Consider the following 143524-nt stretch of genomic DNA (forward strand, 5'->3'; position numbering starts at 1 on the left):
ACGGTTCAGTGAAAGAGCGAGAAATAGAGAGAAAGAGAGAAAGAAGTTTCCCTCCCCCTCTCCGCTGGAAGTGGGTCATTTTATGACGACACGCAGTAGCCCCCTCTCTTCACTTCCGGTCTCGCATCAAGCCGTCAGGCTCCTTGATTTTTCTGTTTTTGTTTTTCTTATTCTGTTGCAGATTTTTTTTTATATTAAATTGTGTTGGACCAAATATGAAGACCCTGCTTTGCAAGAGCCAACGACGCGTTCAGATAATGTATCGCCGAGCGTCGGTCTTTGCCTCACGACAGAAAATTTATGCGGCGAAGCGAGCTTAGAAGGGGCATCAGCTCGCTTACAATGTAGCGGGTTTGAGGCTTCTAGATTCGTTACTCGCTTTGGCCGCGCATTGGGTCGACACTATCTGCGCTTATGCAATTTTGGTGCGCACAGGGCACTAAATTTAACATCGATTAGTTTCATAACTATCTATTGAATGCATCAGAAATGTAATCGATGCTTTTTGGCAGCAAGTGCCGCAGAGCATTGTGGTTTCGTTACATTTTTCCGCAGAATCCTTTGCATAAAACGCTGGATGTGGCGCCAAGTGACACAATTCTGGCCTCGTTCGACTTCTTATTTGATTGAATATATCTTTAATATAATATTTTATCCTCTCAATCATTCCTCTCATCGTACAATACCTCTCGCACAACTAACTCAACGCGGGAAAAAATAGCGATCATCTGTTATCGTCACGCAACAAGATGGGCTGCGCGAACCTCAAATCGAACGAAGCCAAACAAAGCAACAGATCCTGTTAGGTTCGTATTAAACAACCCGTCGTCTGACAACAGTGAATGACCCGCGTACACAGATTCTTATCTTAATTTCTAACGGACAAGCGCCTTAAGCCTACCTCGCTACAGCAGGCGAAAAGCTCTGTTCACATCGGGAGTTTTAACTCCCTCGACCACACGCTAGGCTTGCCTCTCCAGCTTTGTGCCGAGACAGTAGCTTCAGATCCCTAAATAACTTACCCCACGCATTTTTCAGTTTGTTAATCAGTACCATTCGCTTTCATATGGAGGACCAGCGAAATAAATCAAACAAAACATAAACCTCCGGAAACCTGGTCAGCTTTCGGGACAGAACCCCGTTCCCACGAAAGCATCACACCTCCTTGTAGTGCGATGCTGCAAAAATGGAGTCACTACACGGCGTATTCGCGTGGTACTCACTGAACGCAGAGTTGGCGTAATCCACGAACGATGTAGCCAAGAAGAGCAGCGTTCCGTACAGAGTCAGCATTCCAGAGTTTTGTCGACAGCGATCATCGCTCCTCCATGCGATGTCGGCTCTGCGCTGCTTCGCTTCCCGCTGTCCCGAGGGAAGAGGGAAGGGGAGGGAAAAAAACGGGGAAAGAGGGAAATGGGTCGTCTTCTTCCCGCAGCCGATCTTCCCCTCTTCTCCCTAACCGTGCGGCTCGGTCCAGTCCTCGAAAACCGCTCAATTTCCCTTCTCGAAAACGTCGCGTCGCCGAGACTCAAGGCCTAACCTTGAATAATGTGGTCGCTTTCCACCTTGTCTTGTTTCGGTTGTTGTTCTTGTTGCTTGGCGAAAGGCGACAACGCCGACGCTAGAACTCCCTTCGGAAACGCGGAGCGTTTGGCGTCGCCGTCGATGGGGAGAAGGGCAGAACGGACGCCATGTTGTCTCCCACTCTCTCCCTTTTTCTAGTTGTCTTTCCGTTCTTCTCCTGTTTGCTCCCTCGCCCTTTTTTCTCTCCTCCGCGCGGTGTTGCCAGACTGCGCTGTGAAGCGGTTGGCAACAAGAGGTCCCGCCGCCTGCGAAAAGAGGCAGCTGGGGAAGCGGGTTTGTGCGGGTAGCAACGTAGGGAGTCTAGGGAAACGCGCGGTAGAGCTCGACGTGCTCGTTTCGTACTCGTAGTCTCGTATTCAATTGAGTTTCAACGTTTTTGGATAAAATATTATCTAAAAAAAAGGTAATTGTTAGAAAGCGTATTTGTGTTTCCTCATTCAATTTCGGCAATCCGTTTTCCCCTTTTCTTGTAATGTTTATTGCGACCTTTTTCTTTTTTTATTGTTACTGTAAGTCGGCCTTTGTCTGAATATTTTTCCATGCGTGTAATTTTCATGTAACGGACGATAGGATTGTTTTCCCATGGCATTTAGTAATAAATACGACAATGTTTTTCTTGCACTATCCATAAATATACCTTTGCAGCCATTGAAATTATCTAGTTCGATACGAAACTGGTGAGCAATTTTTCTAATGTAATTTAATAATTTCTTATTTACATAATTTTTAGTTGAGTATTTTCCAAGAGTTACAAAAACACAAACTGTTCATATCTGTTTCTCCTAAAATGGCCCACTTCTTCCTAAAAACAAAAAAAAAAAGTATAATTTTATTTATTTTTGGTTATAATAAGCTACAACTAAATATTCTAGGCGAGTTCCAACCTAATTTAACTCCATTTTATTTTCGTTGCTTCATTTCACAAGATAGCGTGTCAAAGATATCAAGAATCTTCCAAGAACTAAACGTGCCTGCTCCCGCAAGCTGGCTTCCCCACTGAAAGAGAAATGATGAGGCGAAGACACCGTTCAAGGAGCACCTTCGTTTTTTGCCTAAAGGTAGCCCATCAAACATGATGTATTGATGCGAGCTCAAAACGCGTCAATATTTTCTGCATAACGACGCACTTAAAAATAAAAATTCTAAACGGAGGGGTAGCTTCACTTTAGCGAGCGTAGCCAGCCCCATCGCAATAACCATCGGCCTCTCCCGAAAAAAAAAAAAAAAGAAAGGGGGAAAGGAAGGCATCATGTCCTCCGAGCAAACAGACAAGCCTCTTCGGCGCATCGAAGTCGCCTTCTAGGAGCAATCATGGTCGTTCCGGCGGTTCCAAGCTAGGCTTTTCATCGTTGCTAGAAGAGCGTTCGATGAAGGCGATTCCCTCGAGACATAAATGAGGAATGCTTCGCCGCTTCTCCTCATCTTTTGGATTCAGTTGCTGCAACAGTTCTGCTCCACGACCCATGGCGGTGAGCAGACCACCTCCCTCCTCCACCTTCCCTTCACCACTTCCACCAAGTTGAATCTGTTGATCGCAATGCTTTTCTGTTGATGCCTCGACTTGCGCGAGAAAAAGTTTCATCCAGTCTTAGACGCGATCCGTTATGGCGGCCGCCAGCAGCTTTTCACACGAAAGAGCCTAAATTTATATAACAGAAAAATCAGAACTGCACGCACGCGGAGTATGTAGGGCTCTGGTCAGGCCAAACTTAAATGTCAGAGGTCAGATCCGGCTCGGGCTGCTTTGGGACTCTGAATAAGTTTACTCCGTGTAATAGTTTAAGACTTTTTGTTAAACACTTTATTTCCCTTAGTTTCTCTGGGTTGTGCTTTCTTTTAGATCCTTCTTTTGGCGGGATCAATAACGATCCTAGTTTATTCTCGGGTCAAGATGAAATCGCGAGAGTTCGCTGGCCCCGCGTAGGAGATCCGGAAAATGGATTGCCCAAAAATGGAAACGTCGGTCGCTCAATCGAAACGAGGCGGTAGCGGCCCATGACGTACTGCTCGCTTACATTTAAAACAAAAAAGAAATTCTAATTGATCATGGCAGGAAATAAAGAAGCATAAACCTTAACTATTATGTTTTTAATACGCTCGTGTTTGCGCTTCGCGTGCTTTAGATGCGTTCGATACCAGTGTTTTGGGGGTCTGCTTTAATTGCATTTATATTTCGTGCTCTTGGTTAGTTGGTTCCAGCAGGTCTAGTCATTTATTGCACGAGAGTTTAGAGCAAGGAGGTTTGGGCGTAAGGGTGCAAAGAGTGGGGAGTTTCCTACACAAGGTAATCGTGCCCTCCGAAAAATCAAGGAACACATTTTGTATTCTAACATTTTTGCGTCAATATTACAACATAAACGAAGCACAGTAATCGGCATCTTTTATAAAGGACAAAAAAATATTCAACCGCGTAATACTAAGCATTCGGAGAATCTTCGGCACAGTCCACATTACGCGAACAAGCAAACGGCACTCCTCGCCAATATCATGACGGCATCTCTCGTTGCGTGGTCATAACAATATTCATTACAGATTCCTCGCGAACGCGTTCTTTTTGCTTGCCGGTGTGTGGCGCTCAAGTGCAACAAAGGTTACTAACAAAGCGTCTTTGCCACGCACGTGAGCAGCGCCTGTTAGATGTGCGCTTAGTGAGAACACGTTTACAAATATCGACGAATGCAAAACAAACGAAAGTCTGCTCGTCCCTTAACGAAAGAAACAGGGATATAATGTGAAGAATGTCTCTTTGGCCCCAACCTCGGGCTCAAGCTTCCTGCCTTCGATAGTGCTTCGGCGTCTCGCGAGCCTCGAGCGTGCGCGCGCACCCAAAAGCGTGACGGAAGGCAATGAGCGCGCTGGAGGCAGGGCATTTAAGAAATACGCAATGCTGTTCTTATCCTCTCAGTAACTATAGCTTCGCTTGATGGACAATTAACAGAGATTGGCCGTAAACCTTAATCGTAGAAACTGTTCGAAACTGTTCGTTTCCTGACGGCCACTCTCGTCGATTTGCAGGAGCCATTGGCGAGCGGTGTGCTCAAAACTCCGAATGCCGAAACCCCGAGCTGGTGCAGTGCAAGGACGGCGTTTGTACCTGCAAGTTCGGTCAGGCTCCTTTAGCTCCCACACAGTGCAAGGAAGGTAAGGCGTCCGAACTCAACCCTCACTTATTCGGACGAATTGTAATACAACGACACTCATTAAAAAATATAAATAAATATCTTTTTTTTTTATTTTTTAAGTGGAAATGCAAGAAATTTTTGCGAAAACGACACGCTGAAAACGTAATAAAAAAAAACATTGTGGTTATTGGGCAGTTTTTGTTTCATGATTTCAAACGTGTGGAAATGCACTGTAAAAAAAAGTATTTTAGGTGCATCGCTTCCCATTGCACGAGAGGCAGCCTATCGCAGTGCGATTCGACATCTTTTTTAATAACGTAACGACACGTGACCAAAAACGCTAATGAACTCTTTTTTTTTTTTTTTTTTACAGACAATAGCGGACCGCTATGGCGGAGCGGAAGTTCGTCTGCTTCTTGCAAAGGGGTTACGATGACGTCAGAACGACGCCGAGCTCTTATTGGCTGATTGAAAAAAAAATAGTGGGTAGACCTGAAGGCATCTAGCATTGATGCCTACCCACTATCCTTTCGATCAAAGCCAATCAGAGCTCAGCATTGTTCTGACGTCATCGCAACCCCTTTGCAAGAAGCAGACGAACTTCCGCTCCGCATTATTTCAATCTGGCATCTCTTTTATGGTTCTCCGTCGGAGCGGTCGCCATTCGCACATTTCTTTCTTTTTAAAGCTATGTGAATATTCGGAGCGTATGTAGGGTGATTATATATATATGTGCCAGTATTCTCCGCATCAGTTTTATTTACATTATTTGCATATTTCGTACAGGAGTTAATTTGACAAAACTTTTCCGACGAATATGTGTCATGCAACTCTACCTCTTCAGTACACTTCGGTGTACTTACAAATAAAAGCAAAGAACCAAAACGCCAAAATATAATAACAGCAACTAAAAACCAAAGTCATATAAGAAGCATAAGCATGGTTATCAGCGTTTCAATGAGCATTTTATCGAAACACCGGAAAGCCGTTCTGTAGGTCCCTAAGGCATTTTTAACGCTTGATAAATTGGGAAATTAAATCAAGCAGTCACCATCTATCCATTCTGCTTAGTATAGTTTTATGGAGTGCAGTTTGTTTGTGCGCGTGGATCTGTTTACGGTATCTGGATTCCGTATCCGAGTGGTGCGTTTACCCTGCCTGCATCAACTTCGTGACGTCACAACAGACTCATCATAGTCGTTCACCGCGTTCCTGGTGGTGACAGTGCGGCAAAGACGTATCTGGCAGAATCCTAATCCGTCCAACGCTGCGCACTGGTTTGCCTCTCTCACAATGTTAGCTCGCTTTGTAGTCACCCAATCGAGGGAAACTCCCGCAGTCACCAGTTCGGATGCTGCGTCTGTTATCTGCTGCGTTGTCGTTTCCACAACCGACCACCAGGATAGCGACAATTCATAACGCTGCTTAAGCCTGGATTTTAAAGAGTGGGCAACTTAAACTCAGGCGAGCGCTGTAAACTCACTGGCTGATCCCGTGCAAATTAGTTGCACATGTGCGCATGCGCGCGTTGTCACGTGACCAGAAGGCTAGCGGGCAGAAAGACGCAGATGCTCGCAGACGATCAACGCTTCCGTAACCTCGTCGTATCTTGTTTTGCAGACCTGGCCTATAAAAAAAACATTGAAGTATTTGGAAGCACTCTCAAACTAAGGCACGCTAGCGTTCCTAAGTATAGCTCCTGCGTTGGACATATTTCGGTGCCACTCTTGGGAACAATCCGAACCACGGGCGGAACAGAACGCCTAACACCACAGTCAGAAACGGGTTTCATGCGCCGTAGTTCTGGTTGCGGTTCCTGCAACGCGTCTTCGGCTGATGCATATGGTGCCTATCCCACACCATTACGTCAAAAATAACCCCGAAGTGGCAAAAAAAAAAAACGTCTCAAAAGCCGGCGCCTAACGTTGCTTGATGTCGGGACCCTAGCGGATGGCGCCAGAAGCCTGGCAAAAAGTACGGATGGATGTGGATGAATGGATGTTAAGGATTCTACCCTTCGTATCGGGCGGTAGCTTGCGCCACCTAGCCTAAGACGAGTGAACACGAGTGTCGCTGTTGTCGCAGCGGCCCAACTCCTGGCTGCCGAAGCTTCTGTGGACTGTCAGGCTGGCGAGCGACCTTCAGCAAAACAGGCATCTGCCTCATCTACCCCCGCCGCCGTGAGACCGCCCTAGGATCGCAGCCGGTGACAACGCGACAATGCTATATGACGCCATCAGGCGGTAATCGAGAGACGACATTTTAGCACGCGGTATTAGACCAACCAGTCGGAGACGCGCTCCAGGCGCCGTAGTTCTGGTTGAGCAGACGCCAGTCCGGCCACCTCGTTGAAAGATTGTGGCGGGCATTGTGCAGCCTCCGCAGTGACGCAGAAGCCCGACCCGGAGACCAGGGAGTGCTACACGGACCACCAGTGCTACCGGGGCTACTGCTGGGACGGGACGTGCCACTGCAAGGATGGCTTCTCCAAGGAGCGCAATTCCTACGGAGGCTGGAGCTGCGTCCACAGTCAGTCTTCTGACACCTCCTCGTCTTCCTTGCTTCCTCCCAGATAGCAAGGCCGCAGTGCTGAACTCTCTACGTCATTTAAAGAAGGCCAACGCAGGGAACAATTGAGAGTCCCAGCTGAACGTTAAAGGAGCTATGCAACAATTTTTGTACTTTGCGCAAATACCGCTTAAAACGGATCCCTAACGTTAATGACCTATGAAACACGCGTTCGTTTTTCACCCAACGCAATAGTAGTCCCAGAAAAAAATTAAAGAAAAACGAGCAGCGTTCGCCCCCTCAACTCGCAGCCAGAACAAGCGGCCACGTGATCTGGAGCCGATTATATGCCGCCAGTGTTGATCATAGCCACGCGCTGGGGTTGGCAAAGCGCAGGACACGCGCTGAGTTCCAGATATTGTTATGGCTCGGCTGTTGTCGTCGTTGCAGCGATTGGACACGGGTCACCACCCGAATGCTTCTCGAGCTAGCAATTATCACGAGCCCAAGTCGAGTGCCCACGCAATGCTCGGGTCCAATCTATGAACCGCATTCAAATATCGTCACTTGGGTGTACTGCGATCCCCGAGTTACGTCATAAAATTTTGCAAAGGAGAGATTGAATAAAAATGATCGCTTTTGTCCTTGAAATTACACCGCAACAATGGAGTTCCTTGGCCAATGGCGTTGCGTGTGAGTATCCTTGAGTCCCACTAGTGCCAGTAAGGTCGTGTCAAGTGAGAAACATTACAATTGGATATCGTTGCACAGCTCCTTTAAGGCAGCACTCCTGTCATTGCTCGCGTTGGCCTTCGTTAGGTGATGGGGAAATTTCAGCACTACGGCCTTGCTTTCAGGAGGTCCTGGTCTCTTGCAACATAAGAACTGCACGAGAGGCTCCGCCTCTCCGAATGTCCTAGAGAAATGTTTCGTCAACCCCACTTGCTACAAGGGCGCAAATGTTTAGGGGTAGGCGAATGGAGGTTCGAGGCGAACAGCGCCGAGTCGTCCTTAGCTTCAACACTGCAAGGAGAGCCCGTATGTCGTCGGTTTCCCCAACACTGCGAAGGCTACGAATGACGCAGCGCTCTTCTTCGACTCGAACCGTTATTCGCCCGCCCTTACGAATTTTATGACATGGCGAAAATAGAAAGGCATTCGTCAAAGCATTTTTTTTTTTTTAAGATTAAGTTTTACCAAAAAGAAAGAAATAAAGGGGGGGGGGGGGGGGGGGTCTCGGGTTATTGCTTAATAAACAAAGCTGAGTTGTTGTTTTTTTTTTCTTGCAGGCAGATTGTTTTGCAGTTAAAAATATGGAAATCGATTAATGCACGTAGTGTGGTGCCAGTATCCATCTAATCACACTAGTATAGACTACTGTACGTGTGGACCAATGTTGCAAAATTATGTCAGTTGGTAGACAACCGACGAGACACTATGGACCCTTCCTCCCCTATACGTTCGTCACCAGTCGATTCAAATCCAGCATAAGAGCTAGTCATTTATCCCGCATACTTCACAACCAGCAATGCGGGACATCGTTTGCAGTTAATTAAAAGTAAAAAAAAAAAAATGTAAGCATGCGCAAAAAATAAATTGTACATTTTAAAGAAGAGCTATGAATATGTGAAAGGCATTTCTGATGATTGTAGCTGCGACAAAATTATTAGGGAAATATTCATCCAACATTGCATTCATAATTCATTCAACTAAGCTTCGTTTCAGCTTAAATCAAAACTTAGCCAACGCTACGAGGCAATGGGACCAATCAAACAACCTCAAAAGCGCAAGTCACTAGGCTTTTTTTTTGTTTATGACTGGCTCAACGGTGATAGGACACGTGACGAACACCATGACGGTGCGCTTTTGTCACCGTCTGATTGATCATATCAGCTGGTAGCGTCGGCTACGTCTGGACCCAGAGTGAAACGCTGCATAGTAGCACCTTGTGCTTGTGTGCGGAAATATTATCTTGGCTTTAACATGATATTCGAGTAAGCAGGGGTTCTAAACTCGTCCAACACAAAGTCGCACTCTAAAAAAAGTCTGTGCGTCTGCTTTCACGCACAACACTCCGAGAACCAATCAGCGCAACTTACGGAGGCAGCTCAGCGAATGACGATGCCGAAACATATGTTGAGACCAAAAAACGCAGTCCGAGTTGTGACATTAAGCAATGCAAAACGTCACGCTTGCATTGCTTAATGTCACAACTCAGTCTGCGTTTTTTTTTTTGGTCTAGACAGATGTTTCGGCATCGTCATTCGCTGACCTGCCTCCGTAAGTTGCGCTGATTGGTTCTCGGAGTGTTGTGCGTGAAAGCAGACGCACAGACTTTTTTTAGAGTGCGGGACCGAAGTTGACGGAGCGCACTGATTGGCCTATCACGGCGATGACTTCGCATTTTTTGTTTTTTTTCGCCGACGTCCAATTGGCGCGCTTCGGGAATTTTCGGCTCCGATTTTGCGTTTGACGAGTTTAGGGTCCCAGGAATTCGAAGAAATCTTCAAATATGCGCGCTATCTTACCGTCACCGAAAAGAGTGCCTCTTGCAACGCCACGCCGTTCGACTTTGGCAGAAATCGCGTGCTCTGTTTCTTTTTTCGAGGAACCTCATCGTTTGGATTCGGAATCCTGGCTGTGATCCCCGTGACTGTGGTCGTCATATGCCTAGTTGCCTGTTGTGTGTAAGTTCAAAACTTCAACCCTACCCCATGAGCATCGACTCTACATACACCTATCGTCGTACTCGGGGAGCAAAAGTCTGGAACTGTGTCCTAAAGAGAGGGTTTTCTAGCTTTCTGAAATCGTGAGTTCGCGGCAACACATCTACAGTCGCCAGCTGGCAAGATGATAACGGCAAAGCGTCTCTCTCTCCCTCTCCCTCTTTATATATATATATATATATATATATATGAACAAATAAGTGCAGATGAATGAACCGTACTTAATCCAATGAATCAAAGTTTCCAGGAACCCGCCGAAAGCCAAAAATTGGCAGCCAGGATTTGAACTCTGGGCCTCCCAATGTCCGGTCGGGTGTATATATATATATATATATATATATATAGAGAGAGAGAGAGAGAGAATGCCCGACATCCGCACGGGACCACTGCCTTCCGCCGTGCTTTGGCTGCGCTGGAGTGACGAGATGTCGAAGCGGAAGGCATTCGAAGCGTTCACTTCGAATGCCTTCCACTGGCAGAAAACATTTAAGGGCGGGACAACTGAAAGATGTCCCTATCCTTCTCATCCTGTCCATTACTATATGACATAAAATATATAAAGAAAACAGTAAAAAAAAACTTGGCTTATCCGTGTCGGCAGGGTAAAAAAAAAAAGATCACGATTGTTGTAAACAAATAGATATATATACAGGGTGTTTTTTTTTTTCTTTTTTTTAAGCATAACAGATTTGTTTAAAAGAAGCCGTGAAAGTTACACTTATGCCGCTTGTGAAGGTGAGTTATACGGCCAGGGGGACATAATATAGGGGGATAATCGTAAAGATCAGTCATCTAATTAATTAAAATTCGGTAATTAACTTTTTAATTCATGAAAAATAGAGATATGGTTCCAATTAGAAACTTGCTCAGCGTCATCGAAAACCACTAAATCAGTCATTTTCCAAAAGACTTTCGGCCCGTGAGAAGCGTAGTATTGTACTAAAGTTACTACTCGTGGAGCAGGTACAAGGCTGGGGCTATATAAGAGACGGAAAAATCGCGCGGGTGCCTTATCACAACCGTTAGCTTTGTACCTGCTCCACGAGTGGTAACTTTAGTGCACTACTACGCTTCTCACGCGCTCAAAGTCTTTCTGAAAATGACTGATTTAGTAGTTTTCGATGACGATGACCTGGTGAAGAGCGGTCCCCGCTCGAAACGTCGTAATAAACTTCGAATTAGTAACTCCGACAGTACGCATCTTTGACTTATTAACTTTTCCCGGTCCATTGTTTTTATATTTACCTTACTTTACCTATATATATATATATATATATATATATATATATATATATATATATATATATATATATATATATATATATATATATTCTGTTTGAATCAAACATATTTTATTCAATCCAGATTAATTTGATTTTAAAAACCTTAGCTAAAAAATAGTGATTCTTTACCAGCAGGTTTTTTTTTTTTTTTTTTTTTTATGGCAGACTGATTGATGATTTCGTTCGATCGCTAACGCGAAAGAAGGGCAGTAAGTCTGTTGAAGTAATAGCTTATCATGGATGAAAATCCTGCGATATATTAGATCCAAGTAAACTTCATTTTTGTGTTAATGGAGTGTATTTGCTTTTTTTTTCACGCTGTGATTGGTTTGCAATAGGACATGACGTAACTAACAAACTAAGTGAAAGTGGAAGGAAACTTCAAAGTTCTGATTAGCTTAGAACAGCACCGCTTTTTGCTTTTAATCAGCTTAATATAAGTCTGTCTTGCTTGATTATTTTTTTATGAAATGTAAAACAAATGCACGTAGAAAGCCTCATATTATTCACGAACTATAAAGATAAAGACATTTTGGGATTACTCTTTTTTCTAGGAAACGTTTGATTTAATTTTTATGGCGAAACGGGTGCAAATTCAATCATCTTGATTTTTATCCTCCACCTTGGTCTATACGGCAATGTATTGACGCTTAAACGAAACTTTTGGTTGAGTCCCGTTTTTCCTTCGATGGTTTGGAAAAACCAGGACGATCCCATGATCACATCCTCAATGTATACATCAGAGCGTTGTAACATATGAAACTGACTTTTTGTTGTTGTTTCTTATTTAAACTCGATTAAATTTGTTTAGTATGGCATCTGGGAGCCGCCATATTGCTGAAGCCTTGCCAAGGGTTGTCCACGGTTGCCAATCTGTTGCCCTGACAAGACGTTTTGCCACAAGCGGTGGCCAGGACACTACTCTTTGAAGCGCAGTTGCTCGCAAAATTGTTTACACGTTTGCAAGCAGCCGCGCTTAAAAGGCTTGTCTGGCCATCATGGGTATAAGAATGCTCTGTTGGGGCACCACTCTGACGACCATGGACAGCCCTTGGCAACGCTTGACTAACAGACGGCGTAACCACACCATCGGCAAGATGGCGGCGCCCAGAGGTCGCAATTGCAAACATCTGTACAAGAAGCGTACTGACTGGCCTTGCCTTTCTTGTCCACGACAGACAAGTGGCGCTGCGGAAGCAACAGCAAGTGCCCGCGTCCAACGCCGCCCCTGCCGGACAGCCGCAGCAGCAACAGCAGGACGATCTTTCGCGCGTCAACAGCAACGCCACGATCTCGGGCGTGAGCAATATCTACAGGCAGAGGAGATACTGTGAGTGTACACGTCCTGAATGTTAGCGTCACTGCCAGATTCAAAATTCGGTACCGAATGGAGCCATTACAGCTGTCGTGTGTCTCCGACGCAATCTCTGGCAGGCAGGAGAAAAAGATACCTCCCTGTCATTCTTGTCCTATTCGCGACCATATAAACCAGGGGTCTCAAACAAATTTGAGTGTGAGGGTCAGATAGGCCACCCTCGAAAGGACAAGGGCCAACAAACAAACAACACTACTGTTCCACGTTGCAAAGCAGCGCCGATTGTCCCAGCGATACCCCAGAGAATTTCTAGACAAGAAACCATCGTTAACTTTCATTTGCATATACGACTACTTTGGGCCTACACCTGTAGTAAGGAGATCTAAAACACCACCAAACCACAGTTGTTGTAGTATTTGTATATAGTCGATAATGGCGGCAATAAAAATCCCATCCTCGTCGCCAAAATGTAGTATATCTGATCGAGCGGCGGCCAGGGGCCCGCCGCTGAAGCTCGAAAAAGGAATCACACCCGTCGGCTGCTGGTCATGGTCTCTGCGTTCCGAGATACCCGAGCGCGGGTGCTCGGCGCTGTCTATTTCACGCGCAGCATCAGATTCTTTTTCATTGCCACCATTATCGACTTACTGCCAGTTTTTAATAGGAGAGAAAACACACCGTCCTTGCGCTGTAGCAGAATTTACTCGTCTCAGCAGGCAATGGAAAAAAGATCTCTTCATAGGCAGTTGTTACTTTCCTGGCGATTTTTATAGCGCCAATATAAGAAAATAATTTAATTTTAAGGAATTGCCCGGCAGTTAGAAACCCGTCCGAGCTTATAGCTATATCCTTTTCAGTCGCTCCTGCTGAGCAAGAGTTAGTGCAGCCGAGGTGCCCCCTTGAGCACAGACCTCGCACATGTAGCCTAGTAGTGGCATTGCTATTCCGGTTGATTTACATGAGAAAGTGCTGAGAAGCATGTATATAGCCGAAGAAATACCCCGTCTAAAATATAATACAACAATGCGAAATGCGTGAACAGGTTGTATGAGCCGAACTCCTCTTCGAGCGGAAATGAATAGACGATATAAAGCTTTTGTGTATGGTGCATTTTGTCACTCAAGGCACGGGAACGATGGCTCGCAGCCGCGGGATGCTTGCGGGCCACGTCCCAGAGAGTTGCGGGCCGTATGAGGCCCGCGGGCCGCGTGTTTGAGACCCGTGATATAAACTAACTCACCTCTACAAGTTAAAAAAAAAAAAAAAAGTTTTCATATACTTTTTTTTTTGTTGTTGTTAAGGATATTCTGCAAGTTCTGTAGGAAAACAAAAAAATTGCGTTTAGGCCTAAGAGTTAGTCCTAAACTCGGTTTCGTTTGGGCTGGATAATTTAGAAATTGACTAAAATAGATTATTTTTAAGTAAACTATTTTTAGTCCGTTTATGAAGTTAAGAACGCAATAGTTTAATAAAGTAAAACAATTTCGTGCAGATCGAAACATTTATCTGAAATCAAAAACCTCTATACAAAAGAAGAACAAATGTTCGAGGAAACCTATGTAATGTATATTTGAAGGTCCGACAATGGTGGATCATCAGTCTTTTTGTGATTGGTCCTCAAACGTATGTGGCCTCACGCAGCGCGGCCGGAGAACTTCAATAACATTGAACAATCTGTATCCCCTCGTGTTGGAGTTGTCAAGTGCCTTTCCTGTACTGCGAGAATGCCAATCTGCAGAAAGCCACAAAAGCTCGCGGAATGTGCAATGCTAATCACACTTGTTCATAAAGCGAGAGCGTGCGGCCTTCTCCGGCGAGCGCTCAACGGGTGGCATTTGCGGGAACTATAATATAGTCACGTGGGGCAACATGGAAAGACCCGTTTGAGGGATGTCCCGACTCCTGCCCGCCCGATCGGGGATGCCGAACGCGGGAGGCTGCTATCACGCTGTTGACAAACGTAAAAACTACTCAACAATATGTCTCCACAAACAAAAAATCGTAATGTTTTCGTTTTCTTTTTTTTTATTTATTCACTGTAACTTTTATCAAGGCAGCATACTGTGTGCTAGGGCAGGACACCCCTTGAGTGGGTTCTTCCATGTTTTCTCACGTGACTAGATTAGTTGTCGAGAATGCCACCAGTCGAGTGCTCGCCGGAAAAAGCCGCGCGTTCCAGCGTAACTGAACCAAGTCAAAAGTGTTTATTGGCCTTAACATCCCTACTGCCGAAAGCATGAGGACTCTGGCATGAGCCAGCGAAAAAGCAGGAGCCGGCACATACAAATGCTGGCTGCCTCCACGGCTTTACGTGATTATGACCGTACATACTAAAATTACAACAAACTTTTTTTTTTCTAGGAATTCCTAGTTTGAGGTCATCTTTTTTTGACGTGTGCAAATACAGCACTTAACAAAAACCATCAGAAAAGACACCCATCAGCAGAAAAATAAAGCTATAACCGAAGCAAAAATAGATGATCTCGCAAGGACGTTGTAACTGCCAATGTAGGGTGTAAGTTTTCGCTGACCTCCATTGATCGTCATCTGCATCCCTGACAAATATCGACTTCAAATCATTTATTGCAGTTACACCAACTTATCATCAGAGCGCTTAGATATGTCGGTCCCATAAGCATTTGAATCCTTCCTCAGCAATTATACCTCAATGTTGGAAGAATCATTCCCTATGGGCATTTTAAAGGCTGCGGGTCGAATTGGTTGTGTGGTTGTCAGCGTAACCACTCGAGTTTTTCTTACTTTTCTTTTCCTTTTTCCCTGTGCAGTCCCCCATTACGTGGAGAGTTCCACAAAGCCGCATGGAACCCAGCAGGGTATGGCGTCCTCCCCCTGCGTGTCCCGTCCCATAGAAATGAAGCCTGTCGAAGCCAAGGTACTGCCAACTCTATCAACCCTAACTGCGTCTAAATCGTTATAGTATTACCAACACTGATTGTGCGGCACAAACACCTACAGAGGGTGGTGACATACCAGAATAACAATCGAGAATGAGCTGTTCATCATCCAGCGTTTAATAACTTCGAGCAACATGGGTTTTTGTCCCGTATATGCGAAGGCCTTCGTTAAAGGAAAGGCCAGTTTTTGTCGATCTCAAGAGCACAGAGCCAGTAAATCACCTTTTACCCAAAACCTTGGGGACATTTTGATAACATTTTTTGTATGTTGGTATCGGCTGAGGTATGTTTCTTTACCAAACTGTCTGCAGCCCTCTTTTTTAACCAACGTTTATCAGCTAACCGTGCGATTGACAGGATAATGCGTTTCACCAGTTTTAAAGGGCCACTGAAAAGAAAAAGAATGTTTTTGTTTTTTTTCAAACAGTCTGGTTGGGACACGCGTGTCACGAAATACAATTTATACGTGAAAAAAAAAAAAAAAAAAAATTTTAGAGCAATATTGACGGCGCGAGACGTGATTTAGTCTGTAGTCACATCCTTTCCATTTGTTTTCTCTCTCGGCATTTTGGGCGCGTGGAGGAGAGGTGGATCGGCTTGGCCATCACGTTGAGTTGGAGAGAGTGTATGACCATCTCGCTGAGGTGGAAAGAGTGTGTGACCCTTCCGTGACGTCGTGGATTTTGCGTGCAGAACTTGAAATAAATCTCGCGCCTTCAATATTGCTAAAAATATATTTTTTCGCGTAAAAATTATTTTTTTGTCACGCGTGACCCAATCAAACTGTTTAAAAAACGTTTTCTTTTTTCTTTTCAGGGGCCCTTTTGGTTTCTCTTCCAAATGTGTTTGTAAAGCTTAGGCAGTTTGCTGGTAGCGTCACTCCAGAAGATTGCTGTCATGCTAACAACACATCAAGAGTGTCAATTACTTTGTCTTTAGTGTCATGTAAAGTACACAAACCTAGTATTCAAGTTATAATACTGTTAGATGCTATGCATCAAGCAAGGCAAAGCAATACAGTGGGTTGGACATACTCCAGGTTAAACTTGATCCGAGACAATTCTCAGAGCAGACCACAAGTATTTCTTAACCACAGTCATGCTTCATACTCTCCAACTACCACCAAAGATTAACTTAATATAACATAAGGTATTGCAATACATATAAACGAGTTTACCCAGAAGAAAAAACTGTCATTAGTTTGTAGAGCACACGCTTGTGATGATCAGCTAGTTTTATTGACGGTTTTCTTTATTAAAGACCTAATTTAAAAAAATGCATACTTGGAAAACAACTGTTCTGCTTTCTTTGGGGAATGTCAGAAATATCTACTTCAAGTGAAATACAAGGATGCATTTATTAAATGTAGCTGGAGTAAAATGCAACTATCCAGAGTTGATGCTTAAAATCTTTATGTACAAAGTCATCAAAGTGCTTTTCAACGTTATTTCTGTGCTCTCCATTTCAGGAAACAGTGCCAGATTACGACAACACCGGAGATCCCAACTCTTCCGTCAAAGCTTGAATCCTCAACAGAAGTTACTGCCACTTGTTCCCCCACATGTTACTTGCTTCTTTAAGCAACGTTTCCTTCACTGCTTGAAGTGTTAGTCTAACTATCTACCCGTATTGAAATTTCACATGCAAACAGAGGGTAAGCCTCAGTTCATATCTGACATTCCAAGTTGTACAAAATCCTAGAGTTTGATGTTACAATATCTTTGTTAGTTTTCCTCCCTGGCTGTTTACCATTGCTTAATCTGCATCATCCGCAGAATGCATGCACTTGTAATTGGAGGCACAGATGTTTTGCTTGTCAACTGCGCCAGTACTGTTGATGCTCCATTACTGCAAAATGCTACCAATGTTGTACCTCATATGTGCATCAAAACAAGGCACTAGCTAAAAACACCCAGTGGTTTTAACTTTTATTTTATCTTCTTGGTGTTAAAGAAAAACTAAGAACAGAAACAAAAAGTGGGCCTCATCGGAATATACCTCCTATTCCTAAACCAAGCTTAAATGAGTTGTTAGAGCTTCACAAAAACACCTTCTAGACATGGAAGGTGGAAAAGTCCGGGTAGTTATTTCATCCCATTGACCAAACTGACCAACGGACTGATTCATCGATGGAGAGGCCATTTGTCGAGCAACGCCAACATTTTTTCACCCCATACTTGCACTCGAAAAGAATCGCAACTGTGACGGTCCTCAACTCTGTCCTTTCACATGTCCGACTCTCGCGAATGCAGCTCCCCACAAGTCGCAAAACTCAGCTGAAAAACACCAGTCCATCCCTGCAAAACGCAGCTTTCCTGCCATTTAGAACGGCTGAGCGTCTACCCGACCGGGGTACAACCACTGATCGGGCTTCAAATCCCCCAGTTCGACTGACAGCACTAGCACTATCCGTCGTATGCCACCGTTCAAAACCGTTCCATAACTCCGGCGTCACACGTGGCATCAAACGTTACCCTTCCAACCTCGCAAGAGTGCTAACCTACTGTAGATAGCAGTGGTGTAGCCAGAGAGGAGGCTTCAGCCCCTGCCGAAATCCAGCAGACCCTATAATATAAACATGCACCCCGCACCGCATAGACACCCCAAGCACACTCCCCCCCCCCCCCCCCCCCCCCCCCCAACCCCACCCACCAAAAAAAAAAAAAAGAGAAATACCTGGCTAATACACTGGTAGATAGTTCTAGCGAGTACGTCCTTCTCGAGTCAATCAGTTCTGCTCCCGAACGTAGCGTGGCAGCGGGATCATTGCCATCAAACCTCGAATGACAAGAACACACCTTAGTCTTAATCCGATTGCCTTAGACGTGTGCCTCTGTCCTCAACGGTGGAGAGGGTTATCGCCACGACAACCTGACTCTTGTTAGTGAAGCACTACGATTGGCATCTAAGGCAGTTAATATACTCTCAATCTTGCTTCTTCCATTCTAGCTGTTACCTTGGGAGCTTGCCGCATGCTGCTAGGTCGGCTGGTGGCCACAGCTCCTCGACTGTCATTGTTACTAGGTTATGTAGACATTTCTGCACCGAGAGCACTGTTTGTGAAGGTTTCCTGAAGGTTGTCGACAGTTTTAGGTGGAGCGTGAGGTCTCGGAGGGTGATGGCACAGCTGTCGCAATCTGCACGGAAGTGCTGCCGAGTGTCAGTGTGTTTCATACATAAAACCTCGACCGAGGAAGCTGTGCTAGTGCCCCATTCGACCTACGTATTTGAAACTGTACTGCAATTACATCCCTCTTATTGAGCCTCTAGCTGTATCCAAACTGTACCGTACGAGGTCAGTAGCAAGTTACAGCTTCTAAAGGAATCGGTCTTATTGAACAATTTAGAATCACCTAGAACTATGCTAGTATTATGCCACAGTCAGATTGCATAGCATGGACAGATCATGCCCCACCAGTCACATTAAGCCAAATGTCAATGTGACAACCCACGTCAAATTTAATTGCAAAACTAAACATCATACACAATCAAACTTCAAGCCAGACGTACTACTGGTTCGTCGCAGAAATTGTAAAGATGACAAAATCTGAGCAAACTCTAAATCTAATATATATCAATTTAGGCACAATAAAAGCTATGCGCAACAAACAAAAAACATAACTGCAACAGCAGCTGGTATCCTCAGAGGTACACAGCGCATCTTTGCAGACGGCAAATGTGCCCTTACCTGCTGACCTTACGTCATGTTACTAGGCACCATTTATCGTGTGTGACATAAACCGCGTCAGTGTCGTGGCCGTGCTCGTCGTGTAAGCTAACGACCACCGCGGTAACTCACGGTGGCGACGACGTATCATTACCGAGGGAGTGTTTGGTACTGTCTAGCTGCAAGGCGGTTCCCTCCACATCAAGGTAGCTAGGGCAAGTGACCTCCCGTAAGATTCTCGCTGCCACATAGACAACAGGAAAGGCGAAAGCCATTAGGTATGTTACATTTTCCATGTCCTTGTCGATGCACTCGTTACTTCCTGCCAGATGTCGACAGCACACAAGTGTCCGTGTTGTTACGCCGTCTTTTTTGCGTTTGAGCAAAACGATACCTGAGAGCGCCGCGCATCGTCTGTCCGCATTTCCTATCTTTCTGCCGCCACTCAGTTTGTCCACGTGGCCGAACATTGGGCTTCCTGTGAAATCTTGCGTCCCGAAGCAAGCCGTTTAAAATGTCTGCCGTCTATAAACTCCAAGCCTCCAGGCCAGTGTTCTCAAATGACAATGAGCTTTTGCTGCTTCCCTAGAACATATGTCGAAAGGTACAGCAACACCTAAATGTGTTGAAGCGCAAGCTGGTACGAGATATCGAAGAAAGATCATGCAGCTGAAACATTGTAGCAATGTTACGAGACATTGTGATAACGTGTCGTAATCATTGCAACAACATCCTGGGGACATGATAATATCTAACAATGTTACTGCAACGTATTACTGATGCCAGTCTCCTGCTCACACGGTTTTAGACAAAGTTTTAAACCGATTGTGAGCTTCCAAATTCGAAACAAAGTGGTACAGCAATGTCTGTAATGAAACAAGCGTAACTGGCGTGTACTGAAAGCTATCAGGACGAAATGGAAGGTGCTACCAGCTGCATTTATTCGCCAGCGTGCTGAGACTTGTACATTACGTACTCGGTGCCAATACTGCTATTACGAGCAGTTCAGTACACTGTAATCACACCCCGGCTCCGAACCTGTGAGAGTGTATGTAAATGTCACGTGGACCCATCTATAGGCGTCGAGGCATGCGTAACTCGTTCTTAAATTTCTAACACATTTTGCAGTGAACTCGTTGTCCACACGTACAAAAAAAAGGCATGAATGCTTTGCTCATCAAAAAAGGTGCAGGGTGATTTCTAACAAATCTCACGATAGTGGATCGATTGTCCCCAGTCAGTGTCCAATATGTTACGACATTTGTGCCAAAACAACTCAATGTGAAATTTTGTTTTTCGATTGAATCACTTCATGAAGTGGTGAGAGAGGGTCTTACTGCAATATTTTACACGTCGTTACATGGTACCGTGTCTATTTTTACTAATGTTACCGTCAATCTTCAATTGCTGTTACCGTGCCAAATATATATATACATATATAACTGCACATCTATATCAAGAGCTTTCGATGTGCGTTGTTTTAATACATATATATACATATAAAAATATAATCTATGCATTTCTGTAAAGCATTTTTGATGTTGTGGCTGGTACTACCTTACCCAAGAGTGTCGTCAAGTGACGTAGTGAATCGCAGCGTTTTTCATACGGCCTGGAACTTTTCCTTCCTTTACCGGCATCCTATGCCCGACCTCTGCGAGATTGCCACATACCTATGCGGCATTTGGGGAAGCTTTCTCGTACCTTTCGGAAAGCCTCATGCCCAGTGCCGTTGGACCATGCATCGCATCGCAACGCTTGACAAATTTTTCTATAATTTCCAATATGTGTTCACGCCCTGCGTTTACATGTGCATTCCTGAATAAAATCGTTTCCTTATTCTCTACGTTTACTGTGCACTGTATCATTCACCGAGCATGTCTGTTGTGATCCGCGTTACTGATTGCACATATATTCGGAGGTTTGGGACGAGGTATTGGAGAACCTCCGTCGCTGCATGTGCAGGGACATGAACTTGCTGCAATCGTCGACATTCCTACAGATACCATATAAGCCACAGCATCGTAATCACAGCTCGTACAAAACACCCAATGTCTCGCAGGTTTGACCATTGCAGGTGGTTAAACTTTGAAGGCTGGTCAGACACATGTGTTGGAGTATGATCGACAGTGTTGCGATTGTTTGCAAACATGTACGGCGAGACAACACGACGGCCCTATCTGTCGGCAAATGCAAGGATAGGGAATGTTCGTGTGTACAGGCTATGTTGTGAAATTAAATCACAAGTTTTACAGCCTCTTGGAAAGAGTGGTGGAGCAGCAATGAACTATCAGGGCATCACGTTTCCAGGTCATGCATGTGACGTGTGTTTTACACATTGGTAAAGCACATCAATAAACAGCTGCATGTCCTCTTGTGCGTGTGTCCGTAACGAAAGGTTTTTCAGTAGTTGACTGAGGGGACATCTTTGCTAGCTAGGTGCAATTTCTTTAGGCAAAATGGCTTCCTGCAAAAAATGTGCTTCATGTTGTCAGGGACATGTGCCACCGCAAACGGGAATCATCTGGCCACAAACGAAAAACTGAAAAATTTCTTGCAACAATGCTTCAAGATGGGGTAAGTCCAACACCACCTAGACAGAAGGCCTCCACATGCGTCATCATAGTCAGATCGATCGAGGCGAGAGATTGGGCACGAGTGCTGCGTCAGTGTCCGGCTGCGGCTCGTGGCCAATCAGCACGTCGAAGGTCGGACTCGGGTCTAATAGCCGACCGAGCGCGATCCGACTGTGATGACGTTTCATAGAGGAAGAGGAAACCTTGCGGAGGCCTTCTGTCTAGGTGGTGTTGGTAAGTCACGGCTGGGCAGAGATCCTCCAAAAATTATTGGGGAACACAAATACTGAGATACATTATCTTATGGCATATAATACAGATACTGAGATGCATTTGCCTTTTATGCAACGGGATATCTCTGAGGTACTTCTGCAAAAACGACGAGAAAGTATTCCGGGATACAGGTACAGATACTTTTATAGATGCATTTGTTCCCGAACGATGCTATGTGGGGAGGGTGTAGTTCGTGGCGAATTCAAATGGTGTATGCTTGTGCTCCTTTTTTTGTGTCATTTTATGCACTTCCCCTTGCCTTGAACTCTTTATTTATCATCCATACCATTAAAAAAAATGTCACCCTCGGTGAACCACGTTGTTACTGAACGGTAAATACTGCGTGCTTTCACTTCACTTCACTTCAATTGATTACCTTAAAGACCTTCACTTTCCTACCTTGCTTGACAAAAGGCATCTGCACAAAATGAACCCTGTTTTGCCGTGAGGGCGAATTTCAAACTGTCGTCTTATATCTTTCTGAGTCACCCATAATAGGGGCAGATTAGACAACAAAGCCGTACCATTTCTACAATCAACTCCTTTGCAGCGTTTGCTCTATTAAATTGGAAAAAGTGGAGGGCTTTGTGACAGGAGCTTATATTGTAATTCTTGCAAGTAACCTTTTCTAAACCAGCTTATTTTAAGTTTGCTAACTGGGATGGATGATGTTGTTGGGCGGGTTCATATTATAAATTCTGAAGCACCTTGCACTAATCTTGTATTTATCTTTTACATTTATCGTAAAAAACGGCAACTAACGCAACGAGATACCAACGTCTGGCAGATACAAATGCATTTTTCAAATGCATCTCGATACAGACATAAATACTCGATACTATTTCTAAGATACTATCGCGATACATTTGTATCGCGATACTGCTTAGCCCGTATAGTGATCGAGGTAAAAGTATAAACTAAAAACTTTTGTAGGCTGGAGGTTCAGAGCAACTCCTAAAACAATGGGTCAAGTGCACCATAAAAGATCTATTATTCGCGACTCTGTCAAAACAAAGGCCACCTAGTGGGAAACCTCTGAACTGAATGGAACAGGCCTTTTCACGATTTCCACCCGTCCCTTGTAGCTTCTTGAGTTACATGTTGGCGGCTGGCGCGACGGAACAGTTGTCGCGATGACGACGTTGTTAGTGTCGAATCAGTGTGTTGCCCAGGTCGCTCTGAACAAAACCTACGCTTTTGCGTGAACCATTGTGCGTTTATCAACGCAGCAATACAGTCCTTCCATCGCTTCCCCGAAGAAAGTCAAGCCTCTGGAAGCTCGCTTACACCAACAAATCGCCGCAGGTTTAAAACGTAGTAAATAAAAATTGGGGCAAACTGTTTTATGACATCACTCCTATTTACACATGTATGGGGAGTATTCACTGGCGACCATAGCTATGTGCGCGACTGCTGAGTATGTGCTGACAGCGAGCTTCCAGTTTTTTTGCAACGTGCATTCCACACCATCCAGATTGCCGGTCTTAGCAGCCTAATAATGTGAGCTCGTTCTGAGCACGCGCTCTAAAAAGCGCCCTCAAATAAGGAGTCCAGTGAATGACATCGTTCCAGTCCCGCTAGCATCCGATAGACATCTCGTGCTCGTGCAAGCATGAGCACCTCCTCGTCTTCCGCAATTCGCTCAATCTAGCCACCAGGCGTGGCCAGCCGACACCACATATACTCCTTGTTTCAGGGTAGTCAGTTGTTTCGATATCGAGAAGGACGTCTATTGCAGCACCCTGTTCTTGTATGAGGATGTGATGTGTCACCACATCCGTTCTGTAGTCTACATCTCTCCTCCAGCCATACTTCAACTCGTTGCCTGCAGCCTGTTCTTGCGCATCTCCATCCGTAGGACCCGCTAAATCTCTGACGGTGCGAGGGGCTTCATTTCTGTAGGGTATGAAATGTGTGCTATTTCTTCGCACTACGCTTTGGGGGGTTGGCGAGATATGAGCGTGGCTCCGACTAGAGCAACTAAATTAGCTACCCTTAGAGTATCGGCACTCTGCTCACCGATATTGTTGTGGGCGCCGCCATCTTGGTGTTTGTGCAGAACAGACGCAACTGCCGATCGTCATGATTCAAAAGTGCGACTTCCTCAGCATTAGATTCAGTGTTACGAAGCTCATGTAATATTGCTTTGCTCTTTCGCGAACTGTTTAAGCATTTGTGAAGGACGGAAAAGCGTTTCCTGTGGTTTCAGATAAAGTTTCAGATAACTGGCAACACTGGTTTTAAGCCACAAGCTAGGTCAGTGTCGTTACTCTCAAGCGTAGGTTATTGATTGGCACAAGCTCCGACGTTGGACCCTGCACGGTACCTTTGCAGTGGAGATCAACAAACCATATGTCTATTTTATCGGCAATGTCTGGCAGATTTTGGACACGGTAACGTTGCTTGTAGCCGACCGTTGCTTGAGTCGGTACTAGGTAGTCTGCTTCAAACTTTTTGAGCTGCTGCACGTCTGGGATGGCTGGTCTGAGAAGCCTGTTCGGAACAGGAAGTTTTGCCCACAATCGGCGTCCCGTAGGCAGCTTGGATGTGCTGTATCCATTCTTTAAGGGTATAGTTCGATACGAGAGCAGGCCTTGTCCATAGAGGTCTTTATTATTTTCACTGCAGTCTCCGCAAGTGTGTTACTTTGTGATAATGGTAACGTTGGAAGTCATATCCTTTAGCAAACTTGGCAAACTCTGAGGTTGAAGCTCGTGAAAATTGTGCGTCATTGTCCGATACGACAACTTCTGGAATTCCGTGTGAAGCGAAGATAGACTTGCAGTCGTCCACTAGAACCTGTGCGGTTGTGTTCTCCAGGCGAGCTATTTCTAGGTATCTGGAGAAGTATTCGGTCACGATCAACCACCACTGTCGTTTCTGTCAGAATAAATCCATGGCCACCCGACACCAACGCCTCTCAGGGAATTTGGTTGGTTTTAGCAGCACCTTTTTGTTCTTTGATGCCTCGATGCAACTGTGACAGCTCTTGACTCTTTCTTCAATTTCTTTCATCATTCGTGGTCACCATATTGCCTTTAGCTCGCACTTGAGTCTTATCAATACCAAAGTGTCCCTCGTGAAGAAGACGCAAAATTTCGGATCTGCAAGATATTGGCACGAAGATTATACTTGCGCGAACATAAACAAATCGGCTTCGATGGTGAACTGGTGACGGAAAAAGCACAAAGGCTTAACTTTGTTATCGAGGTCACGCCGGCAGGGCAACGTTTTCATGCAATAGCCTCCGATACGCAGACATACCAAGTCCGTTTTCTGGCTGTCTATCAGCCACTGGAGGCTGGAGCTGGCCGCTGGTGGTTGACCTCACTAAGCAAACAAATGCCTCAACCTCTTCCAGTTCAAATGACCCTTCTAGGCGGAGGGGTGCTTTTGAGTGTGTGTCGGCAGACAGAATCTCGTTTCCTGAAATATAGGTTATATCATAGGTGTATCTCATCATGTGCATGTGTATTCACTGAAGTCGTGGAGTAAGGTCGTTTCACGACTTGGAGGAAAATAGACTCATGAGTGTCTTGTGGTAAGTCCTTAATTTGTACTTTTTCCCAACAAGATAGCTGAATTTCTCACACGCCCACACAGATGCAAGGCCTTCTTTCTCCATTTGTACATAGCATCTTTCCATGTCAGTCAGGAGACTCGAGGCGTAGGCGATAACTTTCAGCCTACCATCGTTTTGATGTTGACGGAGGATGGTACCGAGTTTAAACAAAGTAACATCTGCGGAGACTACGGTTTCTTTTTTGGCATCATAGAAACCAAGGACCGGTTTGGACAACAATACTGTTTTCCATTTGTCGAAGGCATTTTGCTAAACTGATCTCCATGCAAACTTTTGCTTTTTAGAGTGCATTGAAGCAAGTGGCTGCAGGATTTCAGCGAAATTGGCAACAAACTGAGCAAGCTAGGTCGCCATTGCAAGGACCGTCTGCAGCTGTGTCCTCGATGTAGGTGGTGGCATGTTTATAACCGCCTTGATTTTTGAGAGGTCGGGTCGAATTCTTGGGCTATCTATTCAGTGACCAAGAAATGCGAGTTCTTATGTCCCAAACAAACATTTGTCCTTGTTGAATGCGACCCCTGCACTGCAAATCCTCTGGAGAACATTTCGCAGTCTTTCGTTGTGTTCTTCTTTGCTGGAACCCTAGATCAGAACATCGTCCTTGAGGCAGACGCCGATGCTGACTCCTTCGAGGATGTTCGACAGTTGTTCTTGAAAGTGTTCAGGAGCCGACGAGATCCCAAATGGACGTCTGTTGAAGAAAAAAATTTCCGAAAGGCATGATGAATGTGGTGAATTTCTTGCTTTCGTCACTTAGGGGAATCTGCCAGAACCCAGAATTAGCATCGAGTTTGGAGAATACATAATGATTCAATTTTGTGAAGTCGACGCATATACGCACTGCTCCAGTCGACTTTGGTGCGATCACCATGGGTGCACACCACCCGGTTGGGTCGTTAATGAGGGAGATGACGCCGATGTCCTCCATTCGTTGAAGTTCTTGTTTTGCCTTCCCATAAAGATGGATTGGGACATGACGTAGTGAGCTTAGGGCAAAAGATATTGCATTCTCCTGAAGCTTCAAATGGTATTCACCAGGGAACTTTTCCAAACCGTTGAACAGTGATGGAAAGTCAACTTTCGGGTTTACTGTCATTTCGACCCTGTTGATTGCTGAAAGCAGCTAAAGTCCATGGATTGCTGGCTTTCCTAGAAGTGGTATGCTGACATCCCTGAGAACATAGATACCCCACTTCTGACACCATGTTTTATGTCATTGCTCCTATTTACACAAGTATAGCCGGTCCTGGCATCGCTCCAGTCTCGATAGAATCCCATAGATATCTCGTGCCTGTGCAAGCATGAGCACTTCCTCGTCTTCTGCAACTAAGCTCGATCTGTCCACGAGACATGGCCAACCGACACCACACACAAACCATTTTAAGTCCAATGCTTTCCTGCTGAAACCCGAACACTGCCTCAAGCTGGCCCATGGCACGGCAGAACATCTTTTAGACCACCATGTTTTCCCGATAGTGGCGAATATCATATTAAACTACAGGCTAGTGCAAGGAGCAAATTACTGTGAATATGTAGCACCTATGTATGTGGTGGTGCATTGCAAATATACTTTTAAGGTTATATAGTCACTGGCAATATGAAAACGGCAGGGCGACTCTTTCTTTCCACCGTGCATCAGCTGCAGGAGCACAATCGCAGCTCACAAGATACCGAAGTATTAACGAAGCGAGGAAGCTCCCGTTGGAGGCGGCTCGGCCTGAAAGACCTCCCCGGCATTCTCATTCTAGAGACATGTGCAGGTGGCATAGGCAGACTATTCGCTAAAGTGTGATTCTGTGAAGCGTGGGCGTTCGCTAAAACGTCATTCGATCGAGTGAGTGCCTCCCGGCATGGGCACTAGGAAGTTAATACTCATTTCTGATCGAGTTCCCACGTTGCTTGCCAACAAATGAAAACGCCTTTGAGCTTGAGCAGTGAATCAAAACGGTACCTCTTTTCTGTTAGGGCACGTGAACTGTCGTTAGGTCAAGTCAAGCTAGGCTTGGAAAAGTTGACTTGGTCCGCTACCTTGGCAACAGCGCACATAATACCAGTTTGTCACGAATCGCCCCTCCGCGGGCGAGCGGAGCGAACCTTGGGAAAAGCGCCAGTGAATACTTAGAGGAAAGGCCACCACAAAATTAAAAACGCGCCTTCAAAAATTAACTCTTGCAACATCGCTCCCCCGGCCCCAAGGTCTGCAAAGTCTGTGAGGTCACCGACTTATTTCTCCGGTAAGCAGGGTAAGTTTAGTATCTGGAGGGTTAAAAAAATAACAATAAAAACAATATTAACACGTTTTGATAAATACTTGAGGAGTGAATAAATAAATTAACTCAAGCTTTAATGTTTAAACAAAACAAATTTTATCGAACTTATTTCACAGCTGTTTTGTCCCGATGTACGGGAATCTCGAGCGGCCGAATCCGCCTGTCCGCAAAAACATTTCGAACCGAGCCTAGCGTCGCAGGAAGGCTCTCCTGACGATTAGGACAAGTTAATATGATAGTTGTACGACTATTATAACATTTAAATGTCAAGATTTTATTTTTTTGTCGTAAACAGCGTCGTCATTCTGTATGTACTCAAAGCCGCAGCGAAAGGTAAGTAAGACTGGAAGTAAACATTTCCCCTTCCTACCCGACTAGGGATAACTCTAAGCTCGGCCACTTCAGCTCGCTTGACCAGCGGCTACCCTCTTCTTTACACGTTTATTCGATCCGATTGTTCGATTTACGCGTTGCAGACTGGTCCGTCGGGAAAATATGAAAGCGTTATTTCGTTTTTCGTGTCCCAGAAAGCGACGATCGCGTCAGCTCGACGCCCTGTCGTCGGATGTCAGAACCGCTTTGGCGGCCTCTAGTAAGCGCTGCGAATCGTTTGTTGAATCGAGCCAATTTCTCTTTTCTTTCACGTTTAAATAATCTAAACTGCACCCCGAGCGACCCGCGGTAAAGCGTCGAGCTGCTTCCTCGTTCGAGCCTGCTACCCCAGATACGATCAGTTGTTTGGCTCGTGTGTCAAAAAATAGGAGGAAGTCGTCGACCGACTACTTAAAAATGTCCGCTCTGTGCTGCCTGATCACGACACTGAGCTCGAAACGCTGTGTAGCGCGTTTTGAGCTCTATAAAACGTAGGAATGGAAGTGTTCGTGCACCCGAACAACGTTACTTGGGCGATCTGCGTTCAGGGATTATTCGCAAAAGTGAATGTGTGAAGCGATCGAACGTGTAACCTAACCTCGCTGAAACTTCGGCACAGTTTTGCAGCCATTCGAAACTGATTTAGCGCTCAAAATCTTGATTGTTCACGTTTGGGCGCTTACAACCGGACGTAACATTGGATTTTCACCTTCCAGTCGACGATTTACTGTCTTTTAGTGGCCAGCCGCGCGCTGGTAGAGACGCAAACTGCGCTGTCGGAATTTCGGGCACGCGAGAAAGTGAAACGAGCGTTTTCCTAAATATTTCTTGTTCCTGCTATTTTGAACGCCGTTGCCGTTGTGTTTATCTATTGGTGCGTCGCTTGATTTACAGTCCCCGGAATATCCACCCAAGGACGTTATGTATAAACAGAACGCGGTTTTATTTCTAAACAAATTAACGCACGCGAGAAAACAATAAATAAAAATAAAGACCTAAATGTAAGCAATGAGTCTGAATTTTGATGAAGTAGAGCAAGCGAAAGGTTTTTGCAAGTTGCCTCTCCAGGGTCCATGCTTCTTAATTATAGTATCCGATCGCCAAATATCGTAGAAACACGATTATGACATTGACAGTTTGGAACGAGCCAGAAATAATCTTGCTGCGCACACTGCGAGTGCGAGCCCGGGAAATCTCATAGCCGAGGTTTTTAAAGTGTGATGTTGTGCTCATAAGAAAACATTGCCGCCAGAATCCCGTTGTGATCATTAATGGCATGGCGGTTAAGACTGGACTGTGATCGACCGCATCATAACTGCCAGCGACCGCTTAAGGCATGAGAGCATGCTAACGCATTCTATTCCCTGCAATGCTTTGAATTTACATATATTTCCTCATTTTTTTATGAATCATTCTTTCACCGTGGGCTTGAAATAATTCTGGTAATGCCATAAACAAGCTTTTCCCATAGTAGTGCATAAATAGGGTCTCACAAATACTGCAAGACTTTCAGTCTAGTCATTCACAGATTATGAGTGCTCCAGAGGTACCTGATGAATGGTGTCAGTGTGCCAGTGTTTATTTCTCTTTATAAGCAGCCACAAGCGGTTACTACACTGTCGACCGACAGAAATGTTGGAACCAGCCTTTGCTGTAGAATCATTCAGTTTTCCCAGTCCTTGATTTGCATCAGATGCCAGATCTGCGACATGTGAGGTGACCGGGGAAAGTTATTGTCGCAGCTGGTAAGTTCTAAAGTTGGTGTGAACACTTAGGGTGGGGTATGTACAAACAGATCCCCTATCTTATTTGTATCTAACAGGGGCTACTCACTTAACAGATTTTGCAGTTGGTTCATCGGTTCTCGGCCAACAGCATGTGCGTAAATAATTATGTATAAATCTTTGTACGGTAGTGTGGGTGTGGCACAGCTGTGCCGATAGTGCCATTTCAATACATTCATGATTTTCTGCGCCCAGCAGTGCCAAAAGCGTGAAATCAACCAAAATTGAGCCACGCCTTGCCAAAAATCATGCTGGTGCTAGATTTAGCGGAATGGGAAAGCCCAGTTAACAACCTTGGCTATTTCGTTGCCAAGTGACGCAAGCCGCCGCCAAATTCCTTGGCTCAGCTGTATCTGTCCATTCATCCATCCATCCTATGGATTTGATGTATATATCCCGATAGAGCCATACATCCTAGCCATCGTACCGTTGCATCTTACATTGTACATTCTACAATGTATCCATGATGCAACGTTGCATGTAGCATTTATGTTACCGAGTCGTGCCCTTTCATTTTAATTCAAATTTCTTCCTAAAATAAAATATCTTTCTGTGTGCAGTTGTAGATATTTCACAGTAAAGTTATATTTAATACTTTTCAACACTTGTAGTAGAAACCTAGTTTGCTTGAATTGTAACTCATCTTACAACTGACTAAGATGCTTTCTTAAAATAAGGCCAATTACTCGTAAGATGCTCCAGAAGAGAGATTTTCTTTATCCTCTGTGCTCCAAAACCCATATTTTCTGCCCCTAAGTTGCTCCAAACTGGGAAACTTTCTGCTTCTAATCTGCTCCAGAATGTGAATTTTTCTGCTCCCAAAATTGCTCCAAAACCACTTTGGTCTGTCCCACCCCTAGTGGTGGCCTTAGTGTCCATATGCACGTGTTGGTGTTCCTTTGGAGCCCGGAATTCAGATAATCATTTCGCAAACATGTTGCCCACACGAAACTTCCCGAGCAATTTTCTATCCTGCGTGATAAAATTATCCGGGGTGCGGCTGGAAAACATTCTAGAAATAGAAATTGTTCTCATCAACACAGGCCTATAGCTCTCACTTTGCCGATTAATGGCTCGTGAGTCTGATGTTGCCTTTCTTTAAGACGTACTCCCGGCAGATGCATTGCTTTAGTGTCGCTTTGTTATCGGTCAAGTAGTAAGTGACATCTTGGTTTGCGACTTAGCCAGCTTTGAGCTCAGCGCTCCCCTTCTACTTTGATTGCATAACTTCAACTTCTTGGGAATCGAATTCGACTTCCTGTGCTTCGAGCCATCCAGAAGTCACTGCCTCCCATTTTTTAACACTCAAAAATCTCCACTCCGGGGAAAAGTCCTTTCACTTTTCCAAAAGCAAGAGTTAGACTCAGGCGAATTCAATACGCTCCTAGTCCTAACGTGAAAAGAACAATGGGGTGGGGAGCGGGTTTTTTAGTTTTTCCGACTTTAACACGAGCTTTCTATTTTTAATAATGCTTCTCGACATCTCGTGAGCTTTTGCACGCACCCAAAACGCAACGAAAGGCAACGAGCACGTGCTGAAGGCTTTTAAAAGAGACTTCCTGCCATTTTCATACTTGGCAGTAACTATGCAAAAGGAACCAGTTTCTACTAGACATGGTAGAAAAATATTGCGAGGGATAGGACTTTTCCTAGAGACGAGCGCCAAGTATCACTACTTCCAATCAATCCGGAAAACGGCGAGTATGCTGAACATGCTGAACTTGTTAGTGATAACCTAGAAAAGAAACTTTGAGAATTGAATTCTCACCTAAGGTTTGTGCTTTTCTGGACACGTCTAGCGTTTGTCATCCGTCCTGGGTGCGTGTCTCTAAAATCCCCCCCGTGTTCCCCCGCGGTGCCCTTTCCGTCTCGAGCAGGAGGCACGGGAGGCCCATGCGACACAGACGACAACTGCCGGAGAGACGGGCACTTCGTCTGCCGGAACCGCACCTGCACCTGCCTGCCAGGATACTATGAGGAGCTAGTCAACTCCAGCCTCACCTGCAGCTATGGTACGCGCCGGCCTCTGCTCCCGCGTCCTTGGGGCAGACTGAATGTTTCTAGGGTCACTTTTTGTCTGCGCGTTGGGTCGGATCCGTCGTAGTCGGCTTGCCTCGCTGCGTAGCTGACCCCGAAGAATGACGGAGCCTTGGGTTTTAATAATATGAAACTATGTTTAGAAGGGCGTGGACGAGACAACAAACAAAAGGACCTCGTGGCTTGGCAGCGGCCTGCCGATTGTCCGCGCTCCGCCACTGCTCCGGTTTATCGAGGCGACGTGCACGAGGTGCACGTGGCCTGGCGCTCTTGGCCACCACGTGGCATGAGTGTGGTTGGTGGGTCCAGATGGCAGGCAACCTGGCCAGCCAGCAATATGGGAATCACCGGGTCATTACTTTATAAGGCCCTGGTGTGTTATATTATGAGCACTTTTGAGTCACGGCACATTGCAAACCAGGTGTACCTTTAGGCTGTCATCTAGGATGATTCAAGCACTACGACTGAAACTTCGGACAGAATTTGCAATTTTCTTCTTTGTACCTCAAGTGCAACTCTGCTGTCTGATCCTCCTGGATGCTTTGCTGTTTGTTTGCATAAATTGTCTTTAAGGATTTGTAATTTTTCCCAAGACGCCGTGTCCCTTGTCCACCTTTTGATTTCGGCGGTGCTTGTTAGTGGACAGTCCCATAGACATGTCTAATGTATGTACCTTCAATTACCTTAGAGGTCATTCGCAGACCTCCAACAACATACTATTGAAAAAGTTCAAGTTGTCAATCCAGCTGAATGTAAATCACGTTTATTCTCTTTGACATCATACGGACAAGTCCCGACACATTGGTCTCGTAGCTTTTCTTTGGAAGGCTGAGCGTGTCGGTAATTACGTAGAATGTGTCCCACTTTCGTTTTCATATTCTCTCTCAAAGGGTAAAGCGATGATGTTAGCACATACTCAAGCGCTTTCTCCGAGAAAGCCTGTAGTAAAAATGCCCTCGCACTTTCCAGTTCTGATGAATAGTGCGTGGCTGAAGTTAGAGCTGGAATTATGCCAGGCCTATGGAAGCTTAGACGTCAATTCTTGTGATTGAAAGGTGAAGCACTCAAGGACCCAATGGTAGGCGCGACAGAGGGCGAAGTAGAGCTAGGAACCAGAAAGAGTTCACTGTAGTTCGGCGAGATGTCTGGGAAAGTTGGGGAACCTGAAAGAATGGTGTTGTGGTGGATGCCAATTCGCAAAGTGTGCCTGCGGAAAAAGAGACGCGTTGTGGCACAAGATTGCGGCAGATGTTCGCTTGGAAGTGTCTCAATGCGTGAGAGGGTGTCGTTCGCACCATCGTGTACAGTGGGTGTCCCGGTGGGCGAGCGTTGCCTGTCGGACGAGTCGTGCATCAACAGCAACCGCACCCGGTGCGGCAGCCGGCGCGTCTGCGTCTGCCGCAAGAACTTCTACGAGCACGGAGGCATCTGCAAGACTGGTGAGGGAGGCCCCTTCCCCCGTCCCCCATTTCTCTCGCTTCTTGTCTGGTGTTGTCGTCGTCAACGTGATGTTGTCTGCCATGGTCGCGGCTCGAAACTCAGTCGGTACAATCTGTTTGTATACCTTGTCACCCCCTTCTACTGCCGGGACGGACGTCGATTATTCGGCTATGTTTCCTTGCTTAGCAATGCTGAGGTAGTCACTTGTGCAAGCTTTGTGTACTTCATCTGCCCTGAAAGCGATCGGGAGCAAAACCTTGGACTGTTTATTTGTTAGCTTTTTGTTCGGACACAAGGTCTAGGACGACGTGGCACAAGGCAGATGTGTTCTGCGTGACGAAGCCTTGTTACTCGTTTGCACTGTGTTTCAGGTGTGCTAAGTAGAGAAGCTAGCGGGTCTGCTTGCTATTTTCGAGGTGACTTTAACCCACACACTCTGCTAACCCCGAATGCAGACGGCACATTCACGCAGCCCCTTCTAGTTTGCCCTCATGCTTTCTAGCGAGTCTTTGTCTTCAAATTTGTATCCTCCTCCTTCCTGCATGGAACTCTCTGTTGGATGACATGTTCGGTTCAAGTTAAGATGGAATGGGAATGCCTATTTGATGGAAACGGAAGTTTCAGTTCGGTCGAAACTAAAGTCTTGGGTCACACTAAAAGTTGATTGCGGCACTTCAGAACATTCCGTAGATCACCGCTAGTCACCATCTTATTTCGCGTGCATATTTGCCACTGTGTGGTATTCTGGGGGCCCATCATCTCCGTCATTGTCTTGTGAGCACGTTCTTGCCGCAGTGCTGCCAACCTCCGAGGCCACTTCTTCCCCAAATTTTATCCAAAAATTTTCTTTATTTCCCTAGATTTTTGGAAAATGCCTTTGTTCACACATTAAGGCAAATATTAAGATCATTGTTATGTTTTAGCTTGAAAATAGATGTCGGCAGCTGAGTGACCATTTAAAATCTTTAATTGTTTTGTTGGGGTCTTCAAATAATAAAATTAGAAAGCTTTCAAATTTATTGTTTATTGCACAAAATACTGAAATAATTAAGTCGCAATGGTTAAAGACAAAATCTTATTTTAAGGGACATTTTAATATGCAAAGCAAAAATAGTTTGTACAAAAAAGTATACAAAGCTTTTCTGCTAAAGCTCCTAAATAAAATGCGGGGAAAAATAGATTGCCAATGTTTACATTTGCTCTCAGTGTCAAACACACAAATATGTGTTTATTATTTATTTAGTTGCAAAATGCCTACATTGCACTGTGTCATTGTTGTAGGCTTTTGTTTTTTAGAATACACTGATAAATGAAGAAAGAATAGGTCATTATCATCAATTGACACAGTCTCTTCCGGAAGGTCTTTCCACTCAATTGCAATTTTAACAAAGAATGAATTGGCAAACCTGTTGCTTTTATAACTGGGTACAGCAACCTTTTTAAAATGATAGCAACGGAAGGAGACGTAGATGGCTGAAAAGAATGGGCGGCTTTGTCAATCCCCATCGTGTTATGAAATACAAGATGGAAGAATTTTAATCTTAGTTTTTTTCTTCTACATTCAAGCATTTCCCATCCCAGCACAGCTTTTATTTCTGTAACACTGGCATAAGGGTCATATTTGTTAAGTACTGAGTGTGCTGCCTGATTCTAAATTTTCTCGAGTTTGTGTACACACACGACTCACGAGTAATCTAGGATCATTCTTGCTAAAGAAAAGTAGAGTGTTTCTTTAATGTTGCGTGATTTGGATCTAAAGTTTTAATGGATAAAATAAAACATTCTACTAGCTTTTCCTATTGTCCGCTCTTTATTCCATTGTAGGGAGTCTGTAAACTGCACTCCTAAATAAACATACTCAGATACAGTATTTAGGACGGTTCTGTTGATTAGGTGGCTTTGGAAGTTGTGTGGTTGACTTCTTGAGAAATATAGTATATGGTTACATTTATTCAGATTTAAGCTCATTTTCCGCTGGCTACACCAAGTAGATAAAATGCGTCGGTTTGCAATGTGGCGAGTTCGTCTGGTGAGTTTATCTCTCTCTGCAATACACAGTCATCGGCAAATAGTTTAATATGAGACTGTACATTTTCGGTGATATCATTTATGTACTTAAGAAAAGGTAAAAGTCCTAAGACACTTCCTTGTGGCATTCCCGAAGTAACCAGAGTTGGTCTGAATGGTACTGCCGTTTAGAACAACATGCTGTTCTCAACCTTCTAAATAATTTTCTGTGCAGTTCAGAATGTTACGATCTATGTTTAGCATGGCCAATTTGATTCGTGCATTGATAGCTGATGTGAAACTGTGTAGAAAGTTTTGCGAAAATTAAAGAGAACACACAGTCAACGTATTTCCAGTTATTTAATGATCAGGGCAGTGACTATTTCAACGTTCACCGTCAAAATATCTGAAAAATTATTTCAAAGTCTGTGACATCACTTGCGTAAAACATCAAAATAGTTTCTTTATCATTTCGACGTCCTTCTTCAATGCAGCAGCCGTAGCAGTGGTAGCCGTTTTGTGGTTTCTTACTGTTTAGTTTCTGATAGTGTCGTCGGTGTCGTGTTGACGTTTTAACGGATAATTTCGGTCCCAGTTGCCAGTGGAAAGGTTTTATTCAGTGTGTGTGTGTGGGACTGGCTCGACAGTTAATCCTTTCGGACATCACACGCACGGTGGCAATGTTCTGAGCGTTCTGAGCTCGCATCTTGGCATGCGTCTCATTTATAATCTTGAATTTGCAACAAAGGCGAGCTGGATATCCCTCTGCCTTTTCTGCACGTAACAAATATAAGTGCGCACACTACTTGACACTGAGAAATTTGGCACGCTTTTTGTGCCTTTATATTGTGCAAGCGCGTCTTTGTATGGTTGCAGTCTCGCTTTACATCTGGCTCCCACCCTGTTTTTAACCCAGCTTAAATTTTTTGCTTGGTTCGTGTATAATGAGTGGGTTAACTACGAAGCGATCGGGACTTTAAAAAAAAAGGGTTAGGAATGCAAACATTTCCCCTTTGATATTTTTTGACCAGTGCAAACAAACAAAGGTTCTGGCACGGTTGTATGAGATACACACATTTTCCAATCAACCGCAAATTTTATGGCACGGCATTCAGCTCCTTTTTCTGTATAAATCGTAAGAAAGAAACAAAGAAAAGCAGCGGTGCTGCATTTTGTAATGTCTGGCACAACCAACAACATGTTGCTTTCAGCCTGTTAGCTGATGTACTTTGAGAAGGTCTTTTTGCATTCCACATCACTTAAAAGGTCATAAAAACAGCAGTCGACTGCATGACATTTGTCTTCAGAAAATGTGTGTCGAACCACGGCACACAAAAAATACATATCAACTGCAAACAAGTTGATATGTATTTTTTTTACCGCCACCTTCAATCGCTCCCCAGTTGGGACTCCGAAACTCCAAAGTTCTAAATCTGAGACGTCAAAATAATGACGAAAAGATTTTGACAAGGGACGTCAAAACGCCAAAATGTTTTTGAAAATAATTTTATGTCTTCAGGAAGTGGCGTCACTAACGTCAAATAATAATTCAAAATTATTTTGAAAGTGGACGTTGAAACAGTCACTGCCATCTGATGATAAAATTCTACTAGCTGTGTATTGCAAGAATACCCACTACGAAGTCTGTGCTATGAAGGGGAAAGGAAATGTCTCAGATCCAAGAAAGAGCAAAGGTTATACAAAGGTTGCATTAGAGGGATGTTAATGAAATAGGGCTATGATTTTTAACATTCGCTTTAGATCCGGATTTAAAAACAGGTGTAATGTTTGCCACCTTCCAGTCGATTGGAACCATCCCTTTTTCGAAGATTCACTGAAAAAAACCTAAACGGCAACTCTGCTCAGTACTGAAGATTTCGGGATAATGAGGGATTTCGCATTAAAAAGCCCTAGTTAAACACACTACGTCGTTTGCTTGGCAAAAAATGGGATATATATTTTTAAATGAATTTTAAACACGAGCGGAAATCAAAACAGAAACTTCGGCTCCGTTCGGCAACATTGGCCTCGGTTGCCAAAAATATGTAAAACGAGATGTCACATGATCCTCTACGCAACGACGGGCGGGATTGGGGCAGGCATGTGCCAGTCGCAAGTGTCGTCTGCACTGCACTCTTCGTCACGTTTTGGTGTCTACGAGATACGACGACGTCTGCACAATTGCGGCATAAGTCTGCGCACGTAGTGTCCGTAGTGTCGATGAAACTCCAAAGACAATAATCACGAACGGTGAGACGACGATGGCGGTTGTGACGCGGGAAACGGCGGTAACTGCGAGACACCGGCGGGGCGGCCAAACGGCTCCCAAGAAGCGCGCTGTGCAGGCGCATTACGTTAATCGCATAGACAGGAAGCATGTGTACCCCAGCATGCCGCCGTCGGAACTCCAATCATTCCTTTAAACTTTCTGTATAAGTATCAACACCTTAGAAAACTATCTTTTGTGGTATATCACAAATAAATTGATTTGCATTTTGCACAAATTTTACAACAAACAAATTAACACTGTCCTCAAAAAAAAAAAAAAAAAATTCTAGACTTGACAAATTTCCCTGTTCCCCCGACTGATCAAAATTCTTAGATCTTGGGATCCCTAGACCCAGAGCCGTATATGTAGAGAGTTTGGTCAATGGGAGGCGCGGGCAGAGCCAGGGCGTGCACCAGACTCGGAAAGAGGACTTGGCATGCTCTCTTGACCAACCAGAAGCCGAAAAGAATCCTGTAGCGGTGGTAGCGAGAAAAAGGTCTATGTTCGTAAATTGTTTTAATAAACGCGTAAGAGTGAAGTGTAATAACTCTTCGTGGTTGAAAATAGAGTGCCCGTGTGGTTTTGATCATGATCATGCAGAAAGATGTAAGAAACGAATGCGCCGCTCAACTCTGTTTTGCTCGGACAGAGTGTGACCGCTCGGACGGCAGATTCCCGGCCTTCGGCGCTTGGGGTACGGATTATGTCGATCGTTCCGCTAGTCGCACTCCTCCACCATCATTTTGGATGAGCGTGATTGAAACATCACGTGTACCATATTTTCAGTCATCGAGAGTTACTCTAATGCAGTTATCAGGTTTGTTTCTCGCGACCACCGCCAGGGTATATTTCCGGCTTCTGGTTGGTCACATTCGAATTTCTGAAGACTTCTGGAACACGCCCAACCCGCTTTCAGCCAATGGCGCCTTCTCATTTGTCTCCTATACTTCCCAACGAATGGCCAAACTCTCTACATATACGGCTCTGCCTAGACCTAGGGGAAAATCTCTTAGTTTGGCAGCACCCTCGCGCCGTGAGTTTGGTGCACTTTATGAAGCATTTTGTGCCGTAAAATCCTCAATCACTATCGTGTTCCTGTCCTGCTGTCAAGCCGGGTCCTGCCTCTTGTGCTCAGGGGTGCTCTTTTGTGATTGGTGCAGGCCGGAAGCTAGGAGAGGCGTGCCGGTCGGACAGCCAATGCGAGGCCGGCAGCAACGCGTCATACTGCCGGGGCTCGACCTGCCGGTGCCGCGACGGCTACTACCAGGAGTCCATCGGAGGAAACACCACCTGCGTTCCGGGTGAGCTCGCAGGAAAGCACCCTTGGTAGTCCTTTGGAAAAGGTCATATGTGTGCGGACGGAAAGACAGTGTAGTTAGATGAAGTGGAAAGAAACATAATCGACTCGCTCGAACAGAAGGCATTGTTTTCCGAGTTTGACATCGATAATGTTTTCGTTACTTTTAATCTTGCTCTTATAATCTCTCGGGAGCTTGCAGTTTGCTGTTAGCAAATGCCCAATGGGAAAATTGCTATTTGTTATGCTGTCGTCCACAAAAAGCCACCGCCCGTTTGTAATCATTGTCGAAGATGGTGCCATCTCAAATTATCTAGTTCTGTGCAGCACAAACATACAACTGGCATGCATACATTCCGTGTCACAGCTTCCAAAAACTTGCTTGTTGATTGGCGTACTTCTCGCCCCGGGTGGCACCAGGCAATCCTCCGCTGCTGCTGTGCTACACCAACTACGACTGCTTCATCCGGGACCGGCACCTGGTGTGCGACGGCCGGTTCTGCCGCTGTCGCCAGGGGTACCACACGGAACTCACCGCGTGGGGCTGGCGGTGCGCAGGTGCGTATGCTCCTGTGTCTCCGGTTGTGTCTCTGACCGGTGCGCTTACCGCACCGTCGAAAGTGGTCCCTCGATTTCCGCCCAGCGATGTCGTAAAAGTGTTGCGCCTTCGCCCTCCACAATCCCGCCGGTGGAACGGCGGCAGACTCCGTGGCACGCGCGTGTTTTGCCACAGGTCTGCAGAAGCTTCGGCAGCCAGGAGCCGGGACGCTGCGATGACGACGTGACAGTTGCATTCGCTCGTTGTTTCTTTTTACGGTGGCAGCTGTTCGTGCCCCCCCCCCCTGGTTACGCGACGGTGTGAGCGTAAACGAAAAGTTTCCCCACGAAATTTGGCGGGAAAATTGATGTCGCGTGACTTGGCGTCACAGGACCTACGGACGAATTCAGGTTCCCCGCTAAATTTAGCAGGACAAATTGATGTCACAGGACCTACGAACGAATTCAATTCCTCCTCTAAATTTTGCAGGAAAACGCATCACAACCTTAAAATCATTTATTTGTCGACATCATATCGACACTTAATCGATGCAGTGCCATTTCAACATCAGATCACCGTATGACGCACAATCGGCGCAGTGTCAATCGATCGAGATTGTCATGTCGCCGAACAAGCAGTGCAGCTGCTGCTGTCCAAACGGATCATGTTGTGTGATCGTTGTGCACTTTTTTTTGTTTTGGCCGGAACTTCTACAATTAACCGCCGGGACCGCGACATTCGACCGCGTCACGTGTTGGCTCCCGTGACCTAATTTATAGCCACCTTAAGATCACTTATGATGTCCGGGCAGTTCGGGACGTCAGACCATACCTGTAGAAAAGCCATTTCATACACTATACCTTCGCCGCCTTTCTGTTGATGTCGGTGCCTATGAATAAGCGGCGATCGTAAGCTGCCCTCGAACTACCGTCCCATTTCATTAACCTGCATTGCGTCTAAACTTCTTGAGCATGTAATATTTTCTCACATTATTTCCCACCTAGAAGAAAATAACTTTTTTTACAATCGCCAGCATGGTTTTCGGAGGGGCTTCTCGTGCGAAACGCAACTTGTAGAGTTCACTCACAAACTTTTCACTAATACTGACTCACTAAGCCAAACAGATGCCTTGTTCCTTGATTTCTCGAAGGCATTCGGCAGGGTTCCTCATCATCGCCTAATCGATAAACTTTCTTGTCTTGGCATTGACCCTCTTGTTGCCTCCCGGATACGTGACTTTCTTTTTTCTCGTACCGAGTTCACTGTTGCTAACAACCATAAATCAAACTGCAGTCGCATCACTTCTGGGGTTCCTCAGGGATCCGTGCTTGGACCTTTACTGTTTCTAATATTTATTAACGATTTACCTAACTCAATCACGTCTAGCATCCGTCTCTTTGCGAATGACTGTGTTCTGTATCGCAAAATTAATTCTCACAATAACCATCTTCAGCTTCAAAGTGATTTAAGTTTAATTTATGGTTGGTGCTCCAAATGGCTTATGTCATTGAATATGTCAAAATGCAATCTGGTTCGCTTTACTCGGAAAAAAACAACAAGCAACTTTTCATATTTTATTGACTCCGACCTAGTTGACTCTACATCTTATTATAAATACCTCGGTGTAACGCTGACAAGTGATCTAATATGGAATAACCACATCGAAACTATTGTGGCAGAAGCTTCCCGGACTCTGGGGTACATCAAACGAAATTTGAAAGAAGTGCCCTCTCACTTACGAAAATTGGCCTACGAAACATATGTGCGACCGAAATTGGAATACGCATCAGCCATTTGGAGCCCACACCAAGCCTATCTCATCAGCCATCTTGAGTTCATCCAAAATCATGCTGTTAGATTTATCCTAAACGACTATTTCTTAACGACTAGTGTTTCATCTCTCAAACTTCAGCTCGATATCCAAACTCTCAACGTACGACGTAAAATAACACGCTTAAGTTTGTTTCATAAGGTTTACCATTTTCAACCAATACTACATTCCTCACTGCTTCTTCCTCCTAGCAGATCATCATCACGGCTAAACAACTCACGCCATGTGTCGCGGATCACTGGTCGCACTAATTATTTTAACCAATCTTTCTTCCCACAGACCATCATAGACTGGAACGACCTGCCACCTGATATAGTGGCCATTGATGACCCCACCTTGTTTCGTGATGCTATAATTTCACGTTTTTACTAAGAATCAATCATTGTATTTTTTCACATCTTATGCAACTGCAGCATTGTTAGCTGCAACACCTGGTGCTTTGTTTTTGTATTTTTTCATGTATGACCCCCCCCCCCCCCTTATGTAATGCCCTTGAAGAAGGGCCCTTAAGGGTACAATAAATGAATGAATGACTGAATGAATTCCTGCGCCGTCACCGCTACCAAAACGGCATACGTAAAAGCGGACAGTCGGGTTTTAAGTCCACTTTCAAGCGTCTATCGTCTTCGGAAGGTTTGTCTTCAAAGCGTGGCGCCGTCACGCACTCTTTCCCTCGCAGATTCGTCGGGACTGCAGCGCCCCGTCCACGGCGGCGTGGTCTCCGTGTTCAGGATCTCGCCGGCGGCCATCTTGATAGCCTGCATCATCCTGGGATATATGTGAGTCAGGGTGGAACCCGCTAAATCGAGAGGACAAATATGAACTGGGCTGCCGTGCCCCAGTCCATAGCTGCCCTCCTGATCGTGACCCCTTCCCACCTGTCCTCCCCCATTTTTTTTTATCTAGCGTAATATTATGAGAGATGCCCCACCCCCGAAAGATAAGCCCACTCCTATCTTTTGGCACAACTTGCTATTCTTCCAAAAGCACCGAAAGATAACCCGCCTCTAGTAGCTGCAGGGCTCTGGCCAATGGCAACCTCGGCAGAATTGGTGTTACTGAGCCATGGCGGGAGATGGAAGTAAGCGAACGCCGCTAACTGGGAAGGACAGCTTTCTATGCTCCATTGCCCCTCAATGTGAAAACAAGCTTGGCAGGTCACAAAAAAAAAAAGTAGCATTTTCTAATTTTTTTATTTGGGGGTCCGAAGTTAGATCGTTCCTTGTTTTCCCCCAATTTGCTCTCGCTATTAGGTGGGCCATCTCTAGGGATATAACAATATATCCTGGTAGACACGCACATTTTTTTGTGCCCGAAAATAGACATTCGTTGTTGCTAACTGAAAGTGTCTGGTTGTCTGTGAACATCCTCTTCGCTTTCATTCCTTCTATTCCAAGTACTGTAAACAATTTTATTTTCGCGGGCTCACTGTTTTGCGAATTGGGCGAGGTGTGGTATTTAGAAACATTTCGCGGGCTCAAAATTTAGTGATTTGGGGTGATATGCTATGTATTTGCTATCGTTGCGAAACATATTCGCGGAACCTATTTTTCACGAATCATAGGCAATTCTCAAAATAAACAAAAATTATGTCTTCGCAAAAATTTAGTCGTTTCCAGTATTCCTCATTACGATACGCTCGCTTTAACCAGGTCAATTTTAAAATATATGCCATTTTTTGCTGTCTTGTCACTAGTAGTCAACAAGAATGACATACCCCTTGAGGTACATGCTGTTCTTTGCTAGGTAGGTGGCAAAGACCACCTGAAAGATGTTCTTTGCTTTGTGGCGAAGAGAGCCTTTGGGGAATAGCTTTGCTTTTTGAGCAGAGACACATTTTGGTCGGCTTGCCGGTTTCTTTCCTTTGCTCGTCTGCCAGCGATTCGGACAAAGCGAGCGGCGTTCTCTTCGCGCACGCAGGAAACGCCGGCAAAAGCCCGAGGCCGGCCCTGGCGTCCACGACGGCAGGACGTTTGGCGGACGGCCGCACCGCTACATCCTGCCCTTCCGACGAGGCGTGTCGCTGCGGGAAGTGGCGCAACGTGAGTGGCACCTTGTCTCTCATCTTGGGGGGGGAACGCTACCTCGAAATCGCCGTCTTTTTAATGCGGAATGTGTTTTGTGAGTCATTTCTTATGAGAATAATGTTACGAATGAGCGTCGTGAACAAGCTTCGCGAACAAACATCATCAACAAGCATCGCAGATAACCGTCATGAGTGATCAACATGGTTGAGCGTCATGGTCAAGTGACATGCTGGGGGCGTTACAATACTTTTATGCGAAGCTTAAGGGGCAACACTGCTTCTAGAGCTTTTTTATATAAATTTTGATTCAATTCAAATGAAATTTACATAGCTTATTTCCCATTACAAACTGACTACAAGTATATACTTGGTTTTGATGTAACCTTCCGTAGAATACCGTGCATCCGCCCATTCCACATTAAGCGCCCATTACCAAATTTGGAAGATCTGAGAAAATATGCATGTAAAATTGATGACCGGACAAGCGCTCATCCACCATTTTTTTGCGATTATCTCCAAAGTTTGAGTGGGCGCTTGCCCGGAATTTTACGGTAGTTAGTTTTGTTAATATTGAAAATTACATTTGCAAAGATTATAGAAAGGATTAAGACAAATTGAATTACTAAAATAAAAAAAATAAGCATATATCAGTGAACTAAAAGGTATGTGGAATCCAATGAGGTATAAATGAAAGCTCTAGGATGCTTTATAAGCTTTTGAGGACATTTTTGAACTTTTCAGTTTCAAAATGATTTGTTGCAGGATGCCTAAAAGGCACCTAAAAAAAAGCCTGATACCCTATTTAGTATATTTGTACCCCTTATTGCACATGTCACACATTCACCTACCAAAGAAAAAAAAAAAAATATGGAGATTAGACATGTGCGAGCGGAAAATAGTAAAGGGTGTAAATAGTTCACTCAGAAATAATATAAAAAAAACATCCTCAGACTCATTTTACTTTGTTTCCAAGAGGATATTTCAAGATGAGAGAGATTTATTTAAAGAAAATTCTTCTGGACAAAATGATACGTGCCTGCCAATCTTCAGAAACACAATTTCAAAAATGTGTTTTCTTAGCATATTTTTGCCTCAAAGAGCAGTGTCTCCCCTTAAGAAGGCCCCTGTAAAATCAGTGTAAGAAAGATGTTGTAGCGGGGCTCGAACCCGGGTCGATGCGGTGAAAGTCAGATGCTATAGTCACCGGGTTGTGTAGCGCGGTTGCTCTGGAAAGATTACGCCACCGGCAAAGTGTTCCAGCAAGAGCGGCGCGACAACATACCACGTGACCGCCGACCTCATTGGTGTCCACATCGCGCAAGCGTCATATGAGGCAGGGCCTGTGCAGCACGCTCATTTGTTTGTCCTCACTGTGGCTAACATCTGTAGTGCACAATAAAAAAATTTTTTTAAAAACAAGCACAAACCACACATGCTATGTGGTTTGTACAGGACACATTTAGTGTTCCCTTGTCTTTCTCAGCACGATCAAGCTTGTGTATTTTTTCGAAGTGACATTTTTCACAAGTAGACTTTCTGGCTTGCAGAACTCGGAGCGAACGCTGTTGGAAAGTTCAATTCCTGTGAATAAAGCATTTTTTCCAGAACAAATTATTTTCGACATGCCAGCACCATCTCAGGTGGAACCTTTGGAGCTACTAATCACATTTATCTTAGCTTCACTTTCTGGCACCAAGTCTCGGCGGATTAGGAAAAAAAGGCATTTCATAATAAAATGCTGTGGGGAGCCAGTTTTTTGGAGTTTCAATACTGAAATATTGTAAGGAATTCAGCTGTGAACTTGCTTTCTGCATTTTTGTGCTCTTTCTTGTTATGGAAAGTTTCAGTTTCTCTAACCTAATACGTACCAAAAAGAAAATCCACATTTTTATTTTGCAGCGGAGCTGTTAAGGGCTAGTTTCCCCAGTTTCGTGTCCATGGGCAAATAAATATCGACACAACCCTCTGAACAGCTACCGCCATCTAGGAGCGACGGCAGCAACCAGACAACCGGCTTGCCGGTTTTCTGATTGTCGCGGTTTCTCATAAATGGCGGCACATAGTACAGTTCCGCTGCTCGGTCTTCTTTAACAGATTTGAAAGGTTGAAAGTTGTTTTTTTTTTTATAAAATCCCACTATTTCTGTCATTTCATTTCTTTCCACGGCTGCGTGACACAGCTGTTATATTGTATGCTTCACTAAAGAAACGGGCCATTATCAGTATTGTTTCTATACGAAACTCTTCCTCTATGTACTTTATGTAACCCTTTGAAGGATTAATTTATAAACTCAAAACTTTTCATGGCGACTTCTTTCACAGTTATGAATGTGTCCTGCGAATTTCATATCAGCGAGACTAATGGTTAAAAAGTTTGCCTTTTAGAGTGGCATCTTCCCTAAACGCTATGGACTTGTTTGACTGAGCCTTTGGTTGCCTACATAGTCCTGCCACCGGTCTCATCCCTGAAGCAATCATACCGGTGTTCAACAGTTTTAAAGCATGAAATGCTTTCTCGCTTTAATCGTCTCGACCCTCGGCATCCGAAAGGCATTCGGAAATGTGTTTTGGAGACGGCAGCTGCGACGGAGTTGTCCAGCTGCCAAGTTGAATTCACCTCTCGGACCATCTGCATTGGGGCGCTTCATCAAGGCCTGTGCCTCTTGCTCCGGTGGCGTCGCTTGCAGCGCCGGGAAAACGTGTGCCGAGTAATGGCTGTGACGTCTTTAATCAGGGCAAAGGGCTGTGAATTTTTTTAGATTGATGTTAGAGTATCAAGACAGGTCTTTGACAAGGCACACGACCATGACTCGCTCCTCAACTTGCAGTTTGGGGGCCGAAGTGCACCCAAACTGCAAGTTGTCGAGAGAGACTTAACGAGAAGCCTCGTATGTGACAAAAAACGGTGCTTGAAGGGACAGGAGAAACAAACGTGGAACACACACACACTCTTCATTCCTTTGCCCTGTCTTTTTGAGCAGTTTTTTTTATTATGTGCACCGATCGCCTACTAGCCCAACTTACCGCCCCGTGGACCCTCGTTCAGGTGGCCAGGGCGAGAGGACAGGCGACTCCTTTGACCACCTGCTGCCGCCGGCGGCCACCGTCGCCAACCTACCCCCCGAGCCGCCACCTTACCAGACCGACGAGGTGGGTGCCTCCTTTACGGCGGAGGCTTTTGAAATGACGTCGATTCAGGGCGCCCGTCGTCGATGTCGTCACGCGACGCCGTCACGTCACAGAGTCGCACGACGTCGTAACATAGCGTCGGATCACGATGCCACGTGACGTAACAGTGTCGCATGACGTCGGAGTGTCGCCACATCCGTGGCGTTGTGGTGTCATGCGAAGTCGCGAAGTTAGGGTGTAAGGTGACGTAACGGTATCGTGTGAGGTAACGGCGACGTGTGACATGACGCTGTCACAAGGCATCAGGGTGTCATGGGATAGTGTGATGTCATGTGGTATCACATGCGACAGCGTGGCATATTACTATGTATCATGATGTCATGTGACATAACGGTGTCATGTGATGTAGTGGTCACGCAATGTCACATGAGGTCATGGTGTCACATGAGGTCATGATGTCACATGAAGTCGTGGTGTCACGTAATGTCACTGTATCACATCACATCGGGGTGTTACGCGACGTCATCTGTCCGACAGTTTTGTAGTGAAAAGTATGCAGACGAATGAACCGTATTGGTTGAATGGAACAATTGCTACACACCTGCCGAAAGACACTGGCAATGTTTCCTCCGCATGAGTTGCAACATACTCGAGTTCAAGATGCAAGAGGATACATTAGGGTCAGATAAGATTGTCACAGCTATCACTGTGTCTGTACTGCTAATCCTGAGAGGACTGCTCTTCTTCCACTTTTTTATTGTAGTGTCGTGCAAACACTCAAATTTTCTAATAGTAGTTTCGAATAATATGCTATTCGATATTCGCTTTGAAATGAACTGCAATATTCGTATATTTCGAAGTGTTGAGGACGGCAGATTAGCCCTGTTGAGGGCGCTTCCCACCGAGCACCCGTGCACTACGGGAAAGCAACACCCGCGGAGCTTGCCTCCACATGTGTGGCTTTTCCGCAGTGCACCGGTGCTCGTTGAGAAGCGCCCTCAACGGGGCTAACCCGCCGTCATGAACACTTCGAAAAGTACATGTATCGCAGCCGCGTGCTTAGGAGGAGAGCTCATTTCCAAGGCAAGATGGCGCACACGTGCTCCTGATGTATTTAAAAAAGAAACAGAAAGTCATGGAGGTTGATATCTATACGGCAGTAAATTTTTAAAATTAAACTGGAATGCATCAGTATATGTTAAGCAGAGGTGCCTTGACAAGCAGCCTTAATCATACATGATTGAAGAAAAGATAATTGCATGTAACCAGAATATTTCTTAATCCCCTTGGTTAGGTATAGCCAAGCATCTCTTTTGATTTAATTTTATGTGAAATGCGTCATTGCCATTCCAATATAGGCACTGGGCTTTTGGAAGCAATTGTCAATAGATACACTACCATAGTCAATAAACATAGATTAAAATTAGCTTATCTTAAAGGTGGTCAAGTGAAAGGTTGGCCACAACCTTGTCAAGTTCAGCTGGGTTTTTGTTTAAAAGCATGTTGCAGTAGTGAGGGGCCTAGAGAAACTATTTGATAATAAATTCCAAATTATTTGGCCAAGACCACTATTTGTATTGAATTCGCTTCATACTCAAAATTTACTATTTGCACGTGCCTACTTTATTTTGGATGCTGTTGATCTGCGGGTCATTACGGAAAAATATTTCATATGGTATAATTTTATGTTTTTCATCTCTGTAGATTCACTTTTAGCGAACAAAATTAATCTCGAGTACAGAATACAAAATCTGCTGCATGAAACAGGCTCGCAAAAAGGAACCCAAAAAGCATTTCCCGACGTCCGTCTGTCTTTGTTCCGACGTCGGCAGCAGGAACCACCGCCAAGCTACGAAGAGGCAGTGCGGAGCATCCCTCCATCCGTGAGCGCCGCCTCCACCACCGCCACACAGCAGACGACGACGAACCTGACGACGAGGCGGGCCTGAGACCACCTACACTCTTCAACAACAACAACAACAAGCATTTGTTTGCAGACGAGATGTCGAGCACTCGCCCTCGCAACAGCACTCCTAGACAAACTCTCTTTCCCTAGCCCTCCTCGCTTTTCTTTTCCTGGTTTTTCTCGCGCGAGGTCAATGGGAGTTTTCTCGTCTGCCCATTCTGTCCGACGTCCTCGGTAGAGAGGAAAGACGAGGCAGACGACGCTCGACGCCGACAAAAACCAAAAGGAAAGAAGGAAAGAGCGGAGAGAATATAAAAGGCTGTTCGAACGACGACGAGCGGTGTCGGAGCCTTTCGTTTGACATTCAATGAACGGTGACGAGGAGCAATTGAGGAGTTCTCGTGCCGACGACGTATATTAAGGTCCCGAGGCGACCGAACGTCGAGACGCCAGTAGTTTGCCGAGGCCGCCGTCGGGCTTCGAGGGGTCACGTGTCAATGTTTTGCGTTTGTACAGGCTTTCTCGACTCTTCTTGGCAATCTGTAACCCCCCGCCCTGAACCCCGACCCGACCTTTCACTGTGGGAGTCACCGCAACAACGTCTTCTGCTCCACTTTGGGATGCCGACCTTCGGTCATGGATCCGCCCTTCTCCCCTTTCTCGGCACTTGTAGCTTTTACCCAGTACAAAGTTGGTGGGGACGCGGAAATGTAGCGTTTGACGTTTGGTCGCCGTTGAGTGAGGTGCGTTTCGATGTCTGACACCAGGGCGAGGCGACGGTTAGAGTCGACGGCGCATTGCTGTCGTAGAACTCAAAACGAGTGGGCGCGTCTGTGGTCGTATAGTTTCTGTTGCGACAAATGCTGTGTGGGCACGTTCGTATAGGAAGTTTTTTTTCTAAAATTGAGTGTGTCGGTGTACTTTTTTTTTTTTTTCGGTATTAGAACAAACAAGGAAAAGCTGGTTTCAAAGCATCGTTATAAATTCATTCTGTCCTCGTTTTTTTTTTTTTTTTTTTTTTTTTTTTTGTTATTGACATTTTGGGTGATGCGTGTGCCTCTTTCATGTGCAAGCGCGAGTTTAAAAAACGTTTTAAGAGTAGTCGCGGTGCAATGTTGTCGCGCCGTTGCGAAAGCCAATGCCCCCCCTGCCTCTTGCCTAGTCCCAGATAAAATCTAATCCAAACTCACAAAAAATAGTTAAAGAAAACAACAACTAACTGTCTCGTGGTAAGCGGACTTCTTAACGAGTGTCAGAGTTTATAAAAAAAGCCTCTTTTTTTTCGTGTCAGATGAAAATCACTTTTTGTGGGGCTTTTTATTGTTTTTGTGAGCGCATTCTTTTTTCTTTTGTTGGGGATGTTGAGAATTGATTAAGGCGTATTTCGGCGTTGGCGAGCACCGTTTCTGTTTATCTGTGATAATATGTGTCTTTTTTTCTTTGTGCATGTATGTATATGTGTTGGGCGTACCCAAATCAGTTTCTTCGGTTTGTTTGGGAAAGGGGCCAGGGTCTCACGTAGACATTGAGAGTTTTCTGGCGTCTTAAGATTTGCACTTTCTCGGCAGTTTTTTTAGAGTTGCATTCATTTTTCTTTGGTCCCCCCTTACTGGTACACGGCGGGCGGTCCGAGCAAACATGGGAGCAGATTTTATCGAGCGTACCATAACGACTGTACGTCGCAGGACGAGCCCAATTCGCGGCCACACCACGCGCATGCGTTCCTTTCCCCTTGAGATTTGGCGACGCCAGAGTGTGGTACAACTCTCTTCATATTCGAGCAAGCTGCACGCCACTTCGCTGTTCCTTTGCAGAGAAGTACTCTGCTCAAGCCGTAGTCATTTGCGTCAATATTAGGCAACTAAACGACCATGTGTGTGCGTGTGTGTGTCGTAGCGAAGTGCTAGCACAGCTGTTGGTCGACTGTGCGGTAGCACGTTGCCGGTGCTTTTCGTTTTCGCAACAATCGTCTTAATGACCGCTGCGGCACCCGGAGCGCGTCTCTGACTGGTGTCTTTACCACGGCCTGGAACATGATCCCTCGCTTTCCGCCCGGCGATGTCGGAGAAGTGTCACGCGGCGTTCGCTGGACGCAAGACAGGACGTTGCGCAACGATGGCAACCCTCGCGTCTTCCCGTCGTTTTCTCAGGCACTCCTGCGACCGACTGTCAGGATTGCGGCACGGCATGCCGACTTCCACGACGCGATTGGTCGCCATCCATCTTGGGACCACTTTGAGTGCAAGGGCGGGACGGGACGCTTCAAGGAGTACTGGGCCGAAATTTGGAGCTCACGAGACAAGGCTGGAGTGATGGTCGGGATGCTGCAAGACCCAAAAGAACATCACTAGTACAGCAATATCTCTAACGGATGGCCGTATTTTTGGAAAAGAAGCGCGCAATTGAACTTGGCCAACAAGGTCAACGGGACATGTGACGTCGCAATTCTCGTTCCCCCTCCTCCTCGTTTCGTCCACTCGAGCTGGTGAACCGAAGCTAGGCCGCTTCCCCTCCTTCTCAACTGTTGCAGGAGGATTGTGATGTCACGGTTCTCACTTAATCGCGCCTTTTTTATTCCAGAAATATGGCCATCAGTTTCAGATGTCGATGTATGGGTGATGTTTTGGAGTTCGTAACATCCCGTTCGACGCTTCTGTGGCGTTATTATGCGAAATCCAAGTTTCGGTTCAGCATCCCTTTAACACGCCAGTTGGAGACGCATTCCAGGGATTGTACTTTCGCCTCTGGGGCAGGTGTCACAAGGCAAAGATGCCGCCAACGTGGCACGAAGGGACTCGGCAAATGCCAATTAACATTCCCGTTTTTGCGTCGGGCTCGTCCTTTTTGGCCTTGTCAGTTTCCCAGAAGGGGTTGGGTGGAGAAGATCTTTTGTCAGTCGGGAGGGAAGGGAGGTAATATAAAAACTTTGCCTGAAAAGAAAAAAAAAATTATATCTCTTCAACCAGCCAAATCCTTGTACTACGTGTGTTTGCGGCCTGTATCACGTATTTAATTAATAAAGATAGTTTGACAGCTTGTCCCATGCTCTTGCTTTTGTCTCTGTATTCTTTATTTTTTCCGTTACAAGTTTTTTTGTTTTTTTGCAGAAGCTATGCTGCTTTCAAAGTAGTTCAAGGTATATGAGAATGCCAAGAGGATTGTCTTCGCTGCAGAACTGCGAGGTTGTATATTGGTCCTCAACATTGTATATGCTGTCTATGCAGAGTGCAAGTTCGTCTGCTTCTTTTGCAGGGGTTGTGGTGACGTCGGAACGCCAAACTGATTGGTACTGATTGAAAGATAGTGGGTAGACCTCGAAGCAGCTTGCTTCAAGGTCTACCCACTGTCCTTCAACCAGAGCCAATCTGAGCTCGGCGTTCCAGCGTCGCCACAACCCCCGCAAAAGAAGCAGATGAATTTGCACTTTGCATAGAACTGTTTCACTTCATGGCAAAAGCCATGGTCGCTGACGGAGCGAGAACAACAGAATGCGTCTTTCAAATGCCCGGCTTCCAGCATGTGCTTCGTGCCATCTGCTGTGCTGTGACTGCATGCACGCACTTGAGGTGCACAAGACATTGAAGCGTTGTCGAAGGAAAAAAGCAAGCTCTCGCTGAAGGCGGGACAACTGAGGCTCCTCCCTGCCATTCTACCCTCGTCGGCGAGCGTGCTTCTGGCGAGTGTTCCAAAATGCGTCTTTGGGGTATAGGAACGCAAGGAGGGGCAAGCTGGTCAAAGGGCAGCGTAGAGAACGTGCAGAGAGAACACGATGACAAGGCAGCCAAGCACACCGTAATTGGTTGGAATTGTGGTGGGAAACAAAAGCACACGGACTCATTTGGGGTAAACGAATGCATGAGGCACACAAGGAGCAGATAAACTCGCTCTGCATATGGTAAGATTATTTGTGCTTGCGAGAAAGTTGTATAGTTGCGCTGTGACTGTGTGGAGTGCAACACTGTTGGCACAAAAAAGCAATCTGGCTTTTTTTCTTTTTTTTTTTAAGTTGGCTTCATAGGGGAAGACAAAAGGCGATTCTGCGGGTGAGCCCAGCACAGCCTTGGTCGCGCCACAGTAAGGCCACTCGATAGTGCCGGCTACGACATGCGCCGGACAGAGGGGAGAAGAGGGAGACGGAAGTGTTAGCAAACTGCTAATTGGCTTACCCCCGCCCCCCCTACTTCCCACTCCGGACGGTGGTAGGATAGGAACTGCACATTAGTGGCAACCTTCTCTGCATCCGACAAGATATTTTTTTTTCTCTTGCAGCTAAAAGTTTATTCAAATTTACTGGTATATGGTGGAATATGCTAATCGTGAGCATAGACCAGATGCACCCGTTGCGCCGGATAGAGGGGAGAAGAGGGAGACGGAAGTGTTGGCAAACTGCTAACTGGCTTACCCCCGCCCCCCCTACTTTCCACTCCGGACGGTGGTAGGATAGGAACTGCACGTTAGTGGCAACCTTCTCTGCATCCGACAAGATATCTTCTTTTTCCCTTGCAGCCAAAAGTTTATTAAAATTTACTGGTATATGGAGGAATATGCTAATCGTGAGCATAGACCAGATGCACCCGTTGTGATTTGCCTCCTTACTGCCACCCTAAAATTTTGATCTCAGTTTTGTAATTCGCTTCCTTCTATTGACACATCTCATGACTCAAGACTTTTTGTGCCTGCAACGTACCTGACCCATCTGCCTCAGTATGGCTTCAAATCAATCGAGGGCTGATATTCTTCCTTACACTACTTATTTATTTATTTAAAATTCCCTCGAGGCCATCGGCATTACAGTGGGGAGGGGGGTTAGTGGCAGTAGTACACTTTGCAGCTCAGTCTGAGCAGTATAGATCATTTATGGCAGTTGTAATTAAGTAGTCAGGAACAATTGTTACGATAGATGCGACAAGGTGGTTTCAGTCCACTGAAGTTTTCGAAATGAATGACTCTCGGAGTGCATTAGTGTTACATTTTAGAATGTCTACTTTATACGTGATCAATGCCATCATTGAAGTGCTAGTGCCCAGGTGTAAGGCGGATTTACAAAAGAAATGGACGTTTTTCGCATAAAGACGACACTGAGTGGTTAAAACTCCAACTATGGTTGGTGGATGGAATCGGAGCTGTGATACCTTTCCTGCCTTCTCTGCGGCCGATTCGAGTCGCGGAAGAGGCGGGAGAGCCTGCTAGTGCAACCGGTGCAGCCATTCTTCCAGATGCCAACCGAAGTTAGAGCTTTCGCCGCTGCGACAGGAAGGCTTGCGCGTGTGCAGAACCCTTCGTGAAAAAGGTCCAATGTTAGGCGCCATTCGCTAGGCTGAGGATATGACTTGTCAAGAATGAAAAACACAGTTCAGCTAGGTGCGGTTTTCTCTCTTAGGACTTATGCACACTACACTTTTTCAATCCTCAGTCCTGCTTCGTGGCTTTGGAAAGCTTAAGAAAGCGACCAAAGCATGCACCATATACGCATGAACGCTCAGGCACCATGTAAAACTGTGATCCAAATCGGACTTTTTAAGGCGAAAGCCTAGCCCTATTACGCGAAAAGGCGGCGTCGGCGTTGTGCCCGAAAGATGGCCATAAAAATATGTCGTCAAGCACGTGCCGCTCAAGGTCAAAGTGGACGCGCCTCAGAAATAAAACGCGAAGAAAAGCGCAGCAACGCAGATGCATCGTCACGGAAGCCATAAAGCCACTGGGGTCGCTCAAGGTCAACGGAAAAGGACAATGGAAAAGCACAGCAACGCATATGCTTTGTCACGGATGCTGGTGGTGTTTGCCGCACCTGCGCAGTGGGGAAGCGTGATGTCACCGCCAGAGCGCCGTATGCGAAAGGAAGATGTTGCGTGCTGCTTGTAGGAATGCACTGCGTGTAGGAATTCTTTTGCATTCCTACATGTATGCAGTCTTAACGAATCCCTGAAAAGAAAAAATTTTTTTTAAGAGTCTAATTGGGACATGCTTGTCAAAAAATAAATTTTATTTAAAAAAAAAAAGATTTAGAGCAATATTGGCAGCAAGAGATTTATCTGAAATTCTCTGCGAAAAGTCCATGACGTCACGGAATGTTCATTCACTCCTTCAATTTTAACGAGATGGCCATTCGCTCTTTCCACCTCAACGTGACGGCGAAGCCAATCCACCTTTTGTCTACCTGCCCGAAATACCAAGAGAGAAAATAAGTGGAAAGGAGGTAACTACCAACTAAATTGTGTCTCGCACTGTCAATATTGCTCTAAAAAAAATAGTTTTTCGCGTAAAACTAATTTGTTGACATGCGTGTCCCAAACAGACTGTTTAAAAAATGTAGAGCCCTGCCACTTCACGTAAAGATGGAGGACCAGCGAAACTGTTATCTTTACGACGTCTAGGATGATGCCTAGAGGACAATGTCAAGGACGACGCCTAGAGGACGACCTCTAGGACGACCTCAAGGATGACTTCTAGGACGACCTCAAGGACGACGCCTAGGATGACCTCAGGGACAACGTCTAGGATGACCTCAAGGACGACGCCTAGGACGACCTCAAGAATGACTTCTAGGACAACTTCGAGGACATTGTCTAGGATCCTCAAGGATGACTTCAAGGATGACCTCGAGGACAACGTTAAGGACGACTTCTAGGATGATGCCATAAGAAATTCAGCCTTTCCACTCTGGTGAAAACCAGAGTGAAAAGGTTGCCGCCATCTATGAGCAACGGCGGCAACCAGACAACCACCAAGCCGGTTGTCTCGTTGCCGCTGTCGCTCAAAGATGGCGGTAGCTGTGTGGCGTTTTGTGTCGACACGCTGCTTGTCTGCAGACACGATGCTGCTAGCCCTTAACAGCTCCGCTGTAAAATAATTTTCTTTTCAGGGGCCCTTAATTTCTTTAAATTGATACTTCAACGAAATTTGAAATATACCCGTCGTGTTCAGAAATAGCTGCTGAATATAATCTGCAATATCCATAAATGACCATCGCACGTTTGTATTTTGAGCCTCCATGGCTGTATTTTTCGTTATAAACGGCCCACTCTGGCAAGTGCCCGGAGAGCAGCCAGCGGAGACCATATGTCACATCTGGCGCAATCATGACGTAGTCTGATTGCAAATTTGCTCCGAGGCTGACGTCGTCGGGATGCCCTAGCCCAGGGGTCTCAAACACGCGGCCCACGGACCATGTGCGGCCCGTGACTCGCTGGGATGCAGCTTGCAGGCAACCACCGGCTACGAGTTCCAGTTCCCATGCCCTGGAAAAGGCAATGCACCGTATAATGATCGCATCTCGCCAATCACTTTCACTCGAAACGTAGCTCTGCTCTTTTAACGCATTCACATAGTTTATACTTGTCTGTTTTCTTTTTTTTTTTTCGCTTTATTTTTTGCTTTCCAGATTTTTATAACGTACAACATTTCTGCTCCTAGCCTGCAAGTGCACGCTCTTCGTTGAAGGCTTGGTTGAAGGGCATCTCGGCTGCACAAACCCTCGATCAGCAGTAGCAACTTCCAAAGATAAAGCGACATGCTCGGTTTTCTCACTTTAAAAAAATGTATATATATATGCATATATCACCATTAAAATACACGTATTTGTTCAGGATGTTGTAATGAAAATCGTCAGGAACGAATGAACTGTCAAATTAATTTAATGTTTCTTTAAAGACATGTTGAGCTTGGTTAACTCCTCAGTGAACTGAGCAACGAGAACAACAGTCTACTTGCTCTCAATTGTTCAAATAAGAATGCTTTTCTCTTGGCAGGGCAATGTCATTTTAATTCTTGTTATCACATCAAAACATATGTATCCCATAGAATCTGCTGCAGTTATCAAAGCAGCCGTCCGGCACGTCGAGTGACGGCAGGCGAGTCGTGGTGAGTGAGGGGGAGGGGGGGGGGGTGGGGGGTACTACTTGTGCAAGCAGCGTCTACGAGCAGTTCCATAACTAAGCTAATCTATTAATGTTGGTTCTAGGCGAGACAGTTGTCGTCACTACCTGTCAAGGTTCCTAGACGGGCACGATCGAGACTTTAACAATTAACAGCCACCAGGTGCTCTTTGCTAATCGTTTAATTTGCTTTAAAATTTCTTTACGTGTCTTTTAGAGCGCTGCTCTTAGGGGCCCGTGTCCAGCCTGAGCAGCGTCGGCGTCGGCGTCGCCGTCGGTGTCGGCGCCGGCGTAACCGGGGGGGGGGGGGGGGGGGCGGGGGGGGTTACGTGACCCCCCCCCCCCCCCCCGAGGTCACGTGATCCCCCCCCCCCCCCCCGAGGTCACGTGACCCCCCCTCCTCCGAGATCACGTGACCCCCCGGGGTCACGTGACTACCCGCAGGTGACGTGACCCCCCTCAGTACCCTTCCCTACTCCTCCTCAAGAGCTGCGCTCCAATTCGGCGTTACAGGGATTTGTAAACGGCTTTTTAAATTTAAAATTTGCTTTTAAAACTTCTTTACGTGTCTTTTTTAACAATATATTGGTGTGTCCGATGTGATACTGCACCTTTGAACACATAGAGAAAAAAAAAAATAAGCCCCGAAATTTCGCTGTAGTGTCCCTTCGGCGAGTTTTGTATCTGTGATATTATTTTGACTTTTATTTTTTTTAATACAGCGACAAACATTTTTTCCATTTTTTTTCTTTTTTTTTCTTTTTTGCACGTGTATAATGTGTATTGAATTGGCAGTGACTTTTTCGACGTCCACCGTCAAAATAGCTTAAAAATTATTTTGACGCTCGTGAATCAGGAAGTTGTGGGTTTTCCCGCATGACGCACACGTCATGCGCGGTAGTACCCGACCAGGAGGCAGGGCGCGAACTCTCTTTACGATAAGCTACCCTTTCCGCGTTCTGAAATTCTTATATTTTGAACTAAATGCCATTTAATCGACGCCGCTTTATTAAGCGAAAGTAGCATCTCCTTTTTAAAACACCATTAAAGTCCGAAACTGCTCATTCGCTCCGCACGGCCTAGTCAATCGCGTAGTCTTCTGGTAGTAGCGATGTGTAGCAGACATCGTGTTAAATGTACAAAATATACATTAAGATAACACTTATGTGTTTTCCAGCGACCGTGCTTCTCACATACGGTGAGTACACCTTTTGTTTCGCCCCTCATTTGCCTAGGTGCGTGCTCAAATAGTTCATACTTTTGCTGGGAGTGCCTGACCCCTAGCCCTAGCAGGCGTCTCACTTTTGACACCTAGCTAGTAGGCAAGACGCTTGAGTTTTTGTGTCGCCTTACCTTGCTTGCAGGTAATTCTCCCGAATGTGATTCGTTCAAACACTGCACCAAGCATGACAGGCACGCCGTTTGCAGCGAAGGCTCTTGCATTTGCGTCAACGGTACCCACAAAGATATCACTAGCAAGGTTTTCAAGTGCAACCCGGGTAAGTAAGCGTATCTTATTGGTTGCCTGTATTTACTTTCTGCATTTTTGTCCACTTTGTTAGGTATCACGCTGGCTAAAACCGAAACCAGCATTTCGTAACAACCTATTGTTTTTGTTTTATTTAGTTTGTGCGTAACGGATTATACCAACACAGCATCCCGGCCCTTCCACTTGCATATCCTTGTTTGTTACTTCGACAAACTAGCAAAAAAAAAAAAGAAACGCTTTTTTGTTTTCTTTTCACCGATTTTGTGTGATTGTAGATGACTTTCACTTGTCTCTTTGAGGATTTGACATGTTATTCTGTCTACCCGAGTTACTTGAGAACGTCCCCATTTAAATATAAATAATTAACAGGGGAGCATTAAATTCACACTTATGTAAAACTTTTTTTTATTACTACTGGAGGATGATTTGTTTTTAGGCACTATCTGAACGACAAACATTTCTCCAGTGTCCATCGTGTCAAATCAAACCTTCATTGACAATTCAATTTTTTTTCTTTTTTTTTTTTTTGTAGAAATAAGTTTTGAGAATGTTGAACCTGAACTGTCGACATCACTTTTTCTCGCAATGATATTTGACAAATTCGGCCAGTTATATTTCATCAAATTTCGCACATTAAAGAAAAAAAGTGCATACCGTAAACCGTTTAATGTTTCTATTGACCTAACATATTTGAATATCACAATTCCGGAACCAAGTCTCTCAGCGTACTAAGCTCGTTCGATTTACGTGTACCTCCTGCACCAGTACAGAAAAGTGTAGGGCAGTGTACTTCCTGCTTGTGTGTTGAGGTATGACCGGAAGTACCTACACTTTTCTGCGCCGGTGCAAGAAGTGCTGGTAAATCTTCTGGCCGGCATTACAGGGAGCCAAGAACACTTCCGGTTCGGGTTTTGTTTGCATGCTGTTAAAAGGCAACATCACTGCTATGTTTTGTGTGTTTCACAATTAATTCGGTCTCCCGTTGTGTTTTCCACGTCCACTGGCTCCTTGAAGTGCAGTAATGCTTTGCAACTGACTGGGCAACTTGCCGTGGCCGTCAAGCGCAAAAAGTCTATATCGTGTGCGTGTCGATTGCACGCTCAACACTATGATCGCTTAATTTTGAAATCAAAGGTGCACGCATCTGACTCGTCCAGACAGTGAAGATACTTAATCAAACTAATCACATTTTGGAATATTAATTCATATTTGCCCAAATCTAACTTTTTATGTTAGCCTGAACGCAGGTTCGGTAATGCATAAAATAGGTTTTTACTGTTTGATTTTATCTTGGAGCAGAATTACTTGCTGCCGTTGATGTTTGTGTGCATATGAGTTTGTGAACACATGGTTTATGTGAGGGTCCTGAACAAACTCCAACAAGGTTTATGTGAGAATCCTGAACAAACTCCAACAAAAATCCACAGACAAACTAAAAAAAAAAGAAATAGAGCCAAAAAATTTTGTAAAGTTTGAGAGATTGTGTTAGCAGAAAGCTTCAGAATGGGAGGGATTTTTTCGCATCTACTCATCAATTTCGAAGTTTGAGAGCCAGAATTGTTTCTTTTCAGCATACAATCAAGCATCTGTTAATTCATGACACGATCGAAACCAGACGTGAAGCAGAAGCCACTGGTACCATTCTTTCGACTTTATTACTTGCCCACGTCGCCAAACACGACAGTGCTTGTGTGTCTGCGCAAACAGAACAGTTCGAACAAATGCAATATGTCCCTATGCGAGTGTCAGGATCAAAACAAGTCGGACACAGAACTAGTTTTCTTACCTTATCGCTTGGGCCCAGAATACAAAATAATAGCCTTTTGACGTCCGCGTGTACACCTGTATTCACTTGAATATAATTCGCGCAATCACCGTGGTAGGTCGACGTTGTCCCAATCACGACATCGCTACTCGTCGTCGAAAACGCACCACTCGCTTTTTTCCGGGCACGGTCAAGCACGAGTGGCACAATTTTTCGCACCTTCTTTCAAGTGCGTCCTACAGGCGTAATATAGTTCCGCTTTGGCGAGCTCGAACCTCACTGCGATGCTGTGCACTTGGTGATGCAATGTTGTTCTCACACTTTCTCTCCCGCGCAGGAAAAACAGGAAGCAAATTAATTACCGTAGTTTCCGGACTATAAGTCACACCCTTCTATGAAGGAATGAAGGAATGTTTATTTTTCCGGAATCAACCGAAATGGAGACAGAGACTAAAGGCTCAAAGCCTGACAAAGGTCCCTGTCCCCAAAGCAGCACTTTCCAGCAGCACACAGTTTACAAAGTTAACGCTTAGTATTAAACACTATATTCATTTTTTGAATATACCAAAAAAACAACTAGTTATTACATGCAAATTCAAATAATAAGGGGTTATCACTGCCCACCATGAGTGTCCTGAGATCCCTTTTAAATTTACTAAAATTGTTATTAAAATTTATGTGGTCTTTAATGTTATTCAGAGCTTTACTGACTTGATATTCCATTGTTTGTGTTCCATAATTTGTACGGGTCTGAGGGGGCCGCCTATATGTGTGTCGAAGAGGGTATGCATGCGGTACGTCACTTAAATCCGTCACATATAGTTTTTGTCTGTGAATCAGTTGTAATAATTTAAAATAATATATCTGATTGACCTTAAGAATGCCATATTTTTTAAAAAGTGGTGCAGTATGTAGGTCTTGTATTTTACCCTTATAATTTTCAAGTAAGCGCAACATTTTTTTCTGCAGTGTGAGCAACGAGTTATAGTTTGTGGTCGATGTCGTGCCCCACACTAGAAGACAATAACAGAGCTTAGAGTAAAAGAGCGAATAATATAAGTTTTTCTTTAGCCATGTTGGTATAAGGTTCCCTATTTTATATAGACATCCAACCGACCGTGAAAGCCCGGAACTTAATTTATTCACGTGTGTGTTCCAATTTAGCTCTTGATTAAACCAAACTCCCAAAAATTTTTGTTCGTGGACTTGTTCTATAATTTCATCTTTAAAATGTATAACTAAGTTGATACTGTCGCGTTTGTTTTTAGGTGCAAATAGTATATACTTCGTTTTTTTCGTATTTAAATTTAGCTTGTTTGCTTGAAGCCATGTAGCTAGATCGGCAAGAAAGCTATTTGTCAATAGTTCTAACTGGGCTTTGGATGAGTCTGCAAAAAATACGCTGGTGTCATTTGCATACAAAATAAGCTCATGAGATCTCGTGATTGCTGTAATATCGTTTATATATGTGTGTGTTGTAATATGCATGCGTATCTGCAGTACACTGGCCAACTTTTACAAAATGCTCGTTCATTGCGTTAGATAAGTCCAAACCGCTCACACGCTTGCCATCGACAATCACAGATTGTATTTCTGTGGCGCGATTGCTGCTGTTTGTGAGGGTATTTACCGCTTCCGATACTTTTCTGGGCTCATTCTGGACGCGAACAAATAGGCGTTGATAATAATCTTGTTTTGTATTTTTCAAATCAGTTGTTAGCTTATTTCTGTACTTTTTGTAGGCTGCTAAAAGATCTTGATCTCTGCTTTTAAGAAAATCATGGTATTTTTTATTTTTTTCTTTAATCCGAGCGTATAAGTCATTGGTCATCCAAGGTTTGCGCAATCTACCTTTTCTTTTGTTCGTCAGTTTAAGTGGGAAGGCAGTGTCATAACATATTTTAAGTTTTTTAGAAAAGCTGGCGTACGCGATATTTGGGTCGTGTTCAACATACTCACTGTTCCAATCGATGGCAGTGATCAGGTCACGAAACTTGATCAGGGAATCTTCGTCTATTTTCCTGTAACTGTAACTGCTACGTTGAGTTTGCTTTTTTTTAAGCAATGGTGCAAAACAGAAAATAGGTAAATGGTCACTTAAGTCGTGTGTAAAAATGCCAGAAGATACCTCATGAGTGTTTAAATTAGTTATACACACGTCAAGACAAGTAGCGGTATCTGAGGTCACCCTGGTGGGCAGTGTTACCGTATTAATACATCCGAAGGTGCACAAGACATTTTGTAATTCCAACGCATGCTTTTCTTCTCTAAGTAAATCAATATTTATATCACCCATTATAAAAAATGGCTTAGCTGTTGAGCCAAGAAACCCAAGCAAGTCCTCGCAGTAAGATATAAACACAGATTTGTCTCCAGTCGGTGGTCTATCAACAACACAAACAATAACACTTCCGGCGTCAACAACAAGAGACTCGACGTCTTTCGAGATAGCGGAAAACTCGTCTAACACATGGCAAAAAATGTCTTCTCTTAAATAAATCGCAACCCCGACTCCCCTTTTATTTTTCCTGCCCAGGCTGGAGCATTTATAGCCACTGAAATGAGGGGGCTCGGATTTTTCAGGGATCCACGCTTCCATACAAAGCAGCGCATCAAAATTTATACATAATGATTCAAAAAACAAATTTAGATTGTCTTAGTTAAAGTTGTTCCTCCCGGTGGTGTGGGAGGCAGGTTCCGCTTCGATGGTCTGGAGCGTGGTGGCACGAACGTCGCTGAGTGACGGGTCGACTCACTGCTTGTAGAGTACTATGTGCATTTATTTACACACTAGTTACAATTCCCAACTTGGGAGACCATCCCGCCTCGTCTAAAGTCTCGACCCCCGTCCCCAATTTCTCTCCATCAAATCCAAAGTCCGAATCCCTCAAAATCCTCTCCGCGCTCTTTTTGTAGGTCCGTAGGGGCCTCCTTTCCCCTCAGGAACCGACCAATCTCTTCAAATTCCGCCACTCACACGTGGTACACTGTTCTCCAATGGTCGGCGAGCTGTCATCCTGGCGCCCTAACGGTCAAACTTAATTTCTCGTAGAGTTGTTCTCTGCAATTTTCCCAGCCGGACTGGCGCCAACCGCTAAGTTATTGCATCGGGCAAAAAGCGACAATTTTATACAAAGCGGCAAAACCCTCTGCATACACGAACATTCGGCTATAAGCCACAAGCATCTTCCAGCGCGGGCTCTTTCAGTCCCGGTCCGAGCAGGCCCCCGAAACCCGAGACGCTTCTTAACGACCGGCGGGGGGACCGCTCCCGCGTCGCGGCCGCTCTGGCCCCGCCGACCCAAACGTAGAAAGCTAAAAAAAAACACAATGCCGACACAACTCTGGAAAGATAGACTTTCCTAACCAAAAGAAAACACGTTAATTAATAAGCAGGACTCCTAAATACTTAACTGTCTTCTTTATTGTTTATGCTCCTGGTATTAAAATGTACCAAGGAAAAATGTGAATTATAACTTTGATATGTTTGATTAAAAAATGAATCGTCGTAGTATCTGCAATCTACTGGGGGTGACACAGCCATTTTTGTCAAAACTTAGTTGGCCTCCGAGTTGTCTACAAATTGTCAAGGTCATCGTTGCACTTGATGTGAACAGCGCGTGCTCCTTCAGTTTTCCGGACAAGAATCTTTCCGTTTGTATGCCATACGTAAGCGTAGTTCTTCGCGTTGGCGCATTCTTTAGCTGCCCGAAGAAGCTCCCGATTACGCCGAGTCAGGTTCTCTTGAATGAACAATCGCGGGGCACTGTTCTTTAGCTTATTTTTTTTCTTAAGCCATGCATCTCTAGTTTGTTTCCTTGCGAAATGAATAATCACTCCGGGCACATTTCCTTGTCTAGCGGGTAGCCTATGAACCGATACAATATTGGACTCGGTGAGGGGAGGTACCTCTAGTTTATGAGCAACCTCATTCAACGAAGTAATCAGATTTTCGTCCTGCACCGCAGGGATCCCATGAACCTCTAGATTGAGACGCCTGCTCCGAAATTCGAGTTCATTAACCTCCTGCAGGAGCTGATCCTGTACATGTTTACTTGTATTATCCTTCTCTTCCAGTTCTGTTACTTTCTTTCTAAGTTCTTTGATTTCGGTCTTTTGATTATTGAGGTTCTGTTTGATTTCCTCGAAGCTTTTAGACATAAACTGAATGGAGAGCTCCATACTGTCTACCTTCTCTTTTAGAAGGGGGAGGATTTCCAACTTCTGGTTGATAGATACGAGAAGATTTCTCATGTCGAGTTCAGGCTGATGTTCCTCACCACCACCAGCCTGCAATCCACCACTCCTGCAGGCTGGACACCGCCAGCCCTTTTTAGCGGCCTCGGTTTTCCCAGCGAAAGATTTCTTGTTTACTCCGGCACATTTACCGAAATGGTACTTGCACTCACACTCGGAGCATTCTACGAACGTCTCTGTATCGTTGGCTGGCAACTGACATGAGGAACATGTTTCAGCCATTTCTGATAGTTTACAGAAACTTAAATTCAGACACTAACACAGCAATAGTGGCAGCAGCGGCAGCAGCAGCACAAGTTAGGCCAAGGTAATAAAATTTAGTTGTTACCGACCTGTAATAGGCGTAGTACGTGGTTAGCAATGTTCGCTAGGTGCTGCCGCTGCCGCAAAATGATCGCCGCTTGGAAACCCGCCGCTTATCTTGGCTCAGCGTGCTCGAACAGCGCTTGCGCTGGGAGAGTCTCCGAGGTTCCAATGTAGGGTAGAAGGCCAGAGGTGATACCACAGATGCGATTACACACGTATGCTGACGATCGCAGCGTGCATGGTGCAGGCCGCAGCACTGAACTGCAGATTACTGTCGGACACGGCACGATCCCAGGGCAGCAACTGTAATAGGCGTAGTACGTGGTTAGCGATGTTCGCTGGGTGCTGCCGCTAACCACGTAAGTCACGCATCCGTATATTAGGCCATTTTCTCGGAAAAGTTGGTATATGAGTTGCACCTTTTTGCACGGTTCATGCGATGAGTTTTTTTAGTTTACGCACATCAGTACTGCAAAATCGGAATTTCGCACAATCGGCCAGATTGCACATACCATTTAATGCGCAACTTTGGTTCTTTCGACTCGCAGGAAATGCCCATAGCACGGCACTGTCTGGCAGGGGCAATCGAGTGTTTCACAAGAAAAGAATGTAAAACGTGCGAAATGAGAAGGTAGTCAGTCGGCTTTATTCGAGCGAACACGTGCCGAGCAAACAAAAGTTTACCGAGTTAGACACTCGTGAACCAAGCTTTGGACCATTGGGCTTAGCCTAGGCCAAGTCCCAGAGATGATGCAAGCATCGATGCAGATACAGAAAGATAAACCCTGACATACTTTTTTCAGTACCTCTAAAAAATTGGCTTGGCACAATCCTTCCTTTTACATGTAGCAGCACGGCTGGAGCATGGCAGAAAAAAACTGCTCATCAAACGGGAACTAAGAAAGACGCCAGAAATTACTCTGCAATCTGTCTATACCAGCCAGCCCACTTACCTTTCAGTATTACTGGACTGAAGCAAAAGAATACAGAACAATGGCTGAATTAGGCAACGTCTATAACATGCTGTAAAAGCTTTATTTTCACTGTCTTGCCTATCCACATTCAGTCGCTTCAGGAAAACCATAAAATTTCTCGCTTTCAGAGTCGGCTATGAAAAGTGTAGAAGGGTGCAGCAACAGCAGTGCCTCCTGGACACCACTTATGGATACGTAGTTAAGGTGCTCTACAAAAGATGGTGCGCAGCACTTAAAGGGCAACTCCGCTTCATTTTTGATATTTATAAAACTATGTAGCCCTCTTCAGTATCATATAGGAAGACCCCATGTCAAATATTACGATCGAATTCCGTCTATATATTTAATAAACTGGCCAGCAAACCTTCAAGTGAGCCAAGTTGCCGAAATCTGCCAACTCTAGCGTGCGACGGGAAGCGCAATCGTCAGTGCAGTCAATGCGATGGAGTTTGAGCGGCAAACGTTGAGTCACTGTGTCAGAGGCATGACTACGTCATTCTCACGTTTTGTTTGTTTTTACTTTTCAGAGCGAAATTGAACAATGACGTCATGAGTTTTTCCTCCCGGTGTTGGCTGACCGGGCGTCCACGTGATCACCGTAACGCGGGTGCGCTAGTTTGCGCTGCCCTGCGCACTTATCGGTCTGTTTCTCCGCTCCCCTTCCCCTCTTGCATCTTCTCCCCTCCCCCCCCCCCTCCCCCGGGCCATCATCGTCCACGCCATGCGAAGCGACCTGCCCGCGTCGCGTGTCCTGTCCCTCGCCCCCTCCCGAACGTCACAAGACCACGTGGTTCGACGTGACGTGGCCACGACTCTGACTACACGAGACCAATGTTGCCTGACGCAGCCAAAGTTTCGGTTTCGGTATCAGCTGATGTTTAAATTAGGATCACACAAATAATATTCCACATTTCGCGAATCCGAAGACGTAGAGTTGTTTAGTAGTGCTTTGTGAAATGGAATCACATGTAAGCCTAAATTTTTCGGAACTGAGCGGAGTTGCCCTTTAACAAAATAGCTTCACACCGGGAATTTAAAAAAAAAAAATGCTTATAAATAGGGGTGTCGCAAACTTTTCTGGAACTGGATTTTTAGGTCAAGCTTTCGGGGTTCGACTGGGTCGAACCGGTTCGACAAACCCTCAAACTTTTTACCATATTCGGCCGGTTCGACTTTGTGGACAGTGTGGCCAGACCTTCATACAAGCATGTCTAGGTTTTGAGACTTTTTTTTCATGCAAAAGGTTATTTTAATTTTGTGAACAGCTGCAATTAAAAGAAACTAATTCTAATCACTGAAGTAGTTAATAACTTAATTTTTTGTACTGTTTTAACTGAAATAACCTATCAGCACTGCCCTTAATTCATTCCTTAGCCATCGCTATTCAATCCCAAGCCAACTGGCCAGCCTGTCGCGGATGCGTACACGAGTCGAACCTCAATACAAGGCTCGTCGAACTTTCCATTAAAAGTTAGAAAAAGTCGAACCTGGTTGAACTCGAACCTCAGCCAGTTCGCGACACCCCTACGTATAAGTCGCATCGTTGTATAAGGTGCACCAAGAAAGATATTTGAAAACAACCACGACTTAATACACCGGAAATTACGGTACATGCCTCAGTTGATCTGTAAGCATCTAACTTCATTGATTTTCTCATGTGTACACAAGTTTTCACTTGGCCGTCGGGTAGGGCCACGTAACTTTCGCCATGGAGGCCGAATAAAACGAGATGTGGTTCTTTTTCTTGGTGCTGTATGGTCCAGAAACAGACACTTATCTATCTTATGTCCGGTTTTCGACAAACCTTTTTTGATTTTCCACCTAGAAAAACTTCAAAAGACGCTCTGTCTGTTCATTCTTGTTCGTTGAAACATACACAAGATGCTAGTCAACTAGAAGTTATCTCAGCCACAGAAAGTTCTGCCATTACTTGTTTGTTTAGCCTGGAACACCATGTATAGACCATTCCATTTAGCACTCTCTGGGCGGCACCATTTTGTTCGACAGCAGCGCCCTCTCCATACATCCGGGAAATTCAGCGGGTTCGGCAGGGTAAAACGAGAGAGACGGCACGCGCCCGACTCCGCTAGCAGACGACAAAACGGGAGGTTGCCATTCTCCATCTTTGGGCTGTATCGGTGGGCTGTACGGAACATCAAACTCTCGCTCGTGGCTGCCATTGTGAAGTGGTTCGCGTTCTCAGAATAGTTATGGCTACTTTAAAATCAGCCTAGAGCTCTCTGTTGTTCTACTTATGGTAAATGATCAACTGACATATCTTTTTTCCGTTACTTAAATAGCAGTTGAGTCAGCCATCAGTACTACCCTCAACTACTGCGTGTATTACAGCAGGAGAGCACGTTTTTATTTATTATTTCAGACATCCACTCATGGTCGCTAAAGGCCTACACCAGTACGAACTTTGTATAATAAAAAAGGTACAGCCACCGGATTCACTTTTCGCCGGAGAGACCGGCCAGTCTGACACATTTCTCCCTATATTTTTTTATTTGCACGCAGATAACAGCGCAATTGGACTCTGTTAGTCTTTTTTATCTAGCATAGCAATACACAATAACTGGCATACCAAAATCTGCGCATCTGCGCTTGAAATTCCCAAAATGACGCGATTTTAAACAGAGTTTGTACGCCAGCCGGATGCTAGTTGCTGCCCACTCGGCGGAGCAGACGACATGCGGGCAAGAGGGGGAGGGCATTTTTTTTCTCTTTTTACCCTCTCTGCTATGACCCTAATGGAACGGTCTATAGTTGGTGACAGTTCGAGAACCCAGGGCGAGGGAAAGGAAGGCTGGGGAGGAGGAAACAGACGGAATGCCAGAGAGAGGGGGATATTTTTTTCTCTCCTCTCCAGTGTTCCATCTGCTTCCTCCTCCCCAGCCTTCCTTTTCCTTGCCCTGAGCTCTTGGAGGTGTTTGTTCTTGACCTGTCACCGACTAAAGTTGTGGTTTCTCTATCTCTGTGCTTTTTGCTTTTCTGAAATCCAGTACTCATAACAGAATAGGGATTTAAGGAATTTGAATGCTTACTAAGTTCCTGTTTAGGGAATTTAGTAAGCAAACTTGCTAAACTTCTTAGTGAGCGCGTTGGTAATGATGTAGGTTTAGAAAGAGTTATATACGTAAAAACAGGGGACGGGACAACACATCTTTCATGTGTTGTCCCGTCCCCTGTTTTTACGTATATAAAACTTGCTAAATTTGGAAGTTTTCAAGCCGAGTTCCTCCTAGAATCCCCATGAAATTTCTTGGGCACCCGAGTTCTTTCAGTCCTTCGGGCTTCAAAGTAAGGTGCTTTTCCAGCTTGATTAAAGCTCCATGAAGTGTGGATCACAGATTTTCACTTAAAACATGGCATTGCAAACACTTATCAATGCTTACTATGAGCAAACACAATGGCATCATCTGTTGAATAGCCAGAACACTTTTAATCTGCATATATTTTCTAATTTTTTATTTTTTCACAGTGGGCTTTAAATGCATTTGATAATGGTATAGGCTACCGTTTTGTATAGATAGTGCATTGATTTGATCTCACAAATACTGCAAAACCTTCAGTGTAGTTATATGCAAGTTCCAGGGCTGCTGACAGATGGCCCCAGTGTTATAAGTGGTCACCTGCACTCACAATGTGCGGGGTCACTCTCAAATACAAGTGCGTGAATCTGCCTTGATAAGCAAATTAAGACTGGTGCTTACTACTGTAGGAGTCAAAGCAACCGAACAACAAGCTATGTCATCAATTTGCCATGATGTAGTTAACTGCGTTAAAATCCCCTTCAGGGCACCCTCCCCCAAGAGATCGCCCATACCGTTTTTATGCCTAAATCTTCTTGACATAAAAATTCCGAAACATGGCCCACCCCCTGATTTCCGTTGGACATCATGTGATGTCCAGCAGATCAACCGCGCGATCTGCAATATTGGTATGTGTGACAAGCGGGTTCGCAGTGCGTTCCTGCTTTTTTGTCTACGATCTGTGCGTGCAATATCGGCTTCCATGACATAAGAGTTTGTAGCAAGTTCCAGCGTTTTTTATCCATGATCTGCGCGCTCGCTATCGGTTCCCAAGGCACTCAAGTTTAGCCAGTCTCCACCTGTTTATAGCACCTTTAAACGCGAATCTGCTGCATTTGCAGTCTGTGGTATCCTTTCCCGGGGTGCAGAAATTCATAGCAAATTCCTGCCTGTTCATCACATTGTGAAACGCTCATTTGCCTTGTCCGCGATCTGCGGTATCAGTTCCCATGTCACGTGGTTTGCAGCAGTGCCCCTTGTGTTTATCATGAATTTTTGATAAAGTTTTGCTGTCTCATATTTTTCCCCATTTATCTCTTCATTTTGGGTGGGCTCCCTTACGAAATTTTACGGTATTTGCTTAAAGAGGCTGTCAACGATATTCGCTTAGAACGTTTTTCGCTGTGCACGAGTTTACTGACACTAGTGGAATCCAAGTATACTCGCACGCAACGCCACTGACCAAGAAACTCCTTTGTTGCAATATAATTGCAAGGACACAAGCGAGCATTTTTGTTCAGTCCCTCCTTTGCAAAACTTGATGACGTAGCTGGGCGGTCAAAGTACCGCCCAGTGCCGATATTCTGATGCGGCTCATAAATTGGACCTAAGCATTGAGTGAGCACTCGATTCGGGCTCGTGATAATCAATAGCTGGACGGGCATTCAGGTAGTGGCCCATGTCCAGTCGCAGCAATGACAACAATAGCCCAACCATAATGTCTGGAACTTGGCGCGTGTCCTGTGCTTTGCCAATCCCAGCGCGTGGCTATGATCAACATTGGCGGCGTATAATATGCTCCAGATCACGTGACCTCTTGTTCTGGCTGTAAGTTCAGAGGGTGAACGCTACTCGCTTTTTTAGAAACATTTTCTGCGACTTTCATTGGGTGTAGTTAAAAACGAATGCGTGTTTCATAGGTCAATAATATCAAGACATTCGTTATAAGTAGGGTTCGGAGTTTTCGGTTTAAACCGATAAACACCGATAAAAGTATGCCGAATTCATTTTCGGAAATTCGGTTTTAACCGAAAAAGATCACTCTGTAGGTTCGGCGTTTTCGGTTTAAACCGATAAAAACCGATAAAAGTATGTCCAATCCGTGTTCTAGAATTCGGTTTTAACCGAAAAAGATCAGTGTTTTAGGGCCGCGTTGAGGTGGGTGGGGGAGGGAGAGAGGGAGAGAACTTTGCGAGGTTCGACATTACGTGACGTCTTCGTGATTGCCCTCTTCGAAGGTTCAACATGCAACAAAAGAGGTCTTGGATTGGCCTTCACGGGACATCTTTGTCTTCTCTGTGATCGGGCTTAATATGTCAAATTCCAATCCCGAAAAAAAAAAAAAAAAAAGTTGGGATGTGGGCTAGTATAAGGTTTTTCGCTTCATGCACTTCAGAGGACATCAAGGAAAGCCGTCAATACCTTTCTTAACACGCTCTCTCAAACTTCCCTTTTGTTAAAAACATAAACACGATAGATTTTTTTTTTTTTTGGACATTCCGCTGGTTTTTGTACGGTCATCACCTCAGACGGTGACGTCGTCAGAATGGGAAGGAAAAATAAGTGCGCTGAAGAAGTTATGCCCGCGAATTCCGCGATTTTGAGATGTGTCCTGGCGGAAGTTGTAGCGAGGACCACGTATGTATATGTGTCGTTAATCTTTGAGTGATTGCAAATATCACAGCTACAAGGATCATCTGATCCGTTGTCCAATGGTGCTTCTTTTATATTCACCGAAAAAAACCGGTAAACTGTTTTTGGAATAAATATATGCCGAAAAAAACCGAAAATTGAATTTTAAAATAAACACCGAAAAAAGTACGCCGAATTTTGAAAAAATAAAAACCGAAAACGCGGAACCCTAGTTATAAGTGCTATTTGCGCCAAGTACAAAAATTGTTGCATCGCCCCTTTAAGCTACGTTTCCCCCAAGTAATGAACAGCAGTAGCGTTTGTTCACTTTAAAAGAGGTGACCACCCATTTATGAAAATGGCACAACGGTCACATGTGCCTCCCTTTCCCTGTAGCCTTTCCACACAAAATCCAATTCTGTTTGACCATTTTTGAACTGTGCTAGTAGTCGCGTTCGAGAGATCAAATGGTCTTGTCACGGATGGCGAATCGCATGGTGGATGAGTGGCCCCCTGCTTTGCCCTGCGACTTTGCAGGACGTCGGCTGAACCAGACCTGCAGCTTGACGTCGGAATGTTCGAGACTGGACATCCGATCACGATGTGACGGTGGCATTTGCCGCTGCAAGCCGGGCAGTCACGAGGCCCCAACGCCCATGGGCCTCAAATGCTTCTCAGGTTAGTGATACTCCTCGCAGAAATACTTTTTTAGTACAAAGCACCAGGTTATTAATTTATTTATTTACTTATTTGTTTGTTTATACCGCCAGCATTCTGTTTGAATGCGAAGGCAGGAAAAACACGTGCTACATGCATATTTGTAAATACAAATAACAGCACCTTTTCTCTGGCTGCTGCCAATAGAGTAATGGTGAAGGATGCATACGATTCTAACCGGAGGCGACGGACGACAAAAAGTGACCAGGAACAACCACACACGTCTCGAACGCAGCTCGACAAATTTTATTCACACGTGTTTTTGTTTTGGCCACCCCTAACACGACCTTCACCAAGTTTGCAAACATTCAAACATCCATCGCACGCCCTTCATATCCTCTCTAACAAGACAGTATAAAAAAAAGTTTTATACCATGTTTTTTTTTCCCTCTATGTTGTTTCTTCCCCTTACAAAAGTAAAAACCTCCGCGACGCCGCATCCAGTGTGATGATTGAAGACTGGCTAATACAATTTTCCGCAGAGCCAGTCCTAATTGTTTCTTTTAAAACTATTGTTGTACAATTTTTTTCTTTTCTTTACTTGACACAACAGTGTCCTCTCAGACCGGCAAACAGCTATTGCTCCTCTCTATGTGCCTTGCAGTTTCAGAGTTTGTTGCATTGCAAGGTATGTAGAAGAGTGCAATAATTGTTTGCCAGTCTGGAAGGACACTATTGTATTGAGTAAACAAAAAGATTGTTTGAAAAGAGTTTTGAAATAAACAATTAGGATTGGCACTGTGGGAAATTGTATTAGACAGCCTTCAGTTGCACTGGACGCGGTGTCGCAGATGTTTTTTCTTTTTGAGGGTGGAATAAGGGGAAAAATAACATTGTATAAATTGTGACGTTTAAAACCCGATACTGTGGTGAAGGAAAAATAGAAATCTTTTAAGTTGAAGAAAAAAAGGCACAGGAGAGGACGTCTAAAAAAATGTTGAGACGTCTTCTCCTGTGCCTTTTTTCTTCAACTTAAAAATTTCCTATTTTGCCTTCACCACAGTCTTGGCCGGGTTTCTAACATCATGATTAACTACCACCAGCTTACCTGCACGCTCACTGTTTTTTCATTAATTGTGTAAAACGTCCTTTTTGTTTTGTTTTTGTATACGGTTTTGTCGGAGAAGTCCGAATCATGTGCCATTGGGCACGATATGGAGAACATGCGATGGGTGTGGGAATGTGTGCAAGCTTGGTGAAGGTCATGTGAGGGGGTGGGGTAGTATGGGGGGTGTACCATTGGCTGTGTTGTGTGTACATGTGTGCAAACTTGGTGGAGGTTGTGCGAGGGGTGGCATATAAAGGCACAATGTGCGAATAAAATATTTTCAGCTCTGTTCGAGACGTGTGCGTTCGTCCCTTGTCGTTGTCTCCGGTCAGAAACATGTGTAACGTTAACTAGCTTGCCTGTTTATTAACCTTGTCTTCTTGCAAAGATACAGCTGCAAATTACCGTAAAAAACTACAAATCTCTGCATGCATGAATGCCTCATGGAAGAGGCTCTTTAAAGACGGACTCTTTGCACATTTTCATTAGACCCTCTTGAAAAGTGTGCACAATATAGTGGCTGTCGTGTCAATTATTCAAATCTGCCATTGTTTGGGCTCATACCTCGAACCTGCATCGGACACAAGGACTGCATCGGCATGGTGGCCTTCTGTGTTGTTTGATGAACTTTTGAAAAGGGTCTACCATTACCGAGCAATACTGCAATGGTGTTCTGTTGCGCAACGTGCGACGAAGCTTTTGCCCCTGTGCGCAGGCACCACTGCCAAGCCCCAGTGCAATGCAGAGAGGCCCTGCAGCTCCCAAGCGTTCTTCTGCACGCCCTGGGGCATTTGCGACTGCCGGCTGCCCGGGTACAAGGCGGAGCTGCTCTTCTCACGCTGGCAGTGCATCAGAGGTGAGCTCGCAGGCAGTGTTGCCTGCTCGGAAATTTAAAAAAATCCGCAACAGGAATTTAGAAAAACTGATAGTTTAAGGTGCACGGCAAGACTAACTTGTTTATACAATTTACCGCTATAATTAGTCTAGGCACGGTATGGTATATATAAAAGAAACCTTAAAAGGAAGCTCTCCTTTTTGACTGAGACCACATCCAAGCACAAGACGGTGCTTTGCTCCATCTTTTGGTCAACATATAGCGGCAATATAAAGCTTCAGCGACCAAATTTACGCGCCGTGCAGAAAGTTCTGTTTTTTGGTAAAGGTTTCCGACTCTTCTGGCATCACTTAAAACTGCTATGATCTCAGTATCTAAGATCCTGTCGTACCCACCTTTTTTGTCTTTCTTACTGTCCTCTTTGATCTGTTTTTTTCTTAGATCCGTTCCTCTTTGAAGACAGAGGCACCATCACCTTCCTGAAGGTCTCCCCCGTTCCACTTCTGGTCATCGTCATCATCCTGGCGTATTTTGGATACCAGTGCGTGCCCGTTTTCTCTCTCTTCCTCGATGGTGCTCGTTCCAAAACAGACGTGAAAGGTTTGGTAAAAAGAATGCTATACTCCGCTTTATCTTAGAATAGACTGCAGGGGTTACTAGGACCCTTCCCAGCCAGTTCCGTGCTGTGAATTCATTGCGCGACTCCACATCCCACGCGTTGCTGCACCCTTCCCAAAGGTGGCGTGACACTCGGACGGCGCCGGATAGGCTTCGATGGCTCGTAGCATCTTTTGCGTTCTATCTTAAGGTGAAACCAACCAGCTCCAAATGCTCGAGTGCTAGCTCCTCAGTTACTTTCTGTGGCTGAATGGCTACGGTTAAAACTGTACCGCGGTCGCGGTCAACTTGGTTCATTGGCTCGCACCTATATCGACTCGTGGTGTACGAGTACCATATTAGTTGGAGGACTAAGGTATCTTAGTTACCTTTTAAGTCTGTAAAGGAACTGGCGCTTTTATTACCAACACCAGTACACTAAACCCTCGTTAAAGCAAAGTCAATGGGATGGCCAAAAAATGTATGTATTAGCAGTAATTCGATGGAATAGAGAGATCCAAAAATCAGCAACAGTGTCCTTGAAACTGAATGGGATCACTGCGGAAGATTTATTTAATCGAACAACCCTCGGTGATGAACAACTTGCAGCAAAATAATTAAGTTGAGTTTGCCCGGTTCACTTGATTGTTGCTACAGCTGCCTCCACCTTTCGTGTGTATCGCCACCCAGACGTCCTTCGTTTGCTGACAACCGCTATAGGTAGCAATTTCAAGCTGTTAATTTTTTACTCTTTACTCAGATTAGTTCATTCTTGGAAAACTCTATGCCCAAAATGCACCACCTTTGGTTGCCTCTGTACTAACTCCTAACTCGATATGTTATGAAACCTGTTTATGTTGTCTCTTTAAGGCGCCAGTGATCCATTTAACTCGAGCGGTATGCCGTGAGAGTTGTAACGAAATCCCTCTTTCCGTGTTGCACCCAGCAAACTCGTGTCTCCGCGGCGCTCGCTCTGCGCAGGCGCAAGGCCAAGTCGCCGCCGATCCATCGGAGCGTGCACGAGGTGAGCAGGCTTCAGCAGCGCAGAATCGTGCCCCTCTGGCGTGGAGTCACCTTCCACCCGAGCACCATCACTCAGGGTGAGTCACCCACACGCTCACCCTTTAAACTTGCGCGAGGAAGAGTTACCTTTGAGTGCTAGCTGTCACTGTGCCTTCTGGTTTACACCATAAACTATTCCTCAGTCGTCCACTGGGGCATGCCAGATGCCCTTTGTTGGTGTCGCACGTAACTACCAAACATGTATTTTGTTTTTACTTTGCTAGATACTATTTGATTGTCTAGACAGCATTTTTTGTGCTATCTAATCCGTAAGCACTAGACATGATATTGATGTGCACACTGTTCGCGGCAATACAATTTTTATCAGATATTCTTGGCCAGAAAAGTTCCAAGCCACCAATTGAGGAAGACTGCATTTCTTGTGTCATAAAGCTGTAGTTTCTTTCCCCCTCTTGTCCGCTAGAGCAGTAGTTCTCAACCGCTGAACGTCTCTCAGTTTGACAGATGTGATGGGGGGGCCTTATCCACCCGGGGATGGATGATGGTATTGGACGATTATAATGGCAGAGGAATAAATAACAAAGCTAAATCTAAATAAGTGCAAACCAACTTTGAAGTTTTGAAACTGAGAGAAAGCAATCCTATTCACTCGGAACTCACGGTTTGGTCTATTTAGCTTTGTGGGATGGCCAGCATCAATAGGGTAATAAAAGAAGTTTTATAGCTTGGCTCGGCTGGTTGTCCGAGGGCTTCAAGCGTCCCAGGAAGACCTTCAAGGACCCCCATTTGAGAACCACTGTGCGAATAGGTATTGATGTTTGGCTGTTTCAAGGCAGCAAACGAAATCTCGATTTATTGTATCCTCATATAAACTGAATTCGGAACATCAAGAGCTTTACTTTTCGCTTGTCATTCATTGCAGCGGTCGAATGTGATGAGATTGTGGCTGTAAAGGCTTGTTCACACGTACGGCGCAGCGCTAGAGTCGCAGTGCTGACTGGGCACTATACCGGAGCCTTATCAGCGCTCGGCTGCATGTGACCCCACCTTTTCTTGATACAATGCAGCACCGACTCGGCACTGACATTAGTGCTGATGTACCACTTACTTCGCATTATCTCTGTGCGGAGACGCTTGCGTGAGCCAGATTTTACTGTCTTTGCCGGAAGAATATTGTCCTAAAGGCTAGTTGCCGACCTACCACCGCCTACAACCGCGTACCTTAAAGGGCCACTGAAAAGAAAAAAAATTTCTTTTTAAACAAACTACTTAAAACACGTTTGTCAAAAAAAAAAAAAAAATTTTTACGCGAAAAAAACAATTTTTAGAGCAATATTGATGGCGAGAGACGTGATTTAGTCGGCAGCCACCTCCTTTTCACTTGTTTTCTCTCGGCATTTCGGGTGTGTGGAGGAGAGGTAGGTCGGCTTTGCCATCACGTTGAGGTGGAGAGTGTATGACCATCTCGTTGAGGTGGAAAGAGTGAATGACCATTCTGTGGCGTCATGGACTTTGTTTGCAGAATTTAAAATAAATCCTGGCCATTAATATTGCTCTTAAAAATTTTTTTTTCGCAATAACTTTATGTTTAGACATGCATGTCCCAATCAAAGTGTTCAAAAGAATGTTTTTCCTTTTTTTCCTTTTAGTGCCCCTTTAAAACCACTTAAAATCTCCTACGATGAGAGAACAGGTCAAAGTCACCTGTCAGGTAGCTGCGAAGAACACTTGAAGTTTCTGTAGGTTTCCCCCTTCTTTGCCTGTCGTTTTTTCTTTCTTTTTACAAAACCTTTTTACGACACTATACACGACCATCTCTCGCAATGGTACATACATTTGATCTCGGAAATTCCGCAAAACCTTCGCTCTAGTGAAATGCAGTTCCGGGGTCGACTCACAAATGGCGCCGGAGTGTCGGCACGTCGTCTCGTCGTAAGGGGTCTTGAGATCTGGGTCCTAAGCAAATGCAAGCGTGCGAGGGGGCCTTGAGGTGTCGTTGTTTTTGCTCGTTGTGTCGTGCAGTGGCGCAGCCCCAGCTGTCGTCGTCGTCTCGGGTGGGGACGACGCTGCCTCCGCCCCCGCGGCTTCCCTCTTTGCGTGTCGTGGTCCCGCAGCAGCCTCTGGGGGACACGTCGCCACCCCCGCCGTACCAGCCAGCCCAAGAAGACGTGAGTATGCTTTTCGGCTGACGTGCAACAAAGAACCCCGAGCGTTTAAGCGTCGTATACCAGTGTTGCGAGTTGTGAGATTGAATCGAGTGTCAGTGGAATGTGTTCGAGTTCAGTCCAGTGTTAATCTATTTTATTAATATTTGCAATTGAATGCAAATAGAGTGTGGTTACATTTGATTTCATACTCAAGTTGATTTCACATATTCTTGAATTGAATGTGAATTAATTGAATATTCTTTAATTGAATTTTAATTGAATGATTCACGCTCGATTTTCTATTCGAATTTGTATTTGATAGGATTGTGGAAATATTCGAATTTTCAAATAACACGTTATTCGATATTCAATCGCATAAAAAAAAATTCACAGGGTTCCTTATGTTATTCCTAGGATGACTTGAATGTGAAAGCCCAAGCGCCGATGTAAACGTGATAGCAAACCTCCGAAGGCAGCGCGCTCTCTGACAATGCACTTTTGGCGCCGTTTCATTGGGTTGCTCGAATCAGCTTGGTTTTCGTTTTAAGCATGGGGCAGTAGTAAAAGGCTTTGGAAAACCTTTTTGGTATTTGATTAGAAAATGTTTGGCCAAAACTACTATTCGCTTTGAACCCGAAATCCGCTATTCACACGTACCTAGTATTTTTGTATCGATACAAATTAATAAAATTATTTAATCACTTCTATGAGGTTTAAAACATCTATTGCTAGAAGTCCTGTTCCCCATAGTTGCTAGGTCTAAACGCAAATTTTCGTCGGCCGTTACTCTAAATGCAGCTTACTGTTCTAGTTTTGGCATAGCACGCATGCCAGTACCACCTGTAGGCATTGCCTGAAGAAGTAAAGCCAAACAAGCAGTAACAATGTCTCCGACACAGGAGCAACTCAGCGTTGGCCCTACAACGTATGCTACTGACTGCTCCGAAAACACGGAACCTCTTAGCTATAAGCGGTGGGAACAGGAGCTTTTAATGCCTGTACTTTACAAAAATAGCATTAGATCGCAAGCGTCTAGATTTGTCTGTTTTCTTCCCAACAGGACGCACCGCCCAGTTACGATGAAGCCATCTGCGCCGCGGCTCCATCGGCTGCTGAGCACATCGTTCCTCTGCTGTCTGCAGAAGGCCTCGGCAAGACGTGAAACGACTGCGTACGTGTGTCTGTGCTACTTCCTTGGTTTTCCTCCTTAGCTGCCGACGCTTTAATCGAATCTCGGTGTGGCCCGTCACTTTCTCTTACGCCGCGTACAAACGAGTTGCATGTGGTAGTCTTCGGAGAAACATTTGCAGCGTCCTACTGGCTGCAACAAGACGACCCGACGACCGGTCAGAAACTTGGTCGTCGTCCTTGGCTGTTTGTGCTACCAGTGTCTAAGAGATTGGACTGATTAGGCCTTTCTTTTTTCATTATTGAGATCTACAGATGTTGGTACAGGCACAAATCACGTTCTGCGACACGCTAGTTCAGTGGAGCGCGATTGGAGGCGTTGGACGGCGAGAACCGTGCGAATCGAGTGATATTTCGGCATCTAGTCAAGTCGCAGGTGAAAGCTTGGGCCGTTGCAATTTCTCTCTAGATAGAGATCAGAAGTTGGCGCCATCACCGTGGTCTCCGATGGGAAGAGGGTGCCAGGACGAAGCGCTCGGTTCTCCCGCGTCCGTGCTCGAAGCTCGTCCGATTCGTAAAAGTCCCAAAATTTTGAGAAATTTGTTGGGGTTGACGAACCCCAATGGACCTTAGGTGACCTTAGGTGGCAATCCAAACGCTGTTTCCCGAAAAAGGCCCATAGCCTTTATAAAACGAGGCCATGAGTTCTGCCAAATACGGCCGGCCGCGTTGCGTGCCGGAACATTGTCGTCAGCCTCGTTTGTGACAGTTGCGTCTGGAACGGCGACGAATCGCCGCCGTTTCAAGCTTCTTTTCGATCCCCTAGCTTCGACTTGCCCGTCATCTGACAAAGCAGGCGCGATGCACCGTGCCCTCGTGTCTGTTGACACTGGCTCGTACAAGCCCAAAACTTCGATGTGAAATGTAGTGTAGCACCCGGGTAGGCGTGGCACTCAGCGATTTTAAGCAGATAAATTTTTCGTGCGTAGTTCCGTGCATCTGTCTTTTATTTTTTTTTTGACATTTTTGTTGAGGTTTTGATGTGCTGAAACTTGAGGTTATGTTGCAGCCTGTCCGCTGACAATTGTCGGGTGTGTATCCTGGGCAGTTATTGGAATCGAGTGATACCACGCTTGTTATTCGTAGCCCCTGCTGCACACGGTAACAGGTAACAATAACTCAATGTCGGTAGTTTTTCGCATTTTTATCAGGCAAGTTATCGACAAGCACCAAAACTTACCGATTAGTTAGGTGCTTTGGAGAGACGCGTTCCACCTTGCTAAGAGCATTGACGACAACCCTCTGATACTAGGAAAAAAAAAAATTAGGAAAACTGGCAATTGCTCTTTTGTGCTAGCTGCTGTGCGCCTTGTACCCTTGTACTCTGCAAACGGTGTAGATGACGCTGCACTATTCGATTCAGACCACTAGCACCCAGGCGTCTCTGAAGGATTGATTTTGCATACTTTACGGGTAGCTTTGCATAAAGCGAGCCATAAAACGTGAAGGAGCAATTTGATGCGTGTCTAGTTGCAGTGTCTTGCTTTGAACGTTTAAATGTTGTCTTAACATTTGATTTGGTAATATTGGTTTTACTGGGCCTGTACAAATAAGGCTCCCCAGCATAATAAAGCTGCGCGGGCCGTTTTTGACACTGGTTCCGACAGAATAGGCAGCTTCTGCATTCCATATGCAGTAGAGCCTCGTTGATACGTTTCTCAGAGGATTGCAGAAAAAAAACAATCTGGGAAAAAGTCAAAAACGAAAAGGCCCTTGGGGGGCTAGAGACGAGACAAAAAGCAACTGTCATAACACAATTTGATTTCACGCAAACTTTTGCAGGTGTGTGAACTCTAATGGGCTTAAAAAACGCTTGTACCATAATCTCTGCCTGGCACTTCGAGCGGCTGCTTGACGGTAAGAGTTCCTTTTCCAGCTGCCGTAATCTCTTTCTCACTGTCCGCGCAGCCGTGAACACTCGCATACCTGCGCAGGGTATCCAATGCCCCGAGTGCGTCCGCGAATGTAGGTGTTGCGTGACCGGCAACTGCGTCCTCGACGTCCTCATCGCTTCCAGCATTGCCGGCTGCGGTGAGCTTGTCGACGATATCCAACATGTTCATCGGTTCAGAGGTGGCGAAGTTCTCGTTGATTGACAGGTACTCGGAGTAGGCAAGGGAGGCTCTCACTTCCTTCATCGCGTCTTCATTCAGCTTCAGAATCTTCATTGGTGTTGCCCACGGCTAGTGCTCGTCCTGGCCCTGCGCGTTCGAACCCGCACTTGCGGAAGCAATGCTAAACAGTGGCGGTCAAGACAGTTTCCCACACTGTTGCGAGGAAGTGCATCGCATCCAGCTTGGTCGGAGTCTCGCCTCGTTCTACCGTAGCAAGTGATCACCAAACAATTCACATCCAATAGAAGTGTTGACGTTTTTTTTCTATTCCTGCGTCGAGCCGCTGCACGTGGCTCGTCGTTTTAGGAGGAAGCTACTGCACCCCGACATTCCTTAGGAACGAAAAGTTCTTTCAGTGTGCGGGGCAGTTGTCGACGAGCAGGAGGACCTTTTCGTTTTGCAACCCCATTTGCGAGTCCAAGTACCAAAGGAAGCTATAGAAAAGAGCGGAGGTCATCCACACGCGAGCGTTCCGTCGGTAGCAACGAGGCGACCTGCGGATGTTTTTTAAACATCGCGGGCCGCGCAACTTTCCGACGACGCACGGCTTCATTTTCTCTGATCCGTCCTCGTTGTAGCACGGGAGTACGGTAAGACACGCCTTGCTACTTTTTTTCCATGATAAGTTTCACCCTCGAGGCTCAGTGACTTTGAAGACTCTACATTAAAAAAAAAAGGCCAGCCTCGTCGGCGTACAAAACGTCCAGGGGGGAGTAGTCGGCGACATTCGAAGGCAGCGAAGAAACCTTTCGACACAAACTCATATTTCATCGCTTACTGCGCGGTACGAAATTCGGTGACGCTTCTTGAGCAGTAGATCCACCCATTGGAACACGCAAAGTTCATGATATCGAAAAGTTCTGCGATATCTTGCGCCTTCCCTTGCAGGACACTTCCATCGATGTTGACACGAGATGTACGGGCTCGTTTAAACCGTAATAGCAGAGCCTGTTCCAACTCGCCGTGCTTCACCGTCTGAGCTTGCTTGGATCCCGGGTGGAACGCAGAAGCTTGCGTCTCAATGTTTTTTTAATTTCGCAAAGACGTTCAGAGTTGACGGTGCAATTTCGAGGTCCCTTGCAATGTTCGGATGGTTGCGATCAACCATCCAGAAAATGTCCACTTCTCCTGGAAACCCAAACGAACCACAACCAAAACCATTGACCGATGTGCAACTGTGGCGCGCAGCGTGAAAATGCGTGAGCACTGCGAGAAATGGAGAGATAAATGGCGGTTCTGGAAACGTTCAAGGCCCCAAGGCAAAGTTTACCACAGGGTGGAGGGTCCCAGGCAAGCAAGGGTGCGAAGCAAAAGGAGGAGAGTTACTTCAGCAAACTTGGCAATCGCACAAGAAAAAAAAGAAAGAAAAAAAAAAAAAAAAAGAAAGAAACCAAGCGGTTTTGGACAGTGCACGGCGGATGAGGCGGTAGCAATGCTGCGCGGGTAGGCACGCGCACGAATTCAGCGAGGGGAAACGGAAGCATTTCTTTTAGTGTGCTCACTGCTGGCACGCCTCTTCCAGAGGAATGTTTTTTCCTCCACGAGGCAAGCACATTCGTCTGGGATATAGCAATCCGAAAAATCCGGAAGACTGACATCTTGGATTTTCGTTTGACAAGCGATTCCTCTCTGTACTTACTGTGTTGTAAGACGTGAAATAGACTCGAGACTCGAAAATCACGTCTGAAAACGTCGATGGATTCTAATTAATTAAAGTATCGACGAAAAAATAGGCTAGCTGAATCTTGAGAAGTTTTATTTTGCCCTACCACAGTGGAAACTACAGCTGCATAGGTACTGCTGGCAGTACATTGACGTACATGGACGCTCCTTCGGGCAGCTCTCCTCAACGGGTCTTGCGACACCGTGGTGCGTATGGTGTATGGTGTCGTGTAACAGCACCAAGACGCGTCACGCGTCAATGGTTTTTCAACTGAAAAACACGGACAAACATAATAAGCAGGAAATCAATACATTTTTTCCTACGGGAGCTTGGCGGGACCGGCGGTTAACGTAAAAGCCAAGAAAACGTAAAAACTGGGAATGTATCAACGAGGTTCGACTGTAGTGTATAATTATCGTCTCGACCGTAGTACGTAGTTAACCGGCTAGGCAAAAATGTTTTGTTCTGGCCTCTTATTTTTTTCAATTTGCAGCGGTTTCCGTGTTGCACCGACTCTTACAGTTTTATTGCCGATACTGTGAAAACCCTAATGCAAATCGAGTGAATCTACTCGTAAGCTATGTATAAACGGATGTGGAACACCCCGGAAAAAAGTTGGGCCATGAAGAATATGCCAGGTTGATATGGAGCACAATTTTGGGACTGCTTAACTTAGTCCACAATGCCTGCAGCTCTGTCAGTTACAGTATCTGTCTTTCGGATTTCCCAACACTGCCATATTGACAGGCACCGAAAAGGCGTGACGGCTTGTCGCGCGTCGCGCCTGGCCAAGCCACTGCACAATGAAGCTGACCTTAAACGTTTTACTGTGTGCATATGAAAGTTTGTAGAAGTTAAAGCTTTTGCTGTGCTTTCTTCATGTCAAATGCCTTTTACATGCAGCGCAGTGATGTAGTCCGCTGAATCAGAAGCCTCTGAATGGTTACTTTGTACAGAGTGCCCCAAAAAGGCAATGTGTGCACTGATCAGGTCCTCTACTCTCTGATGTCGGCAGCTGCTTCTTTCTGGCAGTTTCTTGAAACTAATAGAGCCAAATGTTTTCACATCACCCTAGAATGAGCGAGGCAATTTGAACGTTGACCACAAAGTAAATTGCAACCACCTCCTGGTAATTTTTACCAAAATGTGAAGAGTGCTGCGAAGTTTTTCGAGTAAACCTCATCTCAACTAATTTTGAATCAATCGCTTGCAAATGACACCCCTTTTTTCTTTTAGCTATTTGCGGTATTTTTAGCACTGTTGGCTATGGTTCTTCTAATTTGCAGGGAGGTCACGGTATGTGTCGCAAGGAAATGTTTACTGTGTCACACTATTTGACCTATTTCAAGCTCTGGAGATTTCTACCACGTTGGTCGAGATTATTGCGTTACATACTACTGCACTCATGCTGCTTAATTCTCCGATCTGCTCTATGTCCTATTCTGCCTGCAATATATTAATCTTATAAATCTGGTTTCGACGTTAGTCACGACCAGTGAGCCATCCCAAAGGAGTACCTTGCATCTCATGTGCTGTGTACCTTGCGCGATACCGTTGATGCGAACACGACATGGGTGCCTTTCTGCATTTTACTCAAGCGGAGTATTTGAGGGAACCCAGTGTTGGGAAGTACTTTAAGTATATTGTGTTTAATATACTACTTTAAGTAGGTTTAGAAAACTTGTACTTTACTTGAAGTATGTTCTCTTAGTGTGTGTACTTTACTGAAAGGTACTTTTTTCTGGTACTTTTTGAGGAAAGTATGCCTCCCAACTTCAAAGTTCATTCCCACATGTTAAAAGCTTGTATCGCAAAACGACACTTTCCGAACTCTGAAGAGATACTGGGAAATTCTACTCTCATCAGAAACGTGAGCAGACGATGCATCGCTTAGTTTGTAACCCCAAAAAGCACGAGCCAGTACAGGTGGCGTCAAATGTTGAAGTCGGGGCGAGAGGGTAAAGGATGGGGGGAGACGTGCAGAGTTCACGAAAGGCACAGGGACGAGCAAGTTGTTCTGGGCAGTGCCGTCTTGCGCTCGGTGAAATTAAGCTCTTTCAAGTACCACGCCCTCACGTCCTTGGCTTTCCCTGTAGACTATACACAACTTCTGAGGTCGAGCATAAATGTTCACCGACCTCTTTAAAAGAGAGGCGTATCGTCTTTTTGAGACGTTATCTGGTCGTTTCTTTGAGTGAAGTAATGGCAACTATAAGATCGATAGAAATAATTAAGTGCCTTATAAGTCGACTACGTTAAATACTTTGTCAGCGAGACTAAACAAACTACTCTGTGGGCACTTGACTTTATCCAATATTTGTCGCCATTTCCGAAAATGACTGACACACCCCCAATTATTATCCCAAAAACAATACACACCAGCATTAAAATAAAAAAATAAAAAAATGCTTTATAGGTGAAATGAAAGGGCGTCATGAAAGATCGCTAAAAGTACTTGTACCTTACTTTAAAAGTACATTGTATTTATAGTATTTTACTTCAGATACATTGCACCTGGCATACTTACTACCCTACTTTACCTGAAGTACATGACCTCTCATTTATTTTGTATGTTACTTCAAGTACTTTTTAGATGGACTCTACCCAGCACTGAAATAACCAAGTTATACAGCTTAAGTTACCACCCTGAACGAGGATGTTCTGGCACGATAAGGTGTTTTTATGGCAGCTGTTCAGTTTTAAGTGAAATATGGGAAAGGCTGGCTGTTGCTTGTTTGCACTAACACTGACTTGTTGCACACATTCCTTTTGGGACATTCTGCACGGCGAGGCTCGCTGCCACTGTTGTTCGTTTAAAGCCTCGTGTCAAGATGAACAAGACGGCGACGACGGGCTAACTCTTGATGCCCTTACTGTTTGCTGTCCTCTCTTATATCCTGTGCTGCCTTATCAAAAATAGTGCGATATAACAAGTTTGCAATCGCTCCACACTTAGCGGTAGGAATATAAACTCGCTAGAGATCCGCAATGCCTCGTTTGGATGCAGAGCATGAGAAGGCATTACCCGTACCCTCATGACCAGTGGCTCGTGCATGTAGGGAAGTACAAAATTTGTTTTTCTGTTCAGGACTATACTTTCGTTTTTCTGTTCTTACAAAATATCTGCTGGTTTGCTCTATTGCAAGGCATTAACAATGTTGTCTGGTGCATATAATTGAATGTTTTAACAGATATTAGGCTTTCTTCTGTATATCTAAATAAACATTCTTTGTTTTATACACGTCATCTCAAGAAAAAAAGCAAGTTTGGCAGATAGCTCATGCACAGCTTAAAGTATATTTCCTACTTGATTCGGTTTCTGAGAAACAAACGCTGCTGTTTGCATATGAAGTGTGCACGGTTTGATGAAATAACCAATGATTGATCTTAAATTCACATGAGTACATGTCCCAATTAACTACTTTAGTAGTGCTCTGCAAAGAGCCCAATTTGTTTTAATGCGGTTCTTGAGGTAAAAGTGGGTTTGGCTATTTTGACTGCTTTTTAGGCTGGAGCTCTCACAGATACTCGTTTGATGGGAACAGCACCAAAAAATGTAGGACCAGGGCGTGGAAACACGCAGACAGGGCTAGTTGGGCGTTCAAGTATCAGTGGCAGATTCAAAGAGGGCAGGGTTCAGATGGCCTGACCCCTCTCTTGAATTCTGCATGTGTAAACATTTAGGGCATGGAAATGGGGGAAGGGGGAGGGGGGGGGAGGGAAGGAAGGGAAGGGAGGGAGAGAGAGAGGGAGGGAAGGAGGGAGAGGTTGAGAGTTAGACATGGGGGATATGCCGAGCGACACCTGAACTTCTTTCCCCCCCCGCCACCCCCTGCTTCCGCTCTGGAAATACCTGCGTCCTCCCCTGGCAAGCATGCGCCACTAACTAGCCCAGCTACATAACTTGTTCTCACGGATAACAAGTTCAATTTAATTCTTACATCATATGATACATATATACAGTCTTTATTTTTTTGCTTTCCCAAGTTTCTGCCGGTAGCATTCCAAGTTTCTCAACGCTGCCAAGAGCAGGACAGCACCTCAGGTATGCATATAAAGGCCACCTTACCTGATCTAACACCACTGACACGAGCGATGCTTGTATTTAGGACCTCTCAATACGCTTTGACCGAGTTATTTTTGTTTTGAAACTCAAAGGGTATGAAGTAAAAGTTATTGAGTGCTTGTCACGGTCAAGTATGACTAACCTATTAACCTTCGGTGTATTTATTCTACCGAAAACATTTGCTCCGCGCTAGCCGTTTTGTCTGGTGTGTACACGTCATGCCACACACCCTCTTAGAACGTCTTTGGGTGTCTTCTTTTAGTGTGCTACGCGTTCGTGCCGAAATGCATGCGCACACGGAACCGGCCATGCAGGGTTCAAAATAGCTATTATTTTGTGCATCCTCTTGTCGCCGACAGGATTGCCAACTGTTGGTTTCAAAACCTCTTTGATAAATTGTTTTATGTATAAAAGAACCGGCAACTAGAAATGAAGAGGAAAAAAGTGCTACCAAGCGATTTGTTGTATAAATACTTATTTGCATTCCAAAGTTTGGGACTCAAAAGCTAAAAACTTGCTAAAAGCATTAAAAAATTTGATAGCTCCAAGAGTACCCGCTGCTTCTGTTTAGGTACAAAAAGCTTGGAAAAATAGTATTCATTGGAATGTATCTCACGCTGCCTCAAGTGATTGCGAATCAATTTTACTTCAATAAACCTCAGAATTTTTTTTTTGGTCACTCCAAGCTAAATGTTTATTTACTTTCTGTCTCACTCCTTAAGTATGTACTTAGAAGCGTCAAACGATGGAGAAGCCAAATTTGTGTCGCTTGTCGTGGAGCCTCGGTTTTTCAGTGTTAGTGTCGTCCAGTCCTCTTTCAATCCTCTCTATATGCTTGTGAGCCTCCTTTGTCAAATGCACCATAGGTATGTCCTATGGCCTTGTACTACTAACATTCTAGTGCTCTTTTATGCTTTGTAACAAAGTGAAAGTGCATCTACCCAAGTACTATGCTTAACCCTTTCGAAAGTAAGCAACGTGCGTGCTGGTTGTCGCCTAACCTTTAAAATTAACTTTCGTTCTTGCACCGCGGTGATGCTATTGTAGGATGTTACTTGAATGTTAACATATTCGACGGAAGTCCGCCTGGTTGGGTCGAAGCTATAGACCTTTTCTGCAAGTGCGCCGCCATCTTGAATTGATGTCACTTCCAGTATGGGCGAAAACATTGTTTTGCCTTTGCCACGCCAATAGAAGGCATTTAGGATATAAGCGCAATCGTCACACTTTCTCGTTTTGCCTCCCCTTTATTTTTTTACTATTTGCCGGTTGAAACGTTGGATTATTTTTTCGTCGCCCATACCGGATACGCCTGCTGGGTGGCTGGGGATGAGAGTACACAGAAAAGGTCTATAGAAATAAATTACGATCACCAAACACGCCCTGAAGATTCAAGGTCTCGACATATCGAAACCCGTTTGGTTTCTTCTTCCGAGGTTGAGTATTCACAAATGAGGAGCACCAGCTTTGCCTTCTTCTACGACAATGGCCTTTTTCGCTTCTTCTTTGTCAGGTGACCTAGTCTGCCAACATATGTAGGAAGTCAAGACAGTCATCATTGATTTAAATCAAGACAGTCATCATTGATTTAAAGAAGAGTGGTTACACGAGTAGCTCATCGACAAAGTCGTAATCATCATAACCTGCAGACGCAGTGTGGTGGGCAGCCCCGCCCACCAAAAGAAAAAGTGCAAGCTTGTGTGGTGTACAAAATTCCATGCAAGGGGTGCTTGGCCACACACTACATCAGCGAAACTAGGAGCCTGCACAAAAGAATTATCGAGCACAAAAGCGATGTACGTAAATTTGAAGGTGAGCGCAGAGCTGTTGCGCTGCGCCATTGCAGGACACCGTGAAGACAATGACCACCGTATAGACTTCGAAAGTGCCTGTGTAGAAACAAACTTCCGCCAAAGGCTTCACATAGAATTGTGGCACATTCAGACAACACCAGGAAACGTCGGTCAATCCAGTGGAATTTTAGCTTCTGCATATATCAAAGAACTGTAGGTCACCTGGCAAAGAAAGTAAAAAGAGGCCACCAGTGTAGAAGAAGATGAAGCTCCTGCTCCTCATTTGTAAATGTTCAACCCCTGAAGAAGAAACCAAATCGCTGTCGAAACGTCGGGGACTCTGTATCTTTAGGGTGTGGTTGGTGATTATACAGAGAGTTCTTTGGAGAAGAAATAATAAATGACCCACAGGGTCATTTATTATTGTTTTGGTGATATTTGGCTTAAATGGACGTTGGCTCGTAGAGAAATTCCGTTTTTCTCAATTATTTTTTGACTGAGGTAACATCATGTTCTCAAACGTTCACTTTCTACCCCAACCGCTCGCGTCACATTCGCACAAAGTTCCAGCTTTCTGCGATGCATAGTTTATTCACTTGGGGCAAAAAACACAGTTCTCTTTTCTCTGGAACTCTCCGCACTTTTTTAGGATGTATTGTAGCCGATTTGTCTGATATCATCAGAATCTTTCCTCTATTTCTAAAAGAGGTTATTTTTTTTTTTTTCTATTATGCAATGATTGTTGCCTTGCTGGTGGCAACAGTCATAGTCTATCAGGTGATCTTTTGGAAAGGGTTGGGTGCAGTGTGCGATGCTCATCACGTCTATTACAGCGCTTTTCCCAGCAATCTGTCGTGGCAGCTTCCACTAAACGCCTTTTCTTTTCCATCTGTGTTCTTGGAATAAAGAAACTTCTATCTTCGAGGCAAGTCTCGAGCACACTCCTTTGCGTGAAACTACATTCCTATACTCTTCCACTCGAAGAAACACAAGATACAACCGTTCAAGGGGAGATTTTGTCGGTCTGCCCACGTGCGACGATGCACCCAGAGTTTGCGCTTTACGTCTCGGAAAGGGCGCCGTCATTAGGGGCGGGTTTACACATTCGCGTCTTAGTCACTCGTGACCGCTTACGACGTGAAAATATACTGATGCCATCTGTTGGGTGGAACTTGTGAACATATTTCTTGCATCGTTCTTTCAGCGAGTGCTCGAAATGATTCCAGCAATGTTAGTAGTGACTGTTTCTCGTACACAGTGCGGTGATTTGATTTCACATATACTACAAAACCTTCGGTCTAGTCATACGTAAATGGGTGGCGTCAGTGTGCTGGTGTGTTCTCGTAAGCGGTCACAAGCGTTGCAACGCATTCGATCACACTCAAATGCAGAGGTGCGAACCAGCCTTAAAGGCGCACTGACACCCCAAGGGTCGTATTCTTTTTTATTGTCTAAAACAATGCAAGTTGTAGTCATAGACAACCAAAAAAAAAACGCATCGCAAAAAAAAATTTCCCCGCGCGCGCTTTTTTATTTTTGGTGTTTATATTTCCCGCACTCACCTCCTTGCTTCTTTTGATCGGTGACGTCAAAAATCAGGAAATTTAGAAGCTTTGTAGGCGACATTTCTATAACATTTAATAATGGCAATCGTAAAACATGTTTTTTAACGCTATTGCGAACGCACTACGGTCTTTCTTTTTGAAATACCAAAAATCAGAGTTCAGTGTGATGTCGTCTCCTGGATTTGTATCCTCCCTCAAAAACTTGGCAGCGCTCGAGCAGAGGATTATCGGCGAGTCAGGGAAGAAATCGTTTTTTTCCCGTGCCGGCACCCCTCTATCCCGCTTGCTCACCTCCTCCTCGCTTCTGGTCGCGGTAGCGACGGCGCTTTGCTTCACAGCGTGGAGCGGAGGTCCGAAAGAAAGTCAAGTCGCAGGAGACCGTAAAATTTGACTCGCTGCATTGGCGCGGATCGCACGGGAACTTCAAATTCAGCATTCGGAAATTGTTTTTTTCATTCAGAAATACTGAATTCCCAAGTTTTGAATTTTGAGGGTAATGTCCCGGCATCATTTTCAATCGTTTCGGATAATAAAATAAAATATGATTTTGATGTATCAGTGCCCCTTTAAAACGTCACTGAGCTGCGGCAGACATCAGTAGCCGCGCTCGAAGCGCCGCAGCGTCGGCATCACCCACAAAATTAAACACTGAAACTCGCCTCAGAGTCTTTTTCAAACAAGAATGCTGATACACATAGATGAGTACATACTGCAGGCTCTGCAGCTGTGAATAGATGATGTGCATTTTATTCCGTATACATCGGCTGTTTACGTAACAAATTCAACTTACAGAGTCGGTACAGGAAATGGCAGAACAGGAAGCGTGGCGAGTGTCTCACCGCTGACAGTTCATCACAGTGCTAATCATAATCCTGTCTTTACGTGCGTCGGTTGTGACGTTCTTTGCCGGGGACAACATTCTAAATCCTGCTCTGTAGCACTGCTGTTTAGGAACACGTCATTCTTGTACCTCTCAAATAATTTTTATGTTGAACTTTTTTGTTTACTTAGTCGAGAAACATGATGGCCCACTCTGAACATCGTATGAGAGGGATTACTATATGTACAAAATTTAAATGAGAAACATAAATTAGCTACTATGCTTGTAACACTGAAGAATGTCACAAATACAATGCCTGTACTATATATCACACAAACAGTATACACTAGAGGTTCACGGAAAATATATACGAATATCAACGATTCATTAACAGCTATGCAACACTCCTACGCTGCATGTCACGAGTCCTTTGCTGCACTGTTGGCCACATGCAAGCGGCAGGGCCTAGCTCAGCAGAAGCCTTTGATTGCACGAGCTTCTGCGCAACACCCACAGTGCTGCACAGAGCCCCTGGCATGGAGCATAGTCTTACAGTTATAGCTACATAGTTATAGCAGCAAGTCGCTCACATATTGTCATACCCTACACTCGTCTAGCTGTCATGAAATGGTTACCGCAAAGGTCTATAAAACAAAATGTGTCGCTTGCTCAAAAGCCTACGGCTATACCTGCTCAATGGCGCGCAAGTGTCAATGTGTGGGACTTGAAGAAATGTGGTCAAATTACATATGTGTCGCTTATTATGTTCAAAAGCTTGGCAAAAATAGTTTCTTCTCGAGGTGCCTCATTTCTATATTTATACAGGTGTGACTCTCCGAGCACCGTAACAAACGCTTCGCTGCGCGATTTATTTTTCAGCTAATGGCAATAGTCATTTGCTGTTCTGGATTGGCTTATGCCAGCCGATGCGGGCCATGGCTCAGCCAACCGAGCGAGGTGCAGTTGTCTCATGTTGGCCCTAAACGCTGAGGGGCTCGTGAAAGGAGCACTACGCTTTTTTTTCTTTCCAGAAATGTTTAGGAGTTGTGAAATGTTTGTATGTGGATGTGAAATGCTTGTATGCTGGTGGAACTATGCTTTCTGTTTACCGAGGGCACTTGCTCCTTGCTACTGTTCCACACTATGTACAAAAAATATACAGTTTCTGCAAAGTGATATCGATGTAAAACTGCCCCGTTCTAGATGTCTCCCCTTTATTAAATGCCCTCTGGCTTCTTGCGCGGACAAGGTGGCAGTTTTAAATTCTATAACTGTTTCTGCTCACAACATTGTGTGGGCTCTAGAAAGTTGGTGTTACACAACTACCGCTATGTCCCGAGAGATAGCCCACCTAAAATCGAAAGCAAATCGGGTGAAACTAAGGAGTAAGCTGACTTTTGGTGTGCAATCAGAAAAAGTTAAAAAATGCTAGTTTCAGATTTTGTGACCTGTAAAGCTTGCAATCGCAGGAAGGAGCGATAAGCCAAAGACAGCTATCCTTCCCAGTCAGCAGTGTGTGCTTATCTCCTGCCGTGGCTAGTAGGCAACGCCATTTCTGCCAAGGTCACCGTTGGCCGGGGCCCTGCAATTATACTAGAAGTGGGCCATCTCTCTGTGATTTTGAAAAGATAGAATATTGTGTCAAAAATTGGGGCAGGTTATCTTTCGGGGGTGGGGCATCCCTGGGGATGTTATGATAGTTTATTAAAAAGAATTCCTGTGAAAAGAAAAAAAAGGGGTTCTTGAAGATAACTGCACAGCAATAAAAGCTACCTTCTCTCTCAAATCTAATGTGACATTTCTGCGAAAAAATCCCACACAACTACTACTTCACATCCTGCAGATGGCCAGCCATTGTGATGTGCAGGTGACCAGCAAGTGAGAATCGTTGTATTTAGTTTCGAACATTTGCACTGCCCCGGCATTCTGAGTTCGTCAATGGCAACAAGTGCCGGATATTCATTGCGCATTAAAACCATGGCTGCATTTTTTATCAGTTTGTTTTGTTATGATGTGATGCATTTGTCTGTAGTTAATGCAGCACTACCGGCTGCATGTGTGAGACGACAGCCTTTCTGTGGCGTCGCAAAACCCTTCAGGATTTTGCAGGGTGTTTCATTTTAGTTCGAGCAGATTTATTTTAAAAACGTCGCGAGAGCTACTTTGATGTGGTTTCTGCAGGTGGATTATACGGTCAGGCAGACGTAATATAAGGGTTTGTTCCTCACATTACGTCGGATAATTAGCTTAAGTGTGTTAATTACCTTTTCAATTAATGAAAATAAACGTGTGGTTCTAATTGCTGAGCGTCGTCAAAAACCACTACTAAGTTTGTCAATCTCAGATGGACTTGAAGCACGTGGGTGGGAGCTGCCGAAGTTACCATTCGTGCAGCAGGCACAAGGCTAGCAGTGCTAGGACGTGGATGAAAATCTTGTCGTCCTCTATATATGTGCACTGCTAGCCTTGTGTCCATTGCACGAGGGGTAATCATTGGCACTCCCCAGTGCTTCCCACGTGGTTCAAGTCCATCTGAAATGATTTAGTGGTATTCAATGATGCTCAGCAAGTTTCTAACAGGAACCATATGTTTATTTTCAATAATTAAGTTACCTAGCGAATTCTAGTTCATTATTTGATGTAACGCAAGGAACCCCCATATTATGCCCCCCTAGTTGTACAACTAACCTGCGCTAACCCCATGTTGTATAGCTAAACTTTCACTGATTTTTCTTTTTAAGTAATCGGTTCGAATAAAAGTCAAACACCGTGTATAAAGATGCTTGTATTATAAATATTATTATCAATAAACTGCCTTAGTGACATCACCGGTATTTGCTGAAATAAGCTTATTTTGTATCTTCCCCCTTTTCCCAGCAGAAATAGTAGGTTATTTTTGCTTCCTTATTTGTAAATTTTTTTCATTGTGAAGCAGTCATCATGTTTGGTATACTTTGTATGTGCCATGTTTGTTTTGAATGTAATGGCTCAAAAATTTATCTTTCCTGTGAAACCTCGCATTTTGATTACCCGTGTAAATTGACACTCACCAGCGTCCAACGAACCATCGATATACAGGTCACAGTCTGCATAGCGTTCATGGTACAGAAATTCTCATAACTGCAAACAAGAATGTGCCGCCTAAAAGCGAAGTGTTTATCGCACCTTTAGAAAGAAAACTAGTAAGTTGGTACCTGTACTAAGTAACTCTTATTTAATGCAATTAGGTAACTGTACACACCTACATCTTGCCTAAAGCTGAGATTTTCGTCGAACTATGTTTCTAGCACTTAGCAAGGTCAACGTGCTTTGCTTTGTCGCAGAAAAAAACTTGCAAAATCATCTGCCGGAAACATCAGATTGAGAAGTAATCGGTCTTTGCGAATGAGAAACAAAGCTGCTGCACAAGGATCCTCGTAACTTCTTTTAGCGAGTCTCGAATGCTGAAAGCGGTTTTTTGTGTTTTTTCTTACAGCTCATATGTGCATATGTTAGGTTAGTACACTTAATGTTCAGAATCTAGCGGCCAAGATGGAGCTTGTCACCCCAAATAACCATTTTATTACTCCTCTACTAGACAAGATAAGTTGGATTTAGGCGTTGCACCAGAATATGGCTAGAAATTATGACCATACTTTTTGCAAAGGCACGGAGGAGTGGAGGAAGTGTGTTGTACTTTTCTTGGTGGAGCTTTAGGTTCGGGTCCCTATGAGGTTTAACTACAAAATACCTCGTTTACAGCATATGAACTAAGTCCGAGAGATTTTAGTCTGCCGTTCTTTGTCGGTGCTTTTAGTTGAGAGCAAGACAGCGGTTCTATAGTCATCCAGCAACGCTGGTGCACACTTTGATAGATTTTAGCCTACTTGACTATTCTAGAATAGATTATAATTCGTTGTTGACTTCCCATGCGATTTTATTATTATTATTATTATCATTATCATTATCATCATTCTGAGATGCATGTCTAGTGCGCTGCAGTGGACAGGTGAAAGGAGTATTTCTTCTCCAGTACATCTGCTAACAAGGAAGCCTTGAAGAAAGTCACATCATCGTTTAGATGCAATGCAATTTGATTGCAACATGCCAGTCTAGCTTAAGAATCATGCAATCCAAATGCAACTTGCACTGGCTTTGAGCGTAGTATTTTGACATCGGGTCAACCAGATTGACATTGCAGCGTTCGAATCGTGAATGGACACCCCTTGTTCCATTATTCTCTTGTTGCCCTGTGGCACTGCTGCTCTGAGATTGTTGTAAGTAACTGCACTCAGTATATTCGAACAAACAGGTAAAAGCAAATATAGAACACATTGACTGCAGCTGACTGACTTAATTCGAGAAGGGTACTCAGTGGGAGGATGGAATTGGTGCAGGCCAATGCTCTCCGACATTTTGTTTCGTGTTGTGTCCTGCTGTGGTATACTACACTAGAACTAGTGAGACTAGGGTGTACCAGAACTAGTGTGCCACCGTTTCAATTTGAATATGATTACAAAAAAGCTAGTCAGCCAGTTCTAACTTGGTGAAACGTCAACCGTGGTAAAAAATACTCCTTTCTATCTCGCAAACTTTTTTTCAGATTTTAAAACATGTGCCAAATATCAGCAAGCCGCTACCGAAGTCTTTGTCTGCAACGCAAAGCATGCGTAATAATTCAGTATGCTATTTTTGTTTGTTTTCCGCAGACCAAGAGACGATGCAGCATAGATGTCTTTGCTTTAACTCGGGAACGTCTTCACTTTGCTTCTGAACAAACCTTTTTCTCCTTTCTAGTCTTCTGCGTCCCGAGGTGTGAGGTGGGTACATGATGCATATAGCTGCTTGCTTTTGCTGGCAGTCTGGTCGTACAAACTCCTTATTATTACCAGAAACACTGCAGTACCTCCTGTGGCATGTGTGATTGTTCTCCTCGTTCCTTGAGAAGAGTGAGTAGTGGGGGTGGAGCAGTCGCTGCGGTTGTGACTCAGCGTGAAATGCTTGCTCCTGAATAAGATGCCCTGAGACTAGGCGGGGCGGCATCCATGTAGGGTGTGAGGTACCCCGACTTGTGATCACGTGGACCTGAGTAAATTTCTTGGAAGTGTAGCTTCACTTGAAGTTCAGACCCTGCAATACACAAATTAAAAAAATGGGGGGGGGGGGGGGGGGGAGAGAGGGAGGGAGGGAGGGAGGGAGGGAGGGAGGGAGGGAGGGAGGGAGGGAGGGAGGGAGGAGAGGAGAGGAGTGAGAGGATTCATGATAAGAATATTTGTGCCTGCGAGTTCAACTACCACTAAAAACACTAGTTTTTTTTTGTTTTGTTTTTTTACTTAATGATGTTTTTGTTTTGTTAAGGGGTCTTGAGAATGCGAAGCATGCAGAGCCATTTACAGATACGCCTTACTGGAAACAACAAATAATATTTGCAAGAGACGAAACCTTAAAAAATTTAAAACCAGCTAAAGTATATATAAAAAAAGACAATTTTTTTAGTTAATAACTACCTGCAGCACTGGCTGCTTTTAAATTCGCCATAACGGCTTAATGGCGTATAATTGCTCGAAAGCAAACCTTGTTTAAAATGAGTAGTGTAATAAATTTGTTCGTTTCAGTAAGGAGCAACCTGCCTTTGTTCACAAAGTATCCTGCATGGACACCACTTCGGCGCATGTAATTGGTGGAAACAACTCGGGGAAAAGAAATGCACACCACTGCATTAAGCAGGGAAAGATTTGAAGTATTAAATTGACAATATTAGCCTGGTTTTAATGTTGGAGGAATAATGTAGTTGCAGAATTGGCGCTCGACCTCATTCTGGAGTAGCGAGAAATGTCGGTCTTGTACACGGCTCCAAACCGAAACTGGGCAGGTAAAGAGCGCCCGTGATGTCGATCCCTCCGTTCTGTTCCTGCTTCCTAACTGTGCCGCTGGTGACGTCAGCAGTGCGACGCAAGCGCACAGCTGAGAGATGGACCTCACCGGCGCTCTTTGCCTGCTTAGTTTCGGTTTGAAGCCATGCACAAGGTTGACATCTCTCGCCCCATATATAGCGGCCACTGCAATTTTCGTGATAAAAATGTCACGTCATGGTTAGATTGTAATGAGGTCGAGAGTCGGCTACACTGCTCCAGAAATGGAAAGTTCAAAAAAGTTAGTTGATGACTTTTTAGCAGAGTAGAGAATAAAAGTCAATGTGTTTTAAATTGTTATTTAAATCATTCAGTTCAATTCAATGTTTATTTTCTCTCGTGATACCAACAGCTAAAAGGCCTTTTGGTAAAGCTCCACACAACAATATACACGATTGCGAAAATACACGTGATAAAATGTATACCATGCACGCCTACATTTAGTTTGAGAGCGCAGCACTTAGGCGCTCGTTTCCGGCTTGAGCGGTGTCACAGCCGCTGTCGGCGTAACCGCGCAGCGCATTGTGGGACGTGTCCCACGATGACGTCAAGCAAGCGAAGGAAGAAAACATGTGACGACGTACGGATTGGATTGGATTTAGAGCTTACACAATCCAGTGAAAGCCCAGCGATCCAGCGTCCATAACGATGCGGGTAGCCATCTGACGCCAAGTTTTTTTTTTCCACTTTTTTTTTTTTTTCGGTTTCGATTGTAACGCGCATGCAATTTAGAGGACAATTTTTTCGAAAAAAAAGTGCGCGTTAGAATTGTGCAAATACGGTACACTAATCCTTCCGTATTGCTTTCAGTGATCGAACGGATTGATCAATCGATCTGTCATGTTTAATAATACACAGTGATAAAGAATGACGTTTTTTCCTAGCTACAGTGATTTAAATTATATAAATCTGATTTAAATCAATTAGGATTTAAACAAAGAAATTCTGACCGGTTTGATTTTCTTGAAGTGATGATTTCTTTACCCTGTTTTCGAGTTAGTTTGTTAGCTAATGAAGCCATTTCGCATCTTTTCTAGTGGCCTCCAAGCCACCAACGTAGCACCAGGCCTAAAGGAACCCTCGTGCAAGCTTCCTTTTTTTAAAAATTTTGTATCCACAGAACAAAAAAAAGATTACATTAGCTTGATCATGTCGACAAAGACCGGGGAGCAGAGAATGGGTTGTCAATGAGCTAGGCACGTGTACTTGTGACGTTATGAGGTCACATGGCTGTGACGTCACCCGCTGTCACTGTGTGTCATAGCGTCACGTGACATGGTGACGTGACATGACGACATTGTATTGCATCACTGTGAAGAGCTGTGACGTCACAGTCCTTTGTGACGGCTCTTCGTGGCTGTCTGCATAAAATTCGGCTGATAAAACGCATTCTGTCTTAATATACCCCGTGAAACGCCGGATAGGTATCCCAAGGGGGTGCGCACCCCCTACTGTATTCGCTCTTTTTCGCGTGAGTTGAAACGTGCTGGTGCCAGTGTGCAAATAGCCCTCAACCACTTCCGGTTCTGAACTAGACGGCGGGTTTCCCAATATTTGCGAAATCAAATATACACTTTAGAGTGCAGCTCTTAGGTGCCCGTTCCCGGCTTGAGCGGTGTCGCCGTCGGCGTATCCGCACGTTGCATTATGGGACGTTTTCCCATGACGTCAAGAGGGTCTCGAGTGACGTCACGAAAGTACCTTCACAGTGAAGGTCATGATCTTCACGCGACCTTCACTTGCGCGACCTTCACGAGGCCTTCACACGTGACGCCACGGGTGACGTCACGAGGAAGGGGGAGGAGGAGATTGAGATGGGAAGGAGGGGGGCAAACCCTCCTCTCAGTACCCTCCCGTCTTCCTCCTTAACACCTGCGCTCTAAATCGTCATTACAGAAAATTGTAAAAGTCTTCCTTTTTTTTTTTTTTTGGGGGGGGGGGGGGGGGGGGAATGCATGGCCACTTATAGTCCTGTCAGACTTAATTCACTCGGTTGATAAAAGAATGATGAGTAAAAACTTAGGACATATGCGTAAACCGGAAGTCTTCCGGGGCTACTTAAAGGACACATGCAAAGGAAAAAAACATTTTTTTTAAACGGCTTAGATGGAAAAAGGACGCCATAAAACGATTTTACAACGAAGAAAAAAAATTTTTAGAGCTATATTTACGGCGCAAAACGAATTTGGAGTTGGCGCCCGCGGGCACCGCGGAAAAGTGGTCTGTATTTATCACGTGACTGGTCTTTATTTATCACGTGGTGCTTGCGCTCTTTCGGAAGCTTCCTATGGCCTCTAAAAGTAACTTATTCATCTTTGTTTGAAGTATAACAAAAAACCAAGACGAATAAGTAACTTTTAGAGCCCAAAGGAAACTCCTGAAAAAGCGCAAGCACACGTGATAGACCTGTGCGCCGGTCAGACGACGGCGGCGGCGGCCCGAAGCAGACGAACTTGTGCGGCGGCGGCGACGGCGGCGGCGGCGACGGCGGCGTGGAGAAACGCGTTGAAGCGGCGTTCGCACAACGCTCAGCGTGCGGCGGCGACGCAGCGCGGCGGCGCGCGGGCCTACCACGTGATCAGCGGCGGCTCCCGCGAGCGCCAACTACAAATTCGTATAGCGCCGTAAATATAGCTCTAAAAATTTTGTTTCTTCGTTGTAAAATCGTTTTATGACATCCTTTTTCCATCTAAGCTGTCTAAAATTTTTTTTTTTTTCCTTTGCATGTGTCCTTTAATAGGTGACGCCACTGAGTTTGTTGCCAAACAGAAAAAAAAAGGGGTGGATACCGGTGCTCACACGAAGCTGATGGAGCCTGGCCGGTGCGGGCGGTTCCAGTTCTCGAGGGCGATGGCCCCGTTGTCCGAGGGGCTCCCGAACAGGTCCGCGGAGATGGGCGACATGGGAGTGCTCATCGACGGCGCTGTGACAAGGAGGGCCACTTAGGAGGGAAAGAGTTGGACGCCGTCAGTCTCCGCCATCACGCATCGCGGACACATCGTGCTGGACTGCGCGGGTGCCGCTTGCTCATTTACGCGACTGACGTAGTTTGATCGTTCACTATTTGACCGTTGGTGAACGCTCCTTTATCTTGCCTACAGGTGCTCACGCGGTGTCGGTTTGGCACACTCCTGGACAGTGTCGTCCGAAGTACCTTTCCGGAGCTCATCACCCGGGCGAAAAAAGCCGACTCACCGGTGCTCTGAACGCACGGGTATGGCGAGCAAGTGGTCTAAAAGTTCAATCCCCACCCCTACCCGTTTCGATCTGGATGAGCATCGTAGCGACGTGCGGTCGTGTATCACTACTACGTGGTGCACGTTAAAGACCCCAGGCTAGCACTAAATTATTTGTCTACACTGGATAGAAGCGCCGAAGGAGAGAGACAAAGTGAAGGTGGTAACGACAACACGGAGCGCTTCATGTTGTCGTTACTTCCTTCACTGTGTCCCTGTCCTTCGGCGCTTTATCTAATCGCAAACCAACTAGCCCAACTGAACATTGCGTTGCTCATCTACAGCTAAAAGACAAGTCGCCCGTTGAGGCAGACAAAGTTCAGGCTGTATAAACATACACACACCAATTTTTTAAAAGGCGTTGAGAATGCGCGATGGCAAGGCAGCCAAGCTCACGCCGTCATTGGTTGAGGTCGGGGGAGACACGCACGAGTGCGCATTTGGGGGGTAAAAAGACGCACGAGGTGCGCAAGGGGCAGTCGAACTTGCACGTCGTATACGGCATTCCGCAGAACGCTGCTGCACATGCACGGAACGCAGTGCCGGCGCCTTTCCTCCTTTGAAGTCATCACTGGTGGGCCTACGCAAGTTCACAGCCCAGCAGACAAATGGCGGCGCGTTGTGTTGGTGTCGCATATGGTTCTTACTTTAGGTAGAGACCCAATAGAAGTCATGGATGGCCATGAGGGAGCCTTCTATGGAGGTGACTGTTATGATGGCTATGATCAAGCTTGTATGTGAGAAGAACATCAGTGGACGGTGCTGTGCGTACGCGTTCATACCGCTGGCCTTGCCGTGTCTATGGACGCGCTCCCGTAGAGCAGACGGCTAAAAGCATTCAAGACGCGTCCGGTGGAAACTGACTGATTCGTGTTCGACAAAACCTTAACCTGACGCATGAACCTACAGAGCGGACGTCGGTCAGAAAATACGTTCCTGGGGGATCCGTGAATAGAGACCACCGAGAGACTCACACTTGGCGTTGGCCTCGCTCGAATATGTGCCGTCTGGAGCTGGGGAGCGGGGTTGGTCGTCATCGGCAGAGTCCTTTGCAGCCTGACCCACTTTGCGGTTTCTGGAAGACATTGACGGCGCTTGGTAAGGGCCGCCGCAGCTTATGGCCATCAGAAAGTACTATCGCGAACAGCATGGGCGGAAACGCCGAAGCGCGTGGCCTTGAAATAGACCAGTGTCTACTCTGTTCTATGGACGCCCCATGTTTGATTATGCTGACGCCATGACACAGTATAGGGGCGCTGCACTTTTAGCAAAACTCAATTTTTTTTTAATTTTTGCACATGTCGTAGTGCAAGAACGTCAGAAATGCATACAGTCGCGAAGCTCCAAGAACATCATAGATGCCAAGAGTGCTGTAAAAATCACAAATCTTGTTATATGCGAAGCCCATCTCTTCACAACAACCCGCGTTTGATATTATCATTACCCATTTTTATCGCTAAGGGATAGCATTTCAGGCACTGGTCTATACACCTTTCCAAAAAACACTCGATCCCAGGGGCAACAGACCGTTCTCGAGCCCAGTCACTGAGTTTGAGGCTAGACTCTCACCGGCGTCCCTCCTAACCCTAAACGAGTGGACTGTGATTTCAATAGGCGCAGCCTGCGTAGGCGCAGTTTCAAACGCTGCTGGCGGCTAAGTTCTCGTCTTTTCCCACTATATTTTGTGTTTCATGGTACATGTATGTTCCCGAGGACATTGAGAAAGCATTGTGCCACATTTGAAAAAAAAAAAAAAGCGAAAAAAATCTGTAAACTATTTTTGTTGGGTACGCGAGCGACAGAACGAATGCGACTGGAATGTATAGTTCTAGTTATTTGTTTTTTTCTTACGATAAGTTTTGACGGCGCCGCGGAATTCGCCGCATGTTAAACGACAAAACGCTTTGCTGTCAAAAATAAATTGCAACAGAAGAGGGCCGAAAGTCATGCATTTTTCACGCTCACAAATAACGTGTTTACCGATGGACAGGATACGGACATACGATTGAGGAAGTGTTAACATTCGAACAATATATCGTACGTACCACACGATGCAGCGTTATCCGAAAAGAATTTATTTGAGAAAGATCTCAAATACCACAGTCACAGTCGACGACAGTCACATCTTGACGATCGGACGGAATCCGAGATGACTTTGTTTTGGGGCACGTTTTGGGGAGAGCTTCCTTCTTTCACAACCGCACCAAGGCAAAGAAACAAACGCGACTGACCCGTTTCTCACCCCAACCCGGACAACTGTATTTTTGGAGATGACTGAGAATTCTACGCGGACTATCTCTGGGAGGGGGGTGAACAATGTTCGCAAAATCGCGTCGAGGGTCGTTCGACGTCCTTCGCCTCCTTCGTTTCCCGTGAATGTAAAGCAGAAAAGCTTGAATGGCAGGCACTTATCAGCCTTATTTCTCACAATGGAAGATAACACAAAAAGGGTGCGCGGCACGCATAAAAAAAATTAAGAGGAAACTCTCAAAAGGGGCGAGAAAACGTCGAATGCAAAACCGCAAAAACGTAGGTAGAGAACCGCGCTGAGCGGGTCTTCACAGTCCCAGAGAGTGGCAGAAAATTTCTAGCTGATAGAGGGCGCGAGAGTCGCACCAGCCGCATCAGCATCAGCAACACGGCGGCGGCCTAGGAGCGTTTTTTGGAAAGGTGTATATATGCTACGCTACCACGAGGCTAATAAAACGTGGAGTGGAGAAGGGGTTACGGAAGTGTGCTCTTGGATAACACCAGGGTTGCCATGTTGGGCTACTTATTTTTGTAGTTGGAGGGAAAATCTGGTGGCTGGCAGTTAGGCTATTAGGCTGTTATTAGACTCGAGAATCGAGCCGTTTGAAAGCACTTTTCTTTCAAAGACTTAAACGTGTCCAGGTAGGAAACAACGATCAACCCAAGAGAGTAGGGAAGGAAAATATCAAAATCACAAGCGTAAAAGGATAGGGTGGTCCAAGTCACCAGGCTAGATCTAAAATGGACCGTAAAAATTGACGCCTGCACATAGCAATCTAAACATTTCGTCAAAGGTGTATTTCACAGGTCGGTTTCTTGTAAAATTACAAAGCATAGTTCTCTTTCTGTAAAAAATAAGGCCAAGAAACTTGCCAGGGTCTACGGCGGGCAGCGACGCAGACGACAGGGGTTCAGTAGCGGGGTGTGTTTGGCGTTCCTATCATACATCGATATCTCAAACGGATGGCTTTATTTTTAGAAAAGAAGAGCGCGATCAAGCAAGGACTCTGACGTCACGATCCTCCTGGAGCAGCTGATAATGAGGGGAAGCGGCCTCGCGTCTTTCCTCCTCGCTTCGGTTCACCAACTCGACGGGACGAAACGAGAAGGAGAGAGCATGAGAATCGTGACGTCACGTGTCTCATCGGCCTCGTCGGCCGTGTTCAATCGCGCATTTTTTTTCCAAAAATACGGCCATCCGTTAGAGATATCTCTCTATGGGTGGTGTTTTACAGCAAAGCGGTAAATGACTCACGGGTCGGACTTCTTAAATGTCTTCGTATCGTCGTCCTTACGTAAAAGAAAACCTTCAGTGATTAAAGCAAAAAGCGCATATCACGCATACAACGTACCGCACAGCCTTCAATTCAATAAAGAACAAACACAAAACAAGCATCCGAACTACATAATTGATGATAAAGCTCTCCTGGTTAGAAGGAGAAGCACGTACCGTGCACCGCATACGTTTCGCGGTAAAGATTACTGTTACGCAGGCTGCCGCGGCGACGGCAGCTTGCGACGTGGGGTGTGACGTCACTAGCCTTTCGTATATAAAAAGTTTTGGTACAGTGCATTTACTTTTCTTTCGTCAGTTTCGTATAGACCACTTGCCGCTAGACCACTATTTTGTATAGACAGCACAAACATGAACTGCCGCTTGCGTCCCAAGCGGCTTCCGGTCGCACCGTCTTTGCAGACCTGTTGAGCTTGCTTATGTCACCGGTGCTAGAAAGCATAAATGCTACACGGACAACAAAGTTGGAGATTTAACGAGGGCCTTCGGTTGTACATTATTACATCTTGGAGGAGGCAAGCTGGTTTACAGGAATACTCGAAACATTTTAACAGATCTCGCGCTCCTTCGTTCTTTTGGCGTTCATCTGGAGAATCGGCGGTTAAACGTTTCATCTACATTTCAAGCAGCGGTATTAAGGTGGCCTTTGTTCATTCTTTTTCTAAACCGGAAGTTCTCTTGGACGCCAGACACTGGAGCACCACCTGGTAGGGCAATCGTTCGCTCGGGGGAAGTGTGTTTCGTCGTCTTTCCGCAGCGGGGCGCCAGTCACGTGGCTCTCCTCTCATCCGTTGTCTGCCACCCCACCTTTTCCATTTCGGCGGCCGCTTCTCGTGGCGATCTGCCTCACACCAGCGGGCACGCTTCGAGCTTCACCGCTTTGTATCGGAGTGCTACGAGCAGCGGCTGACATGGGGGAGCGCGTAAGGTTAGCACGATTGCCTCAGAAATTATGCTCATTACCATTATAGGTCGATCTTTTTTGGTTTTGACTGTAGGTTGAGCTCTAAACTTAGAAAGCTGTGTCGAGAGAAGAGAGAAAATGCGGGTCTCTATTTGAATAAATACGGTAGTCAAAATAGTCCCCGTGTAGCAGTCATTCTCAAGGATAGCGAACTTCGACTCAACTCGTGTTCTACGCCGTTAAAACACAGTGTCACTTTTAAAGTACAAAGGTAGGTTTTCATAATATTTGTGGGTAGTTGTTTGTGCAGTTTATGACGTATAGTATATTTAGTTCTGTGTTCATAAAACTTTGGGGGACGTATTTTTATTGATAAGCGTTTAGCGGATATGCTGGTTTTTTTCGGCATTTTAAAGGAATTATGTTTTCAGGCTAAATTATCTACTGAGTGTAAGAGGGCGCAGGAGGGTGAGGCTTTATCTCAGCTGAAGTGTTGCGCTGTGCTTCATGTGTCAACTATTTTTAATACCAGGCACGTAGCCAGGGAGGGGCAAAATCTTCCATTTTGCTGGGACCTCCTCTCCCCCCTCCCCTTCATACAGCTTTTTGTCATTGGCGCCCCCCCCCCCCCCCCTCCCGAAACAAAATCCTGGCTACGTGCCTGTTTAATACCCATTGTAAATGGAGCCTACCTCAGCCATATTTCTAAAAAGAAGACTGTGTGTTCCTTTTGCGTCCAATTTCTTCTTACTGCAAAAAATAATAAATACTATTCCTCAGTATCGAAGAGGAACCCTTAATCATTATCGAGAATGAACTCATTTAGCGATGCAATCACATTTTCGTTTTCATGTGACATGGTAACAGGTATCGGCATCTGTTCCAAAAGCGTCCCCCCCCCCCCCCCCCCCCCCCTCAGTGGTTGCTCCAAAACTATAATTTGCTTGCTACAAAAGGTCAAATGCCTCTCCCATCACTGACGCAGTTTTATCAGCCTCGAGGTCAGCATGTATCGAAGGCCACGTGCCCCGGCGTTCAAGCCCATAGTGTTGGCGATAGTACAGTGGATCCTCACTAGAAAATCTGTTTCTTCCGGAGAAATCTTCGGTATACAAGTACGCCAAGAACTTGGCATTTAGAAAAATAGAAACTTGTATTTGTATTACAAGTTTCTATTTTGTATTTACGGGAAACGTCAGCGATTGCTGTTGGCACCGATCTCATCTTAGGTGATCATGATTCAAGAAATAGATTTAAACTGAGTTATACGTACATCGCAGTTTAGCAGGCACTTTCAAGAGTTGACACGTAGTAAATCAAATCTGTTTCCATTATGCATGGCACCTAATTTTAAGCATATGAAATATAAAAGAGAAAAATTTAACACGCGGAACTTGACAGTGGGGAGCTTTCTGGGATTGTAATGCGACCCGATTGTCTCTTATTGTGAGTCTAATTTAAGACTGTGTGGGGACGGTAAGCCTTGTAATTAACGTTTAATAGCAGGGGCTCTCGTAGTCAATTTAAGAAACGGCCTTACCTGTACAAGTAGACAAATGCGCTCACCACCACTGGAAGCATGAGCGCGAATAGGATCTTCAGCGCTCCTCGACCTCCTCTGTCTGAAGGAGAAAGCCGAGGAAAGTTGGGTTAGAAAAAAGTTTAAGAAACACATTTCAAATTAAGGAGTTCTTCAGGATAGCATTGTTTACTGCGGAGGTTCTGGGCACGAGTGGGGCACTTCAGTGACTAAAATCAAGTCATTCACTTTTTTGAATGTTCGGTTTAGCTGTAATTTTTCCACTCAAAAGAAGTGTAGTCCGTCGGCAAGATAAGCCATATCAGTCGGTATAGTGCTAGCGGTTGCGACAAGACTAAAGTTCCAAAGCATGATTCGATTGAAAAATTATTTTTAAGCTATTCCAGGATATTTGCAGTGGGGAAGTGGTGCCCGTTACAGGACAGCAGACGCCATTCGTCTTCATGTGTTCGCTGTCTGTAGGCCAACACGTCCTCATTGAAAACTTCGGGAAATCGCCTATAACTCTTGGATCCGATAACGGTATAGCCTTTCAAACTTTGTTGTGTGTTTTATTTTCTTCAAAACACCCATTATTGCATAAAATAAATTTTGTTGGTGGTATCCGCTTGGTGGAGCACCTCGTGGGGCGTTCAGTAGGGCGTTTTGTAAGACATTTTATGATGCGTTTTGTACGGCGTTTAGTGCGGCATTTAGTGAAGCGTTTAGTAGAGTGTTCTGTAGGGAATTTTATTATGCGTTGTTTAGGGCGTTCAGTAGGGCATTTTGTGAGGAGTTTTGTATGGCGTTTAATACGCATTTAGTGGGGCGTTTCGTATGACATTTTGTAAGGTGTTTAGTAGGGTTCATATGTATTTAGTGCAATATTTAGAAGAGCGTTTCGTAGGGCCTTTTGTAAAGCGTTTAGTAGGGCATTTCGTAGGGATTATGGGAAGCATTTTGTAGGCGTGTTTCGTAGGGCACTTAGTGGTGTGTTTAGTAGGGCGTTTGTGTAAGGCTTTTAGAAGGGCATTTTGTAAGGCGTTTTGTAAGGCATTTCGTTGGGAATATGGGAAGCATATTGTAGGGGCGTTTAATACATTTAGTAAGGTGTTCAGTAGGGCGTTTGGTAGCATTGTGTAAGGCTTTTAGTAGGACATTTTGTGCGGCGTTTAGAGGGTACTTTTGTTTGGAAATCTGTACGGCGTTTAGTAGGACGTTCAAACATAGCGTGCCTATTTCGCAGAGCTCCTCGGTGCCCGTTTCGGACGATTCCCGGATGTAGCCACTCTTGCACTGGCAGCGCTCGCCGCCGCAGAACGAGTTGTTGACCATGTTCTCGCAGTCGGAGTCTCGTGTGCAAGCCTCGTCCAGCGCCTTTCCTGGAAGAGGCGCGAACCCAAAACGCTTGAAGGATGCCAGACACATCTTGTTGAGACTCTTCACCCTAGCGTGCCACTTATTTTGGCAACATTGATACAGAAAAATATGTAATTGAAACTTATCGTTTCTAATAACAGAGCAAGGGTTGGCCTGTTAACAGACGGTTTGCAGAGTTTGGGAATGGTTATCGGGCTCTTATAGCATTGCTATTACGAGAAGAGGAGGGTCCTCCATCAGGTTTTGAAAAAACTTCCTACTCGAACGACTTTTGTCAGAAGAGAATTTTTGGGGCGTTTAACAATCTTTTATACCCCAAACAAAACTTCAGAGGCGCAAACAAAAAAATCGTGTTTTACATTTGTTTTTATTTTTAGAGCCGCTGTATAACGAGTATACAGCAAGGGTGCAGGCGAGCTGGTGGACGTTGATCATGGTGAAAATTACACGGGGCTGTGGTGAAAGATGAGAAACTTCGTAGAAGAAAAATGACACCGCGAAAGAAACCTCTCATATATGTTCCTTTTTCTGCGTCCTTGCAAAAACTACCTACTTGAAGGGACACTGACAGGAAATTTATGCTTGCCGAGGTTTTTAGTTGTACGTGACATATGAGAGCCCTACTCAGAACCGAATTTGAAGCTCGAAATTCGATTCTTTTGCCCGAAAACCGCCGATCGAGAACTGGCCGGTTTGAGTCGCGCTCACTCTCTTTTCCGTGGTCACGGGCCGTTTTCTAAGGTTTAAACATGACCACCAAATTTATTCGAAGTCGTGGGTCATTGAAGGCGCAAAGTCAATATTAAAAATTTATAAAAAAATATGAAACCCATTTTTTGTGGCTTCCAAAAAACTGCAAATACGTCGACTAAAAAAAAGAAAAAAAGGTTGCGCAGGAAACCGGAAGCATTCTGTACGTTCACTGCATAATTCTCAACATGGCGTCGTTTTGCGTATCGTGAGGCCCGCGGATGGCAGCGGAGGACGGGTGTGGGACCTTTACTTCCGAAATGTCATTCATGGTACCGGAAAATTCTGTCTTCCTTCGAAAGAGAGATTTTGTACCAATCAAAGAGTTGATATTCATCCCGTACGACACGCCCGACCAGCGAACCGATTGCACGAAGACGTCGCTGAGCCGTCGTCCCTTCTCCTGGCTGAAGACGTCGTTCGCGCAAACGTCAAGCACGAAGTGCGTACTTCAAGTTGAACCCGTACGGTTTCTTTACTAGGTGCGAATGCGGCCAATGCGTGGTGCTGCCCGACTTCGAGCCGGGATCACATGTACTGGAGAAAAATCGGCTGCAAACTTTCCGACATACAGTCGACCGGCTGCATTACTACGAACAAAAAAGTCCTCCCACTAGCTCGGCGGAAAGACGTCTGCTTCACACCTAGAAAAAGCGTACTTTATTTTTTTTTTTCTCACAATTATCATTGAAAAAAAAAATTGTTTTCGACGATAAAACTAAATGGTATAGAATTCTCTTGACATCTGCGAACTCAATGTAGTCATTTTCCACAAAATGCAAGGATCCTATGAATCGGGTAGCGTCCGTTTTCCGAGGTGTCCGTAAATGTTCTACTGGAATCGCAGCCAGCCATTGGTTCCGGTCCCGTTGATCTTTCGGAAACTTGTGCAAACTCTGCCGCACAATGCCACTTTCGGATGCAGGACATGTGAGGCAGCTCTTCACGCAACAGCTTGGGGGTATTCTTTTCGGAGCCGATCACGGGAATTCACCACGGGCACTCACTACTAATTTCCAACACTTAAATGTACAAAAGAACTCATCATGAAGTGCAGCGAGCGGAACAAACATACCTGCGAAGGAATCGCACGGCGATCGGTTCCCGCAACGCATTTCGTCTGCTGCACGCGAAGAAAAAAAAAAAATAAATATCGCACCGTCGGGTGTAGCCACGTAACTTCCGCCACTCAATCTCCTCTCCACTTCTCCGTGCGGCGCGGGGGTTTCGGTTTCGAGCAGTTGCGTTTTTTGGCTTTATTAAAAATATTCGGTACTCTGGAGCAAAATATTAATTGGGTAGTATTCCGACACCATAATAAATCGCCTGGCAAAAGAAAAAAAATGAAAAAAAAAACAATTTTTGTTTTTAGGGTGTCAGTGTCCCTTTAAATGCCTTCTGTCAGAAGGGAGTTTCCCGGGCGTTGATCAACCTTTTACACCCCTTATGAAACTTATATACCCCTTATGAGACGAGCCTTTAATACACCTTGCAAACGTTTTTACCCCTTACGAAACAAGAAAAATATTTTTCGTCTACTACATTCTCCTTTTAGAGTCATAATATAACGAAAATGCAGTAAGTGCGCAGACGAGCTGATGGATGTTGATCATGTTAAAAATTGCCGGAAACTGTGGCAAAAGATGGGAAACTTAGTAAAAGATATATGAAACCAGAAAAGGAACGTTCTCAAGGCGTTCTTTTTCCTGTGTCCTTTTAGCAAGAACTCCCTCCTCAAACGCCCTTTGTCAGGAGAGAGTTTTTCGGGCGTTAAACAACCTTTTATACTCCTTACGAAACTTCGCAAACCAGAAAAAAATATGTCTTCTGCATTTTTCTTTTAGAGCCACTATATAACGATAACACAGTAAAGGCCGGTTCACACATGCAGCGAAGCGCTAATGTAGCGCTTCTCACGTGTCGTCCGCTACTTATTGTCTGCCATGGACAACAGTATTGACGGTGCGACACAAAGCTGGTGAACGCTCCCGTCAGCACGCGCTTAGCGCGAGGTCAGCGCTACGCTTGTATCGCTCCGCTACATGTGTGAACAGGCCTTAAGTGTGCAGACGAGCTGGTGGATGTTGACCTTGTTGAAAATTACCCGAGACGCCCGAGACTGTGGCAAACAATGGGAAACTTACTAGGAGAGAAATGACACAGGAAAAGGAACTTTTCGAACGTTCCTTCTTCTGTGTCCTTTTGGTTCTACTAAGTTTGTCACCTTTAACAAAGTCTCCGGTAATTTTTAACATGGTCTACTATATAAGCGACGCTTCAGTGTAGCGATTCAGCCAGCGCCTCTTCTATTGCCTAACTCATACATGAGGCACTGCTTCGGCCATCTTGGTGCTTAAAATCATGGTTGCCATTTACCTGAAGCTTTATCTGAAGTCGCAAGGAACGCCTTTCCGTCTTATCGAAATTTAAAACAGTCCGCGACAGAACAAGACGATATCGCTAGTGCTTCCTGCCGCCGTAGCTGAAGAAGTCGCATTTTCGCATCGACACTTGCGCCCGCTCCGCACTATGTAACAAAATGGTGTCACCAACGAGACGGCCGGGAGAAGTTTTCCGGTTCTTTGAGCCTAGCTTATTTATTAACCCTATATATAATGTATCTAAAGCAGACTTGTACGTGACTGACTTAAATACTCTACTCAAGTTACTGGGCCTTAAATACTTTTGTGGGTATCTTGGTATTTTACAAATGCTTTTGAAGGTGAGTATTTAGTACTCTAACTTAAATACTTGTTGCATGGTAACTTGTACTTACTTCTTCAGTTAGTAGCAAGTTATTGTAGCCTTTCTTAAGGAGGAAAGAAGATCGAAATCAATGCGTTGCCCTTTCTTTCCTTGCACTGGCTTGTATCAACTGGGGAAAAAATAATCCCCAGTAGCGAAGAAAATATTTTGGTGGAACGCTTTATCTAGGGCAATGCCAAGATGGCGTTGCTGACCATTTGCGGCCAGAGCGCTACTTTTCAACCCACGCTTTCGCGTCGGCAAACATCTGTTAAAAAAAAAAAAAAAGAAATTGTCAAACGCAAATTAAAAAAAAAAAAAAAACTATTCTTGCGAGTTAATAAAATGTTTTAGTAGTGTTTTTATTTTTACCTTCGTGTTTTGTGTAGTAAGTTGCTGAACAGTAAATTGCAGAATAAATGGTAAGAGTATCTGGATAGTAATGAGCTATTCGGAGCGCAAGTTCGTCCGCTTCTCTTTTGCAGGGGTTGTGGTGACGTCAGAACTCCGAGCTTTGATTGGTTCTCATTGGAAGGATAGTGGGTAGACCTTAAGGCAGCTCGATTTGAGGTCTATTCACTATCCTGCAATGAGAGCCAATCGGAGCTCAACGTTCTGACGTCATCACAACCCTCGCTAAAGAAGCAGACGAACTTGCTTTCCGCGTACTTTTCTCAAACATTTAGTACTCAGATACTTTTTACAGGTTTTAGTACTTAGTATACTCTACTCAGTTACTTTTCAACCTGGTTCTCAGTAACTTTCAAACTTTTTTTCTGCGTATCTTGCGCAAGCTTGCTGTAAAGCCGCAGTGACACAGTGCCCATACACCGTATACAAAAAGACACGGAGTTTCTTTGCCGACATGATGGCAGAATCATCTGCGTCGACGCCACAATCATGTTTTGTATCATGCACTTATGTACGTTTAGAACATGTCTAAAGACAGTTTTTGCATGACGAACGTAACGTGACTCTCATACGAGGAAGAAGCACACCTCCGACAGTGCCTGAGCACACTGTCCTTTGTATATACGTATCCGCAGTGTGACTTCTGGAGAACGCCGAGATAAAAAACGATCGAAACACGTGAATCCAAAAGCGTGAAGAGCACAGGGAGGTGGATAGGGTACTGCGTGCGTGCGTGCTCACTGGGCCTGCAGTCTTCGGATTCGTCGTCCTTGTAGAAACCGTCCCTGCACCTGCAGAGCCCGTCGCTGCACGTGTAGTTGGAGCCGCTGCAGTCCTCGGCGTTGTAGCACGACTCCTTGGGCTCGAAACCTGCGGGTCAGGGTTGTACGTCTGTCGGCCATCGTTCGTCCGAGTAGAGGTGTCCTTACGAAGCGCGATATTAGCTAAGGCCCGTAAGCAACTAGTTAAAAAAAAAAAAAAGATAAAAACTAGTACGGTTTTATAATGAAAGTTGTTGTTTCGCTAAGGAGCTTAGCTTTTTCAGGGGTGCAGAATAACGCTTGCGTCAACTTGCACTCCCTGAAGGCTCCTCTTGGCCTGTTTTACTTTTTGCAGCAAGAACCAATATAATTAGGTTTTTTACAAGGCAGGTCAATAGTCGAATTATGTTAATGACGCGGACTAAATCCACTGATTTTGGTTCGCGTATTTTTTAGGTGCAAAATTAAACACAGTTACGCCTTAGACGATGCTTATGCGTATCGGGTTCCACCAAACGCAGGAGGAGCCAATCGCTGCCGTCATTGGAACACGTCCGGCCACGTCCGGCAAACTATATCTAAACTAAAAAGAAAAAAGAAAATGGTATGGCTCGTTAATGCTGTGTGCACTGGGACCAGGGTTGTGCGCAAAAGTAATTCACTAACGGCATGAAAGTTAATTCAGCTGTCTTAGCTCCATCATGATCACACTGATTTCCGTAGTATCTGGACTGCAGTCCATACTCGACGCTCATATATGATGCCGGGGCATCGTTAAAAAAAGGAGGCTCCAGCTGGAGACATATGGACATCCAAATGACCGTTGGCGTCAACAATTCGGGTGATCATAGCGCTACTGGACATTCTTCGGTATTTCTTTCTCACGCAAGAAAACGTGTCCATTGAACGATTCGAGAGACACGGGTGTGTCCTGTCCACTGCCAGGAGCGTCGGGTATACCTCTCAAGCAGTGCGTGGCGTTGTCCTCCGGCATCAGCACTCTGTGGTAGGAGGGCTTGCAGCGGCAGATGGAGTGGTGGCAGTACGAGTTGTGGTCGTTCACCTCGCAGTTCTCGTGCCGCGAGCAGCTCTCGCCCAACTCGATCCCTGCGAGAGAATGCCACGGGGTGGGCTTAAGGCGGAACTTGGCTTTAGGCATGGCACTTGGGACCTCCCCATCTCAAACAGCATGCTTTCGGAACATCGTCTCTAATGTGCCTTTTCCGCGTAAAGACGGCGCCTGCAACGGCGGGCGTACGAACTTACTTTGGAGAAACGTCCTCGATTCTCTTCGAAGTGGCACAGCCGGCTTGAAGAGCTACCGACGCAAGTACCGTTCGTTATTTTACCCGCGCTGCCGTTGCCTCCGTTTGCACAAAACGTAGCGTTGTCGCCCTCAGTATATCGACCTTCGCGTGCCGCCACCGCACCGCATCGTCGCAACGGCTCTGTCTTTCGTTATCGGCTCCTTTCGCGCGCGTTGGAAGACGAACGACGCGGGAATCGCGGGCGCGCGTTGGGGTCAGCCTCGGGATGGTCGGCGGCGGCGGCGGACGCGTGGTGTCTTACCCTCGTTGCAGGGCGGGTAGGAGCGGCTGAACTTGGGAAGGCAGATACACTCCAGGCCCTTGCAAAACGTGTTGGCCAGGTTGTCGCAGTCGCCGTCCACGCTGCACGCCTGACCTGCAGGGGTCGACATGGCCGTTTTCTCAAGTCACAACGTAAAGGAGTAAAATTGTTCGTAAACGCATCCACCTTAAAAAAAAAAAAAAGTTTTGCAGCTTGAAGTTGTGGTCACACTAATTCCTCGTACAAAAGACAGTTTGCAGACATGTTCCGAGTGTACACATTTGCACGGAGCGAACATGTTTTTCGAACATGGTTGAGGAGCGTCCGCATATTTAACTTGTTCATCGCGTCTGTACCGAACGCCGTGTCTTTTGATTGTGATCTGTGTGACGGATAATAATAATAATAATAATAATAATAATAATAATAATAATAATAATAATAATAATATTTATTAGGCAGGAATTCAGAAACACAGTACAAATACGGGTCTGTCCAAGCCACAATGGGCTTGTGGGACAGGATTATTATTAATAATAATAATAATAATAATAATAATAAAAGCAGTACACTTTCCAAAACCGCCTCACTTAAAGGGGCGGCGCAACGATCCTTGTACGTTGCGCGAATACCGCTTAGAACGCATCCCTGGCTTTTATGACAAATGAAACTCGCGTCCGTTTTTCTCTCCACGCAATAAACATCGCAGAGAAGAAATTAAAGAGAACCGAGCAGGCGTTCACCCAACACCACCTAGCATAATGAAAGCCTCCGCATCGCCTCCTCTCCCTTCATGAAACGTCATGACAGTCGGATCGCGCTCACTCTGCTATTGGGCCCGATTCCGACCTTCGACGCGCTGATTGGACACGAGCCCCGGCCGAACACTGACACAGCGCTCGTGGCCAATCTCAGGCCCCGATTGATCTGACTGTGATGACGCTGCGGTGCGGAGTCCTGCTTATCTAGGTGGTGTTGGTTCGCCCCCCTCAATTCGCAGCCAGAACAAGCGGGCACGTGATCTGGAGTCGATTATATGCCGCCAAGGTTGAACGTAGCCGTGCGCTGGAGTTTGCAAAGCACAGGACACGCCGCGCCGAGTTAAAAACATCGTTAGGATTCTGCCACTGTTGTCATTGCCACCATTAGACACGGGCCACTACCCGAATGCTTGCCGAGCTAGCCATTATCACGAACCCGAATTGGGTGCTCACGTAATTGCTCGGGTCCAATCTCTAAGTCGCATTCAAATACCGTCACTGGGGGATACTGTGACCCCCACGCTACGTCATCAAGTTTGGCGATGGAGAGATTGAAAGAAGACGCTCGCTTTTATCCTTGAAATTACACCGCAACAAGGATGTATCTCAGTCAATAGCGTTGCATGCGTGTGTACTTGGGTCCCATAGTGCCAGTAAACTCGTGTAAGGTGAAAAACAAAATTCCAATTGAATATCGTTGCACCGATCCTTTAAGTGCTTGTGTGTGAGCACGGGCAGTCCATGTGTAATAAGTGATTACCCCCGTCCCTTTACAACAAAAAATAAAGGACAACCAGAATAACACTTTGAACTTAATATCAAGGACCCGTAGTGCTGTGGCTCACCAATTAACACTGCAGCGGATTGTACTGTGCGTTGGTATACAACAGTTACTAGTTTACGTTCATTCCGCGTAATGACGATGCAACCAAGGGATGCAAAAATTGCACTCACGCCATAAAAGAATACCACCCCACGCGTGAATTAGCCATGCGCAGCTTTTAATCGAAAACCAAAAATGACTCAACATGGAGAATTTGTGCCCAAACAAAAACATCATAAAAAAAAAAAAAAAAACTACCGCAGGCATTACCGTTAACGTGTATTCGTGACCTTTTGACACATTTTGCGATGTTCATTTCATATTGAAGGAAATTTTTTGTTAGTACAAGGGTGCAAGCGAGCTGCTTAAAGGGATGGTAAACCAAAATTTGGATTTCAAAAAAAAAAAAAAAAACAATGCTGGAGATGTAAGCGGGACGCTACAATCCCTACAACACTACTAGTAAGGCGGTATCTCAAGTGGACGGCCGTATATTTGGAAAAAGAGGTCGAGATTGAACCAGGCCGACGAGGCGCGTGACCGCCAAGATTCCTAGTTTCCTCCTGTCTTCGCCTCGCTCCCTCAAGGCCGTGAAACGGAGAAGACGCGAGACCGTTCCCCCTCCCGTGTCGGAGAAACATGACGTCAACATTCCTGCCAAATGCGCCTCTTTTTTTTTTTTGAAAAATACGGTCATCCGTTCGAGATATCGCTGTATGAGTGATGTTTTGGTGTTTGTAGCATCCCGTTGCACGCTTTTGCCGCGTGTTTTGGGGAATCCAGATTTCGGTTCAGTACCCTTTAAGAAGGGCCATTTTTTACCCTCGAGAGTGGGGAAACAGAGGACAACACGAATCTCCAAACACAGCTGAGGTTTATTTCACGAAACACAACCTTAAATAGGCAAGCAAGGCATAAGAGCTGAGCAGACCCAAAGAAGACAAAGACAAGAAACGAATGATGTTGCTAAAACAATTTGCGTGCCTATTAAAGGGGCACTGACACCCCAAAGGTCGTATTTATTTTTATTGACTAAAACGATGCAAGTTGCAGTCATAGACAGGCAAAAAAAACCGCATCGCGAAAAAAAAATTTCCTGCGCGCGCGCGCGCCTTTTTATTTTTAGCGTTTGATTTTCCCGCCTCTTGCCTCCTCGCTTCTTTTGATCGGTGACGTCAAAAATCAGGAAATTTAGAAGCTTTGTAGGCGACATCTCTATAACCTTTAATTACGGCAATCCTAAAACATGTTTTTTAACGCAATTGCGAACGCACTACGGCCCTTCTTTTTGAAATACAAAAAATCGGGAGTTCGTTGTGGTGCCGTCTCCTGGATTTGTATCCTCCAACGGAAAACAGGCGACACCGCTCAAAACCGGTCCGCCGCAACGCCGGGCGCTCGCTCCTTTCCTCCTCGCTTTGGGTCGCCATGGCAACAGCAGGGAGTGGTGAAAGGAAGTGGACTCTCGGGTCTCCGCAATTTTTGACGTCAAGGCACCGGCGCCGATCGCGCGGGAACTTCGAATTCGGCTTTTGGAAATTGTTTCTTACTTCACGAATACTGAATTCCCAAATTTCAAATTTTGAGGGTAATGTCCCGGCATCGTTTTCAATCGTTTCGGATAATAAAAAAAAAAAAGTGATTTTGATGTGTCAGTGCCCCTTTAATCATCGACGACTCTTGCACTGAACGTTTGCAACAATCCTTTTCTATGTGTAGTACTTCAGTATTTTCCCAATACAAGAAGAAATACGCTTCGCTAATTCGGAACCCTCGTATTTGTTTTTCGTCGCTTGTTTGTATTTCAACTAGCCTGTCACTAAGACACCTAGCCGTCTGTCCCACACGGCAAAAACCACACTTCACAGGAATATCGATAATAATCCCTGGGGAAGGGGGACAAAGGACAAACACAAATCTCCAATCGCTTCCGGCTTTGCGTTAATTGCATTATCACATCACAGGAACCATGTACCCTATGGGTCTCAAATGGGGATCCGCGAAGCCCAACGTCATGAGTCAAGCCCGGCAATAAAAATTATTTTTTCTCAGATTGAGAAGAAACGTTCCAGTTTTCGGGTGAGTTTTCTCGTGTATATGTCAATAAAAGAAGTCTATTTACACTAGCTCTCAATTATGTCCATTTATTAAATCACTTTTACAATTAACCCGTACCTTATCTTTCCCCTCACCACGAACGGGGTCCTCCAAAATCTCCGCCGATCCACAAAGGGTCTGCGAAACATCAATGGTTGCGATCCACTGTTGCACACTACACCCACATCGCAATCCACCGAAGGGCCTCTGATTCCTGCTACAACCAGCCTTCTGTGACGAACAAGGTGTAAGCATTTTGGAGGTTCGTGTTCTCCTGTCCTCCTGTCCCTCTCCTTCCTCACTCTCCATGGTTCAAAATCTATCTTCTTTGTTCTTCATTTTGTTTTAATGGCAGAAGACTTGCCCATAAAGTGAAAATTTGTTTATTTATTTATTTATCTCCAGTATACTAACCCCCTTCAGGGATGTTGCAGTGTGGTGCACTTTGAAATATTACAAGCAAAAACAATACTTAGCACACATTGCAGGTCGATATTCAATGCAAATATGGAAGCCAACTCAAGAATGAAAAATTAGCAAATAACTTCTATACAATAGATGCATTGCACTTTGAAAAACAGCATAAAATATTAGTTGATGATGAAAGGTTGCCCACATTTTATCATAAACTATTAATCGAGAAAGATTTCAATGGAAGAGGAATGAACAACATTTTGAGGCAACAATCTGTTGGGACATCGCGTAAACTCGCCAGCACATGCCCTACAGCATAAGAAGATTAGCATTCAGAAATGCTCAACAGACGAACAAATTACTTCGAACATTTCAACAAAAAAAAAATTAAGCTCTCTAAAAAAACTATTAACATCAATAACAATGTAAATGAAGTTATAAAGAGGAAGTCGATTGACCATTATAACTCTATTAACTAACGGAGGTTGCGCACATCGGCCATTCTCTTCGATCAATATTAGCCCGAGCAATACTGTCCCAAGCGCCGTCAATGTCATCCGCCACACTGCCAAAAACCAAAGTTCGTAAAATACGAATGTGGCTTCTCTATTGCGTGGGTCAAAGGGACCGGTGGCCGTGTGAAGGGACGGCATACATCGGGTTCTTAACGTATCGCTCTAGGATACACTACAGAGGTGCCTGAAGTTGGTGGAAGCTTTCGCTAAAATTGTGGAAAGATTGGCTCACCTGAGTAGATCAAGATGTATCAAAAACTATGTTTTCTCTATACTTTGTATGTACACTAAAAATATTACGTGTTACTATGGCGCTTATTTGAGCCAAATGAAGTGACGAATGGGTGAGACAATTCTTTTTTTTTTTTCCATTTTACAAATGTTTTTTATCGTAGTAAACGCCAGGATAGCCCAGAACGATTTTCTGATGATTTTGAGATAAAAGGCTTAGCGATGATTTTTTCATAAACAAAACCAGTTTTTATTTTCTGTTTCTTTTTGACTCCGGAGGTTTCGTGTATTCATACTATCGATTAATGAATGCAAGAGCTTTGAGCATCTCTGTAGCAAATCCCAGCGCGATAAGTTAAGAAACATATTTATGCGGTCTTTTCAAACCGCCATCGATCCATTTGACCCACGCGCGGTAGATTGATGCGACAACACCACCGCCTCTTTCTTTTACCGCATGAATGAATATTAATGGCTTGGTGCGTGCTCTGCTCTGAATAGGGACCTTGAGTGTCTTTTATCAGTTTTTAATCGTCAACGATTGTGAGCGTCGGCTACGTATCGATTCGGATGAAAGGTCCATTCGGACGAAGCCCGAATTCGGCTAAAAGCTTCGATTCGGCTGAACGTTTCGAGCCCATAGACGTCGCGCATGCAATCGAAAGTGAAGACACCTCGGCCTATCATGCTGGTAAGTCTATAGCCTGCCTACCCTTCCAGCCGAATTGAGACGGTTGTATCTAACCGGTAGCGAGCAGCTCGCGAAAAATACACAAACAACGAGGTGAATGGACAAGACGTGCGTTTCATTCCTCCGTTTGTCTGTGTGCATTTTTTTTTTCTGCGCGCTGTCACCAGTTTGTAATCATGAGCCAACTCGCCTGCATAGCGCTACCTTGAGCCCAACGCCAGGTTACAGGGGTATCTTATCGCCGAAATAAAGCGGCCAGCTGTGCACCGACGTATCGACCACCCGCCTTCTCTTTCTTGCCTATACAAACGCAACGATGCACCGAGTCAGCGCTTGCAGTATAAGGCTGACTTTACGAATCATCTCAGCGCTGAGACGCGTGTGTGAACCGGCTTTTACCGAAACCTCCAACCAAACTGAAAATCCCCCCGAACTGAAGCGCTTTAGACGAATTTAAGCTTTTAGTGGATTCGAGGCTTCGATCGACTCTGAGACACGCCACCCGAATCCAGATGACTCTGTCCCTGAGGCTCGCATTCTCGCACTCTATAGCCCAAATGAACTACATTCAGCTGAGCGATAATCGCTCTTGGAGTTCTCTCGATGCGGCCGTTGACGAGAGACGGCTCTTTGTAAAATGACATCAGTCAATAAGGTGCCCGAGTATAGAACGGCGCTGCAGTCCGTTTTCTGTCGATAAAGTGAATGGTGAATTCAATAAACCTCCAGGGTCACGTCGCCTGGTTCTAATTTGATTGATAACCAGGAAGTTCGTGTCTAGAGTCTAAATAAAAGCACTTAGCTCCGAAGCTTTTAGTGGAGTTTTGTCACATATTGGTCGACGTTATAGTTATAACAAGTCCGCTCAAAAAAAAAACAAAAAAACGGTGGGTCGGAGGAGTGGGATTGCTTCATGATCATTAGTCATCATATACGACATGCGAAGGACTGTCGGAATGTCATTAATAATTCAGTCATGCCTAGACGTGTTCCAAACGAAAAGGTAAATGTGAAAGACTTTTCCTTTTTTTTTTTTTTTTGCATTAAGCATTGCGCAGGAATGTGTGTAAGTTGTACGTGACATTCTGTTGCTGTGATATGTATACTAGGGCCACCAAAAAAGAGGTACGCTCGGAGTATCCCTGCTCCGTTCTCCGATTCTCTTATGGGCGGCGCCATTTTGCTTGCTGCCTAACGCAGATTCGAAAATGCGATTCCTGCGCCTAGATACCAGGCCAGAAAGTCGTGGGATGTAAAGACGGGAGCTGGGGGACGCGGCAAATCACGAGCGCTGCCATCGGTGTTCCCGAGAGAAACAACGAGAAAGAGAGCGACGGGAATAAAAAAAAAAAGAAAAGCAGACGAAAGGTTGAGCGTGTTCGTTCCTCCGCGACGAGATGAAGCGCTTGTCAACTTTATTATTATTTTTTTATACAATGCGCGATGCCGTCGTTTCCTTGCAAAGTAAGTTATGAAGCGGAAAAGTGTCATCTCACAGGTGGCGTTCTGCTGCTTCTTTGTGCACAATGCGCATTAAGGCGTCGCCAGTGGTATGGGCTCGTCGGGACCACCCACTGTGAAATTGAATAGACGCCAGTTGGGGTGAAAGTTTACAGCGACGTTTAATAACCTGAGACAGCGATAAGAAAAACCGGTCTCCTTTTTCTAGTCCCAGGTTATCCAACGTTATGGTATCTGCACACGGCCCCGTCGGTAATCATGCAGTGCTTCCGCCATAATGTTACATAAGATATGATACACGCGTTCGGAAGCCGTGTCTTCTGAGGCAGCAACCGTTTATAATCCCATTTCGGCGAAAGTGTACTCTCCCATTTTTGTGAATCCTTGTTTTAGCAATAGGCGATCCAGGGTAATCAAGTTTATTCGGACTTGGTCCGAATCAACGCCGGACGCCTGCGTTCGAAGAGTGAGTAGAGACATAGGCGGCTATAGTCTTCGCATCCACCCACTAATCATTCCAACCAGAGCTCGGAGTTCTGGCATCTCTTGCGTGTTCGTGTCTACTCCTCTCTGTCGGTTTCTTACCGTAGAACGCGATAAAGAACCTAACCGGAGGCCGAAGAATGGCAGACGATGTTCCGCCGAACTGCTTGGCTTCTTTTGTGTATCCCGTAGACCATATCCTTGTTGAAGCTATTATATCCTGCTGAAACACGAAACAGGGTGAAAACTACGGACGTGTAACAGCTAACAAGTAAAGTATGCTCATTTTCAAGGTTGCTGGAAGTTTAATCGGATATTTCGAGTGGCTACCTCGCTCCATCGGGACTTTGTTCTTCCACTAGTGAAGCGGGCTTATTATTCGCGCCTCCGAGCGCGTACAGGTGGCGCCGCTGGTTTTCAAAATGGCGAATGTAGTGAGAAACGGAGAGGCACGAAGGATGCCGCTGCGGCGGCCCGACCCGTGTTCTCGATGTAGTGGACTACACGAATTACTGCCGCTGCAGCGTCTAGAAGGTATTACGCGGACAGGGCACCTCCCCCCTGTAGGGGAAAAGTTGATTGATCGATCGCGCCTCCGGCTTATTGGTTCCTTTCCCCTCCTTCAGTGAGCGGATCTTGTCGGCGTCTCCCTCGCCCTCGCGTAGCTTTCTCCTCATTCGCAGCTCCTTCGCTCTTGTCTTTCTTTTGATATAGGGGCGAATAGACTGGTTTTCCTGCCTGTTCTCCTATCTGAAAAAAAAAAATAGACAAAAGCAAGGGAGTTTGGAACCCAAAGAAAACAGACAGGAGCGATTCCTCCTCCCCGAAAAGCCAACGTTTTAGATAATAATTTATGCTCAAACTTTCCGATACTAACGTGAAGCGTGTCAAGGAACATCCCATCGTGTCGACTCCATCGAAGTAGATTTTCTGTCTCATATTTTTTCAAGCTTTAAGGGCACTTTTTGAGCACTTTCCACCATCATAATAGTTATCACGACAGCTTATTGAGTTTAAGACGAAAAGAAAGAAACAGGAAAAAATGATGATCGCTTGTCCGCTCTAACAGTGCCGCGCAGTGTACTCCTCGACGTCTCAGCTCCACCCTACTCCTTAGCGAGAAAAAAAAGTTAATGAGGGTTACCCGCGTGCGCGTCATCACCAACGCGGGGTTGGGACGATCAAACACCCCCCGACGGCGACGACGACCACATTCCTCGCTCGCGTGATCGACGATATTCCGCCGTCGACAAGGGCGGAAACTACATCGACACTCTTTTGTTGTATCCCTCCCCTCAGTGTCCCTGCGACGCCTCCATCGTCACTGTCATCAGCGCTGCCACCGCAGTTTCGTATTTTACTTCTGCCGCATCATTCGTTTTTGTGAGCCCACCCGCTTCTGACGTCACGTCTCACTTCCAGAAAAAAAAAAAAAGGAGCAGGGCGGGTCCGTGTTTTTTCGAAACCCGCCGCTTCCGCTGTGTTTGTTTCGCTTGGTTCCTCCCCTACGAAAAGTCGTTATCTTTTATCGACGCCCAGGCCGTGCGCTCGCCGCTGCTTCCATCGCCAAATCCTATATTCCGCTCAACCCTAAATGACAGCACGATGGAAGCTACGTGCTCGTTGGACCAATCAGCTGTGTCTATCATCCACCACGTGACCACGCTTCCGCCAAAACTCACGCCTACAAAAAGTGAGGTCACGTAATGAAAAAAAAGGAAAAAAAGAGGCTGTTGATTGGGCCTGAGAGCACGAAGCTTCCTCCCGCTTGGGGGTGAGCGAAATCTAGCGAAGACATAGAAATATGTATGGTGCTTTAAAGAAGTTATACCACAGCTGGCGTGGCCCCGCGAAGCTGGCTTTACCGCGCGCTCCGGAGTAATGCGGCGAAGCGACCTGGAAAACACGCAGCGGCCGGTGGAAAGGGCGGTTTAGACGGCGCGCGGCTGTTGAGGATTTGATAGAGCGTACCGGGGCGAGGGCGAGATTGAAGTTGGCCGTTAAGCCTCTTTGAGTACCTCTACCTGAAGTAGTTTAGTGGGGAGGCCTGCCGCTTAATCTCACGCCGTGCCGTCTTTCGTGGAGCTCCGGATGAAGTTGTGATAAAAGGGACACGTACCGATTTAAGGGATACTTAAAGCGTGGTCCGGGGCCTTTCCGCCTTTCAGCCCGCTCCGGGTTTCTGAGGAAACGTGTTTTTTTTGTTACGTAACTTTGTTCGTTGGAGGCGTTTAATTACAGAGAAGGCGAACTTAGCTACACTCGACGTTTGCTTTATTTTCTGAGTGCGTGTGCGTGCGTGCATATGTGTTTCTTGGTTGGGTAAAGCTTACAACTGAAGGTAAAACTCTAATGTTTATGTGTGTTTGTTTCTTGTTCGTTCGTTGTTCGGAGTATCATTCCGTTATACCAACAGACTACAAACACTGTGCTAAAAGATACCTCAGATACAAATTCTTGGGCTAGTTTTTTTTTTTTTTTTTTTTTCTGATGGGAGTGCTACTAAGCACCCACATAGCAAAAATAAAAATAGAATACATAACACGCTTCTGAACAGATGCCCGGTTTTTGTATCGTATTTCTTTTTAACCTCGTCCACTGTGTTTTTTTTTTCTTTTTTTGTTGTCTTGTGACGTTAGAGCACGATTAGGGGCAAATATGTCAGTGCGTCATCTTGGTTAAAAATTAAGTTTTATCACCGGTTTATCACCGGCGGAACGCTGGACTTGCTTTTCCCTTCGGTTATGTTTTGGTTGTATTGTTTTCAACTCTCTCGCTTGTGTAGGCTGTTCAGTGACAGTGCATACATTAGTCTGCAATTTTGACTCATTTAAATTTTACGAAACTGTCGGGAACTTCTGATTTGTCCGGCTATTTTGTACGGGCATTACCGTTAATGGCTTACCTCGCATGCTCTGACCATACGTACAGCCCGGAGTATGTAATACGTTTTAAAAATGCACCCTGTTTTGGTCACCTCTAACTAAATTTTCGTTCGCAGAGCACTTCAACGTCCGCTAATTGTGGTGGCTAATCGCCCGCCAAGTTAAGCGGACAGAATTTCGAATTAAATTTAGTGGCGAACGTACGTTTTTTTGTTGTTGTTTTTCTCACGTCATTTTCGCGTATTTTTTTTTTACCACAGGAAAACGAATGATTCGTTACAATAGTAATAAAAAAAATGTCGCATCATATATCGCTCAGTCTTTAAGATAGTTCGACTTTTCCACCATCCCTTAGCGTGCATTCGACGGCTACAGCGTTAAAAGGTGGCGTTGCTGTGCACAGACGAAATGCGACTCTCGCAATCGTGTCAGTTCCCGGAACGCACTCTATTTAATGCCCCTCGTCAACAAGATCGACTTGCCCCCGTCCCCCCCTGTTTACACAACTGACTCTCATTACAGATTTTTCTCGCTGAGTAATCGGAGAGTACTCCCCGCACGCCTCCCGCGTTCGCCGGGGTACCTTCCTGCGTTTTTGTTTGATTTACTTATATTTATTCCCCTCCTTTTTTTTTCATTTGTTGGATCACGCGAAAAAAGAAGAGACAAAGAAAAAAAAAGGTTCCCCAACGGCTCCCGTTTCGATGTCTCCCCACTTTTCCCGCAAACGCTTTATTTCGAGTGTTACCACTCTTCTTTTGTATGTGTTTTGTGACGCGTGCCTTTCTGTATTATTATTAGCGTTGCTTTTCTTCTATGAGCGTTTTTATTCGCTGCATTTGACTGGGTAGTTATCCCGTTTTTAACTGGTTTCACGGTTGTTCATGAAAGGGGTACGGAAAGGAAATGACGTGGCCACGAGTCCTTTACATCTCGCTTCAAAATCGACCGGCGAGAACCGCAATACGTATCCCGCTCGTGACGTCAACAGAGAGTTTTAGGGAACCGTTTTTTGCAGATCCGACGCGGTACGATGGGCCCTCCGGTACCAACTGCGCATGCGCTACCGCAGAAAACTGCCACATGCGCAGTTCGTACCGGAGGGCGCATCGTACCATATCGGGTGTGCGAAAAACGGTTCCCTAAAACTGCATTAATAGGGAGTTTTAGCGAGTCGTTTTTCAAGCACACGGTTCCGAAACCACAAACGGTACAGCTGGTCCGTTCCGTGAAACCGTACGTCAATGTGACATACTTTAGCGAATCGTGAAAGTGGCGCGACCGTGTAAACGATGATGATGATCGTCTTTAACGGTGGCGCCATCTTCTAGCTAGTAAACATGTGAAACATTCTGCAACGTGTAAATCCGTGCCGACGGTGGCGGACACCGTCGTGGCGGCTCGTGTGTCCGGCGTACGACTGATGTAAACAAGACGGCCGACGTAATATTTGCCCGTCGGAATTTCAAGAACTGCGAAGCTAGATAGAGTAAAAAGTGTCTGAACGACCGTAAAGGTATGTGGTGTGTCTCCGTCATCTTGAACTTGAACGATTGTTCACGTTGTGTGCCTTCGAACCAAATCATTTCGTCTGCTCGCGGTCGCCACGGCGGCTAGTCTGCCCGCAGATCGCAAAAATTTACTAGCATGCGCAGTTTACAGCATTCACGATCGCTTACCATTGTGAGCAGTCCTCGAAATGATTTGGTTCAACCTCTCAAATGAAGCAGACTAACAGGACGGCCCAAATCGCCTCCCGCTGTCCTAACCTAACGCTCTGCTGGGTCGGCGAAGGCGGTCGCCGAACCGACCGCCATCTTTTTTTTTTACCCGAGTCGTGAACGGTGCTGGTTGCGTTGCGGTGACGACTCGAGCGGCCGGAATGGGAGAAACGAACGAGAAGAGCCTCCCGACTCCCCGAACGACTCGCGCGCGCATGCGCAGTGGCGTTGCGGATACGTTCGAGGGCGAACCGTTCGTGTGGAAACGACCTGCTAAAACTCCCAATAGGCTCCGTCACGGCCAACGGGACTGTAGTTGCGAGCGTTGCCACTAGGTGGCGTAAGCTACCGCCCGATCCAAAGGGCTCAGCCGGATTCATCCATGCATCCATCGCGCCAAGACGTAATATTCGAGGACTGTACGCTTTACGGCCTATGCATAGCTTGCCCGTAACGTCATTCGCTGTTATGATGGTATTTCATGTGGCACGAGCGTTCGGTTCGCCGTGTTAGTTTCACACCGCCGGCTCGAGGGAACCAGTAACTAGAAAGAACCGCCAGTACCCAGCAACGGCGACACCTTCAAGCTAGGCATATAAGGTATTCACTGGGTGCCATATTTGAGTTTGGTTTTATTTGGCAGAGGTCCTCGCATCACCAGATCGAAAATCCTACCTAACGTCTGCAAAGAACGGCCATCTTGATCGGGTGGAATGCACGTTGCGGAAGCACTGTGGAAGTTAACATATATACAAGATAGTAGACTCGTCAGCGTTTTCAGCCAAGTCACATTCAGGATTAAGTAACTCCACGAGAGAGCCATACTGGCGCAAACTGGTGCTGCTCCTTAGTGGCCGATGACGTGGCGGCATCCCAACGGAGCTTCAGAGCGCAATATTGAAATTTGTTCATATGCCTTAAAATTTGTTTTCTTGACTTTTCTGCAGGCAGCCCGGAAACGATAGTCTTGACTATTGGATATTGGCGTTGTATATTCTGGGTGTCAGCAGGGGACATCACGTGTGCCATGCACGATGGACGTGTCGTCGGCGTATTGCACCAGCAAGCACCTCTCGTTGCGAGGCATGTCATTCACGTACAGCAGAAAGAGGGTCGGTCCCAGTACCGAGCTCTCTGGGTCTGCTGGCAAGATGGTTGAGCGTTGCGGCCGGCTGCGGCCAGGGAGAAATCTTGATATCCAGACGACAGGAGGGCTACAGATGCCTGTTTGGATTAGCTTGTTAGTTTGGAACGTGATGTCTAGCGTGTCTAAATTGTTTCTCAGGTCAAGTTGAAGCAAGTACGTGGGAACGCAAATGTCCGTGTGGTTGCCCACAAAATTTGTCACTGTGGCAAGAGCCGTTTCGCAACTGCATACGGTTATGGCGGAAACCATGTTGAGAATCGGATAAGTAGTCGAATCTCTCCAAAAATTCGTGGAGCTGGTTGTTGATTACACTCCCGAACGTGCGGGACAAAATCAAGGTGATGAAAACGGGACGGTAATGCTTTGACTCGTCGAAGGATTTGTTTTTCTTCTTGTGTGGCAAAGTGACCCTACCCGGCGCCACTCTTCTGGAACAACTCCGGCATCAAAAAAGGCCCTGCAGCGATCTGTACGTTGTTGGGAGCACGTGCGTAGCAAGCACCTCAAACATTATAGGAGTGACGCCATCTGGCCCAGCACTCCGGGAGTTCATGATTTTCGTGAGTGCTCCTTGTAGTACCTCAGTAGTGAAGGTCACCGAAGAGAGTTCGAGCAGGATGTCGCCAGTATCTGCGCCCGTGGTCGCCAGTTGCGCAGTTGACACAGCTGGTGGTCGTCGGACAGGTGGCGCTAAAAGGGCGTGTGTGCTGAACGAAACAGGAACCGTTGATGGACGACGAGAAGGGATCAGCGAACAAATTGGTGACATCCCTGAGCAAGTCCGTTCGCACTGAAGTAGGGTCGCTGCTACGTTGAGCGTAGGCGGTTTACGTATGCCCAAAATACATTGGGGTCAGTTTTGGCCTTCGCTGCGCTGTTGCAGACAAACTGCTAATGAGCACAATAAATAGCGGCCTTCGAAGCTCGTGGGTGGGTCTTCGCCAGCTGCAGTATAGTGGGACGCTGTTTACGGTTAACGGTCGTCGCGTTATTCAGACTATATACACTCTTATCGCCATTTCTTTATAGCATTTGTTTCTGGCTTCGCTGTTTTACTGTCGTTGACACCATGGGGGCAGTCGTTGGCGAAAGCCAATTGAGGAACGCACGGAATGGCGGCTTATTTATGGAGTAGCTTCCATCTAGTGGAGAAGAGTGGAAACGTCATGACACGGTGGCGGCTTTCGTTGTCTTTGGAGGGCCTAGACTGAAGAGAGGGTCCCGTCTCAAACCGTGGGGAGCGTTTTCAATTGAACGGCGGACGCCCCCCATGGGGATTGGGCGCAAGTGCGCATGCGCAGAGCTATTGTGTGGTCAGGAGGAAAGCGAACAGAAAGTCGGAGACGCTTGCAGGCGACCGGCGCGTTCGTCACCTCCTCGCAGCTCATATTGCAAACGAGGCCCATCAGTTAAATAGCAGAAGACGCTTTTCCATCCTCCAGACACGTTAAAACTGTCCGCGACAGAACAAAACGATATATCCTCAGTTTCCGGACACCGTGTGCCTGGAACGCGTCTCCGACTGGTGTGTTTACTGCGTCGTGAAGAGTGGTACTTCCCTCGATTTCTGCTTTATGACGTCATAGAAGTGTCATCTTGTCGCAGCGGTGGTGTTGTACGTGGCGGACGCCCGTTATGCTGCAGACCTCTCTCCACATCTCGACAGTACACGGAAGCTTCGGCAGCCGGCAGTTGGAACGCGGCGATGACAGCGGCACTCGCGTTCGCTCGTTTTTTTTTTTTTTTTTTTTTTGTCGGGATTTCTAGCGTTAACCGCCAGGATCGTGACATCCGACAGCATGACAGTTTGCTTTTTGTGACGTCATTTGTTGCCACTTGTGGACCACTTGCGATCTGTAAGAGCATAGCCTCCTCTATACTCACAAAGCCTGGCAGTTCGACGACGGAGCCATGAGTGCCCGGTCACAGATTTGGGGCGCGAGGATCTGGTAGCACACAGCATCAAAGAGCCATTTCTGGGGGACATAGACATTAGCGCACAACTTTTGCGGCGGCGAGGACCTGAAACACACTTGCTCGCTCGGGAGAAGTGTGTTTCGGCGCGTCGCCGCAGCGGGGCGCCAGTCACGTGGCTCTCCTCTCATCCTTACCCAGCGCATGGAGGTGGCCAGAAAAGAGGGGAGAAGATTGATATGCTGCTTCCTGGATGATAGTGTTCCAGATGAACAGCTTTTCAAAAGACTGGAGCAGCTGGCTACGCCACCGCAGTGGACCGAGCTCACCTGCCGCTTATACCTCAGAAGAAATAATGGTGGCACGGGTACTTCGTCAGGAATGTTCCCTATCACCACTCCTGTACATGTTATACGTGGCACGACTGGAGGAGCGGTTGCTGCGACCAGGACTGCGTTTCTCGCTATAGCATCGGGAGGATAGAGAGACCGTGAACTGGGTTTTGCCGGGACTAACATTCGCGGACGACATCGCGCTCGCGGCCAGTTCTGTGCAAGATATGCAGAAACTTATTGACATATGCTCTGATAAGGCTGCCTTAATCAGTCTATAGTACAACACTAACAAATCCGGAGTGGTACAATTTGATAGCGTCAGGCCGGATGGGGACAGTATAACAGCACCACATACAAATACCTACCTGTTAGGTTAACCAATGAGGTAAATTATCCGAAGAAAAGAAAACACCACGGCCACCTTCGCCAAGTTGTCATGCTGCTAATATCTTTGGTAAGCACACTCTGTGGAACTGGAATTGAATAATTGAAGGCGCTTGTGGTGCCCGGTATCATTTGCCAATGATATGGTCTGTGTGCCGGATGAAGTCGGAGACTTCTTTGAGAGCAGAGAGCGAGAAGTGGGCCGAGGGGCCCATGGGCTTCTATGGGAATGTGGCCAACGAGGACGTCCAGGGAAACTTGGGCTGATCCAGATCCGAGGCTCGGGAGACAACCAGTAAGATCGGGTATGACGACTGCAGCACACGAACCGATGCCGCGGGGGCCAAGAGGCCATTCGTCTGCAGTTGACCGGGATACAGACACGATGGCAGAGATGTGACCACACCAACTTGAGGAAAAATACGACTTTTGTTTTTTTCGGGGCCCTCGGAAGTTCCGGAGAAGAAAAAGCGTGAGGCTTCGGTGATAAGGAAAGTGAGGGAAACTGATGTACACCAATTAATCGAAGCGGGCCGCACAAAGCCTACGCTGGAGCTCCACAAAGAACAAAAACAACCACATATCGTCAGAAGCGCAACTGTATACGACAATGGTTTGGGCAGCCGCCTTCTGTTCGAGGCGCGAGCGAGGGCCCTCTGGACTCTGTCCTACCGCGAACGCCTTGACCAGAAAGCCCGACCCCACGGTATGTCGGGCGTGCGGAGAGGGAACAGAGACAATGGAACACTTGGGGCTCTTTTGTGAGCGCCCGCTGCCACGCCCAGGGAACCTCCATCATGCTTCAAGCCGAGAGCCCGCCACCAGACGCCCCGGGTTTAACGATTACGCTACGCCAGACCCAGAAATTACGAACCGACAGAATCAGTGGGGTCCCCTCTGCACGACCAGCAGCGGAGAGGAAGGACAGCGAACCGTGTTTGCAGTGCGTGCGGGCAGCGAAAACGAGACTGGAACACTGGTGGCAAAAGGTTCTCAACAGTGGAAAATGATCATTTTAAACTTCGTTTTTTTTTTTTTTTTTTTTTTTTTTTTTTACGGTTTTTGGTTTGGGCGCAATCTTTTTAGCTCGGCCGCTACAAAGGAAAAGGGCACAGAGAAATGCTCTGTGCTACCAGATCCTCGCACTCCATATCTGCGACCGGGCACTCTATGGCTCCGTCATCGAACTGCCAGGCTTTGTCAGTATAGAGGAGGCAATGGCTGAATTATCTTAACCCTAAACAGCAATCACGCTATGTTCGAAGCCTTTTTGCATCATACACGCATCTACAATTCAAACCTGTCAGCAGACAGTTTTTTGGTCAATGTGACAGAACCGCCACACACAGAAGAGACACGACTCAGGCAGTGACTACATGCAGACTGTCTTTTGCAGAATGTATTAGCGGTGTGCCCGCGACTTAAAGAGCCCCTAAAAAGAAAAAAAAAAAAAAAGTCTTAAACAGTCTGGTTTGGACACCCGTGTCATAAAAATAGATTTACGCGGAAAAAATTGCTTAGGGCAATATTGACGGCGCCAGATTCATTTTAAATTCTGCGCTCAAAGTCCACGACGTCACGGAATCGTCATGCCCTCTTTTCACCTCAACGAGATGGTCATACTCTCTAGCCACCTCAACGTGCGGCCAAGCCGATCCACCTCTCCTCCACGCGCCCAAAATGTCGAGAAAGAAAACAAGTGGAAAGGGGGAGACTTCCGACTAAATCGCTTCTCGCTCCGTCAATATACCTCTAATTCTTTTTGTGTGTGTTTTTGCGTAAAATTACCTTTTTGACACGCGTGTCCCAAATAGAGTGTTAAAAAATTCTTTTTAGGTGCCCTTTAAGGTTTATGCTAGTTCAAGAAGCATGCCGCGAGGGTGGTGACCCGTCCTGGCGTATGCAGCAGTGACTGATACAAACGAAACGTCTAAAACAAACGGCCCCCTGCAAGTTCGTTCGTCTCCGGAGATCCTTATTTTGCTTATGCACTTCGCATGTTTGATGCAGCTGAGGAGGCAGGTGCATGCACCGCATGTAGACCTATCCATTCCCAGCATTCGCCTTGGTTCTCGGGTAATTTGGCGAAGACGGTCTCTCGGCTATTAACATTATCTGACTGAATTTTTTTTCCTTCCGTAGATGCTGTGCGCAGCACTATCCAAACCATACGAGTGAGGCCGCCTATAGCTGTGCTACAACCTTTATGTGCACTCGTGAAAGGGAAACCGTAGTGCCACTAAATAAGCTACGCTTCAGGGTAACGACACTTGGCCATATTGTGTCTGGCAATCATGATTGCCAGTTATCTGAAGCCTTATCTGAAATCACAGGAAACGCTTTTCCGCCCTTCACAAATGTTTAAACAGTTCGCGACAGAGCCAAAGCAATATTACATTACCTTCCAACACCGAATTTAATGCTGAGGAAATCGCACTTTTAAATCATTATAATCGGCAGTTGCGTCTGCTCTGCATACGAACCAAAATGGCGGCGCCCACAACAATGTCGGGGAACGGAGTGCCGACACTCTAAGCGCAGGTCACTTAGTGGCTCTAGGAAACCGCATTCAAGCAATGCCAGCTAGAGAACCTGCTCGCCAGCGGCAGACGCGTCCGTCTCGGCGTCGCTGCGTGTTAGTGTCGCGCTCGCTGATAAGACGCTGTTAAGACGCTCCGGCGGCTATGCTCCACGAAGGTATTGATTCAACAAACATGGATTCACTCCCTCCCCGACTTCAGAAATAGCTGCACCGAAAGTTTCGGGACGAAAGCGCGTGGGATGCAGCCAACAGTTCGTAATCGGATTCATTCTCGATTCAATAGCGACTAATGTTGTAATCCACCGAGACGTCTACGGTACGCTCGTGAGAACTAATCGGATTACTTGTAATCGCGACTACATTTTGGAGTAGTTTTGTAATCATTCGAATACATTTATTAGGCAGTAATCGCGATAGTAATTCGATTATAAATAGAAGTATTAAAATTACTTGCAACCGTTACTTTTTTCCCCCTTCCTTCTCTCGTGGCATCCTTTGTTCGTAAAAGTTTAATACCAAGGAACCCTCGAGCCTTCAACTTTCTTTGTAAACGTTTTCTACCGCGAACCATATCATTCTAAGTTTCCGACAGGAAGATGGTTTATCAAAATTGGTGGATTAAGAAGGTAAGTGGTCTATAATAATAATAATACTTCACTTCCCTGGTAGGGTCCAAAAAGAGCCACAGAAGCCTTCTTATTGCAACGCTGAAAACAAAAATAGAAACCAAATTCGCTTATTCCAATCCCCGCCTTTTGAAACCGGCAGAAAAATGTGTCGTTTTGAAAATCTGGGAAAAGTAACGCTCACTTTCTCAAATAACGTGCAGTATGTTTCTTTTCAAATAATAATACTTTTTTTAACCGAGAATAATTGCAATTGTAATCGAACACTTTTCTTTTTTCGAGTGACGTGTAACGTGAATTTTCCCACTCATGCTACCCTTTCAAGTATCCTTTTTAAGTCTTATTCCATAAGCCAGCTCATAAATAATTATTGTTTTTTTTTATTGAAAGAACAACAACATACAAGTGACACCGTGTACAGCCTAATCACTCCCATAATAACTCTAACCGATATAAATACCCTAAAATAACCGAAAGAACCTAAGGCCCGTTCACACTCTTGCAACCGAGTACGACCGAGAGAGACAAGACCTGTTTTTAATCCTCTTACGACGTCTTAAGACCAACTCCTCAGCAGCGCACCCGGTCCTAAGATGTCGCAAGAGGCTTAAAAACCGGGTCTGTCTCTCTCGGTCTTACTCAGTTGCAAGAGTGTGAACGGGCCTTTAACGGCCATTCACGCAGTTGAGCTCCACTGCGTCTGACTGTGGTCGCTAATAGCTTCAGAATGCGGTGAACGTCCCGCCTCCCAGCGCGGGCTTTCTGCCTTCCATAACACATCGTCGCATATAGCCAGACTTGTACGGCTTTTATCACAAGCAATTAAATCACTTTTGATCGATTTACTTTTTTGGAGTAATTGTTGGATGATTTGATTAATAGCAGAAGTAATCCGATTACTTTTGAAAGTGCGAAAATTACTCGTAACGGTTAGTACTATTTTTTCCTTCCCTTTTTTAAAGGCGTCTCTATTCGTATACGTTTTCTACCAAGGAACCCTCGAACCAAGGCTCCGACAAGAAGCAGGTTTAGCCAAAATTGGTGGATTAAGATAAGTACGCTGTCGAGGCCGGTTATAACGAAGTCGGTTATAACGAAATAGCGGCTACAGCGAAGCGATCACGATTTCCCATTCCCTTTTCCACTTCGTTCTAACCGAAGTCGGTTATAACGAAATAGGGGCTACAGCGAAGCGATCACAATTTCCCATATATTAAATTTTGCACTTCGTTAACCAAAGCCAGTTATAACGAAATAGCGGATATGGCGTAGTGATTTCCGATTCCCGTGAACTTCGTTATAACCGGTCTCGACAGGTCGTTTTGAAAATCTGAAGTAATCGGAAAAGTACCGGTTACTTTTTCAAGTAACGATCAATTACTTGTCTTCTCGAATAGTATAATTGAATATTGTTTTTAATCGGGAGTAATTGTAATTCTAATCTATTCCTTTTTTTCGAGCGACGTGTACGAGACTGCATATACTGCCCATAGGCCGGCATGTCATTTCGCAGAAGGCTAGGGCGCATACTCCAAAACACTTACCACGGACCAGTAAAAAATTGGTCGGTCATAGGCGTACTGTGCTGCATAATGTTCCGTGTAGAACTAAGTGTACGTGGCACAAGAACCGAGAGAGGAAAGAAAAGGGGGGGGGAGGCTAACTTTGGTGGAAATGTTGATGCCACGTGACCCGCTAAATTTAGCGGCGCACTAAATTTGTGAATTGTTCACATGGCATAAAGTTCCTCGCCAAATTTAGCGGAGAAACTGAATCGGTGCACATGTCACGTGACGTCGGATCACGTGACATCAATTTCTCAGCCAAATTTAGCGGGGGAAATTGAATTGGGGTATAGGTCACGCGACGTCAGGTCACGAGACATCATTTTTCCCGTCAAATTTAGCGGGAAAAACGAAGTGGCGTATAGGTCATGCGACATTCATTTTCAGAGTCAAATTTAGGCTAGGAAACGTAACCGGCATCTAGGTCACGTGACTTCAATTTTTCCCGCTAGATTTAGCGGAGAAACAAAATTTGCGTACGGTTCGCGCAACGTCCGTTCCCGCCACATCAATTTTCATCGCCAAACTTATGCGCTTTTGTCGCTGCATGAATAGCTCATGTATTGGACGTAGTGACGTCACTTCCGTGACCAAGTTTTCGTGACATGGACTTCCTAACTTTGCACCCGCTTCCAAGAGCGGAGAGAGACGTAGTTCTACTTCAATAAAAGATGACAGCCACAGGAAGGCGAATATTGGAATGATCCGTATAGGTTGCAGATACTTACGTCGAGTTATTACAACAACCGAGGGACGCAACGCTGGGTTGTCATGGTAACCGCGCGATCGTATCTTGACCAAAGTTCCCCGCAACGTAGTTAAACGGTATCGTTAAACGCTACTGCGTAAGAGGGCCTTTAGACACCTCACGCGTGTCTGTAGTTTTTTCTCTTTTTTTAATATCTTTACGGTGTCGTTTTGGGGTTATTGCGGAGGGCCACATATTTTAACGACTGTTGCGGTAGCTTATTATTCCTGCCGGGAACGGCAGCAGCTCCATGCAATCTGCGGCGCTTGTTGCCGCCTCGAAGACTGCTCGCTGGACACCACAAAACGGCGAGTGAAATAAAGACCTCTTAAAGAAATTACAAAAGAAAGAAAACTAAAAGTAGAAAGTAGCGGGAAAAAAAAAGCGCGGAAACAAAAAGCGCGTTAAAAAGAGTGGAAAAGAGGAGCGCGCGCGAGCGGCGTGCGGTCCTGGAAATATGCAGCGGGGAGACGCAAATATGTGCAGCGACCAGTGTTGCCAATCTCGCAGCGCTTTCTCCGCTACGTCGCCCTCACACCGATTTTTTGCATGCACACTTTCCTCTTTTGAGATTTCGCCATGCCATTTTTCTTTTTTCACTGATCTCATTTGGCATGATTGTATTCTTCCTTACTTTTCTCAACCGTTCGCACGATTGTGAATGTGCACCTAGTGATTTTGAAGTCGCGTGGTTTGTTTGTTTGTTTGTTGTTTTCTTCAACGGGAATATTGGCCGCTTTTCTTCGTTCCCTTCAACATTCGTTCCGTTCTTCCTTTCTAGTTTCGACCACCTTCTAACTCTCTGACATATCTTTTTTTTTTTTTTGTCGGTGTGATGCTTTTTTGAAACTCTAGTTTGCTTTGCCAGATATCTTTCCCCGTTGACATTTCATGATCGTGCGCCCTCTTGATGCGCTCATGTATTTTCATTATTTCGAGCGTTTCTCTATCTCTCTTTCTCTCTCTTTCCCTTCCTGATCGCGCTCATTTCTCATTGCCCTGTCATCACTCTTTCCGGTATGAACAGTTCCGTTCAAGTTCCTATTTCGCCATTTGAACGTGATCAACTTGCGCTGGGACGCTGAGTATGACGTAAGTCAACGAATCGTCATGCTCAGTGTTACGTTGCAAAATTCACTTTTCTCTTTTTATCACAGAGCGGTTTTTATCAGCAGAATTCCGCAAAGCAAAATCCACTTTTCTGAAAATTTTTGTTGGCTTTTTTTAAACACAAAACGGGTTTTATCAGCAGAGTTCTGCGAGAACATGGCCACAAAGGACCGTCGCGTCAATGCCTTGCTAAATGGAGGGGGAAAAATTAATTTCGGTTGACGTAAATTTTCCCGCTAAATTTAGCGGGAAAATTTGACGTCACGTGACTGCGTCATGTGACCAAGTAATGTACGCCAATTTCCCCGCTAATATTAGCTGGGAAAATGAAAGTCACGCGACTATGTCACCAGGCATTAATTTCCCCGCTAAATTTAGCTGGTAAGTGACGTCGCGTGATGCAAATTTCCCCGCTAAATTTAGCGGGGAAATAGACATCGCGTGACTGCGTAGTGTGACCTCGAGACGTGATGTCAATTTCCCCACTAAATTTAGCGGGAAAATTGATGTGACCTGACGTGACCATGTCACGTGACCTCGAGTCTTGTGACGTCAGCTCCTGTGAGGTGGTTCTACGAGTCGGTGGTTCCCGCTCAGAACGTTCTGTGCTACCCGGTCTTCTGTCAACACGATCAAGCTCGTATTATTCTTTCTTTTCGTCTGTATCCGCCGAACTCCTTCCAGAGACCGCACTGAGTCCTCCGATTAGTTCGCGGTTCATTGATTGGTTGATATATAACTGCTTTCCATATCTCAAAGTGCCCTCATTATACATATAAAGCTATAGGCAGCACAGTAACAAACTTATTTTGGCACGGTGCCGTCATGACTTGCAGTGCTCAATCACCATATTCATGTGCGTGTGTGTTTTCTGATTGTATTTTGTTTTACCCTTCCTCTTCACGTAATGACACCTTTGAGGTAAATAAATGAAATAAAAAATAAATATTTTAATTTCACCGGAACGCTGCATTTTCTGCAGCGTTCCGAACTCCCCTATCTCCCGCTTTTGAATCATCCACCTCCTTTCCCTCTTTCTCTCATTGCATTCGTACACTTTCCATTTTTGCCGCCTACGTGAGCGCACTATTTCACTTCCCCCTTTATATACGTTTTTCTTCCCTGTTTGCCCCCGTTTTTCCCTTTTGGCGATCTCTACTTTTTCCCCGGGGCAAGTGCTTCCTTTCCCCATCGTCCATTCCCTCTTCCCTATACGGGATTCACGCGACATACCTTACCGTTGTTTGTTCGTCTATAGCCGTTTTGAAGGACACGCACAAACGAAGCTAGCGCCACCCCGGGGGAGTCGAGCAAGAAAAGGGAAAAATAGGGTTGCCGGTTGTTTAGGGAGCGTCGGTGCTCAGAAATCGCATCTCTTTCAATGGCCTCTCCCGTTTTTTTTTTTCTTCTTTCTTCTTTCGTTATTTTTCGGCTCACCTCTGAGGTGTTATTTTCCCTATTTTTCGGGAACACACGTCACGAGTTGTAATTTACTTTGCTTGTATATGTGTTTGTTTCTCCACTCCCGCTAGGTCCTATTGCCGAACTTTTTCTCCGCTGTACTTCACTTGACCTTACGATGAGCCGCGACGGATGCAACGAGCCATCCCTAGCCAATCACGCGCCGGGAACGAATCACGTGACTATGCGCCCCGCACGTGGCTCTGCCCCTTTCGAAGATCACGTGACATTGGCACGGCATTGGATTGACTTCGATGGCAAGTGTCGCCCCTTCTTCGGCCCACCGTTAGCTGAAACGAAGTGTAAAGCTTCACGCCAAGATGAAGAGCAGGAACTTCCGCGCTCGAGCGCGGGTTTGGTTTTGTCGTATCGCGTTTTTCACCCCCGTTTGTTGTTATTATGTTCTTTGTTGTTGTTTGTTTGTTTTTGTTCCGATTGTGTGAGCCGTTTGGTTGTCTTTGTTTGCACGTCTTTTGAAGTTCTTCCCTTTCGACGTTGACGCCATCGGCGTCTCAGTGGTCGTTCATTCGGCATCGAGAGTGACTCTATTTCGTCAATCTTATTTATTTCGGGTAAGAAAGCGGTTTCCTTAAAGATCGAGATCTGGTGCTGACGCCTGAAGCGATATAACGACCTGTTATTCAAACCGGGATGCGACGCTCATCAGGAACTTCAACGTTCACTAGCGTTTTGTTTAGTTCTCTTTTTTTTTTCCTTTTTGAGAAATAACGGAGGAAAACAGAGAGCTGTCGTAGTATCTACGAAGCAAAAACCAATATATATTTTTATAACAAAGATATTTTAAATTCTACGACAATTCTTTCTTATTAAATGTGTATAACTTTTATGTCTTCTTTCTTACGTGATATCTTCGCTTTTGGTCGTTTCAATCCACATTAACCTTGACAGAAGTGTATGCAAAAAGTAATTCCTTCTAAATTTACTTATGTTCTCAAGCTTAATTTTACTTGAATACATTCTATTACTGACCGCGAAAAAAAAAAAAAGAATGGTGGATTGAAAACGCTCTACCTAATCATCACGCGTGACCTTCACATCCAATACAGGCAATCTCATTAGCGTTTCCACTAGAACCAACACTAGGGCCTCCCACGCAAGAACAATAGATAAATTCCAGATTCGCCGTGACAGCTTCAAATATTCATTTTCCCCTCGAACCGTATCAGGTTGCAATAACCTACATACCAGCATCAATCACACCGACTCACTTGACAGTTTCCCGCACCAGCTGAACGTCTCTTCGCGAACAGTTCTGTATTTTGTTTTCCTACTGTATGTATTTTGTTCCGTTTTATCGATGATATTTGTTTGCTTTTCTCCTTTCCTATTGCACCCCTATCGGGGTAGTAGTGTTGCGAAGTAAATAAATAAATACGAACCGCTTTGTGGCTGAAAACTAGGGCAACTCTCCTTGCGTTTTAAATTCTAGTGAGCAACCTACCGATAGGGAACCTTCGAAGACAGCGCGCTCTCTGACGACGCGCTTTTGGCGCCGTCTATTGGTACCTTTTGTTTTAGTACTTTTCGTGTCGCCGACGTGTTTTCGCTCAAGGACTTTGAAGGTCGACTGAACGATGAGGCACATAAGGCTTTCGCCTTAAAATGTATTTGCCACTGCGTTAAAGCATCAGAATACGAGTCGATCGCTCGAGGCAAATGTTCAAATATCGAAGAAAAGCTTTCTTTTTTATCTTTCAAACTTTCTGAGGCTGCAAATCACGCTGCTCGCGTACACCATACAAAGGAAACGGGTGGAAGCTTCAGACACGACAACAAAATTATTGTCCGGCCACGCCTAGTTCCAAGCACATGTTTGCTCAAGACGTAGATGTATGTTTCGAACATTTGGTATAATACGACCAAATCAAGTAGCGCAGAGCGTTGTGGGAAGGCAAAAACGATCTACGAAAACTCCCTAATGCCACCCAGACGTGCTCGTGCTCGATTGCAGCCGCGTCGTGTTTGTTCTTGCAGTCGATGAAACGATGGGCAATTATGTAAATGACTGATTGAGAACGAGCGAAAGGCGTCGCTGCCTCGATGTGTCGTATACCCGCTTCGACTTCACATATATTATACACAAAGCAGTATCCAACGTGTGGAGAGGGAGAGAATGAAAACGAGCGCGTACTCGCCCCTTTCTTTCTGTTTTGTTTCTGGGGATAGCTCGGCCATCTCCCTAGCGACACACTGCATGTATCGCATCAAGTGCGCCCTATTTATGTTTCATAACTCGTTTTCGTGCGTTTTAATCAGGAGCGAGTAAACGGTCGTGGTTTTTTTTGTCAGTTTGTGTGTTCTAGTTTTTGCTGATGTTTTCTTCTTTTTGTGGTAGTAGCTTAGTTGTTCTTGTTTTGTTTCTTTTTACGAAAGTTCGTTCGAAGTAGTTTAGTATTTTTCTTTTCTTTTTGTTTTTCGTACAATATTTTGCAGATTTTTTTTTTTTGGCTGTGTGATTTTTTCGCTCTCCGACGCATGTGGCTGCGTCGGAGAGCGGAAATATTCAGATGAGGAATTACAATTCTGGGCGGTCCCTGGAATTTGAAAAGGCGCTAAGAACTCGCTCAAACATCTGACTCTGGAGGCGGGATAATCTCGAATTTCAAAACCACTCTCAAATACAGTGTGCGATTTCTTTTCCAATTTTTTTTTTTCTGAACCGAATTTCTACCACATCAGCATTTTTCTTTTGTTTTTTTTTAGCAAATTTTTTTATTGTTCTTTTTTAAAATTTTTTTAAACCATGTTCAACAACGCCGCTCACACATCGGCACGTGTTCTTTGTGCATTTTTTTCCTATATCTCTCGTTGCGCCATGTAAATTTTGCATAATTTAGTACTATTATCTCCGCATGCAAAGCAGACTCATCTCAATGTGGAATTTTTACGAACACGCTTGTGCCTTCCAGATGACTCGGCGCCTGCATTTGATGATGCCAAGGATGGAAAGTATACTTAAAGTACTTTGTTACGTAAAGTTGTCCTTGAGATACATTTTGACTGCCTGTACTTTACTTCAAATGCGTACATTTCTGCAAGTGAAATAGTTTACTTTCGAGAATATTTATCAAATTCAGTCCGCTATAAATAGTTTAGGTTGTCTATAGTACCTCCAGGCAGATCATTGCTACAAACGTGCGTGCTTCTCTTTTGTGAAGCACAAATTTTAATGCACTTATATTCTTCCAAAACAGCTACCCATCTAGAGGGCAGTGAAAAAGCGTTAGTACTTTTAATGTTCATATGTGAATGTCAGACGCAGTTTACTCAAAAAAACACGCCGTCCATTAAGTTTTTACTACTTAAAGCAGAAAACTGCCCCCCCCCCCCCTTTTCCTTACTTTGTAATTTACTTCCAGTGTTTACTTTGAATGTACAGTACATGGTGTTTGATACTGTGTTTTTTTATGCCTGTGTTTTGTGTTTTACTATATGATGCAGAAAGAGAACAAGCTACTTTGTAATTTAATTAAAGCGCTTTACTTTGAAAGTACGTCCTGTTTGATGCAATTTACTTGAATATACTGCAATTTACAGCTGCCTGTTTTACTTTGTACGTAAAAAGGCCACCAGCTTCTTTGTACTTCAGTTTGCTTCGAAAGTACATTCTCTCTGAGGTGTTCTATTTGAAGTGCGCGATTTCATGTTCCACTACTTGAAGTAGAAAAACTGCAAACTACATGCTTTCTACTTTTCCTCAAGCACACTCTTCATACCTAGTTCATCTAGCAGTCGTACAATGCCGCCATACACGCTAGAAGTGTACTCGTGCAAAAACGTAATTTTTATCAGATAACTCGATTGTTCGCCTCCGGTACGGAGTATATAGTTCTTCCAATACTCATCAGATGGCGCCAAAGGGCATCTGAGCGGAAAACCTAATTATGAGTAGAGAATGCGCGTCCCCTCAAAACCCAGTAGCGCACCCGAAAAGAAGCGCTGACGTCAAAACTCGATCGGTTCTTTCTATTTTGGGTCCGTTGTATCGACTAGAAGAGACCTAGCGCCGCATTCTTGGGGAAAACGGGACACCTCTGTCACGGGTAGACAGAGAACAGACGACCTGGTCAAGTGTAGGCCAGGGCGGTCGCCATATTGATCAGCCTTGAGATGTTCGACTCGGAGAGAAACCAATAACAAGGAGAAGACAAGGCCCGCACGTTGCGTCATTGTTAGTGGCTCATTGACGCACTCCCAGCTGCGAATACGATGAAGCTATAGTCAAGAGGCGCCGCATAGTGGCAGATGCGTCCGAATGGGTGGATGCTAATGGTTGTACCTTTTATAACTGGCCGTAGCTTGCGCCTCCTGGTGGTTGGACTTATGGACGGTGTTGCCCGACTTCTACACAAAACTTTCCAATGTCGGAAAGCAAACAGTTTATAAAGTGGTTTACTTTATGTGCTTTATAAAATGGTTACAAATACTCACAATATGTGAAAGCAGACATATGTACTTTTAACGCTTGAGTTACTCTGTTTGTGTGAAATATTGTACGCAACAAAAATTATACTTTTTTTCCGCCAGGTGGCATCAACCTCTTTTTTTTCAAAGGTGGAATTAGAGGAAGCCGAGGGTCGACTGGTTCAGCGAACTTTCAGACTCTTGGCAAGATTCGGCGAATCCACCTTTTGGCGAATATGTGCTGCCACCTAGGCACGCGACTGAGTTCGAGACTAAGTGACTAGAAAACAACGCGCGCGCAAGGCCTCTCCCACCCCTTTCGACACCCAAAACGTCAGCTACATCCGGTTCGCCCATTGAGCCACTGTGAACTGGATACGGCTCTTCCAAACTCGCCTTTGTCCCCATCGTGGGTTATCTTCTTCCCCGAAGTCTACACAAAGAAACCACCTTCTCTCTCTGCTCGGTCAGAAGGAAGAGGGAGAGGGTATTGGATCCATTTACTCTCGAACCGATGTTTCTACAAAAGGTCCATTATCGAATGGATGAGCGGATGGATGCTAGTGGATGTGTATTCTTTACAACGAGAGGTAGCTTGCGCCTCCTAGTGGTTCAACTTATTGACAGTGTTCCCCGACTTCTACACAAAAACTTTCCAATTTCGGAAAGCAAACAGTTTATAAAGTGATTTTTACTTTTTGTTTCATAAAATAGTTACAAAATGTGAAAGCAGACGTATGTAGTTTTACCGCTTGAGTCGAGTATGTTTATGTCAAACAACGTAGCCAACAAATATTGCAGTTTTCCTCCGCCAGGTGGCGTCAGCTCGTTTCGAAAGTTTCGCGCATGCGCGCCAATTCTTTATCTACGCACCCGAGGTACCAGACGCCCATACGGGCTTGGCTATATACTGCAGTTCACTTCAAGTCCGACCGCGACTCTATGCTATCTAACGAAGTCAATCGAGCAGTGCCCAAAAGTGCATCGTCACGGGGTAGGTCGTATTTGTACGTTTGTTATTCCCGGTTAAACTAAACACGCACAAATAAATGCCCCATGGTCTTGAGCTTTTCTTTCTCTCGTGTGACTGGTTTGGCTGGTAATAGAAAACGCCTAAATACGACGAGCTGCGCGCTAATCGACTCACTAGGAGCTTTTCGTCGTTTGGCAAGTTACGGTGAGACGAAGTATGGTTGGATCGCACTTCTGTCAGGCATTTCAATGGGTGCACAGGAGGATTCTTTGACCTCGCGTAGCAAGCACCAGAAACCCAGCGGATAGCTTCATTCCTCTTCTCTCTCTCCACTCTCAGCCTTTCACGGTCAGTTCCGCTCATTTCGTTGGCATGTATACTATACTCTGTTAAACCCCGGAAAGAAATATTGCAATGCTTCTCTCATCGCAAAAATAAACTGCGCGTGAACGAACGCTCAGTTTAATCAACCATTTTAGAAATAAACTGGCGCCTTCTGGTGGAAGACGGGGGGAGGGGGGGGGGGGGGGGGTTCCAGGATTCCTATGATGTAACAATGCTCGCATTAAGAACGAGAGGGGAAAAAGCGTTTTATGGCGAATTCCACTGGGCGTTTTGGAGCGCGCCGGGATCAGTTGACCAGATCCGGACTGGAGCACACGATCCGAACGAAGTCGCGCCGCCTACGGATGCCCAGTGGAACATGACCACTGCTCGGGGATCGGCGGATGCCTTCCCGTCATTCAACTGCCCGGGAATCCCCTTTCCGCGGCCGCCGCGGTCGTTTCGAAGTCGTTTTCGCAATCGCGGCGCTAACACGTGTTTGACACACGAGCGGCAGGAATGGCTCAGGCGCTTCTAGCAAAGGTTGCCGGAATGCCCGTAGCGCGGCGAAATACCTTCTCTTCTCCTCCCTGGAAAACGAACCAACTGTCGAGCCAAGGGGTAAGCAAGCGGCCATTACGAATTCTTCTGATGTCGAGACAATCTAGGAGCCCAGCCCGCGACGTGCTTCTTCTTCTTCTGAGGCGAAATGGGCGGGATCAGGCGAGATACCCCACGAGAGAGGAAGTACAGTGGAGCTAGAAGGGAAGTGTGCCGTGCGGCGGCGGAGAGCGGGTCCTTTTTGCGATGACCG

The 143524-nt window shown here is 45.4% G+C and overlaps 5 protein-coding genes across 7 annotated transcripts in view; 3 read left to right on the forward strand and 2 right to left on the reverse strand.

The window, feature by feature from the left end:
- LOC121046365 overlaps positions 1–1297 on the reverse strand; it is a 25709-nt gene extending 24412 nt beyond the window's left edge. Inside the window, exon 1 of the mRNA XM_040500506.2 lies at positions 1224–1297. Within this exon, the coding sequence (XP_040356440.1) occupies positions 1224–1293 (70 nt within the window). The 5' untranslated portion in view covers positions 1294–1297. The remainder of the gene's footprint in view (positions 1–1223) is intronic.
- A 1680-nt stretch (positions 1298–2977) lies between these two features.
- LOC121046367 lies at positions 2978–16978 on the forward strand. The gene is made up of 7 exons (XM_042288565.1): positions 2978–3053; positions 4600–4725; positions 7092–7235; positions 9823–9901; positions 12402–12553; positions 15325–15431; positions 16922–16978. Exons 1-7 carry the CDS (start codon positions 2978–2980, stop codon positions 16976–16978), a joined length of 741 nt encoding a protein of 246 aa, XP_042144499.1.
- A 10988-nt stretch (positions 16979–27966) lies between these two features.
- On the forward strand, positions 27967–51495 carry LOC115331648. 2 transcript variants are annotated; one of them, XM_029993805.4, is made up of 9 exons: positions 27967–28155; positions 31856–31990; positions 33323–33454; positions 38892–39032; positions 39449–39586; positions 42077–42176; positions 43318–43439; positions 46469–46572; positions 48384–51495. In XM_029993805.4, exons 1-9 carry the CDS (start codon positions 28086–28088, stop codon positions 48498–48500), a joined length of 1059 nt encoding a protein of 352 aa, XP_029849665.2. In that variant the 5' UTR covers positions 27967–28085; the 3' UTR covers positions 48501–51495. The 2 variants fall into 2 exon arrangements, with proteins under 2 accessions (XP_029849665.2, XP_029849666.2); XM_029993806.4 differs by having other exon boundaries at positions 48387–51495.
- A 5683-nt stretch (positions 51496–57178) lies between these two features.
- Positions 57179–106747, forward strand: LOC8040516. Of its 2 annotated transcripts, XM_042288402.1 has the most exons (9): positions 57445–57529; positions 57696–57830; positions 71326–71466; positions 73269–73409; positions 73830–73929; positions 74967–75085; positions 77031–77176; positions 78216–78326; positions 106705–106747. In XM_042288402.1, exons 1-8 carry the CDS (start codon positions 57466–57468, stop codon positions 78315–78317), a joined length of 948 nt encoding a protein of 315 aa, XP_042144336.1. In that variant the 5' UTR covers positions 57445–57465; the 3' UTR covers positions 78318–78326; positions 106705–106747. The 2 variants fall into 2 exon arrangements, with proteins under 2 accessions (XP_002414324.3, XP_042144336.1); XM_002414279.4 differs by lacking the exon at positions 106705–106747 and having other exon boundaries at positions 57179–57529; positions 78216–81838.
- LOC121046366 (multiple epidermal growth factor-like domains protein 10) lies at positions 99051–113204 on the reverse strand. Its single transcript, XM_040500507.2, has 7 exons — positions 113075–113204; positions 112466–112612; positions 111486–111614; positions 106694–106840; positions 105480–105561; positions 100466–100566; positions 99051–99178 (listed from the first exon to the last, which is right to left on the reverse strand). Exons 1-7 carry the CDS (start codon positions 113202–113204, stop codon positions 99051–99053), a joined length of 864 nt encoding a protein of 287 aa, XP_040356441.2.
- Between the last annotated feature and the right edge of the window lie 30320 nt (positions 113205–143524).

This window comes from Ixodes scapularis, unplaced genomic scaffold (genome assembly GCF_016920785.2).
Source record: "Ixodes scapularis isolate PalLabHiFi unplaced genomic scaffold, ASM1692078v2 PGA_scaffold10__122_contigs__length_95168666, whole genome shotgun sequence".
NCBI lineage: Eukaryota > Metazoa > Arthropoda > Arachnida > Ixodida > Ixodidae > Ixodes > Ixodes scapularis.

Bases quoted from the DNA above. Each gene is read 5' to 3' on its own strand.
- LOC121046367 (XM_042288565.1), top strand. From the start codon at position 2,978: ATGAGGAATGCTTCGCCGCTTCTCCTCATCTTTTGGATTCAGTTGCTG. The intron at 9,902-12,401 runs GTAAGTTCAAAA...TGTCCACGACAG, and splicing joins TGCCTAGTTGCCTGTTGTGT to ACAAGTGGCGCTGCGGAAGC. The intron at 12,554-15,324 runs GTGAGTGTACAC...TTCCCTGTGCAG, and splicing joins CTACAGGCAGAGGAGATACT to TCCCCCATTACGTGGAGAGT.
- LOC115331648 (XM_029993805.4), top strand. From the start codon at position 28,086: ATGTCAAGATTTTATTTTTTTGTCGTAAACAGCGTCGTCATTCTGTAT. The intron at 28,156-31,855 runs GTAAGTAAGACT...CGTCTCGAGCAG, and splicing joins ACTCAAAGCCGCAGCGAAAG to GAGGCACGGGAGGCCCATGC. The intron at 46,573-48,383 runs GTGGGTGCCTCC...CGACGTCGGCAG, and splicing joins CACCTTACCAGACCGACGAG to CAGGAACCACCGCCAAGCTA.
- LOC8040516 (XM_002414279.4), top strand. From the start codon at position 57,466: ATGTACAAAATATACATTAAGATAACACTTATGTGTTTTCCAGCGACC. The intron at 71,467-73,268 runs GTTAGTGATACT...CCCTGTGCGCAG, and splicing joins GGGCCTCAAATGCTTCTCAG to GCACCACTGCCAAGCCCCAG. The intron at 75,086-77,030 runs GTGAGTCACCCA...TGTGTCGTGCAG, and splicing joins CCCGAGCACCATCACTCAGG to TGGCGCAGCCCCAGCTGTCG.
- LOC121046366 (XM_040500507.2), bottom strand. From the start codon at position 113,204: ATGTCGACCCCTGCAGGTCAGGCGTGCAGCGTGGACGGCGACTGCGAC. The intron at 111,615-112,465 runs GTATACCCGACG...CCTGACCCGCAG, and splicing joins CGCCACGCACTGCTTGAGAG to GTTTCGAGCCCAAGGAGTCG. The intron at 100,567-105,479 runs GTAAGGCCGTTT...AATGTCTTCCAG, and splicing joins GCATTTGTCTACTTGTACAG to AAACCGCAAAGTGGGTCAGG.